Source organism: Ahaetulla prasina, chromosome 18 (genome assembly GCF_028640845.1).
Source record: "Ahaetulla prasina isolate Xishuangbanna chromosome 18, ASM2864084v1, whole genome shotgun sequence".
Lineage (NCBI taxonomy): Eukaryota > Metazoa > Chordata > Lepidosauria > Squamata > Colubridae > Ahaetulla > Ahaetulla prasina.
This window is the reverse complement of record NC_080556.1, coordinates 4,418,175-4,553,208: the sequence shown is the minus strand read 5'-3', so window position 1 is coordinate 4,553,208 and position 135,034 is coordinate 4,418,175. Positions and strand designations below refer to the sequence as shown.

Genomic DNA, 135,034 nt, shown 5'->3' with positions numbered 1-135,034 from the left:
ATTTTTCTGCCAGAGAACTAACTGTGTTTTATCGTTCTCCTCGCACAACTCTGGGGGGCAGGTGGGGGGAAGACACTTGATGCTGCCAGCTGAAGTGTCTATTTTTAAGATGACTTCTGGCACTTCCTTTTTATTTTTACACGCTGCCTTTCTCCATCTCCTTCCCTCGCCAATTATCAGCTTCGCAACGCCGGCTTGATGAGGATGAGAAACGACTTTGAGAGGTGGGATGAAGGAGAAAGACGAGGGAGATTCTGCAGAACCGTGAGGTGGAAGCTGGTGGCACGGAATCCTTTTGAGATGATCGCCCTTCCGGCTCTCCAGTCTTCCTCCAACCTTCTCAGCAGCTTCCATTCCACCAAGAAAGATGCTTTCCCTGTTTTTTGATGCCTCTTAGTTGTCACGTGAGGTTCCCGCCCCCACCCCAACCCCATCCCGAGAGCCAGGCAGACTGATCTAACTTTCTCCACTAGAATCCATTGAGTCGGTGCGCTAAAAAATGTTGGAAGTCATACTGTTATGACTCGTCCTCCCTCCTCTCCTCAGCCGGGCCCCTCCCATCTCCAAACGGGCCTTTTATCAGACTCGGAGTCTGATAATGAAGATGAGTGGCCTGTCATGACTCCAGCCCTCGGCCCTGGCCCCATGCCCGGAGAGGATTCAAGGAGCGAAAGGAGAAGCCCGATAAACCTCACTCATACAGCGTGTGTTCCTTTGGCTCAACCTTCAGAGCAGGAAGCCAGCCAGGTGCTGGAATTAACCGGGCCTACTCCCTCTGACCCCTCCCTTTCCCAGACACTGACAGCAGATCCAGCTGAAAACAATTCAGCGAGGGTGGACCCTCACTTCCGGAGATCTGAGAGGCAACGCCAGCAGAAGGAAGGGTGGGGCAGGCCTGGATAAATGCTGAGTCATGGAGCCACACCCCACAGCCTATATAAAGGACCTGCTTTTGGCATTCCAACCTTGAGTCAAGCAAAGTCTTAGCTAGTTTGCTGATATCGGACCCTATCGCTGAAGTCACAACTTGGACTCCTGCCTGCCCTGATAAACCGCGAAGGAACTTGGCAAGCTGCAGAGGCTTCATTGCCAAGTTTGTTACGGATTTCCTTGACTCGTTCATCAGAGTGGGAGTGGGACACGACACATACTGGGACAATTGCTAAGCCATCCGTCGAATTTCAGGATTGCTTCTTTTGCACTCGGGCAACATTTTGAATCGTGAACTGATCAGATGGGCTATAATTGACAGAACTTGCTAAGCTCTCTACAGGCACACACACAATCCGTTTCCTAACCTGGTTAACTCAGGGGTGAAATGCTCCCGGTTCGGACCGGATTGCCCTATCCGGTAGCGATGGCAGCAGGTGGTTCGGAGAACCGGTAGCAAAAATCCCTACCCTCCCTTCCCCCCACATGCTCGGCTGAGCCACGCGATCATCAGAGGGTTTTTTTTTACTTTTAAAAGCATTTTTTCTTCGGCCGGAAAAATGCTTTTAAAAGTAAAAAAAAAAAAAAGCCTCTGATGATTGCCCCTCTCTGGCCACTCTCCAAGCCTGATTAAGGTCGGCAATTGTGAACTCTCTTGAAAGACTGTGAGAGAGGAAAGATTTTGCTGGAGAGGAATTCACTGTAAATTAAATAAAAGGGTTTTTTGTCTGGACAAGAAGTCTGTTTTGTGGTTTGTGGAAGCCTAGGTCAGAACACAGGCTAGTCCTGAAGATAGCAATCCTGGTTTGAAAAGCGGGGTGGGTGGGTCCTCGTGTGCCGCATAATTTTGGGGTGCTCCGAGGGCCACTGGCGGTCTCTTTCTGATTTAGAGCCCTACTCAGTCTCTATTATCTCTTGCAGCTAATTGCCAGCAAGGGATCTTATTTGTAGAAATGATTTTAATGTTCGGTCGTCCTGATATATAGATAGAATAGGCAGAGCTGGGACTAGCATAAAATGTGCTTTCCTTCTTGCGTATCTCAATTCGGGCTAGGTTTGGGCTGGCCAAATATGATAGCTTTTCTGCAACCACAAAGCAATAGAATGCCTTTCCAATCGTCCTTAAAACCAAAAATCAGGGAAAATCCGGGAAAGGCAACTGTAAAAAGTCTCTGGCTAGGTTTTTCTATTGTCAGTAAGAAGCCCAAACACGTCGGAGTCATCCAGCTGCCTTTTCTTCCGGATAACCGGAAAATGCTCCAGCCAACCAGTTTAATTCAGAGGATGGGAAATGCAGGGGGTCCTTGACTTATGTCCATGATTGAGCCCGACGCTTCCGGCGCTGAGCGAGGCAGCGGTTGAATGAACTCTCCAGCTCAAAATTTCCACTACCGGTTCTCCAGAACCAGTTGGATTTCACCCCTGCCTTTAACCCACCTTAGCTGGCATCAACATAGACTAATACCAGCCTCACTCTATGATTAAATTTTTGCAAATCACCCAGTTACTGCAATGGGGTGGCTTGTGCCAGAAATAAATCTCGAATACCAAAAAAAGTTGCAAGTCAGAGGCAGAGGTAGAACTGGGCGTCTTGTGTGGCCCAAGGAGCTGCTGATCCAGTTCTACAGAGGAATGATGGAGCCTGTCACCTGCACCTCTATAACTGTCTGGTTTGGTTCTGCAACCCAACAAGACAGACACAAACTTCAGAGGATCATTAGAACTGCAGAAAAAACAATGGCTACCAACCTGCCTTCCTTCCATGGAGGACCTGTATACTGCACGAGTCAAAAAGAGGGCTGGGAAAATATCTACAGACCCCTTGCATCCTGGACACAATTTTTTTCAACTCCTACCCTCAAAACGACGCTGTAGAACACACTACACACCAGAACAACTAGACACAAGGGCAGTTTTTCCCCAAATGCCATCACTCTGCTAAACAAATAATTCCCTCAACACTGTCAAACTAGTTACTAAGGCTGCATTACTATTATTGTTAGTCGTCTCATCATTCCTGTCACCCATCTCCTCCCACTTATGTCTGCCTCCTTTGTTGCTTGTATCCTTACGATTTATATTGATTGCTTCCTAGTATGATTCGATTGCTTATTTGTACCCTATGACTGTCACTAAGTGTTGCACCCTATGATTCTCGATGAATGTATCTTCTCTTTTTATGTACATTGAGAGCTTATGCACCAAAGACAAATTCCTTGTGTGTCCAATCACACTTGGCCAATAAAAAAATTCTATTCTATTCTATTCTATTCTACTCTACTCTACTCTACTCTACTCTACTCTACTCTACTCTACTCTACTCTACTCTACTCTACTCTACTCTACTCTACTCTACTCTACTCTACTCTTCTCTTCTATTTTATTCTCTTCTCTTCTAATTCTACTCTACTCTAGTCTACTCTACTCTTTCTCATCCCTTCTCATTAATCTCCTTTTTTCCCTCTCTCGCTGTCCTCTGCCTGCACCCTCCATCAGCCCGCTGGTCCTGTTCTGCCCATCAAGCAGGAACACACCAAGAAAAAGATCGGCAGTGGGCCTGGCTGGCTGGAAACGGGTACGTAGTAAGCGACTCGAAGGGGTGGAGAGAAACAGCAGCAGCAGCTAAGGATTGGATGCCTGCAGGAGAGAATTCGGTGCAGCTGCTTCTGAGCGGCAAGACAGCAATTCAAGCCGGCTCAGAAGAGGGGAAGGAGCCATCGGCTCAGGCAGGGAGGGAAGCCTTCCTGCATCCAGGACATCACAAAAGAGAAGGAGAAAGGGGGGGGCGGGGAAGAGAAAAGTTGAAGGACCGAACCCTGCCCAGATAATCAGGGGGATGAATCCAGCGCAAACTGCCGTGGAGGCTTGAGGAGTGTCGAGGGAAGGACCGGTGCAGTGTGGAACTTCTGGAAAATTGGGCATCTGCCTGGAAACTCCCAACCCGCAAGGTGGAACCAGGAGATGGCGTGTATGTTTGTCACCTTTCCTTGCAAATTTCACACCGGCAAGCTCTTCTTGTGCCAAGAACTGTGCACCCACTAGGAGAACTTCGTCCCATCTCTTGGAAGGTCTTCTCCATCTCGTAGTACCGGTTCGGGAGAGGCACCCATCTGATCCCTGGAAGAACATGTAAGAACTTTCCTCTTATGCTCCCAAGCCCACCACCATCCGATCTCCTGTTTCCCAGAAGTGGGCACCACCACTTTGGGAAAAACCCACCTTGGCCACTATCTTCTCACCTAACCAGGGCGCTCCATTTTGGACGGACAGAAAAGGGAGAGGAGGAACGTAAGGGAGTCGGGCGCCTGGTTTGATCTTCCCAAAGATGTCCGATCAGGAGATCGACGACTACGAAGGAGACAACTTCTCCGACACGTCCCACACCATCCAAACTCTCCCACCTTACAACATAGAGGACCAGCTCCTGCCCATGGAGCGCCGGAGCGCCTGTGGCTGTTGGGCCTGGACTTGCCTGGTGGGGGCAATGAACTCGTTGGCTTTTCTCCTGAACTTCCTACTGATGGCTGCCATCTTTTCGGTGGTCCTTTTGCCCGCCATCGTTGTGGTCTATTTCGGATTCCAGTGTCACTCCCGGGTAAGTATTACACAGCAGACTGAACGTTTTTTGGTTAAGGATAGAGAGAGAAGTCTAGTGGATAGGGGAGGTTTGTACTCTGTCCATTCTCAGAGGCATCGCCTATCTTCAGTTAAGTCACCACACCGTGCTAGATTTGATGGTCTCCCCCACCCCATGCTTCATCGCATGGAACTCTGATGCATTTATTATTAGGTTTCCAGTGTGCCTTTCATCCATGACTTCAAGGAGATCTACAGTGCCTACATAGTGTTTCCATTCTCTTATTTTTCACTGCAGGAGCAGTGAGGTAGGTTGAGCTGAGAGAGTGACTGGTCCAAAGTCAGCCAGGAAGCTTCACAGATAAGAGACAGAATGGAAGCTGGAGTTCCTCAGCCTTTGCCCAACCCCTTTAGTCGCTCTGCCAGCATGGGATATGTGGTCCTTCGTTGGATGGCAAGCATTGCAAGGTAGCTCCAATGCAATGGATGCTTCCACACACTCATAATGCTAAATGGGACTTAACTCACTTGGTCCTACCCAAATGGCGTTGTTGCCTGTAGACCCAAATTTGACCCTTGTTATGGAAAGTGGGGGGAGGGTAGAGATCCAAAGGCAGGCAACCTGTTCACTTCCTCAAGTGTCAGGGAGTTCCTACGTTGGCTTCATTTCATTGCGAAGAGAAAGAATGCTGACTGTTGACAGACAGTTGATGGGGTGTGATGCTATTACAAGAAAATGTTAAGTGTTTGCATTGCAACTATTGTTCCCTGCTATAATTTTTACCCCCTTCAGTCTTTTGTCAGACTTCTCTTCTGAGAGGCTACTTAATAGAGAATAGAATAGAATTTTTTTTATTGGCCAAATGTGATGGGACACATAAGGAATTTCTTTGGTGCATAAGCTCTCAGTGTATATAAAAGAAAAGATACGTTCATCAAGAATCATAAGGTAGAACACTTAATGATAGTCATAGGGAACAAATAAGCAATCATATAGAATAGAATAGAATAGAATAGAATAGAATAGAATAGAATAGAATAGAATAGAATAGAATAGAATAGAATAGATGGAATGGAATGGATAGGAATGGAATGGAATAGAATACACAAAAACAAAAATAAAATAATAAAATAAAATAAAACACACAAAGACAAACGTGTCAAAATTACATTACTCATAACAGCTTTTCCTACATCGGTATCTCTTATCCTATTTAACCTCTATATACAGATTCTACTTCTAAATATCTCTATAAACAAACATTCTTATTTAAATTATTTTAACCTCTATTCAGAAATCGGTCTCATGACAAAATTATCTCTTAAGTTTTATGCTTATTCTCCAGCCAGAAATACCATCTATTCTATATTTGATATTATTGTGCTTTTTTTTTTTGTATTGTGTATTTTAACTTTTGGAAATTCAATAAATATTTTTTTTTAAAATAGAATAGAATAGAATAGAATAGAATAGAATAGAATAGAATAGAATAGAATAGAATAGAATAGAATAGAATAGAATTCTTTATTGGCCAAGTGTGATTGGACACACAAGGAATTTGTCTTAGGTGAATATGCGCTCAGTGTATATAAGGAGAATAAAATACATCGAGAATAAAAAGATACAACACTTAGTGATAGTCAAAGTTACTAATAAGCTATCAAATCGTACTAGGAAACAAAAACAATATAATTGAAAGATACACGCAACATGGTTATAAGTGGGAAGAGATAGATGCTAGTAAGGAAGAGAAGAATAATAGTAATACAGTCTTATTATATTAACATTTATTTATTAGCATAATAAATACATTGCTGTACTTATATGATACAATGTGAATCGAAAGGTTAAACATAACACATGGGCCCCCTATTCTCATGGGGCCCATGGGGAAGTACCCTTGCTCTAAGGAGCAAGCTCAACTAACTAGCTGGGTACTCACGAGGTAGGGATCGAAGCAAAAGTGGGAGTAATTAACTCATGATTCAGCACACCCTGTGGGAACCCGGCTTTAGGTCTAATATATCTTCTGAGCTAGCCTCTCACGTCCAATTACCTGGGGGTTGTTTTACACAGACACCAGACACTATGTGAAGCTGGCCACTGTCAAAACTGCAGCGTGGGAAGGAGTCCAGAAACTTCGGGCTCATTTCCAGTTATCGTGAAAAGGGGGATAAATAATAGGAAGCGCTCAGGGTTCAGTTCAGAAGGTGTCCCGCAGGCTCAGTTTAACGATAGAAGAAAATGGGATCAGCTCAGCAACTCTGATCTTGTCGGGGGACAAAAAAAATTCAGCTCTGGAAAAAAAAACAAAAAAAAGAGGGTAAACATACAGCAAGTCGAAAGGCCAACCGCGTAGCAGCCCGAAGACCATTTAGGAGCTTCAGAGAGTCATCTTGCCCGCCCTTGAAGTCAGACGCTCTGGAACGAACTCCCCCCTGGCTTAGGTCAAGTGCCTGATCTTCGGACCTTTCGTCGTGAGCTAAAAACATATTTATTTATTCAAGCAGGACTGGCATAAATAGTTGATTTTAAATTGGGGTTTTAGTAATATTTTAAATTTTTAAATCTTTTAAATTATCGGCCGTTTAGTAATAGTTTATTTTAAATTCTTTTAATTGTATATATTCTGTATTTTATTCTGGCTGTACACCGCCCTGAGTCCTTCGGGAGAAGGGCGGTATAAAAATCTAATAAAATAAATAAATAAAATAAATAAATAAATAAATAAGACAGACAGATGAACAGAGTTGGAAGGGACTTTGTAGGTCATCTAGTCCAACCCCCCAGCCCAAGCAGGAGACCCTACACCATTTCTGACCGACAGCAGTCCAGTCTCCTCTTGAAAGCCTCCAGGGATGAAGCTCTCACAACTTCTGAAGGCAACTTCTGTTTTCATGGGTTGATGGGTCTCACTGTCAGAAAATTTCTCCTTATTTCCAGGTTGAATCTCTCCTTGATAGGTTTCCATCCATTGTTCCTTGTCTGGCGTTCGGGTGCTTTGGAAAACAGCTTGACCCCCTTCCTCCTCTCTGTGGCAGCCCCTCAAATATTGGAAGGCTGCTATCATGTCTCCCCTGGTCCTTCTTTCGCTAGACTAGCCATGTCCAGTTCCTGCAACCGTTCATTGTATGTTTTAGCCTCCAGTCCCCTCATCATCCTGGTTGCTCTTCTCTGCACTTTTTCTAGACTCTCAACATCTTTTTTATAGTGTGGTGACCAAAACTGGATGAAGTACTCGAGGTGTGGCCTTATTAAGGCTTTATAGAGTGGTATTAGTACCTCCCTTGATCTTGATTGTATCCCTCTGTTCATGCAATTTAGGATTGCATTGGCCATCTTGTTCAACGCAGGCACCGCGAAGCAAGATGTAAAACTGTGGTTTTCTCACTTGAAGCTATATTTACATTCAAGGTCTATTTGGAGAACTTCTGGCAATTTTAAGAATAAATCTGTGCAGGGTTCCCCCCCCCCTCTTTTCCTTTTCTTTTTTTCTTCTTCTCTTCTTCTCTGGGATGCTATCCAGTCTGGCCAACAGCTGTGGGGTCTCCCTTCAAGTGGCTTCTTTTAAAATCCTCTAGCAAATAAGATGGGTGTCATCTGTTCAAGAATTCTTAACCACTTGGATATTTTTCTCCCAAGAGTTAGTTGAGATCTGCCAATTTCCCCTATCTGCAAATGTGAAGGAATGAAAACATGACCCTGGAAGGCAGAATTAGAGCATGCTGGACAACAAGAATTACAAGGATCCGGGAGATAAGGAGCTTGTCGATCGAAAGGTCGGCCGTTCAGCGGTTCAAATCCCTAGTGCTGCGTATAACGGGGTGAGCTCGGGTGACTCGTCCCAGCTCCTGCCAACCTAGCAATTCGAAAGCATGTAAAAATGCAAGTAGAAAAAAATAGGGACCACCTTTGGTGGGAAGGGAACAGCGTTCCGTGCGCCTTTGGCGTTGAGTCATGCCGGCCACATGACCACGGAGACGTCTTCGGATAGCGCTGGCTCTTCGGCTTTGAAACAGAGATGAGCACCGCCTCCTAGAATCGGGAACAGCTAGCACATATGTGCGAGGGGAACCTTTAGCTTTACTTTTTAGGAGAAAAGTTGACCTTGCTACACAGATAATTTTGTGTCTTGTCAAGGCCTCTGTTCAGTGGTGGGATTCAGCCAGTTCGCACCACTTCGGGAGAACCGGTTGTTAACTTTCTGAACAGTTTGGCAAACGGGTTGTTGGAAGAAATCATTCGGGCAAAGAACCAGTTGTTAAATTACTTGAATCCCACCACTGCCTCTGTCACTCAAAAAGCTTCCACCGATGTATAGAAATCTTGCAAATGGATTGTAAGAACAGTCTGCCTGTAATACTAAGGAAAAACAGCTTTGTTATCAGTTTTGGGGGTAGGAAACTGGAAGAGGGAAGAGAAGAGGGAATTCAAGTTATTGCACTCTGCGTCTCTTTAAAAAAAAAAAAAAACCACACACACCGATCCAAATATCCTCTTCAGTAATTACAAATCTAAATAAATTCCAGATCTTCATTGACAGGAGCTTTCTTTCCAGCCTTGGCTTCTCCCAGAATGTTTGTCTAATTCTAACAGTATCTCCCCACCCAACTGCTTCTCTCTTTTTTTTTTTCCCTCCCAGGCTCCCTCCTTCTCTTTAGCTTCTGTCTGTATTTGCCGACATGGATTGAATTCCATTAAATGTCTTTTTAATTAAGAGTTTCCCCCACCCCATCCCCCCGCAGCACCACAGTCAGCCTCCAGGATTTGTCTGCAAAATTAAAGACAGGGGGGAAGAAAAGGGAGGTGGGGAGGTCAATAAAAAAAAACACCCCCAAATCTATAAAACTAAGAGTCTGATGGGGAAAAAAATGGCCCAAGAATTCTAGTTGTGGCAGAAACACTTATAATATTTATACTCTGCCTTTGGGAAAAGCAAGGAGAGGATTCCAAATTGCAGCAAATCTTATACTGTGATAACGGTATTTTTTGGGTTTTTGTTAATGGTGTAGGATCTTCTGCTTGGGCGGGGGGGGGGGGTCGGACTAGATGACCTACCGGGCCCCATCCAACTTTTGTTAATCCGTTAAAATCCTGACTCAATATTATCCATGGCTTCAAGAGTGGAGGTTTTTGGGCTCAGACGGTCCCGACCAACCCCTTGATTCATTCCGATTGACAAACTCATTTTTCTTCTCATTAAGTATTCTGCAGATCCGACTTCCAAGCTGGCGTGCGTGCCACGAGGGACAAATCTACTCAAAAGGCATTTCATCTAAGTCTCTTCCGTTGGATCCCTAGGAAGTTTGAGGTTTATCAAACCTTCCTTGCAGAAGTTCCTTGCAGAAGAATGGGGCTTTTTCTGAACCAGGAATTCAGAAAGGACGGGTGGGTGGGTGGGGGGATGATCAGGAAGGGCACCGGAAAAACCTATGTGCTTTGGATAGCTGAGGCTGAATCACAGGGAAGAGGATCTGTAACAATAATAGCAGTGCTGGAAGGGACCTTGGAGGTCATCTAATCCAACCCCCTGCTCACACAGGAGACCTTATATTAGGGATTCGAACTGCCGACCTTTCTGATTGACAAGCTCAGCGTCTTAGCCACTGAGCCCCCTAGCCAGGCCTAATATGATCTGTTTCTCTTTCGCCTTTTATCAAAAGGCCCCTTCCAATGAGAAAGGTATTTGTTGTTGTTGTTGGAGGAGGAGGAGGAGGAGGAAGGCATTTTTTCTTAACAGGAAGAGCAACACCAAGAGGGGATTGATTTCCCCCATGGAAAATGTCATGGAAAGGCAAAATTATGTTGAAAAAATGGGGAAATTCCCTCAAGATTCCCTCATCAGCCATTCCTGATGCCATTCCAGCCTTCCTATCAGGAGCTGTCCATGGTCTTGAAGTGTTGAAGACAATATCTATCTATCTATCTATCTATCTATCTATCTATCTATCTATCTATCTATCTATCTATCTACCTACCTACCTACCTACCTATCCATCCATCTCTATTTCTATCCATCTCTATCTACCTATCTCTCTATCTCTCTATCCGTCTCTCTCTCTCTCTCTCTCCATCTCTCTTTATTTTAACCCATCTCTATCTATCCATCTCGCTCTTATTTCTACCCATCTCTCTAGCTATCTCTATCCAACTCTATCCACCCATCTCTCTCTCTCTCTCTCTCTCCCCATCTCTCTCTCTATCTGTCTCTCTCTATTTCTACCCATCTCTCTATCTATCCATCTCTCTCTATTTCTACCCATTTCTCTATCCATCTCTCTCTCTATTTCTATCCACCTCTATCTATCCATCTCTCTATCTCTATTTCTATCCATCTCTCTATATATCTATTTCTACTCTATCCATCTATCTATCTATCTCACCAGCAAATGACCCTGGGTGATGTACATCAAAACAAACAGTAAATATCTAAAATCACTACCATTAATTAAGATCAAGAACATTGAAAAAAACCTATAAAAACTGTTAAACAGGAATAATAGATAGAGAATGCAAATATTAATGGAGCCACCACACTATTTCGTCCATCCCCTGGGCTGGGGTCCTCAAGGCCTGCTGGCATAACCCTGTCTTGAGAGACTTTCAGAAGCGATGAGTCATCCTCACTTTTTTTGGGAGGTGGGAGGAGATTCCACCTAGCAGAAAAGGCAGGCCCCTCAATCTATCTCCCTCGATGACAGGACCCACAGCATGTTCATTCGGTGAGATCTGATCTGGGACCAGTTGATGGAGTCCTTTGCTACCTCTGGCTCCCAATTAATTTTGCAATTGATCGGAGAGCGGGGGGAGGGCAGTGGCGGTTCAAACCAGCTTAATTAAAACAAGGGGGGCTATTAAAATACTAAATCAATCCTGGATTGTAACTTTGTTCTCTAAATGACCTCTTCTGGAATCGATGGCGATGTTTGCAAACCAGCGGCTATCAAGCTGAGCCCCTGTTTAAGATGAGTAGCAAACAAAAATCTATCCCACCCACCCAGATGATTATTTTCCTTTCTGTAGTGGTAAACAGATCATCGAAGAAGTAAATGACAACTTTGGGTATTCAAGGGTATGGTTAGCTAATGGCTCCCCAGGATCAGTCAGCGTTTGAGGCCAGCGGTTCCCGCCGAGCAGCGACAGATCGGATACTGCTACTAACTACGCACAGAATGTCGGTTGCATTACGCAAACAGGATCTTCTCTGTAAAGTCACTGAGCCATCCCTTGCAGATGGGACACTAGGGAAGTGGAAAGCCGAGGCAAGCTCACTTCCCCATTATTCAGCTTACGTTTTCCTTGGCCAACCGGGAATGAAACGGGAAAAATCTTTGCGCATCTCGCTTTGCCCACGTTATGTTTGAAACCCCCGGTTCCTTTTAGCAGACTGTCGTAAAGTTAAAGAAGAACCTTCCGGCATGGGGATGTTCCCAGGGGTGGGATTGAAAAATTTTAGCAACCGGTTCTCTGCCCAGTTGCTGGGTGGGTGTGGCCACGTGGGTGTGGCCTACTCGGCCTCCTGCACCATGGTGGGGGGGGGACGTTTTTGTCCTCCTCAGGCTTTCCTCAAGTCTCTGGGAGGGCAAAAACGGCCTCCTTTGGGCTCTAGAGGCCGGAAACAGGTCCATTTCCAGACTTCCAGAACTTCTGGGTGGCCTGTTTTTCGCCCTCACAGAGCCTCCATGCAGGCCCTGCACATAGCTGGCAACCAAAACAGGCCGCGTGGAGACTCCTGGGAGGGGCAGCCAGTCCGTGCAACTACCGGTTCGGCGAACCAGATCAAAAATTAGCATCCGGTTCGCCCGAATTGGTCCGAACCGGCTGAATCCCACCCCTGCCAATGGTGTAAATCTTCAGAGGTTCCTTTATCTTTAGAGCAACAGTTTCCCCTCAGTCCTTAAGGAAAAAGAGACCTGGGAACCTCTGATTTAATTTCCCCGTTCTCTTTCTCTCTCTCTCTCTCTCTACCATCTCGTGTCCCTGCAGAAGTTAGCTCTGGCGCTTCCTTAATCTGGACAGACTCCCCTCGAGTTGTTTATGACTGTTTATTACCGCATATTAAAGAACAATCAAACTCTCCTAGGCTTTATAGGCCCTAATTACATGCCATAAGACTGCAGGAAATGCCCATCATTTTATCACAGTTCTAAAAAAAAAAAGAAAAAGAAAAAAATCTCACCGCTGTGGTGAGAAGATAACACTGAAGAAGCAACGCAACAGAAGCTTCTAGGTATTGGAACCTTACAAAGTAACTTGGCATTGGAATTAGCTTAGAAAGTAGGCAATTAAGGGAGAAGGCAGGATGATTGAGTATTCAGCCGAGTGGGAATGTAGGGTTGTGGAGTTAGAAATCTTGCAAACCTTTCGTTGTTGTTGTTTTTACCAATATTGCTAAATTGTTGGGAGATTTCAACTTTGGCAAAGTTATTTCTTCCCTCCAGCTCTTCCCCTTTCTCAGCTAGCGGAAGCGGAAGTGGTGACATCTTGTGGCAGGGAGTTCCCCTGTCGAACCATGTGTTAAACTCACTACCCCATGGTTGTCACGGCTACTGCTTTTGGCAGCTGGGCATGGGAAGAGCTGGGGAAAGGGTCTGCAGGGTGGATTCTCCCAGTGGTGGGATTTAAGTTTTTTTTTACTACTGGTTCTGTGGGCGTGGCTTGGTGGGCGTGGCCAGGGGTGTGACAGGCAGCACCCCTCTGGGTCAAAAACGGGCCAGTGGGGGACAGCCCCCCCCCCGTGCCCCGTTTTGGGCCTAGTAGGCCTCCCTGAAGCCACCTGGGAGTGAAAATGGGCCACGGGGGGGGGGGAAGGGTGCCGTTTTGGACCTAGTAGGCCTCCCTACACTTACCTGGGAGCCAAAATAGGGCACTTGGGGACTCCTGGGAAGGGCAGGGCAGGAAGGGGCGGGGCCAGCCAGCAATTTAACTACCGGTTTGCCTGAACCGGCTGAATCCCACCATTGGGGTCTCCCCAGGGAAAGCCGGCTTGTTGTATGCACTCAGAATCATCTGGTGTCCTTTGCAAAACAACATACCATCATATCAAAGTTAAATTATAAGTCCCCTTAATACAAACGTAGATATTTTTTTTTCACAGCTTGAGAGATATCAAAAATATCTGCTTTGCCACCCTGGGCCTGACAACTAAAGCTACTAAATTCTTATTTTGTTAAGACGTGCCACCGATTTTTTTCCCTGCATAATGGATCTCCTTTGGCCTGGATCACCTCTCGCCGGCTGTCGGAGATTTTATTCAAGTTGTACTTTTTTTGTCTGGTATCCCCTCCTGAAATGCTTCAAGAGGAAAACATGAAAATTCAATGCCCTGCTTTTTTCCCATTCACTCCTAGGTTTCACATTCAGTTTGCTATTTACGGTCTCCTTTCCCCAACGGACGATAAAAACAAATTTGAATCGAAGGCACACAGAGGCAGAAGCACAAAGGCGGCTTTTTGCTGGAGGTGAGAGGAAATAAATTGCCACCTTGGCATAACAGGGAATATTGAAAAGGTGAAATAGCTCCCAGCGTTTATACTTTGATGGCTTGGACACATTTATATTTATAGAACGCTAGGATTATTCACCCTGATCTAGCACCTAGGGTATCTATAGAAGACCGAAAAATCAAGAGATTTATCTTCAAGAGGTAGAAAAGCAATGTATCAGCTTTGGAAGACATATTAGGCTGGAAGCTTTTGTGCTGCCACTTTCTCGTGTGTGGGGAAGTAGGAGGTGGGGGGATTTAGTAGAGGGGTTGTCTTTAGACAAAATAGCATTTTTCCTGTTGTGACCCAGGCCCTAGTAGGTAGTAGTAAACTCAGTCAGTTCAAAAACAAACAAACTTTATTAGAACGTAGTCCAAACTAAATCAAAGCAGATTCTTCCTAACCCAATTCTTCAGTCTTATCACCAACCTTGATCTAATTAGGCAAACTGCCAAAGGCTTTTCTTGGCAAAAGTTCAGAAGCAGAAGATGCCGACAAGAAATAAATGCAGCAAGACAAGGCTATCAACGTTGTTTTCCGGCAAAGAGCCCAAACGCCGTTGCTGGTCTTTTAAGCCTTATGGGAGGGGCCAATCATCTCTTGGCCCTACTCCTGAGTCGTCCTCTTTGCTTTAGCTGCTCTTGCCTTCTGGCAGCTCTTCTCATGCGTGCATTAAGAACAGGCTCCTCCTGTTCCTCTTCCTCACTACTGTCCGCCTCTGGAGGCTCCGGAGTCCGCACATCACTCCCAGATGGCCCTGGCTCCACCTCTGCCTCCGACACAGAGCCCCCATCCGGGCCTTCCCCAGCCTCCAGGGCTGGCCCATGTTCTTCCTCAGCCCCATTGTTGTCCAACTCCATTGCCAGCTCCACAGGCTGCTGGCGAACCACAACACTTCCTGTCGGTCAAGGTCAGGCCGATCCTGCATCTGGAGAAGGAGTGGTCAGAGTGCTGTCTTGAGATGGGACGGATGGTGATTGGAGCATGTGATCGACTGAGGAGTGAGGGGATGGTTTTGGGGGTTTTGAGAACATTGATCATTAAGCAACAACGTTGTTGTTGTTAGTTGGGAAGTTGTGTCCAACCCATTGCGACCCCATGGACAACGTTCCTCCAGGCCTTCCTGTCCTCTACCATCGTCTAAAGTCCATTTAAACTCCCACCAACTACTTCAGTGACTCCGTTCAGCCACCTCGTTCTCTGCCATCCCATTCTTCTTTTGCCCTCCATCGTTCCCAGCATTCGGCTCTTCTCCAGGGAGTCCTTCCTTCTCATTAGGTGACCAAAGGATTTGAGTTTCCTCTTCAGGATCTGTCCTTCTAAAGAGCAGTCAGTCAGGGTTGATCTCCTCTAGGACTGACCGGTTGGATGGCCTTGCAGTCCAAGGGACTCTCAGGAGTCTCCTCCAGCACAAGAGTTCAAAGGCCTCAATTCTTTGGCGCTCAGCCTTCCTTATGGTCCAACTTTCACAGCCATCCATTGCAACTGGGAAAACCATGGCCTTGACTATACACACTTTTGTTGGCAGGGTGATGTATCTGCTTTTTAGAATGCTGTCTAGATTTGCCATACCTTTCATCCCCAGGAACAATTTTAATTTCTTGGCTGCAGTGGTGATCTTGGAGCCCAGGAAAATAAAATCTGTCACTCCCTCCATTTCTTCCTCATCTCTTTGCCAGGAATGGAGAGGACCGGATGCCATGATCTAAGTTTTCTTAATGTTGAGTTTCAAGCCAACTTTTGCAGTCTCCTTCTCCACATCCACCCAGCAACCGGGCAGAGAACCCCTTGCTAAAACTTTTGAAGCCCACCCCTGCCTAGATTTCTTAAACAGTTCCTGGGTTTTTGGTGGGTCTGTCCAATTTTTAGTACTAGGCAGTAATTGGAACCATTGGCTTTCGCTGAAGTTTGTCTCCCGGCTTAATACTCAGTTGCTGTCTTTTTTATTATTATTATTATTATAGTCCATTTAGCTAAGCCGTAATGTTTTATTTTGTTTTCCTTGCTCTGTGGGCTGCCCGAGGAATACACGCTGATAGACTTGCCATATAAATTAATCAATCAATCAAGACAAAAAGCTCAAAGGGGATCATTTGCAAAGGAAAATTAGATGTTAATGAAGCATTTCTTTCATCTAACCCAAAAAACCCACCCCTTTTATGGAATGTTAAATCTTACATACAGAGGTCAAGCCAAGATATGAGTTTTGGATTCTGCCTTTGTCTGGCATGCACCCAGCCGCCTTCTAAACAAACCGTCTTAATGTAAAAACCCTTCCAATGTAGACAGTGATGGGTTTCAAATAATTTAGCAACCCTAATGACCGGCTGTGTGGGTGTGCCCAGGGGGTGTGACAGGCAGCACACGGCCTCCTGCACCCCCCTGGGAGTAAAAACAGGGTGTGTGGGGGACACGGCAGGGAGGGGCGGGGCTAGCCAGTAATTTAACTGGCTCCCGAACTTAACCGAACCGGCTGAATCCCACCACTGAATGTAGAGTGTTAAGCAAGCCCCGAAGACCAAGATGAGTTTTTCTCTGATAATATAAGCCCCAAAATTTGCCCATTCCTGATAATTAGGGAACAGAGAAGGATATTATTTCTGTTTTATACAGCCAATTAATCAAGGAAAGCAAACCAAAATGGATATGGGAGTTTAAGAAACAGCACTGGATATGTCCCAGTTTCCCATTGAGCTGTAAATGGGAATGAAAAATTCAACCCAGGCGAACTCCAATCCCTCGATCTACGACCCCGATGGAACCCAAAATTTCGGTGGCATGAGTGAGTTATGTGGTTAAGTGAGTTATGTCTCAATTTACAACCTTCCTTGCTGCAGTTGTTAAGTGAATCACTGCAGTTCTGGCTTCCCCACCCACCCCCCCATCACGTGACCCCAGGAATTCGCAACCGTCGTAAGTATGAGTCAGTTGACAAGCGTCTAAATTTTGATCACTTGACCATGGGGATGCTGCAATGGTCATGTAAGTGTTGAATGCCGTCGTAAGTCACTTCCCCCCACCCAGCGTCGTCGTAACTTTGAACTGCCACTAAATGAACTGTTGTAAGTCAAGGACTGGCTAAATGTCAGGCTGCTGGTTTTGTTTCAATGTGGTTCAACGCTCCAACCCTTTTTTTTTTTTCTTCTTCTTCAAACCAGGGGAGAGAATTCGAAGCCTCAGACTTTACGTCCAATGTTTCATTCTGATATTTTTTTTTTCTTTCTTCCCTGATCTCTCCTCCTCTCCCTTTTTCGCCGTCCTCTTTTCCTTTCAGAAAAGCAAAAAAGTCAATTGCCCAGAAAATGGGCATTTTAACATGACAAGAGAGCTGATTGGATGGGATGGGAACTATCCACACATGTAAATAAAATTGAATCGAGATTGCTTTTTCGCTTTTGGGCTCCCTGCGGCTTGGGCATGGGCTTTCATCTTAGAAAACACGAAGAAAATCGATCTGGACCGCCGCCTTTTCTCGGGACTGATTCAACGTGCTCGCCAAGATAAATATAGATTTTTCTAGCTTGTAGGATCAGAAAAGCTAAAATGTTTTATTTTTATTTTTAAGTGGATCTAAGAATTGAATACATGAACCGTGTGGCATCTGGGTATCGTTCGTCTCGATACACAATGATAGTGATAATATTGATAATATTAGTTACATCAATCACACACACACATAATTCTAATAATTGTTCTACATATTAAAATTAAAGTTGTTGACGTGTTACCAGTTGCTCCACCCTGTATATAATCCTTCGTTTAATTAATTCAATATTTTAATACACATTACTAATACCCATAGTAGTAGTATTTATGTATACCTGACAGGAACATTTTTCAACTTCTGATCTTTACATCTACATATTAATTAAAGTGTTGTATAGAAATATGCAGAATAATGTTTTCCCCCTTTCTAGTTTCTACCTCTATTTTAATTCTTAAAAGAATGGATCTTATTGTTGTAACCTAGGCTTCCTGAGTCATTAAAACACACGCGTAGTCCCAAAAACCTCTTTTATTGCAACAGCTGTGAATTACGTTCATTCACAGCTGAGTCCCAATTAGTTGCAAAAAGTCCTTCCGTATAATCACCAATGTTTATCTCCCTTAACACTCTGCAAAAGACCTACTTGGCAAAGCCACACGGAGTCCAGAATCAAACAGAGATGCCGACTGGGAACAGAATTAACAATGTTGCTTTCCTACAAAGGGTCCACATGCTTTTGCTCCTCTTTTAAGCCTTCTAGGAAGAGCCAGTCATCTCCAGGCCTTACTCCTGAGTCGTCCCTTTAGTTTTAACTGTTCTTGCCTTCTGACAGCTCTGCACAGCTCCTCCTGTTCCTCTGCCTCTCTGATATCCGACACTGGAGGATCTGGAGTCCACGCATAACTCCCCAGTGGCCCTGGCTCCATCTCTGCCTCCGATGCAAAGCCCTCGTCCCAGCCTTCCCCAGACTCCAGGACTGGCCCATGTTCCTCCCCAGCCGCCTCATTGTCCGACTCCGCTGCCAGCTCCGCAGGCTGCTGGCGGACCACAACACTTGTATTAAGAAGTATTCTATTTCTAGAAAAGCTAAAATATTTTGTAGGGGAAGATTCCTGGTGTTGAGTGGACCGGTTGTAGAGGGGGGAAACCGTTGGCTCTAAAGTTCCTCATCTCCAGCGAATCTGCATTGGGATCCATGGGGCAGGAAAATAGCTAGTCCTCGGCTATTCTATTCTATTCTATTCTATTCTATTCTATTCTATTCTATTCTATTCTATTCTATTCTATTCTATTCTATTCTATTCTATTCCCACCGCTCCTGATTTGCTTCCTCTGTTCTTCACAGGTGCTCCACTCGACCGCCTACTACTGCCAGACCATCCTGGACGACAACAGCTCTTCCGCCTTGATCATCCTGGGCTTCGTCATTATGTCTCCTCTCATCGTCGTCTCCATGGCTCTCTACTGCAGCCTGGCCCGCCGCCTGCACCTCTTCCTCTGCTTCCAGCCATGCGCCCGGGCCGTGTACAAAGGCGTGAAGTGGCGGTGGTATGAAGAAGGGGGGCTGTGCGGGTGTGCGAAGGAGTGGAACCACCAAGTCAAGGCTTGGGTCTGAGCTGGTCCTCCCAGCCTCTCCATGCAGCTTGGTTGTTTTTAGTGGGGGGCACCAAGGAAGAGCAGTGAGAGTTACCCACCACCATGTTTTTTTCCCGCGGGCTCTTTGTGCTAAGGAGTAGCCAGGCTAAAGGCCTCCCTGGATTTCAAGGCAGCTTTGGGCTAGATAATCCTATCAGGGTGTGTCTGTATTTGTCTTTGTGAGCTGCACAAAGGGTGGGGCCAAAGCAGAGGTGGGTGGGGCCAGAGCCCAAATGGGGAGGCACTCCATTCCCACCAAATTCCCTTCACTGGTTCATGCGATGACTTTGAGTCTCCGATTTGGTTTTCCTGCAACTTTGCTTACTTTGTGATTCATACATTTTGGGTGAGTTTATGGCGTCAATGTGTGCTGTAAACCCAGGAAACGGATTAATTCAGGATAAGCGTCAGAGCGCACACAGTGTGACTAGGTGAGACAACCCAGGAGCAAATACAGTAAACAGAGATTTGTAATAATAAATAGTGGTTTATCTCTACAAGACTATATACATACACATACTAGGCAAAGGTCACACAATCAGCAATTTACAGCAAGGAAGCACACACGGGGAGAGAGAGATATGCCCTCACAGGGCCTCTCTTATAATACAGCCTCTTAAAGTGGTAACAGTCAAATAACTCTTCTGACTCATTCCTCATCACTACCCCCACTTCCATAATAAGGAAACTTTTGGCCACCCACGCAGGAACAAAAGATTCTCTGGGTAATTTTATTTTCTGCGAAAGCAATGCCCTTTTGATTTGAGGGAGAGAAAAAAAGGCCATGATTTCAGAAACGGGAGATTGTATCGTTCTGGGCTCAGGCTATGCATCTGGTTAACAGCAGGCACAAAATATATATATATATCTAGCTTCCTCCTTGCCCCCAAGAACAGCGTAGCAGGGGGTGGTATTCACTTACTTTTCCTACCGGTTCGCAAATGTGAGAGAGCGCGCACCACTTCCGTGCATGGCCACGGCCTTCCGTGCATGTGCTTTGCTTGCACACGCGCCTTCCGCGCATGCGCACGGCCTCAAAAAAACATGCCTAAATAGGACAGCATAGAGCTGGGGCGGGTGGGCAGGCCCACTCACCATTTTCGCTACCAGTTCACTCGAACCGGTCTGAACTGTCTGAATACCACCTCTGCAACATAGTGGGAAGAGTCAGCCCCCCCTCCTTTTTCCCCCGATGTAGGCTTCAATCCAAAGTTTGATCCCGATTAGCAAGAGTTGCCTTGCCCTCAGGCCCTCCGTCGGCCGCAGCAGCTTCCGTGTTTCGCTGTGTGGTGCACTGGGGCCACATCCGGCTCCAAACCCAACTGGTTTTTGTGGCTTCCAGCTGATTTGATGCAGCGGCTCATGAATGCAGTGAGGACTGGTACGGCGGCAGCGAGGCAGGGACATGACATGCCACCTCTCCGTTACCAGAGCCGTAAGGTGTAGCTGAAATGCGCCCAATTTTTTTTCGAATCGCTGAGCCAGCTGCATTTTTGCTTGGCAGTCCAGCTGTGCCCTCCCTGATGTCTCGTGGCTATCCTTAAAATGGGAACAATGGAGTGCAATGTTTCTGAAACCCGAAATTGTTGGGCAAACAGATGTGTCCTGTAACGCAACGATTGTGAGTGGTGTTTCTGGCTACTCTTCTTCCTGTCCTGTGTACCTCTTCCAGCTGCTGTTGTGTATCAGTATTGTGGGGACACCAAAGACGATGCCCGATGCTCCTACGCTGTCTAGCTAGATATTAAAGATTCTTTTAAAATATGTATGTCCATCGTCTCGGTCTTTGTTCTCCCTTGTGGGAAATGGGTCTTCTGAACAGCTTAACACTACAGGAGTGAATGTGCCACACCTGGCAAGTGTTTTTGTGATTGGCTACTGTCAATCTTTATCATTGCCTCCAGTTTCAGCATTACATTTACCGTATTTCTTGGAGTATAAAATGCACCTTAGTTTTTGGGGAGTAAAATAAGAAAAAAGCGGATTGGCAGGTGGATCAGCCTCCCGGAATACCCCCAATCAGCTGTTCCCAGAGGTGAATTTTAGCAACAGGTTCCTTGGATGTGAGCTCTGTGCCTTGTTGAACTCAACTGCGGTCGTAAGTCGAGGTTCGCTTGTGTATCATCTTTCCATCTCAACCCCAAATCCTGCTCATTTGAGAACAAGGGAAAGAAAGAAAGTCCCCGTCTTTCGCTCAGATCTAAGCTCTGCTTTTTTTGATTAAAAAAATGCAGAGAAACGACGATCCCGGTTTTAAGGCACACGAGCGGAGATTTAATTCGCTCATTTTATTTCCTGGAGAGGAGTTTTTAATACTGTTGGTGGGGACAAATGGATGTGCCAAACAACAGCTATTAACCTTCCGTCTGGGAGCCAACTCTTTCAGGGGTGAAATTAAAACAGCTTTCATTTATTTCCTTGATCGGATATGATCTGGGCTAAATGTCTTGTTCATGATCCGGCCTTTCAAAGATGTCTTGTTTTTTGTGGGTTTTTTTTTAACCCTTTCAGCTGCTCTAAGCTCCTGATGCTCTCTAACATCAGGTCTATGGAGATTCTCAGTCATCCAGGTCAGAAAAATTATTTGCATTTTTTATATTGCCCTAAATCAGGGGTCCTCAAACTACGGCTCCTGGGCCGGATACGTGCAATGAACGTTTGTGTTGCTGCCGAGAGTCTCCCCACTTTGGGGTCTTTTTGTGCGGGTCACAACGGGGCAGAAATTCCGACCTGGGGTCTGCTTTGACCTCAGTGAAGGCTGGAGGGAAGGGCCGCTGGTGGCGAAGAGCCGGGAGGGCCTCGTTCCAGTGGGGCTGCATCATGGCCTGGAACTGGCTGAACATCTCAGCCCGCTGAGCTTCCAGGCGCCGGTACCTGGCCTTGTACTCCCGCAGGTCTTCCCTCTGCTTGGCAAGCCTATGCTCCTAGTCCTCAGTGAGGTGCTTCTGCTGAGCCTCCTTCTCGGTCAGATCCAATTTGAACTGACTTGTTTTGCCAACTCTTTCTCCTGGTGGCTGCTTAGCTCCAACAACTGCTTCCTGTTGGGGCCCTAAGGAGCCCGGGTGGAGGCGAGGAGTGGCTTCCAAGGGGGGCTTGTGAGGAGACGTTGGCAAGGTGCCCCTCGATGTGAATGCCATTGAGTTGGCCACGCCCAACCAGTTACATGACCATCTAGCCATCCTTACCCAGCGGGTCATTAGGCAGATCATATTAGTGGTCCCGGGGGATTTAAAATTATGTATTTAGTGGTCCCTGAGGTCCGAAAGGTTGGTGATGCCTGATCCAGGTCACGGTTCTCCCAAAGGTGTTTTTTTTTTCAAGAGACAACTGGATTTTCTGGTTTTTCTTTGAAGACGTCTGGGGGGGTCTGACAAGCAACTTCAGCTCCAACTGGGTAGCGGGGAATGGAAAGTAGAATGGAAGGATTAGCAGCAAAGATGATTAGGGGACTGAAGGCTAAAATATATGAAGAGCGATTTAATTTGATGAAAAGAAGGACCAGGGGAGACATGATAGCAGTCTTCCAATATCTCAGGGGCTGCCCCAAAGAAGAGGGAGTCAAGCTATTCTCCGAAGCACCTGAAGGTAGGACAAGAAGCAACGGATGGAAACTAATCAAGGAGAGAAGCAACTTAGAACTAGGGAGAAATTTCCTGAAAGTGAGACCAATGAACCCGTGGAACAACTTGCCTCCAGAAGTTATGAATGCTCCAACACTGGAAGTTTTTATAAGAAGAGGTTGGATAACGATTTGTCTGAAGTGGTGAAGGGTTTCCTGCCTAAGCTGGGGGTTGGACTAGAAGATCTCCAAGGTCCCTTCCAACTCTATTCTTTGCTGGATTTATCGTCTTTGCAGACAGCTGGTCATTTACATTCTTTTTAGAGTCCTTGAGGTCACTTGGGGGTATAGTATATTGGGGTCCTCAGAATCACCTGAGAGGTGCGAATGAATGTGGAGCCTTCCTGGAACTGCTGAAAGGACCGTGTTGTAGACAGGAGATAGGTGATGATGTCATATCCCTCCCCTTCTGTCGAGAGAGAATGGTTCAGTTTTGACCTAGCTGGCTTCTTTGACCTGTCTTTCGTATCTTTCTGATATCAGCCATGCATTAAGAAACCTTTCTCAAAATCCTAAATTTCCAGACTTTCTGTTCCTTAACAGCCCAGGAGAATCAATTCCTTAATTAACTTCTTGGCGGTGTTTCGAAAGGCCTCACAGTATCGCAGGGGATGCGGTGGCTTAGTGGGTAAGACGCTGAGCCTGTCGATCGAAAGGTTGGCAGTTCAGCGGTTCAAATCCCTAGCGCCGCGTAACGGGGTGAGCTCCCGTGACTTGTCCCAGCTTCTGCCAACCTAGCAGTTCGAAAGCAGGTAAAAAAATGCAAGTAGAAAAATAGGAGCCACCTTTGGTGGGAAGGGAACAGCGTTCCGTGCGCCTTTGGCATTGAGTCATGCCGGCCACATGACCACGGAGACGTCTTCAGACAGCGCTGGTTCTTCGGCTTTGAAACGGAGATGAGCATTGCCCCCTAGAATCGGGAACGACTAGCACATATATGCGAGGGGAACCTTTACCTTTACTTTACAGTATCGCAATAAAAAAATATAATACCACAATAAGTTAACAGCAAGCGAATTCCTCTTCGGAAAATCAGACCCACGGAATCTGATGCAGGTTATATCAAATATTAATAGGGCTGAATTCTGCATCCTTACTTTCCCTACCAAAGATCTCTTTATTTTTTATTTTTATTAGGGCTGGGAAAGATGCCAAGGTGAAAACTTGGGCGGCGAAGCTGAAACACAGCTTGTTAAACAAAACCACAGCAGCAAAATTCACTTTTTCAATGCCAGGCCTCGGGTTTTAATGCTACAGCAGGAGGAGGGCACCATGGGAAACTTAGTTAAGCCAAAAAGAAGATTCATGGTAGTTTAGCAGGATCTGTGTAATTACAGGCAATCCTCGATTTACGACACCAATTAAGCCCAACACTTCCTCCGCTAAGCAAGACAGTTATTCAGCTATAAAATAGTGTCCCGTTTTATGACTTTTCTTGCCAAGGTTCTTAAGTGATTCGTTGCAGTTATTAAGTTAGTAACACCGGCTGTTACGAGAATCTGCCTTCCCCATTGAGTTTGCTTGTTACAGGGTCGCAAAAGGGGATTGGATGATGAGTGGCTATGGTGGGTGTGGCCTAGTTGGCCTCCTGCACCATGACGGGCGGGGGGGAGTTTTTGCCCTCCCTGGGCTCTGGAGGCTTTCCTCCAGCCTCTGGGACGGCGAAAACGACCTCCCCAGGCTCTGGAGGCCCTCTGGAGGCTGGAAATGGGCCTGAACTTCCTGAACTTCCATTTTTCGCCCTCCCTGAGCCTCTGTGTGCGCCCTGCATCCAAAACGGGCCACGTGAGGACTCCTGGGAGGGGCACGGTTGGGTGGGCAGGGCCAGCCAGGAGTGGGATTTGGGGGGGGGGTGTCTCTGAACTGCACAGAATCTTAGCTAGAGGTTCTCCCGAACCCCTGCGAACCCGCAGCAGCCCAGCTCTGGTTGAGAACTACATGTATTCACTATAAAGGCTCTAAAATTAGAGGGAATGACGGTATGACTTGAGAATAAGGGAATGTTTGCTTCTCCAGATCTAAGGGAAAAATAAAATAAAATAAATGGAAGTACCTGGGCAGAATTCTGCTTCGTGAGGACGAGTGTCCAAGCGAACAATAGGGAATGCAAATCGACTTTCTCCTCTTAATTTGGGTTAATGGGGGAAATTATATTTCCATGGTAACAGTATCCTCTCGGTACCACTATGTGCCATGAAAGTAGCAAGGCCCTCCGAATAGCAAGCACAACTGGACAAAATAAGGTTTGCGACAGGGTGGTGTTGGATCGGGTGGTGTTTATGCAGCTGCAATTTCCGGTCCATTTTTATGAATCCAACGCAAGCTCTCAAGGCCACTATTGCTTAACAGGGAAGTTAATACGTTGTGGAGAGACCTGGAAGGTGTTAATGGATTCAGGCAGTCAAGCCTAGCCTGGGTGAACCGAAGAGCGTGACATTAAAGTCTATCAGGGGAGACATGAATAGAATTGAATAGAATAGAATTTTTTATTGGCCAAGTGTGATTGGACACACAAGGAATTTGTCTTTGGTGCATATGTTCTCAGTGTAATAAAAGAAAAGATACCTTCATCAAGAATCATAAGGTACAACACTTAATGATAGTCACAGGGTAAAAATAAGCAATCAGGAAATAATATCAATATAAATCGTAAGGATACAAGCAACAAAGTTACAGTCATGCAGTCATAAGTGGGAGGAGATGTTGTGTCTTGCCCGCTCTCACAGCAGCCGGGGCCTTCTTATCTGCTCCCGAACACGGAGGAATGTATGCCTCCCGGCCCCAGTCCTGGCTCCATGCCCAGACAAGCTGCAGCGGAGGGGGCACCTCCCGGCCCCAGCCCTGGCTCCATGCCCAAGCAGGCTGCAGAGGAGGGAGCACCCCCCGGCCCCAGCCCTGGCTCCATGCCCAGGCAAACGGAGCAGCTAGACCCCTCCCCCTCCTCCACAGCATGTGAGCCTGAGGAAAGTTTATTTCCAACAGCTGCTGATTGGAGTGACCCTCGCATCAGAAGACTGGATAGGCGGAGGCAACAGAAGGAAGGGAGGGGCAGGCCTTAATGAGTGCTGAGTCATGGAGCCACACCCCATGGCCTATATAAAGGATCTGCTTTCTGGCAGTCTCTGAGTCAGGCAAAGTCAAACTTATCTTGCTGAAGTCACTTTCTGGTCTCCTGCCTGCTCTGAGGACTTTGCTAGGACTTTGGGGCAGAGCTGCAGAGGCAAGCCTGATTCGGATTTCCCTGACCCGGCCGTCAGCGGAGGAGTGGGACACGACAGGAGATGGGTGATGGGAACGATGAGAAGATTAATAGTAGTGCAGATTTAGTAAATAGTTTGACAGTGTTGAGGGAATTATTTGTTTAGCAGAGTGATGGCGTCTAGTTGTTCTGGTGTGCAGTGCTCTATAGCATCATTTTGAGGGTAGGAGTTGAAACAGTTTATGTCCAGGACAAGAGGGGTCTGTAAATAGTTTCACAGCCCTCTTTTTGACTCGTGCAGTATACAGGTCCTCAATGGAAGGAAGGAAGGTTGGTAGTAATTGTTTTTTTCTGCAGTTCTAATGATCCTCTGAAGTCTGTGTTTTTCTTGTTGGGTTGCAGAACCAAACCAGACAATTATGGAGGTGCAGATGACAGACTCAATCATTCCTCTGTAGAAACTGAATCAGCAGCTCCTTGGGCAGTTTGAGCTTCCTGAGTTGGCGCAGAAAAAACATTCTTTCTTGCGCTTTTTTGATAGCAAAATGATGATAGCAGCGTTCCAATATTTGAGGGGCTGCCACAGAGAACTGGAAGATCAAGCTATTTTCCAAGTCACCTGAAGGCCAGACAAGGCATAATGGATGGAAACTGATCAAGGAGTGAGATTCAATCTAGAAATGAGGATAAATTTTCCGACAGCGAGAACCGTCAACCCACGGAACAGAGGTTGCCTCTGGAAGTTGTGGGAGCTTCATCCCTGGAGGCTTTTAAGAAGAGACCGGACTTCCATCTGTCAGAAATAGTGTAGGCAGGTCTCCTGCTTGAGTAGGAGGGGGGGTGGACTAGATGACCTACAAGGTCTCTTCCAACTCTTGTTAATCTGTAAAGTCCGGTACTTCCCGTTCCCATTGGAAGAGGCACCCGTTCTATTCTCCCAGCTGGGCCCAACAAAGGTCTGTTTCTAGTTTATATTAATTATGTTCACTAAGCCGGGAGTTGGGATGGATGTCCTCCGAGGAGCCTTCCCGTTCAAAGATTCTAAGATCAGCACCACATGCTGGCAGAGCGGGTGGAAAGGCCAAGGCGTTCTCTTTCATAGTGGTGCAGCTTTAATCAATATTCTGAGAGCGTCTGCCTGCCTGCCACGTAGCTGTCCAGTGTCCTTCAAAGAAATGGGCAGCTTTTTGTCTCCCGCCCCCCCTCCCCACCCGCTGCCTATATATATTTTTTCCTAACCAGCGTTTTATGGAATGGCGCAAACAGATGCTCCACGCGACCCAGGAAAAAAAAAAAACCTGGATGGATTTTATGACAGAATGAGGCTGGTGTTTATGTTGGCGCCGGAGAAGAACAAGGAGGAAGGAAAAAAGGAGGAAAAATACACAAGTTTAGCAAGCAAGGAGGAGGGAGGGAGGGAGGGAGGGGGGCTTAATTTAATTTAAATAGATTTGTTTCTTCTCCCCCCTCCCCAAGAGAAAAGCCAAAAAGTTGAAAGCTTCTAAGCGTTGTTGTTTTTGTGTGTGTGTGTGTGTATATGCGGTTGTGTTTGTGGATTCCCTTGATGGTCGCAAACAAGATTAAAAGAAACTTTGCTTTGCTGACCTACCTCAATTGAAGAACCTGATCTAATTCAACGCAAGAAAAACACTTGTTCTGTTCTCCCCAGTGCGTGCTCGCACACACACACACACACACTTATGCAAGGCACTTATTCTGGCACGGAAAAACATTCTAATGCAGAATCTCTTCCCTTTCTCTAAACGGCCTCTGCATCAGTTCTCTACTAAAATCCCTGTTTTATGTATATATATAAATATAATAGGGTTCATTTCATTTCATATTTGTTTTCTGAGGTTTTCGCGGGTGTTTGTATGTAGGTCTTTGGTTATTCGGGTTTTCTCCTGCGTAAAATTGGAAGTGTCTTGGCGACGTTTCGACGAAGTCTCATGCGTCATCTTCAGGCTTCAGCTTCGTGCTTCTGGGAGCAATGTGTGATTGCAGCTGTTTCTTCCTTTTTAACTGCTAGTGGGGGTTTGAACTGATTGGATGGGAGCTTGGCTGTGCTCTGATTGGATGGGGTTTTTTTTTGTGCTCTGATTGGATGGGGGTGTGTCCTGTTTGGGTGGGAGCTTGGTTGTGCTCAGATTAGTCTGAGTTGCAGGGGGATTTGAGCTGGTGAGCTGCACTGCTGCTGTTTGACAGAGATCGAGAGGGCGGCTTTGCTGGCTTGGGAGGAAAAAGGGGAGTCAGGTCAGGGCCTTTCAGGATAGGGGCAGCTTGTAGGCAGGGAGGACGGGGGGGAGGGCAGGATGACCAAGAGAGGCTAAGCAGTGAACATGAGAGACAGAACTCAGGCAATGAGCAGGGACCGCCTCCTCCTGATCCTCGAACATGGAGAGTAGAGAGAAGATGAGAACAGTGCAGACTGACCCGACTATTCAGGAGGACAGCGCCCTGCCACTCTTCACAAGGCATACCTGGGGACTGAAACTTAAGGAGACGCTGTGGGGAGGGGCAGTTTGTCGGGAACAAACACTGAATTCATGGAGTCTTGACGTTTGAACTTTCCAGAGGCTGCTTGAGGTACGTGCGTTTGCGTTTCATCACTTTGCTCTGGGACGTGCCAAAAATTTGGAGCAAGAAAGGGGCGGTTTGAACTGCCAGCTGCCTGTGTTACCTCTGTGCCATGCTCAGGGTCATCATAACATCGTATGACAGTTTACATGCTTTTCAACCTTGGGAACTTTTAAGACGTGTGGACTTCAACTCCCAGAATTCCACAGACAGCAGGCTGGCTGGGGAATCCTAGGAGTTGAAGTTCCCACGTCTTAAAGTTCCCGGAGCTTGAGAATTGCTGGTTTTAGAGAGCGCTACCTAAAACAGAAGAAATCTCAACTCAAGAGATACTTTCCCAAACTACATTCGGGTGGCATTATGACTCATGATTCCTATTCGGCGGAGATTATCCCATGCGAAATCAAAGAGCCGTAGAAAAAAATAAGTTTCAGGTGAAAAAAAAAAAAAAAAAGAGCTGATCTGAAGTCATTTCATCTTAAACCAAGCCTCTGACACGCACTGCAGAACTTAATTGAATTTGTATTTTTTTATTATTATTTTTAATGCAGACTTACCCGCCTGACACTTTGGGAACCAGAATGCAGCTATCCACCCAAAACCGTAATTGGGGAGGTTTTTCTGATGCAATCGGCAGCTGAAGCCAAAAAATGCATTTGTTCCGGATAAGCCGAAATGCCTGCAAACTGGGGGGGGGGGCAAAGAAAATACATCTGATCAATTGAGAGGCAGATTTTTTTTAAAAAAAAGTTTCCCAGAAACTTGTTTAACCACAACAATGTTGAAATCAACAAGGCAAGGAAAATGAAAAGGGTTTGGTTTTTTTTGGTTACAATTTCTTTGGAATGAAAAAAAATAAACCAGTAGCAACCTGGATATCTGCTTTCGTGAGAAGCAATAAACTACGATGCATTCACATAGACCTGTCTCTGATTGGTCTCTGGAGCAGAGCTTGATAGAAATGATGATGTTACCTAGTTTGGTTATGACTATAACTTGTTGCTGGCAATCCTTATGATTTATATTGATATATTGATCATCAATTGTGTTGTAAATGTTGTACCTTGATGAAGGTATCTTTTCTTTTATGTACACTGAGAGCGTATGCACCAAGACCAATTCCTTGTGTGTCCAATCACACTTGGCCAATAAAAAATTCTATTCTATTCTATTCTTTCTAAACATCTGCAAGAAAATCACCAAGGACCCCGCAATCCTCTTGTCCTCCTCCCCTTCTCCTCCTCCCCTACTTTTCCTCCTCCTTCCCGTCTCCTTCTCTTTCTCCTCCACTCCGCATATCTCATTATCTTCTGATGACATTACCTAGTTTGGTCATGAAACGTCTGCAAGGAAACCACCAAGCTCAGAGAGCACAAATATTCTCTTTTTGGCATTTCGTTTTCAATTGGGAGTCTAAATACACAGAAGAAAGAGTCTCCAATTCTCTCTCTCCCGCCCTTCCCTCTCCTCTCCCTCCCTTTCTCTCCTTCCTATTTCCCTCCCTCCTCCCTCTCTCCTATCCCTATCTTCCTTTCCTCTCTCCCTCCCTCTCTCCTCTCCCTCCCTCTCTTCTCCCTCCCTCTCCTCTCTTCCTCCCTCCCTCCCTCCCTTCCTCCCTCTCTCTCCTCTTCCTTCGTCCCTCTCTCCTCTCCGTCTCTCCTCCCTCCCTCTCCTCCTTCCTCTCCTCTCTCCCTCCCTTCCTCCCTCTCTCCTCCTCTCCTCTCCCTCCTCCTCCTCTCCCTCCTCTCTCTCTCCTCCCTCCCTTCCTTTCCTCTCTCCCTCCTCCTCCCTCCCTCCCTCCCTCCCTCCCTCTCTCTCCTCTCTCCTCCTCCTCCCTCCTCTCTCCTCTCCTCCCTCCCTCTCTCCTATCCCTCCCTTCCTTTCCTCTCTCCCTCCCTCTCCCTCCCTCTCTCCTCTCCCTCCGTCTCTCCTCCCTCCCTCTCCACTCCCACCCTCCCTTTCCTCTCTCTTCCTCCCTCTCCTCTCCCTTCCTCCCTCTCTCCCTCCCTCCCTCTCCTCTCCCTTCCTCCCTCTCTCCCTCCCTCTCTCTCTCTCCAGTTTATTTAGGTATCCCTTTTCTCACTAAACTTCATGATGCCACCAATGTACTTCGAAAGATGTCCCAGAGAACAAATTACCCACAGATTATTCACTCCCGTGTTAGAAACACAGCAGATAAGGAAGCTTAAAAGCAGTAGAGCTGTTTTGCTGTAAGGCACATTAGCCTTCCTTTTCTTTTTTCCCTCCCAAATGTCCCCCCAAATATTCACCGGGGGGAGGGGGAGAGGCATATTTATCAGGAGAATAACCTGAGTCAAATAGATTTAATCTAACCGATCAATGAAAATAACCGAATCTGGCTGGTGTTCTAACAACTCAGTTGGGATCCCCTCTGGGGAAAAAATGTGGAGAGCTGTACCAAAACCTCCTTGTACTCCTGATGTCGCCCTCGGAAGTTCCTTAGCTTCAAAATTAGGTCTAGATTATTATTTTTTTATTAAAGAAAAGACAAGACAAGAAGAAGTGGGAATCTAGGCTTCTAAAGGTTGGCTTATAAAACCGCCATTCTTATGAAATATTTCACGATGGCCTCGGGTTGCCTGCTGCCTGTGCTATGAAACATTTATCAGAGATAACTCGGGAAGCTGACCCTGCCATGGACGATAGGCTGGGAAATTATTTATGCCCGAGACAGAGCAAGTGAAAAATAGCGGGCACCCCGTGGAGCCTTGCTGATTTACATCAAGTTGGGGGAAGAAAAGAAAAAACCTCAAAAAGGTGTCTGGAAACTTGCCTCTGGAAACGCAAAGGGCGGCTCCGTTTAGCACAAGGTCAAAATGGGTTTGCAGGCAAGTTGCAACCCCAGTTTCCCCCCCCCTCAAAAAAAAAAAAGAGAGAGAGAGAAAGAAGGAAAGATGGTTTTAAGAAGGAGGGAGGCTGCCAGCGTCATTCCTTGGCTCGACAGATTTGCAGCGGAAGAGGCAAAGAACATTAAAAAAAAATGATTAAATGTGTATGCCTGCTTTATAGAAAGCAGAGATTGTGCGGGGCTCCATCGTCAGAGGTTTTTAAGGAAGAGACTGGACAGCCACTTATCCAGAAAGGTGTCGTCTTCCTGCTTGACTAGAGGGTTAGATTAGAACACGGGTCCCCAACCTTTCGGACCTCAGGGACCGCTAAATTCATAATTTTAAATCCCGTGGACCGCTAATATGATCTGCCTAATGACTGGCTGGGTGGGCGTGGCTAGGTGATCATGTGACTGGGTGGGCGTGGCCAACTCAATGTCACTCATGTGGAGGGGTGCCTCGCTGGCCTCTACTCACCCCTCCCCTCCCAGCCACTCCTCGCCTGCCCACCCCGGCTCCTTAGAGCCCCAACAGGAAGCAGTTGTTGGAGCTAAGCAGCCACCAGGAGGAAGAGTTGGCAAAACAGCTCAGTTCAAATTGGACCTGGCCGAGAAGGAGGCTCAGCAGAAGCACCTCACTGAGGACTAGGAGCATAGGCTTTCCAAGCAGAGGGAAGACCTGCGGGAGTGCAAGGCCAGGGACTGGCGCTTGGAGGCTCAGCGGGCTGAGATGGTCAGCCGGTTCCAGGCCATGATGCAGCCCCACTGGAACGAGGCTCTCCAGCTCTTCGCCACCAGCGGCACTTCCCTCCAGCCTTTACCCAAAGCCCCACACCAGGAGACCGAAGCAGACCCCAAGTCGGAATTTCTGCACCCTCCGACCCGCCCAAAAAGACCCCAAAGGGGGAGACTCTCTGAAGCAACACAACCATTCATTGCATGCATCCGGCCCATGGTCTGTACTTTGAGGACCCCTGATTTAGTGCAATATAAAAAAATGCAAATAATTTTCCTGTGGACCACCAAAAAGTTAGGCGTGATTTATCCTTTGTGTTGTTACGTTTTAAAAATCTCTAGTGGTTTTACAAATTAACCCGATTTCTTTTTCATTCTTAGAGACGGAGGCGTTTCAACCTGCACCCGTCTCTCCTCACCCACCCACCCACCCTCCCAAAAATACAAGGTTCAATGAAGTTATTTTGCGGTCAGACACTGGCAAGCCGGTGTGGATGCCTCGTTGACATGGATAATCGGTTTACAAAACAGACGGCCTTGAGACCGAGGGAGTTTTCGATTGCTGCAAAACAGCAGGCTGTTTGCAAACAAGAAAAATCGGCCAGCAAACGGAAAACGAACACCGCAAAGAATGAACCTCGCAGACAATCTGTTTTTCTGACTGTGTTACAAGGAACACATCACATTTCCATGCTGTTCCCCAGCAGTTATTACACTGAAAAATGAGGTTGGGGTGGGGAGGGTGCATTGACAGGCATTAATTTTGCTGCAGGTCCTTGGATTTTTCATGGATATTTCCTTAGCAGAAACATGGGGGGGGGTCTCCTATGTTAGACAGCCTATTTGCTAGCCAGGTTCAGAATTGGGGTGTTGTGGGGAATCTGGGGTGGCACAGTGGTTAGAATGCGAGATTGCAGGGTAACTCTGCCCACTGCCAGCAATTCAATCCTGACCGGCCAGTGGTGGGTTTCAAAATTTTTTTACTACCGGTTATGTGGGCGTGACTTGATGGGCGTGGCATGGCTTGGTGGGCGTGGCAGGGGAAGGAAACTGAAAAATCTCCATTCCCATCCTACTCCAGGGGAAGGTTACTGCAAAATCCCAATTTCCTCCCGATCAACTGGGACTCGGGAGGCAGAGAATAGATGGGGGAGGGGCCAGTCTGAATTTTTACTACCGGTTCTCTGAACTACTCAAAATGTCCATTACCGGTTCTCCAGAACTGGTCAGAACCTGTTGAAACCCATCTCTGTTGACCGGCTCAAGGTTGATTCAGCCTTCCATCCTTTCGAGGTCAGTAAAATGAGGACCTAGATTGTTGGGGGCAATAGGCTGACATTGTATACCGCTTACAGAGATAAGCATTTGGCCGTATTATTTTGGGATGTGTGGAGCAAGATGGGGCTTCTCTTGCCGTCTTACCTGATTTCCAGCTCTGTCTCCCTAACCCTAACTAGAGGAAACAGCGGGGACCGGCTGTGCATGCGTTTAAATATTTTTGGGGAGGTGAGAGGCTTGAGGTTCCTCAAAGTTCCAATTTATTAGAGACGTCATGTTGGCACATCTGGGAAAACCCGAATCTAAAAGCTTCCAGGTTTTCCACACCCAGTTGACAGTTCACAGCCCTGCCGCACACCCATAAGTTCATCACATTGTCCAATCAACTCTTCACACTCAACTGGATACAATATCAAGGCAGTCTCCATCAGACGCAGGCAAAAGTCCTTGAATACGGAATGTTATGACTAACTTTCTACCGCTCCAACAACAACCCCCTCCCAAATGCCCCAGCTAAAATATGTGGCAGTTAAGAAGCAAAAAAGAAAATTGTCTTCCAAAACTGACAGCCCAATTGGGCTTATTATCAGGGGATGTTTTATTTTCGGGGAAACACGGTACTTTTCACATTGACTATTGATGCAGATACCACTCTGCTGCAGCGGTAAAAACGTTAACCTGAGACCACATTTGCTGCCCGTTTTAGAGCCGTCCATCTGTGTAGCGGTTAACGAGATGTGATACCGCAGCGGTTTTTTTTAGCAATATATTTGAAAGTGGGAAGGCACAGTGGAGAGAAAGGAGAAAAAGAATCGAGAGTCCTGAGCACTTGTATTTATTCGAACCCGGTTGCCTCCAAGGGCAAACAGATTAAAACCCTTCTGATGTTGCTGGCTGACACACACACACACAAAATGCATCCCACACTCTTCCATTTGTTGTCAGGGAAATAGCGACCCTCATTAGAAAGCCGGAGAATGTGTGACAGGTTAATGGCCAAATGATTATTTCTGCATTGTTTACGAGAGGAGCCTGAAATGCTATTTTGCCAGTGCTTTTATTCAAGCACCTGCATATTTCTTCACTTATCAATCATCTTTTAAGGCTGCCATTTCGGGTGGATGGGATCTGTGCGTCTGACTTGAAATATGGATTAATTAACGCCAGCCGATGGCAGATTAGAAAAACGATAAATAGGGGGAAAAAACAAAACACAAAGCATTGAACACTTCAGTGGGAGTATTTTGGCTGAAGTGGATTTTGCAAATTGGCGGTGGGTGGGCCACAGCCCAAAACGGATGCATCGCTAGAATCTACAGTAGGGAAGGCATATTACAAGGTTTCACCCTACAGATAATCCTCGATTTATGACCACAACGGAGCCCAACGTTTCAGTTGCTAAGTGAGACAGCTGTTCCGTGAGCTTTTCCCAATGTTACAATCTTCCTTGTCATGGTTGTTAAGTGAATCTCGGCAGCTGTTAAGGTAGTCACAGTTAAGTTACCAGTACAGCGTACCATCCCCAATCTCTGCTACCAGTTCTCCCGATCCAGTCCCAACAGGTAGCTTTTCACCCTTGCTCCTATATGAATTAATCAACTTCCAGGAACTTTACTGCATGTATTTCTTCTTTCTTCTCCTTCTTCTTCAAAATCCATCTTCTCTCTTATTTTGCTCCAGGCCACAGAAGCAGCGGGGAATTAGAGAACGAGAACAAAATTAATTTCTTGCAGATGGAAAAGAAAGAGACGAGCCTAGAGGGGTAAAAATTATATTACAGCAAGAAGCAAAACATGTTTCGCGTGGAAAAAAAAAGTGCCCGCTTCATTCCTTGGCACCTCCAGGCGAGGCTGGGAAGACTCCAACTTGAAACCCCTGGGGAGCATCAAACTCCTCCTTGCTCTAAAAAAAAAAAAGAGAGAGAAGAAAGTGCATAAAAGAATATCAAAGTTTGCATCTGGCAAGGAAGAGGCCTTGGGAAAGTTGTTGGAAATTAGGTCTGCGATTTGAAACAGAAGCAGATCGCATCTCTTTAAGAGTGGGGACAATTGAGACAGAATTATATCCCAATTTTATCCCCCCAAAAATGGCATTAAGAGTTGTTAACATAACCTTGCGAAGCTTGCGAAGTTAAAAGAGCCAAGTTTGCAGACCCCTGAGCTATGCTGTAAGGCTTTATCGTTATTCTCTTTTTCTGGGCTCACCCCGTCATTCCATGTTCATTCCGCACCTGCCTCCAGATGGCAATATGGGACTGTTCCTCGAACCGGGTCTTCCCTCTTGCCGAGCAAATTTTTTTTCAAGCTTTTCAACCAGTGTGTCTCGACCTTGGCAGCTTGAAGATGTGTGGACTCCAACTCCCAGAATTCCCCAGTCAGCGATGCTGGCTAGGGAAATCCTGAAAGCTGATACCCACACGGTTTTCAAATTGCAGAGGTCGACAAACATTGCTCTAAGGTCATCTGGTCTGAATAACAAGAGATGGAAGGGACCTTGGAGATCTTCTAGTCCAACCTCCTGCTTAAGCAGGAAAACCCTAACCTAACCTATACCATTCCAAGTGGCTGCCCAGTTTCTTATAAACTTCCAGTGTTGGAGCAATTCACAACTTCCCGAGGCAAGTTGTTCCACGGATTAATTGTTCTCACTGTCAGGAAATTTCTCCTTAGTTCTAAGTTGCTTCTCTCCTTGATTAGTTTCCACCCGTTGCTTCTTCTCCTGCCTTCAGGTGAAGGAGAAAGGAATAGAATAGAATAGAATAGAATAACAGGTCAGAAGGGACCTTGGAGGTCTTCTAGTCCAACCCCCTGCTTAGGCAGGAAACCCTACACCTCTTCAGAAAAAGGGTTAAACAACATCTTCTTAAAAACTTCCAGTGCTGGAGCATTCACAATTTCTGGAGGCAAGTTGTTCCATGGATTAATTGTTCTCACTGTCAGGAAATTTCTCCTTAGTTCTAAGTTGCTTCTCTCCTTGATTAGTTTCCACCCGTTGCTTCTTCTCCTGCCCTCAGGTGCTTTGGAAAATAGCTTGACTCCCTCTTCTTTGGGGCAGCCCCTGAGATATTGGAAGACTGCTATCATGTCTCCCCTGGTCCTTCTTTTCATCAAACTAGACATACCCAGTTCCAACTGTTCTTCATATGTTTTAGCCTCTTGGTTGCTCTTCTCTGCACTCTGCACTCTTTCTAGAGTCTCAACATCTTTTTACATCGTGGCGACCAAAACTGAATGCAGTATTCCAAGTGTGGTCTTACCCAGGCCTTATAAAGTGGTATTAAGACTTCACATGATCTTGATTCTATCCCCTCTGTTGATGTGAACTGTGTTGGCTTTTTTGGCAGCTGCTGCACACAGCTGGCTGATATTTAAATGGTTGTCCACTAGGACTCCAAGATCCCTCTTGCAGTTATTACTGTGGAGAAGGGGAAGGGCAGAGGATGAGATGATTAGATAGTGTCGTGCAGGCAGTTGGCACGGATTTGGCCAGACTCAGAGAGACATTAGAGCAGGGGTCTCCAACTTTGGCAACTTTAAGACTTGTGGACTTCAACTCCCAGAGTTGAAGTCCACAGGTCTTAAAGTTGCCAAGGTTGGAGACCCCTGCATTAGAGGATGAGGGGGGCTGGCGGTGCTGTGGTCCATGGGGGCTGCAAAGAGTCCGACACAACTCAGCAGTTGAACAATAACAACAAAACTATCCTTCAGAACAACAGAGAAGAAATTAATTCAGTCAGCTAAGTGGCCTTCAGCCCATTAATTATGTGCTGAAACTGGCTTTACGCCCAACTAGAATTAAACCAGGTGCCGCCTCCAGTCTGAGAAAGAAGTGTGGGAGGAGGAATTGCTCTTGAAGCCGGCAAGAATTTTGTTTTTATCCTCCTGCCCCAAGAGTGACCGTGCCTGATGTCGGCTAGAGGACCAATTTCCAGGAATGACCTCATGAGATAGACAGGTTTATGGGAAGCGCGGTATTGTCTTGTGGACGAGAGGAAACATTAAGAGGTCTCTAGAGGAATTGGAAGTCCCACTCATGGCCTAAGGATGCATCCGTTCTTTGAGCAGCTGCTCTCAAGACCTGGACCGTAGCGAAGGAGGCTTCCTTCGAAACCTCCTTTTTTCATTGCAAAAGTTGGAAAGACGTCGTGTTACAACGGCTGTCAGGCCAGCTCAAAAGGAGGCTCCAGATGTTTAGACCATGACACAAGCAATAACATCTGGAGAACATGCTGGCCTAATAGAGGTATTAGTGGGCAAAAGGCTGCTCCAGAAGTGGAATTAAGTAAGTGTTGGATGACGCTCATCCATAGCTACGTCCCCAGTAACCACTCAGCCACTCACCACTCAGTGACCATCACTTTGATAAAGTCTGTACCTCTGATGGTTTGTTGGCACAACAATGTTGAACGATAGCAGAAGATGCCCTAAATCAGTGTGGCTCCCCACAATCTTTTGGGCACCAGGGACCGAGGAGGAGGAGGATGAAGAAGAAGAGGAAGAAGAAGAAAGGGTTTTCCACGGACCAGAGCGAGCATGGTGTTTTTTTTTTTGTTTTTTTTGTTTACATTTATACCCCGCCCTTCTCCGAAGACTCAGGGCGGCTTACAGTGTATAAGGCAATAGTCTCATTCTATTTGTATATTTTTACAAAGTCAACTTATTGCCCGCTCAACAATCTGGGTCCTCATTTTACCTACCTTATAAAGGATGGAAGGCTGAGTCAACCTTGGGCCGGGCTCGAACCTGCAGTAATTGCAGGCTACTGTGTTCTTAATAACAGGCTTTACCAGCCTGAGCTAAACCGGCTGCCTGCATCCTATGGATGGGACTTCACTTATTTGCACAGCCTGGTTGCGTGGCCCAGTTGCTGGACCGGCGGGTTGGGGACCCCTGCCCTAAATTACTGCCTGGGAAATCTCTTGGGTTCACCCAATCACAAGCTGGTCCTGAGCTTCCAAAGAGGCATACTTAACTTTCCACATTCAAGGAGACCAGAGTACTGCAGGGTTAGAACCTTCTTGAAGGCTATCTCTTGGGGGAAAACTAGAAAACTGTGAAAAATGAGTCTAACGCTGTCCCAAAGGTGCTTTTTCAAGAGGCAACAGGACTTTCCGGTTTTTTCTTTTGGAGACCTTTCGCTTCTCGTCCAGGATGAGAAGTGAAACGTCTTCAAAGAAAAAAAACAGAAAGTCCAGTTGCCTCTTGAAAAAGCACCTTTGGGACAACCATGACCTGGACGATGGAGAATCTCCATAGACATTGAGTCTAATGCCGGCATGGCCATCAAGCAACCACTGGAATATAAATGGGTTTCCTTCCTTCTCTCCCTCCCTCTTTTCTCTTTTCTCTCTCTCTCCTCTCTCTCCCCCCTTTCTCTCCTTCTTCTCTCTCTGCCCCTTCTCTCTTCTCTCCCTCCCTCTCATCTTCTCTCTCTCCCCCTCTTTCTCTTCTCTCTCTTTTCTCTCTCCCTCTTCCCTTTTCCTCTCTCTCTTCCTCCTTTTTTCTCTCTCCCCTTCTCTCTCTCTTCTCTCTCTCCCCCTTTTCTCCCTCACCCTCGTCTCTCTCTGCCTCTTCTCTCTCTCCCCCCTTCTCTCTCTCCTCTCTCCCTCTCCTTTCTCTTCCTCCTTCCTCCTCTCCCTTCTCTCTCTCCCCTCTCCCTCCTCTCTCTTCTCTCCCTCCCTCTCTTTCTCTCTCTGCCTCTCTCTCTCCCCCCCCTCTCTCTTTCTCTCTCCACACTGTGTTCTGGAAGATTGGAAAAATTATGCAAAGACGGTAAGGAACAAATGTCTTTGGTCATGGATCAATTGCCCCTGGCGAAGAGAGAAGAGTGGTTAGGGCATAACAACGATGTCATCATCTGCAGAAGATGTTCGGCACAGGAGGGAGGAGAGGCTGCATTGCCGGCACTGCGTGCAGAAGTCAACTCTTCCTTCCCACCAGCTGAGCGTCTTTGCTTCACAGTCTTGTTTTTCCTTCTCTTTCTCTCTCTTTCTCTCTCTCTCTCTCTCTTTCGAAAGCTCTTCTCCCACTGCTCTCATTACTGGCCAGAGACAGGGAACTTGGAATGAGCTAGTTGATTAATTTTGCAACTTTTATGCCCTTCGAAGCAAATATTTCCCCGGGGCAGCTGGCTCAACCGTTTCACAGCATTGCCATTCGAAAGAATTGGGAGAGGTTGGGAGGATGCAACCGGGCCGGCATCTCCAACGCATCCCCCTCCTGTTCCATCGATGTTCCGAAAGGCTCACAAGTATCTTTCTCTGACCTCTCGGGAGGAGGAGGAGGAGAATATTAATTTATTTATTTCGTCAGGCATGTATTTTGACAGATACAAGTGTAAACAAAATTATAAATACGTGAAAAGGATAAGAATAAAGGAAAACATTAGGACAGGGACGGTAGGCACGCTGGTGCGCTTATGCACGCCCCTTACAGACCTCTTAGGAATGGGGTGAGGTCTACAGTAGATAGTCTAAGGTTAAAGTTTTGGGGATTTGGGGAAGAAACTACAGAGTCAGGTAATGCATTCCAGGCGTTGACCACTCTCTTGCTGAAGTTGTATTTTCTGCAGTCGAGTTTGGATCAGTTTGTATCTATTGTATGCTCATGTATTATTGCAGTTGAAGCTGAAGTAGTCATTGACAGGTGTGGCAGATAATTTTGTGTACTACGCTTAGGTCAGACCGAAGACGGCGAAGTTCTAAGTTGTCTAAGCCCAAAATTTCGAATCTGGTGGCATAAGGTATTTTGTTGCGAGCAGAAGAGTGGAGGACTCTTCTTGTGAAATACCTCTGGACTCATTCGATTGTATTAATGTCTGAAATGCACTGTGGGTTCCAGACAGATGAGCTGTATTCAAGAATTGGTCTGGCAAAAGTTTGTATGCCCCAGTTTGCAGTTCAATATTACCGGAGAAGAAGCTACGCAAGATTAGGTTAACAACTCTTAATGCTTTTTTAGCAATGCTGTTACAGTGAGCTCTGTGACTTAGATCTTTTGAGATAGTACTCCAAGGTCTTTGACAGAGTGAGGGTCGACTGTAAGGTCATATCCATCCAGCTTGTATTTTGATTTTTTTTTTGCCAATGTGTAAGACAGAGCATTTTTTGGTTGAGATTTGGAGTTGCCAATTGTTTCACCATTCTGACACATAGTCAAGGGTTCAATAAATGAGGAATGCGCAAACAAGCTGAAGCTATCCAGGACCATGTTCCAAAGGAATAGATCCATAATAAAGACCACACATGGAATATTGCATCCAGTTTTGGTCACCACACTATAAAAAAAGATGTTGAGACTCTAGAAAAAGTGCAGAGAAGACCAACCAGGATGATTAGGGGACTGGGGACCAAAACATACAATGAACGGTTGCAGGAACTGGGCATGGCTAGTCTAGTGAAGAGAAGGACCAGGGGAGACAGGATAGCAGTCTTCCAATATTTGAGGGGCTGCCACAGAGAGTGGGGGTGGAGGCAACCTATTTTCCAAAGCACCTGAAGGCCAGACAAGGAATAATGGATAGAAACTGATCAAGGAGAGATTCAACTTAGAAAATAAGGAGAAATTTTCTGACAATGAGAACCGTCAACCACTGTAACAGAAGTTGCTTTCAGAAGTTGTGGGAGTTTCATCGCTTTCAAGAAGAGACCGGACTGCCAACTCTCAGAAATGGTGTAGGGTCTGGTTGGGTTGGACTAGATGATCTACAAGGACCCTTCCAACTCTGTTAAACTAATCTAATCTAATCTAATCTAATCAAAAGCACGTTTGAGGCAAATGAAACACATTCATCCACTTCATTGTTTTCTCCCTGTGTCACCTTCAAATTTGTAATTTGTTGGTGGGTTTTTGTTTTTTTTAATGTCTGTCCTGTGGCCCCAGGCTAGCTAGCCTAACAGGCTGTTCCCACTCGTGATTACCCAGTTGTCAAAGGGAAGTTCACCAGCAGATGTATTGAGCGGAGCATCCTTTGAGGCAGAGCCCTCCAACTGGCCCAGGAAGAGGAAAGTTAAAAATAAACTGTAAAAGAGCTATTTTACTCCGAACTTGAGTTTCAGCCCGAAAGGAAACGTTAGGGAGAAACCTGGGTGTGGATGGGACATTCATCCATGGAGACAGGATATCTCGTCAACGTCTCAGTCGGCGCTTGTTCTAAAGTTTGACACGGGCAACTTCAGGATGTCCTATTCAGTCATTCTTCTCTTGCCTGGAATTGGGTTTTGTTTTTTTTTATTTCTTTTAGGCGCTCGCTCCAAATTTTACTGCTTGTCTCATGTAGTCAGAAAAAGCACCCCGAGGGCAGGACAAGAAGCAACTGGATGGAAACTAATCAAGGAGAGAAGCAACCTGGAATTAAGGAGAAATTTCCTGATGTGAGGACAATCAATCCGTGGCACGGCTTGCCTGCAGAAATTGTGGGTTCTCCATCATTGGAGGTTTCTAAGAAGACGTTGGCGAACCTATGGCATGTGTGCCGCAGGGGGCACGTGAAGCCATATCCATGGGCCCGCGAGCGTTGCCCTAGCTTACTACAGTGTGCCGGCCAGCTGATTTTCGGGCCTTCTGGGCCCACCAGAAGTCAGGAAACGGGCCGTTTCCAGCCTCCAGAGGGCCTCCAGGGGGGGAGGGGAGAGAAGGTCATTTTCGCCCTCCCCAGGCTCCAAAAAAGTTTCTGGAGCCTGGGGAGGGTGAAAAACAGGCCTACTGGGCCCACCGGCCATCGCGTGCCAAAAGCGGGGGCTCCCGCACACATGTGCGGGGGGGCGCATTGAATTATGGTTGTGGGCACAAATGTGCGACCCCCCCCGCCCACATGACCCCCGCTTTTGGCCCGCGAAGGCAAAAAGGTTAGCCAACACTGGTCTAGCGTCTTCCAAATTATATCCTCAACTGGTGGAATATGCTCATTTTTCCAGTATTTTCCAAATACGATCCTTGCTGCTGTCAAGACATGCAAAGCTAAATGTGTGGTCCCTTTATCATAACCCTCCATCATTATTCCTAACAGAAATAGGGCCGGGTTACTTACGGGACCGCCTACTGCCACTGATCGCCTCCCACCGACCCGTACGCTCTCACAGAGAGGGACTCCTTAGGGTGCCGTCCACCAGGCAGTGCCGACTGGCGACACCCAGAGGAAGGGCTTTCTCTGTGGGGGCTCCCACCCTCTGGAACGAGCTTCCCCCAGGGCTGCGCCAACTTCCCGACCTCCGAACCTTCCGCCGCGAGCTTAAGACACATCTATTTATTTGTGCAGGGCTAGCCTAGGGTTTTTAGTTTTAAATTTAGTTTTAATGGGGTTTTATACTATTTTAGTGATATTTTAATTTCGGCCTAATTAATAAGTTTTTTAATTGTTGTTTTTATTTGTATTATTCTTATGTTTTTATTTGGCTGTACACCGCCCTGAGTCCTTCGGGAGATAGGGCGGTATAAAAATTCGAATAAATAAATAAATAAATAAATAAAATGCTTCTGGTTTCAGGTCTAAGCGTTGCTTGGTCATCTTTTCCAACCAGATGTGTGTTCTCTTCCAATATTCTCGTGCTTTCATACACGCCCACGACATATGATAGTAAGTACCTGGGGTCTGATTGCATTTCCAGCATTTAGCAGACAGATTACTAAACATTTTCTTGCAAAACATTTTAATGGGTGATGGTTTTTCCCCTCTAAAGTTCAGCTTCCTAGGCTGTTTGCATATTTCTTTTTTTCTTTTTTTGCTCTGATTGGCTATGCTGAATGTTCGGAGATAACTTATCTTGGATAACCGCCTATTATCTCGTACAAAGTAAACAAATGGATCAGCCGGGGCTCAATAAATAAAACCGGCTTCAAATGCCTCCAAATTAGCTCATTAGCTGGGTGAAATGACAGCATGATAGAAGCTGTAACGCTAATGGAAGATAACCCAAGGAGAGGGATAAATCAGGGGTGAATTTCAGCCCTCAGCTTCAAGCTGAATCTACAGGTCAGGAGTTGGGGTTTCTCAAGAGATTTTTGGGAAGCTCTCTAAGATGTTAACATTTTTCATGACCTCTCCATCCTAGAAAAACAGAAGTCTACTTTTCTGAGCCACTGAGCGGTAGCCCAGTGGCTAAGAGGCTGAGCTTGTCGATCGAAAGGTCGGCCGTTCAGCGGTTCGAATCCCTAGTGCTGTTGCGTAACGGGGTGAGCTCCCGTGGACTTGTTGCAGCTTCTGCCAACCTAGCAGTTCGAAAGCAGGTAAAAAAACGCAAGTAGAAAAATAGGGACCACCTTTGGTGGGAAGGGAACAGCGTTCCGTGCGCCTTTGGCGTTGAGTCATGCCAGCCACATGACCACGGAGACGTCTTCGGACAGCGCCGGCTCTTCGGCTTTGAAACGGAGATGAGCACCGCCCCCTAGAGTCAGGAACAGACTAACACATATGTGTGATGGGAACCTTTACCTTTACCTTACTTTTCTCCCAATTTCCTCCATGTATTAAGGTTTATTGCTAATGTTGTTGTGGCTATTATTGCTACCACGGAAAGTCAAGGACAGAGAAATAAAGCTGGACCAGACTGGAAAGAACAGGATGGATTCTGACATTCCAGAGCTTCTCAATGTTTTGTTTTGTTTTCTTCCTAGCTCCCACACAGTGACGTTTTTCGCACCCTGCTCCCTCCTACAATTGCAGTGCAATTGGTTGTTAAGCTTCCTCATTGATTGACGGGTTCAGATTTCGACTTGAATGCTCCATCGTCTCCGACGACTACCCAAAAGTCACTAGCTGCTGTTCAGAGGAACAGAAGACTGAGCTCCTGGATCGCGGAAGTCTTTTTAAAGAACAGCTTCGCCTTTACCATTTTTAAAACCGTGATCAGATTTCAAAACGTACGGTGGCAGGAGTGGGATTCGGACTTTTATTTTCTCTTTGAGTTTTGCCAGACGACCGACATTAAAGTTTGATCTGCCACGGGGAATTCATCATGCATCAAAACCTTGGAGAGAGTTTGTTCATTTAATCCAGCTCAGATTCTGCAAAATCGGCTCCTTTTGAAAATTAAAAAACAAACAAACAAAAAAAAACAGCCACTGTAAACTTTTGAAGATTCCGGCTTCGTTCTCCGACGCCTTCTAAAATAATCTTTGCAAGCCGTGTTCCAGCTCCAGCGCTGAGTTAAGCTTGAAAAGCTGTGGGTTTTCTTTTTTTTTTTTTTGCTCTTGTAGGCCTGTGCAAGCTTTCTTTTCTGAGCCTTTCAAATCTCTCCCGGTGTTTCAGATTGAATAAGAACGGCTTCAGCGGCGAAATCCAATTTTTTTTTACTACCGGTTCTGTGGGCGCGGTGTGGCTTGGTGGGCGTGGCAGGGGAAGGATACTGCAAAATCTCCATTCCCACCCCACTCTGAGGCTAGCCAGAGGTGGGTATTTGCCGGTTCTCCAAACTGCTCAAAATTTCCGCTACCGGTTCTCCAGAACCGGTCAGAACCCTGCTGGATTTCACCCCTGAACAGCTTCCTGCATTGTCCCTCTTCATCTATTCCCTGTCTGTGTTGGCTTCAAAGATATCTGGCAAAAAGGCCTCTGGTGGCTCAGCAGACTAAGTCTGTCTATTATTAACACAGCTGCTTGCAATTACTGCAAGTTCAAGTCCCACCAGGCCCAAGGTTGACTCAGCCTTCCTTCTATCTACCTTTACCTAAGGTAGGTAAAATGAGGACCCAGATTGTTGGGGGCAATAAAGTTGACTTTGTATATAATATACAAATGGATGAAGACTATTGCTTAACACTGTGTAAGCCGCCCTGAGTCTTCGGAGAAGGGCGGGATATAAATTCAAATTTAAAAAAAAAAAAAAGGAAGACACAGCATGTACCAGTCTTTGCCAAAGACCATTGTGTACTTATGACTGTCACATTTGCAGGGCTGTGCAAGATCACCAAAGATTATTTCCCACCCACCCTCTTCGTTTGCAAGTCGAGAAAGCGTTAAAAGATGCAGCCGTAGCCAAATGTAATCCAAGGCAGACTTTAGCTCTTAAATCCTCTGCCGTTACCTACTCTGAATCTCTTGCAAGAAAGGAATATCATAAATAAATTACCCTTGCTAGAGACGAGAGCAACATGAAACATTCCTCCACTGATTGGGCGCTAAGGGAGGCAGAGCCTGTTTTTCGGATCCATGAGCTCAGACGATCCACCATCGCCCCTCAAGAAAAATACTGGAAGCGGCAAACCAATCTATTTAATGGGGACCGAGGACACCAATGGTCAGAGTTTGGGGGCATGTGGGAGAGGACAAAACATCGGAAGGAGACTGGAGTAATAGCCTTGATGGACAGAAGGAAGATCCTTCAATATGGCAAATGATTAGAGAAACGTGGGTTGAGCCCATCTCAAGAAAGAGATTTACGGGATCGTCATAGATGGCCCTCCCCTCATCTTCTTTCATGAAGATGAAAGGAGGAGGAGGAGGAGGAGGAGGAGAAGCCTGCATATTTTACAAGATTCAGTTATTACAGCGGTTCTAATAAAAGTAGCTTTCAGGCCCGCACGGCGGCTGCTTGTCTGGTCTACCTTATAAGGCTGTCAGATCCAGTTAAAGATGCCGGCTTACGCATCTCTAGAGTCTTAAACTGGAATGCCCTAAATTAACCATTTGCTGGCTAAGACACGGCTACTCACACTCCTTCCTGGAATGTCTTTCCTTTTTTTCCCCAAAATTCACAGTCCTTCTTGGTAATCCTTGTGTGTGTGTATGTGTGTGTGTGTGTGTGTGTGTGTGTGTGTGTGTGAGAGAGAGAGAGAGAGAGAGAGAGAGAGATTCCACTATTCCTTTTTATTTCTTCTCAAAATTATTGTAAAGGTAAAGGTTCCCTTCACACATACATGCTAGTCTGTTCCCAACTCTAGGGGGCAGTGCTCATCTCAGTTTCAAAGCCGAAGAGCCAGCGCTGTCCAAAGATGTCTTCGTGGTCATGTGGCCGGCATGACTCAACGCCAAAGGCGCACAGAACGCTGTTACCTTCCCACCAAAGGTGGTCCCTATTTTTCTACTTGCATTTTTTACCTGCTTTCGAATTGCTAGGTTGGCAGAAGCTGGGACAAGGAACGGGAGCTCACCCCGTTATGCGGTGCTAGGGATTCGAACCTTTCGATCGACAAGCTCAGCATCTCAGCCGCTGAGCCATCGCATCCCTTTTCAAAATTATTGAGGTTATCCCAAAACTTAGAAGGAAAGGCAAGGAAATCAGTATTTCTTTCTCTTCCCAGTCTCTGAAAAGAGAAAGACGGAGGCCCAGGGAAAAACGCAAACTAAAAACTCCAGATTTTATGGATGTCTCTAATCTTCCCAAGACAGGTGCATATTTTTTTTTTCAAGTGTTACGAATAGCCTGGATGTTATTCCATTGTTTTTAGTGCTTTCTCTCAACAGTTTACATTCTGGCTCGGCTGAGCCGGCTTTTACTTAGCATTTAAATGGCATCATTAATCACAGAGGCTACCGTTTCCAACTTTTCTTCCTTGTCACTTCTGATCCGCCCTTCTTCCCTCATAAAATTATGGACAAAGCAAGGCCTTTTCTCCAATTCCATCCACGTGAAAAGCTGTTCTCTGAGATTTCTGGCGCGCCCAGGCTTGTGGCCAAAATGGAGACCGGCAAAGAAAACAGTTGGCTGTCAGTTCTCGCGAACCGGCGTTGCCTACGTCCGTCTGGATTCCTTCTTTGTTTTTGAGATGAGCCTTTTTGCTGGCCTGCCGGCTGAGGAGCATCTGGCAAGTTATAATCCCTGCACATCTGGAGGACACCGAGTTTTGGGGAAGGCTGCTTGAAACCTCTTGACTTCCTGCGTCGTCGGGATCCAAGGAGTCTCTCTGACTCGGCATTTTGTGCATAACATAATACAAAATAAGTTCAGGTTCAGGATTTCCCGAACCACTTCGATAATATTTCAGAATCATCCGTTTCGCCAGAGTTTGTCGGGAGCAGGAGGACAAACCTCCTTGTTATCCTGGTCCTGCAGTTTGTCAAAAAAACAGCAGCCGGTAAGTTTGTAAAACAAAAGCACCATGCCCGAAAAGATTGCTGGCTTCCAAATAATTTTTCCTCAGAGTTCCACTCCGGACAACAAATGTCACAGATTCACAAATGTTAGGTTTTTTTTCCTAGCGGGAAACTTTGTTCTGAAGCGGGACCGCCTCAGGAGTTAACCGAAGGACGGAAATAGATCTCACGAAGCCTTAAAAACAACCAATCACCTTAATAATTAAAGTTCTACGGACTTCGATGCTTTCTCTCTCTCTCTCTCTCTCTCTCTCTCTCCCGAGAAACGACCCATCACTTGACAGAACAATTGGAAACTCGGAAACCATGTAATTAAGTAGACAATGTTGGGTTTCCCCCCCACCACATTTCTGTCTTTCTCACTCCCTGCAATTAGTTTCTCCAGTATTACAGAGGCGGGTTATGTCGTTCCTTCTTGGAGTCGTCTTCGAATTCGACATTTAAAAATAAAATGCCCCCCCCAAAGTCTTGACTAGGTCTGTCTGTCTGTCTGTCTGTCTGTCTGTCTGTCTGTCTGTCTATCTATCTATCTATCTATCTATCTATCTATCTATCTATCTATCTATCTATCTATCTATCTATCTATTTCTGTTTCAGGACAAAACTTCAGGGTTCAGCTCAGTTGACTTCTGGACTCAGAACAGGGGTCGGCCGCTAGGGGTTCGGGAGAACCTCTAGCTAAGATTCTATGCAGTTCGGAGAACCCCCCAAATCCCACTCCTGGCTGGCCCCGCCCACCCCACCTCACTCCTACCAGGAGCCCCCAGGCGGCCCATTTTGGATGCAGGTAAGCGCAGGGCGCATGCGGAGGCTCGGGGAGGGTGAAAAATGGGTCCGTTTCCAACCTCTAGAGACCCCCAAGGTCCCTGCTAACTCTGTAATTCGGTTACAACTATCATTCAGGTTGCCCAGAATCATGCCACATTTTCTTTTTCCTTTCCCCCCCCCCATTTTTGGAAAGGTTTCCAGGCAACGTGGGATAAATGTTTGGTCCAGTAAATATTTAGAGAATAGCACACAGCCCATGAGTAGGTGAAATTCTCTTTCCTCGACCAACCGGGTGCATTTATCCAGGATCCTGCTTCATGTTTGTTGGATGACGTAAACAGAGGTTTCTTTTATAGAACCGGGAGGAGAGGAGAAAGCGTTCTGTTTTCAAGTGAAAAAAGCATCTCGCCCCCTTCCTCTAATTGCATCATCCGGCGGAGGCGGACCTTATAGCATCTTGCCCGGTCCTTTCAAGGCCAAAACATGACCCAAATAGACTCTACAAGAGATGCTTTTTTTTTTTCTTCCCTGTAAAAAAAAAAGAAGAAGAAAAAAAGCGAAATGGTTCAGCTTTTCCACGGAGAGATCCAAAAAAAATGATCCCCTTTTGCGCCAACAGAATGGCAAATATTTTCCATGCCCGTCACAGACGAAGGGAAAGGCCTTCGGGAAATTGGCCCGTGCAAAAGCAACAGAAAGAATATCTGGTGGAACCACCACCACCACCCCGGCAAGTTGTTGGGATGATAAATGGCAGACTGCCGTGTTTTATGAATGAAGGGCTTGAAGGAAGAATGTTATATCAGGGTGTTATTTTGGTTGCCAAGGATTGTGAGGTAAAAGATGGCCGAATTGTCTCCGAATTATTTAGTTTCTTCTTTAAGAAGGTGGGATTCAGCCGGTTTGGACCGGTTCAGACCGGTTCGGGAGAACTGGCAGTGGCGACCTGTGAGTGGGCATGCCCACCTGCCTGGGTGCAATCCCGTCCTATATCATTGTGTTTTTGACACCGCACACGTATGTGGATGGCACGCGTGAGTGAATTGCCGTTGTTCTGCCCCCCCCTCAACCACCCCCCAGAAGACACACGAGCTGACTGCATTTGCCAGCAATTTATTCTTGCTACTGATATCAGCTCTGGCAACGAACCTGCAATTGCCTGCCAAGTCCTCCTTATCTCTGCAATGCTACTGAGGTCTGATGCTGGAGCAACCCAGAGTTCAGAAGTAAACAGAAGTCCGAAAAGCCAATTCCTGAGTCTCGCAATAAAGCAGCCAAAGTTTCCAAAAGTCAGTTTTTGTCCATCACGGAGCCAAAGGCAGCTCCACCCACTTTTATACCCTGTGGGTGTGGCTCTGTGACTCAGCACTCCCTGGGCTGGCCCCTTCCTTTCTTTTGCTGAGCACGCTTCACTCGGCGTCGCAGCCTTGCATCTAGCCATGACTGATCCTCCTCAGCTGGCTCCTGGGGCGTTGCCAGGGGGAAGGAGGGGTCAGGGGAAAGAGGCCGTGTCAGCTACTCCTCCTCCACCTGGCCTGCCGCTGGAATCTGGAGCGGAGCCAGAAAGGAAGTTTCTGCAGAGGGAAGCCCTGTCGGCTCTTCCTCCTCACTCTCCGAGTCACTCTCTGTCAGGAAGCCCGGCTCGGGGCCCGCAGACACAACAGCCATGCTGTTTGACATTGCACGCATGTATGGATGGCACACATAAGCGAATTGCTCCTGTTCCTCTGCCTCTCTGCTGTCCACCTCTGGAGGCTCCAGAGTCCGCGCATCGCTCCCAGATGGCCCTGGCTCCACCTCTCCCTCCAACGCAGAGCCCTCGTCCGGGCCTTCTCCTGACTCCAGGACTGACCCATTGTCCTCCCCAGCCTCCTCACTGTCCGACTCCGCTGCCAGGTCCACAGATTGCTGGTGGACCACAACAGAAATCATCAAAGCCATTAGAAAACTAAAGTTAGAATATTTTTGACATGTGATGCAATGCCCAGAAAAATATGGCATACTTCACATAATCCTCCAGGAAAAGATTGAAGGCAAATGAGGTCCAGGCCAAAGAAGAACATCATGGCTTCAAAACCTAAAGGACCAGTTTGGACAAAACTCAGCAGCACTTTTTCATTCCAAAAATAAGATTGCCAACATGATCGCCAATGTCTGATGATGGATATGGGAGGAGGAGGAGGAGGAGGAGGAGGAGGAGGAGGAGGAGGAGGAGGAGGAGGAGGAGGAGGAGGAGGAGGAGAAGGAGAAGAAGAAGAAGAAGAAGAAGGAGAAGGAGAAGGAGAAGGAGAAGGAGAAGATGGAGAAGAAGGAGAAGGAGAAGGAGAAGAAGAAATGCAATTGAAAGAGGCAGAAACTTCTTCTTCTTCTCTTTCTCCTTCTCCTTCTCCTCCTCCTCCTCCTCCCATATCCGTCATCAGACATTGGCGATCATATTGGCAATCTTGATCGCATTTAATTATGAAATGCCTTGTCTCTTTGTCATTCGCCAAGAGAAAGAGCTAACAGCAGAAGCAACCAGAAAACAGGGCAAGAAACCAACCAGGATTGTGTTTTACAAGCTGGGTCCTTCTATGCACGGCCTTCCAAGGCCCCTTGGACAATGGGTTCCCTTTAAAAGGATAAGCAGGAGAGAGACTTCAGTTTCCTGGGGTCATTTCTAACTTTAAACAGTCATTTTTCTTCCGAATGTGGATGTCCTCAAATCTCTAGAAACACAGGAAAAAACCCCATTTAAGGGAAGAGGGAGTGGGGGGGAAATCACATTTTCCTGTCCAAAGGTTAGCTATTTTTAACTCTTCTACTGGACTTCTCTCTTGTCTGCTGACTTTCAGCCTTGGCCAAAAAGAAAAGGAGAAATTTTGACAACTTTGTTTTTGTAGGAAGTTAACAGCCACCCCTCTCCTAGAAAATGAAATATTTTAGGAAATATTAAAAGGGCAGAATATTTCCCCAAAAAGGGAGCAGAAACTCAGCAACCTCCCCCACACTTTTGTCAATGGGCCATTAAGGCCTGGGCCAGTCTATTCTACGTCACAAAGATCTACCTCAGTGATAGTCAACCTGGTCCCTCCCGCCCACTAAGTGGGCATTCCAGCTTTCATGGTGGGCGATAGGGGTTTTTTGTCTGATACTGAAGCACTTTCCTTTTTTTTTAATTTAATTGACTTTTTAAAAAAATTTCATAGCATATTTAAAAACATTTTCATTAGGTTTTCATAAAATTCCCCGTGACAATTTAAATTCCTGAAAATATACTATTTGTATCGCCCGCGCATAAGTTTAGTTCACGTTACGTACGTGAAACTAAATGGCGCTATAGTGCGACTGCAAACAAAAGAGCCTCGTCCCAGAATAGCTCGCGCATCTCCCCCCCACACCACCCAGCTGTAACAGACAAGCAGAGCTGGTAGCCGGCGCCCCCCTCTAAACCCAATCCACGATGCGCGAGAGGCATGCACAGACGACGATACACGGTGCATTACTGTGGAACCAGTGGGTGATTAGAAAATTTTACTACTAACAGAGATACAAAAGTGGGCGGTAGGTATAAAAAGGTGGACTACCCCTGATCTACCTCCTGCAGGCAGAGCCATAGTAGGAATTGCCCAAAGTTCCCTTCATGACATCATCACCCAGCAAGACTCAACCAAGCCTAGGACTCAAAAGACAACCTACAAGGTTACCATTGCATGGCCCCATGGGAGTCTGACAACCAATCAGAATAAAAGCTCAAATTCAAAGCCCAACAGAGGGTATAAATCTCTCTCACACACACCCCCATGTGGCTTTTTTGCCCAGGACCTCAAATCTGTGTGGTCCTGTCCACCATTAAACAATTTTTTTCAAGCAGTCTCCATCTTTCCAGTAGTCTTTCTCCCCACTTGGAACTGAACCCAGATGGACATTTCTTCCAACAGTTTATTACTGCTGGTTAAAAATTCTCCTAGCGGAGCTGGGGGAAAAAGGACAGAAGCCAGAAAGTTTAGATCGCAGTTCAGCAAATTCCCTTTCCCCTAAAAAGGAGGAGGAGGAGGAGGAGGAGAAGGAGAAGAAGAGGAGGAGGAGGTGGAGGAGGAAGAGGAGGAGGAGGAGGAGGAGGAAAAGGAGGAGGAGAAGGAGGGGGAGAAGGAGGAGAAGGAGAAGAAGAGGAGGAGGAGGTGGAGGAGGAGGAGGAGGAGGAGAGGAGGAGGAGAAGGAGGAAAAGGAGAAGGAGAAGGAGGGGGAGAAGGAGGAGAAGGAGAAGAAGAGGTGGAGGAGGAGGAGGAAGAGGAGAAGGAGGAGGAGAAGGAGGAAAAGGAGAAGGAGAAGGAGGGGAGAAGGAGGAGAAGGAGGAGGAGAAGAAGAAGAAGAGGAGGAGGAGGAAGAGGAGGAGGAGGAGATGATGATGATGATTAACGGAAAAGGAGATAGCACAAGAAAGAAAACTCACTGGGGAGGGAAAAGGAAAACTGGAACCTTCATATTTGCTGGCATTGTGCTTCTGAATGCCCGCTGTTGCCAAACTAGGGGCAGAACAATGACGTTTATCTTTTTAATTAGTTACAAGTCTGTGTTTGCAGACATCTAATAAAGATTCGGCAATTGGCAGCCTGGTGGAACCCGCATATTAACAAGAAGAGCGATGGTTTATCTGATGCAGCAGATGCTCCTATTCTCCGTTTCTGTAATTGTCTTGTTTTTCCCGCATCTATAACGATTATCATTGTCGTTCCCGTTCCTCTCTCTTTCCACGCTGCCACCCACACGGAGCGTTTGATGGACAGGAAAGGGGTCTTGCAAATGGAAGATTTTTAAAGAAAGAGACACAGAAAACTGGCGCCTTAGCCTCAAGATGGCAAGCTCCGGGCATTCCCCAACTCCTGGCTTGAGTTGGCAGGATCTTTGGAGTTAGCTTCGAAGGGGAAGGGAATTCAAAAGCGTTAATTCAGTCCAGTTGTCTTTTTCCACTTCCTGTATGAATTTCAGTGGTCAAATCCCACCACTGGGGATTCCTTCCCCCAGAGGCAGCTTACTGCTCCCAGTTTCCACGACAAATTGGATGGAAGCACAAACGTCTCTTTTACATTTTCATCTCAGCCTGTTGAGGCCGACCAGCGGCTGGCACAGCTGGCAGCAGATTCGGACAGTGAGGAGGTTGGGGAGGAACATGGGCCAGTCCTGGAGTCTGGGGAAGGCTCTGACGAGGGCTCTGCGTCGAGGCAGAGAGGGGGCCAGGGCCGTTAATGACAAAGCCTTGAGGCAGAGAGGGGGCCAGGGCCGTTAATGACAGGTATTAGCTGCCTTTGGAGTCGGACATCAGTGAGGCAGACGAACAGCTGGAGCCTGTTCCCAGTGTGCACATGTGCAGAGCTGCCAGACGAAGGGAACAGCTAAAGAACAAGGGTCGACTTGGGAGTAAAGCCACAGGTGGACGATGAATGGCTCCTCCCAGAGGGAATAAAAGAGGGGTGAAAGGGGAGTGGAGTTTGCAGGAGACAATTAGTTCATTACTGCATTCTTCCCAAGTATTCCGGCATCCTGAAGATATCAGCCTGGCCGCTCTCCAAGCCTGATAAAGGTCGGTAATTGTGAACTATCTTGAAAGACTGTGGGTGAGGAAAGACTTTACTAGAGAGGAATTCACTGTAAATTAAATAAAAGGGGTTTATCGGGATGAGGACTCGGCTTTGTGCTGCTGGGGAAGCCTCGGTCAGAACACAGCCCAGCCTCGGTATCAGGACCTTTGGACTGTCTGAGAAACTGAACAACCCTCTCCGTTGCTGAAGCTTGCTTTTCTCAAGAGAGCTCTGAAGACTGACTTGGTGAAAAAAAATTGAATGTTCAGTTCTTGAAGAGAAGCATCTAGCAGAAGACTAAAGGTGAAGGGCAACGTTGGTAAAAGAGCAAAGCCAGCTTCTCCGTGCGGCGAAAATATAGTTTGGGGGAAATCCAGTTTAGCCTGGCGTAATTTTAGCAGGAAACACTGTTAGTGTGAAGAGGTAAATTTTAAAAAGAGACACCCCAGCCAGCCTGGCTGATCGATGGTAAAGGATCCCCAAGGTTGGAAACTGAGTAGTAGCGACTAATCCAGTGGTGGGATTCAGTTAGTTCGCACCTATTCAGGAGAACCGGTTGTTAACTTTCTAAGCATTTTGGCGAACCGGTTGTTGGAAGAAATCTTATTTTGTTTTTTGACCACTTTACAAGGCTAATCCTGTAAGGAAGGCAGGAAGGAAACATTCTGGTGGTAGTTCTAGCCTAATCTTTATTGCCCTGCTTACAGAAACTGCCTCTCTGGTTAACCCTTATTACATTGTAACAGTTAAGGCGAAGCGCCCATCAATGTGAAAGACATTGAGTTGACCACGCCCACACGGTCACATGACCACTGAACAACACCTACTCAGCTGGTCATTAGGGCAGAGAACCGGTTGTTAAATTATTATTTGTCAAAGCTATTGCTGCACCTGTGTTGTGATTGGCAAGAGGTCGCTTTGCATACTGAGGAAGTACCACCATACCGACCGCTCAGCGGTGGGTTTCAGGTATTCTTGCCACTGGTTCGCACCGCGTGTGCACGCTCACTTCACTCGGGTGCGCGCACACCTTCCACACATGCGCCCGGCCTTCCGTATGCTCACTGCATGCGCACACACCTTCCGCGCATGTGCTCAGCTTCAAAAACATGGCTAAATAGGACGGCATTATGTCTGGGTGGGTGGATGGGTCTGCTACCGGTTTGCTTGAACCGGTCTGAACCGGCTGAATACCATCTCTGCTACTGCTAGGCCATGAGGAAGGGAAGAGAAGGGGAAGGAAGAGAGAAGGGGAAGGAGGAGGAAGAGGAGGAGGATCAGTTAAAATCTATGACATTTCCCAATTTTTTTCTCTCTGTCTCTCCTTTCTTTCCTTCCTTTTCCCTTCCCTTTCCTCTATCATCCTTCTTCCTCCTCCCTCTGTTTCTTTCCTTCCTTCTTCCTTCCTTCCTTTTCCCTTTCCTTTCCTCTATCATCCTTCTTTCTCCTCCGTTTCCTCCTTCCTTCCTTCCTTCCTTCCCTTTCCTCTATCATCCTTTTTCTTCCTCCATTTCCTTCCTTTTTCCTTCCTTCCTTCCTTTCCTTCCTTCCTTTTCCCTTCCTTCCTCTATCATCCTTCTTCCTCCTCCGCTTCCTTCCTTCCTTCCTTCCTTCCTTTTCCCCTTTCCTCTATCATCCTTCTTCTTCCTCCGTTTCCTTCTTTCTTCCTTCCTTCCTTCCTTCTCCCTTCCCTTTCCTCTATCATCCTTCTTTCTCCTCTGTTTCCTTCCTTCCTTCTTCCTTCTTTCCTTCCTTCCTCCCTTCCCTTCCCTTCCCTTCCCCCAACAATAATCGTTGAGCTTTGTCTTCCATTTAGAAGATCTGCCCGACGTAAGTCTGTTTTAAACAAGGGAACCAGAAGGGGAACAGTTGGAACAAAGGATCTTTTTTGCTTCTTTCGTAATTCTTCCACGACATCCTGAATTTGTCTCCGAGACCTCCCAATGGGCTTCCTGTTTGCTCCTTTAATAATCTGACAATCATTGCCAAAAAAACATTAACAGTGAAATGGGACTGAAGGGCTTTGACCTGCACATTTCACTCACCAACGACTGGAGGAGACCAGCTGCAGATGGCTTTCCCCAGCATCTTGGGTAAATATTGAATCTGGCTCGGCTTTCAGAAAACGTAAAGAACATGAGGATGTTGAAAGGTGCAAGTTTCTTGACTTAGCTAGATCGGCATTCGTTCTTTGATTTATCTTCTTCCTAGGAAGTCTCTCTTTCTGACCTTGGACATTCAAGGCCCTTATTTGTCCATGCAATGGAACCGGAGAGAGTTTAAAGAATGTGACACACGATCCATATTTGGTTCCCGCACCCTAACTGGATGCATTTTGCTTCTCTTCCCTCAACTCTCTAGGTGTGATCATCACTCCAAGGAACTCTGTGCCCAGAAGCCGTAAATCAAATCGGTTTAAGTCAAACTTGGCAAACGTTCCCATTTCTCCAGCTTCCCTTTTGGTAGCTTCGTCTCCTTTATTTATTTATTTTTTTTTTTTTTATTAATCACATTTATATACCGCCCTATCTCCCGAAGGACTCAGGGCGGTTCACAGGCAAGTAAAAAACATATAAATACAAATTAAGATAATAATTAAAAAACTTATTCTAAAAGGCCGAATTATTAAAAAGCAGTATAAATAATAAAACCCATTAAAAACCAATATAAATTTAAAATCTAATCCAGTCCTGCGCAGATGAATAAATATGTTTTCCTCCCTCCCAAACGGAGGCTATGACAATTCGCCGCAGCCAACTCACCATGGCCAACCCATCATGGCTAACTCACCACAGCCAACTCACCACAGCCAACTCACCACAGCCAACTCACCACAGCCAACTCACCACAGCCAACTCACCACAGCCAACTCACCAAGGCCAACTCACCATGGCCAACCCATCATGACCAACTCACCATGGCCAACTCGCCACAGACAACTCACCACAGCCAACTCATCACAGACAACTCACCATGACCAACCCATCATGACCAACTCACCATGGCCAACTCGCCACGGCCAACTCGCCATGGCCAATCCGTCATGACCAACTCACCATAGCCAATTTGCCACAGCTAATTCACCACAGCCAACTCACCACAGCCAACTCACCACGGCCAACTCATCACAGCAACTCACCATGGCCAACCCGTCACGGCCAACTCACCATGGCCAACTCGCCACAGCCAACTCACCATGGCCAACCCGTCATAGCCAACTCACCTTGGCCAATTTGCTACAGCTAATTCACCACAGCCAACTCGCCACAGGCAACTCACCACAGCAAACTCACCAAGGCCAACTCACCATGGCCAACCCATCGTGGCCAACTCACCATGGCCAACTCGCCATGGCCAATTCGCCACGGCCAAGTCATCACAGCCAACTTACTGCGGCCAACTTGCCACAGGACAACTCACTGCAGGACAAACGTTACACTAATATCAAAGAAATGGTGAAATAGAATTGTTAAAGGGAGGATGCCAAAGGAGGGACGGAATGAAATGTGAATGACCAAAGTTAAGATACGTTTTTATCTATTTTAAATAATTCAACTGAATCGCTAAATTGTCCCACGGCAGGTTGGCTATGTTGAGAGTTGGCTACAGCGAGTTGGCTGTGGCTATTTGTCCCATTCCGCCCAAATGGGGGTTGCCACAGGCCTTTCCCCTCAAAGGGGAAGATGCCTTGGAGCAGGAAATCTCCTTCAAAGAGGTCTTTTTTTTTAATGGCAGTATGGAGGGCAGAGGGGGAGCACAATGAAGCACACCCTAAGGAATAAACAATGCAGAAACACCGGCTTGGCTGGGCCACAATTTCCGGAATTCAGCATCATTTATTGCCTGGAATCTGGGAAGGAGACCAAGAGCACGTCTTACGCTGTCCCCAAATTCACTTTCTTCAGTCTTGGGTCGGCCTTTTGAGACTATTTGCAAAATCCAATATGCTCCCAACCTGCTTTTCTCCTTTTTTGTCGCTCTAACAATCTGGCTTCTATGTAGCTTATTTCTAGCACAGTGGTTCTCAACCTTTATAGTCCTGCGACCCCTTTAACAACAATTCCCCATGATGCGGCGACCCCAACCGTAAAATTATTTTTTTTTAGGCAGCGATCTCAGTGCACCTCAGCAGCCGCAGAAGGGGGGGGGGAAGCGGCAAACTGTTTTTTTTGAATTTATCGCACCTGAAGCCATATTGGCTAGCGATCTGAACTGCTTGAGATTGCCTTGAAGACGGAGGCATTAAAGTGGAGACTCCTCCCCTATTAAGTTTATGGTGCCTGAAGCCAGATTAGGCTAGCGATTGGGAGTGATTGCAGCTGGCTTGAGAGGGAGACATAGAAGAAGATAGATAGAATTTTTATTGGCCAAGTGTGATTGGACACACAAGGAATTTGTCTTGGTGCATATGCTCTCAATGTACATAAAAGAAAAGATACCTTCATCAAGGTACAACATTTACAACACAATTGATGGTCAGTATATCAATATAAATCATAAGGATTGCCAGCAACAAAGTTACAGTCATACAGTCATAAGTGGAAAGAGATTGGTGATGGGAACTATGAAACGATTAATAGTAGTGCAGATTCAGTAAATAGTCTGACAGTGTTGATGGAATTATTTGTTTAGCAGAGTGATGGCCTTCGGGAAAAAACTGTTCTTGTGTCTAGTTGTTCTGGTGTGCAGTGCTCTATAGCGTCGTTTTGAGGGTAGGAGTTGAAACAGTTTATGTCCAGGATGCGAGGGGTCTGTAAATATTTTCACGGCCCTCTTCTTGATTCGTGCAGTATACAAGTCCTCAATGGAAGGCAGGTTGGTAGCAATTATTTTTTCTGCAGTTCTAATTATCCTCTGAAGTCTGTGTTTTTCTTGTTGGAAATCCTGCTTTCTAGCAAAGCTAAATCGCGCAGCCCAGCTGTCCACCCTCCTTGCTGTTCTGCTTACCTAGTGAAGTCTTATTTTTCCATGCAAAGCATGTGTTTGGCGTGTACTGCGCAGGTGCGAGCAGCGTGGTTTTTGCGCAAGCTGAACACACGCACGCAGTGTGCTTTTGGTATGTGCTGTGCATGTTGCACGCAGTAAGTGCGCACCGTGCATGCGCAGGCAGCAAACCAGTGGCGCTCCACAGACAATTTCACCACTGCAACCATCCCTATCATATAGAAACCTCGCACCTCATGCACAGATTTCTCCCTGATAATACTAGTTTTCTAAGTGAAGGCTCACATTTGTAGGAGCATTCGTCCACACGAGCAACCAGAACTCCTAAACGGGCCTTATTTAGAATAATTTCCAGTTGCAGGATTTGTCTCCCTATCTCTGCTCCCGGGAGTTTCCTTTAAAGATCATTTTGGCACCAACGGCAACAAGAATACATACATATCCAGAATCTGCAGAAAGGACAATGTTCCTGATTTATTGGCAGGAAAAGCCTCAGATTATTCTGCTCCTTCCATTTAAGAGCGGGGGGGGGGGAACCCTGAAGATAATAATGTTGCCCTTGACGCAGCCCCAGGGAATTTTGGTATGAAAATAAAGAACTTAGGAGAGGGTGGGTAGAAAAACCCAGTCTTGAATGTCAGTGCATGCAAAGCAGGAACGAAGGAACAGCTTTGGATTTGAAAGGAGAACTACATAAGCATCAATAAATTTATCCCCCAGCTTTATCAGTATTGTTTGGAACAACAATAATAATAATCATCATCATCATCATCATCATCATCATCATCATCATCATCATCATCATCATCTCGGCAAAATATTCATTTTCATAGTGGCTATTCTTCCTATTATGGGGACCTGGTGGCTCAGTGACTAAGATGCTGAGCTTGTCGATCGAAAGGTCGGCAGTTCAACGGTTCAAATCCCTAGTGCAGGGTGAGCTCCCGTGACTTGTCCCAGCTTCTGCCAACCTAGCAGTTGGAAAGCACGTAAAAAGAATGCAAGTAGAAAAATAGGGACCACCTTTGGTGGGAAGGGAACGGCGTTCTGTGCGCCTTTGGCGTTGAGTCGTGCCGGCCACATGACCACGGAGACGTCTTCGGACAGCGCTGGCTCTTTGGCTTTGAAACGGAGGTGAGCACTGCCCCCTAGAGTCGGGAATGACTAGCAATTATGTGCGAGGAGAACCTTTCCCATTCCGTTATTCTTCCTATCAGCGATAGTTGCAGAGATGCTCCTGGCCACATCTTTCAAGCCACCCCTTCCTTCTCCTCCTCTCCCGCCGAGGCTTCCTTCCGTCCACGAACGTGCTTGGATACCCCCAGTTTCTCAGCAGCAAATCCAGGCAAGATGATCTGGCTGCTGTCTTTTGCTGGAGGCCATCCCAGGGAATAATTTATTTGGAGGCCGAGGTGAAGGAATTCCTCCGAAGGAATCCGTCCGGCTGCTTGTACTGTTTCACGATCCCCCTTTCCAAACCCACTGGAAGCTCTCCAGACTCCGACTTTATCCCTTATCCTGCTACTGAAGTGTATTTTTGGGCGGGGGAGGGAGTGGGGAGAGAGAGAGAGAGAGCGAGGTCATGGCTAGCTTCCCAAAGTTTGAGTGCTACCCGAATTTTGTATGTCCACCCGCACACGTGGCAAGGTTTTAATGAAGCGACGGGCTCCTTTGACAAGATGCCAAACAAAGAAGACAAAGCAAAGGAGGATTTTAAGATTTAAAAATAAAAATAAAAAAAATAAAACCAAGATGTTGCAAAGAGCTGGTGGTATTGGATTGCAGGTTTGGGGGCTGGTCTTTCTTTGCAAAACGCAAGGGGAAGGATAAGGTGGTCCCTATTTTTCTACTTACATTTTTTTACCTGCTTTCGAACTGCTAGGTTGGCAGAAGCTGGGACAAGTCACAGGAGCTCACCCCGTTACTCGGCACTAGGGATTTGAACCGCTGAACTGCCAACCTTTCTGATCGTCAAGCTCAGCATCTTAGCCACTAAGCCACTGCGTCCCGTTAAGGGGAAGAAGATTGCAAACCTATAAAAGTTAAATCCATGCTGGGGATGAGGGTAAGGAGGTAAGTTTCCCCCCCCCATGCCATCACTCTGCTAAACCATTCATTCCCACAACTCACTCTTATGCCCTGCGATGTCAAATCACCTAGTAAGGCTGTATTACTATTATCCTTCTCATTGTTCCTATTTCCTTAGCTTCTTATGACTATCATTTGGTTGTTTGTATCTTATCATTTACGTGGATTGCTTTTATTTAGTATCCTATTAGGATTGAGGTTGATTGCTTATTTAGTATCCCATGACTTATCACTGAGTGTTGTATATTGTATATTGCAATTTATGATGATGGGTATGTTATGATCATGATCATGATTTATCACTTGTATGTATACTGAGAGCCTCTGCACTGGAGACAAATTCCACACTTGGCCAATAAAGAATTCTATTCTATTCTATTCTATTCTATTCTATTCCATTCCATTCCATTCCATTCTATCCTGTCTATCGTCTATCCTATTTTCTATTCTATTCTGTTCTGTTCTATTCTTTCCCTATTCCTATTCCACTCCATTGCACTCTATCCTATTCCTTATTCTATTCTATTCTATTCTATTCTATTCTATTCTATTCTATTCTATTCTATTCTATTCTATTCTATTCTATTCTATTCTATTCCATTCCATTCCATTCCACTTCACTCCACTCTATTCCATTCCATTCTCTGTTCCATTTATCCTATTTTCTAGGAGACATGGATTCTATTCTGATTTCTTAGGGCTCGCTTCTGAAGAATAACTCTAAATCAACTCCTTTTTAAAAACCACTAATGATAATAACTGCAATTTAGCTACAACCGTCCATCGATAGCGCTTGGATTAAACCACAAGGGCATCGAAGAATAAGATGCTGATTATGAGGATGTAACGTAATAAAATCATCACATCTACAGTACTGGGATATTTCTGAATGGTCTATTAAATGCCCATTTGAAACTGATGCGCCACCACTGCAAATGTTTTCTTTTTCCAAAGTTTTTAGAAGAATTTTTTCTGTCCCATCGCTTTTTTTCCCCCCCTCCAGTTGTTATCAGTCTGTTCCAGCAAGGGCTGGATTTTCCCTCCTCCTTTTGCAGATGAGTTTGCGGGGCATTCCACGAGCCCACAGACCAATAGACCTCTTCTGCTGTCTCCATATTGGAAGCTGACCTGCAAAAGCAGGATATGGACTTGGGGAGAGTGGGTGGGGGGAGGCAGAAGGCCAAAAAAACAAAACAAAACAAAAAAACACCCTTTGGCCAGTAAATGAACCCTGAAAAGAATCTGGCAAAAATAGCACATCCCTTTCCTGTGCAGGCAGAGGTGGGGAGAGAAAAATGGGATATTGGAGACCCCCACAAAAAAAGGATATCAGAGGAAAAACAAAAAGAGGCCATGCCGAGAATGACAGAAAGGAAGCAGCTAATAAAATAATTTTTCTGTTGTTGTTGTTATGTTATTGTTGTGCTGTTTCAACTCCTACCCTCAAAACGACGCTGTAGAGCACTGCACACCAGAACAACTAGACACAAGAACAGTTTTTTTCCCGAAGGCCATCACTCTGCTAAACAAATAATTCCCTCAACACTGTCAAACTATTGACTAAATCTGCACTACTATTAATCTTCTCATAGTTCCCATCACCCATCTCTTTCTACTTATGACTGTATGACTATAACTTGTTGCTGGCAATTCTTATGATTTATATTGATATATTGACCATCAATTGTGTTGTAAATGTTGTACCTTGATGAACGTATCTTTTCTTTTATGTACACTGAGAGCATATGCACCAAGACAAATTCCTTGTGTGTCCAATCACACTTGGCCAATAAAATTCTATTCAATTCTAAATTCTATTCTATTCTATTCTAATTGCAAAGTCATGAAAACCCATCATGATCCCATGGACAATGTTCCTCCAGGCCTTCCTGTCCTCTACCATCCTCTGGAGTCCATTTAAGCTCACGCTGACTGCTTCAGTGACTCCATCCAGCCACCTCGTTCTCTGCCATCCCCTCCTTCTTTTTTTGCCCTCAATCGTTCCCAGCATTCGGCTCCTCTCCAGGGTGTCCTTCCTTTTCATTAGGTAGCCAAAAGATTTCAGTTTCATCTTCAGGATCTGGCCTTCTAAAGAGCAGTCAGGGTTGATCTCCTCTAGGACTGACCGGTTGGATGGCCTTGCAGTCCAAGGGACTCCCAGGAGTCTTCTCCAGCACCAGAGTTCAAAGGCCTCCATTCTTTGGCGCTCAGCCTTCCTTATGGTCCAACTTTCACAACCAGACATTGCAACTGGGAAAACCAGAGCCTTGACTATACGCACTTTTGTTGGCAGGGTGATGTCTCCCGCTTTTTAGTAAGCTGTCTAGATTTGCCATAGCTTTCCTCCCCAGGAGCAAACATCTTTTAATTTCTTGGCTGCAGTCCCCATCTGCGGTGATCTTGGAGCCCAGGAAAATAAAATCTGTCACTCCCTCCATTTCTTCCTCATCTATTTGCCAGGAATTGAGAGGGCCAGATGCCATGATCTTAGTTTTCTTAACGTTGAGTTTCAAGCCAACTTTTGCACTCTCCTCCTTCACCCGCATCAAGAGGCCTCTTCACTTCCTGCCATCTCTTTGCCATGAAAACCCCATGAATTTTTCCGTTAGTTCTGACCAAAAACAGGTGACACTGAGCGCGTCAATCAGAAAGGTCGGCAGTTCAGCGGTTCGAATCGTACAGGTCTCCTGCATGAGCAGGGGGTTGGACTAGATGGCCTCCAAGGTCCCTTCCAACTCTGTTACTGTTACAGGGTTTGTCCACTTACAGCCACCGGCCACCAATGTCCTGTTGGTAAATACCTTCCCTGGATAAGCACAATTCACACAATGCTTTGCACCAGCATTTTCGGCTTCTCCATCGACTCAGGAATGGCGATACAGGTAGTCCTCGACTTATGACCACAGAGGAGCCCAACATTTCCATTGCTAAGCAAGACGATTCAATGAATTTCGCCCCATTTTATGACCTTCCTTGCCACCGTCGCTAAGTGAATCCCTGCAGTGAAGTCTGGCTTCCCCGTTGACTCTGCTTGTCAGAAGGTCACAAAAGGGGATCACGTGACTTCGGGACACGGCAGCCGTCATAAATACGAGTCAGTGGCCAAGGGTCTGAATTTCGATCACGAGACCACAGGGATGCTGCAAGGGTTGCGCGAAAAACGGCCGTCACTTTTTTTCCAGGAGCGTTGTAACTTTGAATGGTCGCTAAAGAAGGACTAGAATATAGAATAACAAAGTTGGAAGGGACCTTGGAGGTCTTCTAGTCCAACCCCATGTTTAGACAGGAAACCCTGTACCATTTCAGACAAATAGTTGTCCAGTCTCTTCTTAAAAATTTCCAGAGTTCGATCATTTTCCCTGATGCCATTGAAGCCCATTTTCTTCCCAGCCCTGAAAAGTTCCTCCACATTCAAAAATAAGTAGGTAGGCTCTGATACACGTCTCATAAGAATTAGCTGCTAAGCAGGCTGATAATATGAATAGAATAGAATAGAATAGAATAGAATAGAATAGAATAGAATAGAATAGAATAGAATAGAATAGAATAGAATAGGGGAAAATAGGAATAGAATAGAATAGAATAGAATAGAATAGAATAGAATAGAATAGAATAGAATAGAATAGAATAGAATAGAATAGAATAGGGGAAAATAAGAATAGAATAGAATAGAAAATATGGAATGGAATGGAATGGAATGGAATAGAATAGAATAGAATAGAATAGAATAGAATAGAATAGGGGAAAATAAGAATAGAATAGAATAGAATAGAATAGAATAGAATAGAATAGAATAGAATAGAATAGAATAACAGAATCGGAAGGGACCTTGGAGGTCTTCTAGTCCAACCCCCTGCTTAGGCAGGAAACCCTACACCACTTCAGACAAATGGTTATCCAACCTCTTCTTAAAAACTTCCAGTGTTGGAGCCTTCACAACTTCTGGAGGCAAGTTGTTCCACAGATTAATTGTTCTCACTGTCAGGAAATTTCTCCTTAGTTCTAAGTTGCTTCTCTCCTTGCTTATTTATTTTATTTGTCATAACAATATATGTAGGTATCATACAAAAAGATTATATAATATATAAACACATATCTGAGTAAATATAAGGAGGTATAAGCATATATGTATATAGGAAGAAGAAAAGAAAAACAATAGGACAGGAACGGTAGGCACGTTTGTGCGCTTATGCACGCCCCTTATGGTCCTCTTAGGAATGGGGTGAGGTCAATAGTAGAGAGTTTTTGGTTAAAGCTTTTAGGATTATGGGAAGAGACCACAGAGTCAGGTAAAGTATTCCAAGCACTGATGATTCTGTTACAGAAATCATATTTTCTGCAATCTAGATTAAAGCGGTTGACATTAAGTTTAAATCTATTGGTTGCTCTAGTATTATTGCAATTGAAGCTGAAGTAGTCTTTAACAGGAAGGACATTACAATAGATGATTCTGTGAATTAAACTTAGGTCTTGTCGAAGGCGACAGAGTTCCAAGTTTTCTAAGCCTAGGATTTCAAGTCTGGTCAGATAAGGTATTTTGTTGTTTTCAGAGGAATGGAGAACTCTTCCACCCGTTGCTTCTTGTCCTGCCTTCAGGTGCTTTGGAGAAGAGCTTGACTCCCTCTTCTTTGGGGCAGCCCCTGAGATATTGGAAGGCTGCTCTCATGTCACCCCTGACTACCTGTCATGTTTCAATCATTAGCACCCACCTGTGATAACCTCCAGAAAAGAACAACCAGCTCTCTTTTAGGAAACCACTAATTCACCTGTCCATGCGCCTCTCTCCTCAAAAGACCATCTTATCCTGCACGTAGCGGAGCCAACCAAACACATCACTTTGAATTCTGCTATCAGCCATGAATGACTGGTGCAGCGCGACAGGCGGCCCTTCCTCGGGCGGTCTCAAACAACAGGCGGGCTGATGTGGAGCGAAGGCGCTGCGAACCCCCAACGGGTCAGGACCGCTCCGTCCTCTGCCAAAAATCCCTCGCGGGGCATCCAACCTGCAAACCCTCCTCCCGAGATAATCTTCCTTCGTTTGCCACAACGAGCCTCCGTCTTAGTGAACGTTCGGGAGATCAGGGCCTGCACGTGAGCACCAGACTTTTTATAACAACAAAACACACACACGCACAAAAACACACATACACGTAAGCATTTTCTGGCCCGCTGGTTCCCCTGTGTCTAGGACACACTCGAGGGCTACCAGGCTAACAAAACAAAACACACATGCTGTGCTTTGTGCTTAGAGAGGAACAGCACCAGCCACAAACTGAACAAAGCAACACGTAATCCAGCAGGCCATTTTAAGCAGTCATTATCCAAATGAGCACCAAGACACTATATATATATATATATATATCTTTGGTTATTTGGGTTTTCTCCCGCGTAAAATTGGAAGTGTCTTGGCGACGTTTCGACGAAATCCCATTCGTCATCTTCAGGCTAAGTGTTTACACCTTCGTGTTTCTCCTAGAATATATATATATGTATATATTATACATTATACAATATATTATATGTTTTCTTAGATTTTCGCAGGTGTTTGTATGTAGGTTTTTGGTTATTCGGGTTTTCTCCCATGTAAAATTGGAAGTGTCTTGGCGATGTTTCGACAAAGTCTCATTCGTCATCTTCAGGCTTCAGCTTCGTGCGTCTGGGAGCAATGTGTGATCGCAGCTGTTTCTTCCTTTTAACTGCTAGTGGGGGTTTGAACTGATTGGGTGGGAGCTTGACTGTGCTCTGATTGGATGGGGTTTTTTTTGTGCTCTGATTGGCTGGGGGTGTGTCCTGTTTGGGTGGGGGCTTGGTTGTGCTCAGTTTAGTCTGTGTTGCAGGGGGATTTGAGCTAGTGAGCTGCATTGCTGTTGTTTGGCTTCGTGGTCGTGCTACATCTTCATAGTGGGTGTCAGTCTGCTGCATGTATGGATTGGAGGGGTTTGAAATGGCTAATGTTGCAGCTGCAACATTAGCCATTTCAAACCCCTCCAATCCATACATGCAGCAGACTGACACTGGCAACCAGTGGGACTAGGAGACAGGAGGCTAAAACATATGAAGAACGGTTGCAGGAACTTGGTATGCCTAGTTTAATGAAAAGAAGGACTAGGGGAGACATGATAGCAGTCTTCCAATATCTCAGGGGCTGCCCCAAAGAAGAGGGAGTCAAGCTATTCTCCAAAGCACCAGAAGGCCAGACAAGGAATAATGGATGGAAACTAATCAAGGAGAGAAGCAACCTAGAACTAAAGAGAAATTTCCTGACAGTTAGAACAATTAATCAGTGGAACAGAAGTTGTGTATGTTCCAACACTGGCAGTTTTTAAGAAGAGGTTGGATAACCATTTGTCTGAAGTGGTGTAGGGTTTCCTGCCTAAGCAGGGGGTTGGGCTAGAAGACCTCCAAGGTCCCTTCCAACTCTGTCATTCTATTCTATTCTAAGTTGATTTAATCGTGTTCTGTTAGGTATGGCTGGGATCACAGAAGGCACTCAGCTCCTCCTGTGCCAGGGGGAAAGTTGCAAGGGGGGGGGGAGGAGAATGCTGTGTGGGTGTGGCTAAAAACAGAGGATGGGCTTTGAGAGCCAATGGGGTAAACTACGCGCAGCAACAATTGAGGTGGGAGGACATGTCTAAAAATAATAAAACTGCTCTTCAAGTCACGCTTGACTCCTGACTTTAAGGCCATATCACCTTGATCATTTCTGGTGGGGGTTGTTTTTCCCCCCCCCCTTCCCAATCTAGTCTACTGCCTTCAGATGTCCTGGGGTTTCCATCTCAGAACTGGCGTTTCAAACCTCACTTCCCCACCCCACCCCCACCTTGGAATTTGATGTCTACTCGCGTCTGATCTACTTCGAAGGATCGTCGGAGACGACAACGATGGCAGACCAGGCCTGGGGCTTGGCCGAAATGACAATGGGAAAAGCTTTTTCAAAGAAAATCCCAGAAAATCCACGTTCTCTCCTCCGCCTTCAGGCCCCACCGGTCGCAACATGGCACAGCGCCGGGTTTTTGTGACGTTTGCAAAATTATTTTGAGTAAGCAGGGCATGAGAAGCTGAATCACCCCAGATAGGGTTACTCAAAATTCATCAAGCGGCGGGCACCAGCGGGATGCAACTCCTTCGATAAACATTACCTCTCGCAACTCGACCGATATCATAATAACCACACCGAAGGAGGGCAAAGAGGAATTTGATCTGCTGTTACCCAATGGGGTTGATCTGATCTTCAATCTATGCGTGCTCAAGAGAAGCTTGAGAGATTTTTAAGCCCTTGGGACGTCTGCGCTGTAGTTGCCAGCTTTCCCCCAGGTCTCTGCAGCTGTGTTTCGCAACAGCACCCAACTTGGCAGGACGGGTCTGGTGTTGGCAACCCAACGAGAGTGAGGCTACAAGCTGGATGCCATCCCTGGCATGCCAATTTATCCGCGGGGCCCTTTGCCCCGTGTGTGCGAACCAAGCCCAGCTATTGCGCGAAAAGCAACCGGTTTGGAGTTACGCATGACCAAGTTCGCACCGCAACGATCTGTAAAATTTATATATATATATATATATATATGTTTAAAAAAAAAAGCTAACTCTCTCCCAGCCAGATGTGGGTTTTTTCTCCACCCCGCGCAGATGTGTGCGTGGCTTGGCTCTTGAAAGAGGTTGACTAGGGAAAAACAATATCCACTGCAAAACGTAGCAGGAGCGAGAATGTTCCGATTGGAAGCAAACGTCTCCGTTCTGTTTTTTCAATTTTCCGCACTGGGAAATTTGTCACTAGCTACGACCAAAAGAGGATGGAAGTTTGGAAACGGACGATTGCACGTCTGTTCAAACTCATCGTGGTTCTATTTGCGTGTGCATGTGTGTGAGAGAGAGGTGTAATGTCTTTGAGGGAATTGAGCTGACCTTTCCTCCCACTTTGGGGTGGGAGGCAAACAAAATAAAACCTTTAAAATTATATTCCACAAACTGGAAGCTTTGGGTAAAACTGTACTGGGCCCTTGTGCAAAAAAAAACAAAACACAACCCCTGAAGATAAATTTTGAGTATGACGTCTGTGCGTGGAAGAAATGACTCTTTCCTCCCACCCTTGGCTGGGATAGTAGTGGAAATACAGCCGAGTGCAAAAGCGTTGGTGCATTTTATAAAAGGAGCCCGTGTGAAGAATGCCATCTTGAAGGAACAACGCATGGCTTTAAGTAAAATTGGTCTGCATCGGACCGTTATCCCCCCAACCATTGCAGCATCCCTGCATGGTCGCGTGATCGAAATTCAGACACCTGGAAACCTGACTCGTACTTACGACGGCCGCAGTGTCCCAGTGTGTGTGTGTGTGTTGTGTGACACGGAATCCCTCCGTTTGCGACCTTCTGACGGGCAAAGGGGAAGCCCGGTTCACTTAACAACCGTGTGAGCAACTTAACCCCTGCGGGGACTTGCTTAACCACGGTGGCAAGAGAGGGTCTTAAAGTGAGGCTAAGCTCACTTAACAATTGTATCGGGTAGTGATGGAAGTTTTGGCCTCAATTGTGGCTGTAAGTCGAGGACTCCCTGCACAGCAGAACTGATGTGTGGGGGAGAGGAATATAATAAATATCCCATCCTGGCTTTGATTGGATCGATAAATCTCTTATATTATAAGTACTGATTTGCCCGGTTTTTTTTCCCCTCGACAGACTCCTTTGTATTAGCTGCATCACGAGAAATTAATCCACCTGAACCCTTTCCAGCCCTGGGTCTCCAGGCCAGGAAAAAAAGTTCGCTTCCTGAATACCAGTGGCTTGTGAAGTTTCTGAAAAACCCAGGAGCTTTCCTTGGGGGGGGGGGAGAGGAGAGAGAAGTTGGCAACCTGCAAGCATTCGACTTCCAACAGTTGACTGGAAGCTTTTTTTTTGGAATCAGAGGGAGTCACCTCCGAGAAGAAAAATAAAATAAAATACAGGTTTTGTATATGAGTGAGAGAGAGAGAGAGACACGCACACAAGTTTCCAGCAAAACGGATTTACTAGATGTATAAACAAAAAAATCCAACGGAAAAAAAACGGCACAGACCCTGCATAATTTTAACAGACTGCCCAATCTAAACAAATCTCCCTCCTTAAATCACCCTATATATAAATATATATATATATTTCCCCACTACCCGTTTGGAGAAGGTCGCCCTCTCCTGCTCAATTCTGCCCACCAACTGACACCAGAGCCAGCCAGCTGCCAACTTCTTCAAAGGTAAGTTGGGTGTGTGTGCGCGCACGTGTGTGTGTGTGTGTGTGTGTGTGTGAAAAACTGGCAAACTCCCTTTCTACCCAATTCCGCCCTCCCCATGGAAAGTCATCCGGAGAGAGAGCGTGGCGGTTAAGGGGAGGAGAAAGGGTTGTGTGCTTCAGCCACTCCTGTCAAAAAGACAGAGAAAGAGAGAGAGAGACAGAGAGAGACAGAGAGACACACACAGAGAGAGAGAGAGAGGGAGAGACACACACACACAGAGAGAGAGAGAGAGAGAGGGAGGGAGGGAAGGAGAGAGAGAGAAAAAATTTTTAAAAAAGGAAAGGAAAGGGACGGAAAGTAACTTGCACAGATTTCGCAACCCTGCGGGGAGGGGAGAAAATATGTACATGTTTCAAAGCTGGGGAGGGCGTCTGTCCCAGTCAAGGCCACGGTAGGATAAAAGCACCGACTGGCTCTCGAGCTGCAAGACATCAGAACATGCCTGAGTCGGGACGCGCACTTGGCCTCCTCCTCACCAATGTCAAGGCGCTGGGTTTAAGGTAGCCGCTGACCCATCCATCCGAATCCCGAGAGGACTTTGCTATGAGTTCCCCAGTTGCGTGGCTTCTGATTCTTTGCCTGCCCGGTGGTCTCCTGGCCCAGACTCCGCCAAGAGGTGAGCGGCTTCTTCGAAGGGTTTTGGATTTTGGAGATCCGGGTGGGCGGGGGGGTGGGGGGGATTTGAATCTGGATTGGAGATCTTCTTTCCCAAAGGAGAGTTTTTGGTTTATGGAAAGAACGGCTCTCCCCAGAATTATGTAGGCAGGTCATGGAGTAACCTTTCTCAAAGTCCAGCTGCCTGGGGATGATGGGAGGCGGCGGTCCTTGGGAAGAGCCCGGGTTTGGGAGTTTTGGATTTTGGAATTTAGATTTCGGAGCTCGGGGTTCGAATTTGGATTTTGGATTTAGATTTCAGAGATTGGGGTTCGAATTTGGGTTTTGGATTTAGATTTCGGAGATCAGGGTTCAAATCTGGGTTTTGGATTTAGATTTTGGAGATCGGGGTTTGGCTTTGGAATTTTCCCAAGGAGGGTTCGGGGTTAGGAAAGAAGGCCTCTCCCCAAAATTATGCAGGGAGGTTACGGAGTAAGTAACCTTTCTCAAAGTCCAGCTGCCTGGGGATGATGGGAGACTACGATTCTTGGGAAGAGCCTGGGTTTTGAATTTTTGGATTTCGAAGAGGAGGTCTCGCGGATGGCAGATCTGGGGGGACGTGAAGGCAACGTGAACGAAGCTTTTACGAAAAGAAGGTGGAGATTTTGCCCCGCCTGGAAAATTGCTTTGCTGTTTCTTAGCAGTGCCCTGCTTCGGGAGGTATGGGGAGGGGAAAACAAATGCAAACCGCAAAACCGAAGGGTTTTTTTAAAAAAAAAAAAACTTTTGTAAGGGGCAGTTAAGCCAGGCGAGATCTCTGCCCCGAAGCTGAAGCCCTCACCAAGCCCCGACAAACTGGAAGATGCTGTAGGGCTCTTTATTCCATAGGTGTTATTTTGGATGGGTTTTGTCTGAAGGTAGTTTGGCGAGACGTCGAAGGAAGGAAGGAAGGAAGGAAGGAAGGAAGGAAGGAAGGAAGGAAGGAAGGAAGGAAGGAAGGAAGGCAGGCAGAATTTGGCTTGGAAAAGACCGGCTTTGGTTTAGCTAGGAAAGTGCGCCTCTCCCCAGAATTACGCACACAGCTCGCAGAGCAGCTTTCCTCGGCTGCCTGGAGGAGAACGATGGGAGGCTAACACAACCCAAGGCAGCTAAATAGCATCTGACAGGGGAAACTGGGGACCACGGAGACTGAATGATGCGGCCGCTTCGATGCAGACGGGGATCCATTCATCCATCTATCCAACCTTCGTCTGGGGCTGCTGTCGTTGACGGCGCTTGGAGAGCTCCAGCGAAGAGGGAAGCTTGCCGGAGTGACGGGAGATCCTATTTATTTGGAAGTGGCTGGGAAGAGCTTCTGTGCGCACAGCAGCTGCCCTGTCACTGAGTCACGTCAGGGATAGGGTGAGACCGTGGCATCCTTTTTAAGTCTGCCTGAAAACTCCGTCCGAGGTCTCTCGGCCTTCTTGATTCTGGTTGTTGAATTTAGAGCTTCGGGCAGGCAAGGCAGAGGCTGGGGCTGGAAAAACGGACAATATTCCTTCTCGGCTCCCCCGAATCAAGGTTGAATAGGTGGTCACTCTGAAGGTGATGTTTTCTGGAAAGTTCTCTGTCCCAAAGCCAAAAGGTGTGGTCCTGGTACAGCAGGGATCAACTTTGGCCAAATCTGCCTCTTAATCTGTATGTCGGCGCTTAATTCCAATTTTCCAAATAACTTTGGTGCAAAATGAACCTTCTTTCTTTCTTTCTCTTTCTTTCTTTCTTTCTTTCTTTCTCTCTTTCTTTCTCCTTTCCCTTTCCCTTTCCCTTTCCCTTCCCTTCCCTTCCCTTCCCTTCCCTTCCCTTCTTTCCTTTCCTTTCCTGCAGAGAAGAGCAACCAGGATGATTAGGGGACTGGAGACTAAAACATATGAAGAACAGTTACAGGAACTGGGCCTGGCTAGTCTAGTGAAGAGAAGGACCAGGGGAGACAGGATAGCAGCCTTCCAATATCTGAGGGGCTGCCCCAGAGAGGAGGAAGGGGGTCAAGCTATTTTCCAAGGCACCTGAAGGGATGGAAACTGATCAAGGAAAGAGTCAACCTGGAAATAAGGAGACATTTTCTGACAGTGAGAAACAATCAACCCATGGAACAGAAGTTGCCTTCGGAAATTGTGGGAGCTTCATCGCTGGAGGCTTTCAAGAAGAGACTGGACTGCCATCTGTCAGAAATGGTGTAGGGTCTCCTGTTTGGGCGGGGGGGCGGGTGTTGTTGGACTAGAACAATTAACTAGTGGAACTGCTTGCCACCAGAAGTTGTGAGTGCTCCATCACTGGAGGCTTTTTTTAAGAAGAGATCGAACAGCCATTTGTCAAGAAAGCTATAAAGTCTTCTTCTCGGGCAGGGGGTTGGACTAGAAGACCTCCAAGGTCCCTTCCAACTCTTGTCATTCTGTTCTGTTCTGTTCCAACTCTATTAATCTATAACTTTCCTCTCCTCTCCTCTCCCCTCCCCTCCATCCTTGCTTCAGATGCTGTTCCTCCTATACTCCTAGCCCACAGTGGAGTCAAAACACATTTCTTACACCTTATCTCCCACTGGCTTCCCCAGTGTTGGCTGGGGAAGATGGGAGATGTGTATGACAGCCAGGAACTAGGGTCTCTTTACCACAAGCTTCCGAGAGACATTAGAAAAAGTTTCCAGGGAAGGTAAAGACCCATCCATTCTCCCTAGCCTTCATTCTTCTTCCAAGCACCTGTCCTTTCTCTCAAGCGTCGCAACCCAACAGCCATCTCTTCAGCTCTATGTGAAGAGCTATCCCATGCTTGGTTGGTTGGTGGAGGGTCAAAGTGTTCCTTTATCACTGTTTACCCAGACAGGGAGGGTCCTAAGCCAATAAAGACAAGGGATCTTGACTATAGCTGTGGGGAAGAACTTTGTGAGATAAGGAGCGATTTGGTAGTAGGTGTGTCTGTCAGGAATGGGGTGGGTTTTCCTTCGCTGTACCAGCAAGAGAACCGACGGCATAAATTTTACAGTCTCAACCAACTGGAACATCTGGAAAAGCGGGGGAAAATGTTGAAATTCTTTCTGTTCCTTCTTCCAATTTCCTCTATATTACATTTTTCCTTAAGGATGGAAGGGGGAAAGGAAGGGAGAGAGAGAGAAATATATATATATATATATATATATCCAGAGGACCTCCGCCAGTTTGTTCAGTAGAATATGACAAGGGTGTTTAAAATTAACCTGGTTATATGCAGGAAAGCGGAGTCCCAGTTGAAGCCACGAGGGGTGTGTGTTTAAAAATTACCTCCAATTTTTTTCTGCGAGACGCTCAGCCGCACCTTCTTCCAGGTATGCTCAATTGTGATTCAGCCTTTCTTTCTAAAGGCATAGTCACCCTGGATAAATAATTGGCCAAGAACCGGGAAAAGGAATAAATTCTTGTTTGGTTTCATCGGAGATTTTTAACTTGGAAAAGTTCCGGAAATGATTTGTGTAAAATCGAAGGAAAAGATGGGAGATGTGTATGACAGCCAGAAATTAGGGTCTCTTTACCACAAGCTTCCAAGAGACATTAGAAAAAGTTTCCAGGGAAGGTAAAAACCCATCCATTCTCCCTAGCCTTCATTCTTCTTCCAAGCACCTGTCCTTTCTCTCAAGCATCGCAACCCAACAGCCATCTCTTCAGCTCTATGTGAAGAGCTATCCCATGCTTGGTTGGTTGGTGGAGGGTCAAAGTGTTCCTTTATCACTGTTTACCCAGACAGGGAGGGTCCTAAGCCAATAAAGACAAGGGATCTTGACTATAGCTGTGGGGAAGAACTTTGTGAGATAAGGAGCGATTTGGTAGTGGGTGTGTCTGTCAGGAATGGGGTGGGTTTTCCTTCGCTGTACCAGCAAGAGAACCGACGGCATAAATTTTACAGTCTCAACCAACTGGAACATCTGGGAAAGCGAGGAAAAATGTTGAAATTCTTTCTGTTCCTTTTTCCAATTTCCTATATATTACATTTTTCCTTAAGGATATATATATATATATATATATATATATCCAGAGGACCTCCGCCAGTTTGTTCAGTAGAATATGACAAAGGTGCTTAAAATTAACCTGGTTATATGCAGGAAAGCGGAGTCCCAGTTGAAGCCACGAGGTGTGTGTGTGTGTGTTTAAAAATTACCTCCAACTTTTTTCTGCGAGACGCTCAGCCGCACCTTCTTCCAGGTATGCTCAATTGTGATTCAGCCTTTCTTTCTAAAGGCATAGTCACCCTGGATAAATAATTGGCCAAGAACCGGGAAAAGGAATAAATTCTTGTTTGGTTTCATCGGAGATTTTTAACTTGGAAAAGTTCCGGAAATGATTTGTGTAAAATCGAAGGAAAAGATGGGATGTCCCTACAGGCTTAAGACCTCAAAGACAATAAGGCGAACGGCAAGAGAAATGGGAATGGAAGAATTTTTTTAAAAAACGCAAAATCCACTTGGCCCGTTTTCCGCCTCTGTATGCACCCTCCACTTACCTGCATCCAAACCGGGCCATGTGGGGACTCCTGGGAGGGGAGGGGTAGGGTGGGTGGGGCCAGCCAGGAGTGGGATTTGGGGGTTCTCTGAACCGCACAGAATCTTAGCTAGAGGTTCACCTGAACCCCCAGCAGCCCAACCCTGAGAAAAGTTCCCTGAGGATGGGCTCCAGCATGAATCCGAAATCTCGGAGGACTCAACATCGGATCCCTGTGACCGATCCAGATTGAAAGGCCGTTAGTCCATACTTTGTAACTGCATGTAAAAGATGGCACTGTTTTATAAACTGGGAGTCGTTCTTTCTTCAAGCTGCGTGACGCCAATCCCAAATTTATTTTTGGTTCTTTTTTTTATGCCCCGCGGGGAATTGGCACTTTGGAGAAAACTGCAGTAAACTGATGTATAAATAAGTTGGGGGTTGAGGGGGTTTTTTGTTTTAAATCCCAGCAGGTTAGAGTGACATCGCATCCCAGTTTTGGATTTCTCCCACTGGGTCTCTAGCGCCCACACGCACTGCGTCACCACTGGCCACCCACTTGTAAGGCCTGATGGAAATGCAAAAAGTTTTGCTGACATAGCAGGACGTTTCGGTTCTGTTTTGCTGGGGGAAAAACAACAACCCATAGAGAAAGGTCACATAGGAGGGGAGGAGGAAGTTATGATGTTTTGTAACTAAAGTGACACCCGCAGGAATCTAAAAAGGGAGCCACATCAACCCGAGGCCCCAAATTATCTTTCCGTTCCACTGTTGAATGATGGACCATACGTACATAGAGATAGCCCTCGACTTACAATAGTTCGCTGGCTTCAGAGTTACAACGGCGCTGAAAAAAAGCGGCTTACGGCCGTTTTTCACACTTAGGGATCGGTTGCAGAAACCTCCCCCAATCATGTGATTAAAATTCAGCTCCTTGGCAACTGGCTCACATTTATGACGGTCACATTGTCCCCTTGGTCACGCTAATCCTCTTTTGCGACTTTCTGACGCGCAAAATCAATGGGGAAGCCAGATATCCCTGTAATCTCCTACGTTCTCCATGTTTGGGGGGGATTTGTTTAATCGGTCTTTGTGGCACAGGATAAAGGTTCTGGGAATTAGCTAGACCGAGCAACCCACGCAGCTAGAAGCTGCAACATTAATCCAGAGCGATCCACATCTGGAAAAAAAAACAAAAAAGGGAAGAAAGAGGAGGATGGGGTTTCGTGGAAACCTGAGCAGAACTGCCAGGGAAGCCAAACAGTGGGTTTACATTGTCTTCCGCGCTCCAAAATCGAAAGCCAACTGGCTTCAGGCACCCTTTTTGGAAGGAAAACTCACTCTGCATCCTCTTTTAGGTTACAAGGAATGTGACAGTTTAATTGCCGGTCCTGCCATCATATAACTCAAAGAGAGGATGGAAAACCATCCACTCCAAAAGTTTAACGAATCTGTCTTTCATTCCCGCTTTTTCCCCACAAACAATTCCAGATTTGGCTGATGTTTAACGACTTCTGGACAGGCGTCTTCCAATTGGGGCAGGGAATTGATCCAGGTAAGGATTCGAGTCCTTGCCTACGCAAGCCACATTTCCATCGTAAATGCTCCTGCTGTGAGGGAAAGCCACAATTATCTTGGCCCAGGCTCCATCGTATCTAATCGAGCCCAATGGGGATGAAACGTCCCTCGCCTCCTGGACTCGATTTATAATTTCCAAACAAAAGCCGCCTTTTCTTTTTCGGTGCTCCTTGATCTTAGGCAGACGGGTTTGCAAATATCGCGGCTGGAGCAGCCCACCAACCAAGGTTACTAATGACACGTAGCAGAAGAGGACGCAGACCCTGGGATCTTCGGCTACCAATCCAAAAGCCAAAGATAGTAGCGAGGGTCTCTTAAGATGTCTATTGACTCATCTCCTCCAGCTCTTGCCTCCAGGAAGTTGTGGATGCTCCAACACTGGAGGTTTTTAAGAAGAGATTGGACAACCATCTGTCTGAAATGGCATAGAGTTTCCTGCCTGAGCAGGGACTTGAAGAACTCCAAGGGGTGGGCTTCAAAAATTTTAGCAAGGGGTTCTCTGCCTGGTTGCTGGGTGGGTGTGGCTAGAGTGGGCATAGCCTACTCGGCCTCCTGCACCATGGCGGGGCAGGGGGGCCTTTTTGCCCTCCCCGGGCTTCAGAGGCTTTCCTTGAGTCTCCGGGAGAGTGAAAACGGACTCCCCAGGCTCTGGAGGCTGGAAATGGGCCCATTTCCGGCCTTTCTGAGCTTCCGGTAGGCCCATTTTTCACCCTCCCTGAACCTCCGCACACGCCGTGCATTTACCTGCATCCAAAATGGGCCGTGTAGGGACTCCTGGGAGGGGCGGGATGGGGTGGGAGGGGAGTGGGATTTGGGGGTTCTCCGAACTGCACAGAATCTTAGCTAGAGGTTCTCCCGAACCCCTAGCAGCCCATCCCTGCCAAGGTCCCTTCCAATTCTGTTATTCTGCATTCTTCTTTAAAGCAGCTTTCCATTTTCACCAACCCCCCACTAATAGCTATAAAAGCATGGCTGTGCCACAGGTTTCTCTTTCAAGCCCTATTCTATCCTGCACTTGTTTTTTTGCAAGAAGGCTTCACTCCACCGAGCAAAAATAACAATTTTTGTTTGAAGTCTATGCACCGTTACATTACAACAGTAACATCTTGCATAATGGACCAACTTTAAAGAGGCATACATTTAAGTTAAATTAAGTTAAAAGGGGATTGGATAGCCATTTGTCCAGAATGGTATAGGGTCTCCCGCTGGAATAAGGATTTGGACTAGAAGAGCTCCGAGGTCCCTTCCAACTCTTATTATTCTGTATTATTCGGTATTTATGATTCCTTAGCTACAGTTCCCCCAAAGTTAAAATTGCCTGTCCTTAATTTGACCATTGGATTTTCTTGTGCAATTGAAACAGTCATTTGCACTGCACGAAAAAGATTAATTAGTCCACAAAACAGTTAATTAGGATTAAAAATGCCATGTAAAAGGATCATAGATGCTTTCAGATTCTCTTCATCTGGCAATACAGGACAAAACAGAGAGGGGAGGGAGGGGGGGAAGGAAGGAAGGAAGGAAGGAAGGAAGGGGGAGGGAGGGAAGAAGGAAGGAAGGAAGGAAGGAAGGAAAGAAGAAAGATGCTTTCCCGGAAATTGTTAAAATGTCCTTAACCAGGTGACATCACCCCATGTAGCATCCTGTTTCAACAACAGGCAGTTGGAAGTCCCCGGGAAACGGATAAACAGGATGCGAAGTTCTTCCAATTTGCCTTCTGTGCTATATTATTTAGTGGTAGAGTCCCCCTGGACCCAGAGGTTCCACATTTTGTATCTGAACTTTCAATTAAGCCTCAGCTCTTCCGTTTTCGCCCAAAACCATGGGATCTGCCAGGAGGAGTGGGGCGTGGGTGGGAGGAAGCATGAGAAGGTCTAGAGAAACCTGTGCTTCTCTTCCCTGACCGTGCCACCTTCTGATCAGCACGCAGAAAGTGGCTAGAAATCGAAGAGGCAGGGCGAAACGTGGGCAGCAGCCCCTCCATCAAGACCACCCTCGCTTTGGAAGTGGTAAGGGCTGGGCTCAGCCCCTCCCGTTTCTCAGCAGAAAGGATTGGCGGATAAGAAAAATGCCTCTGCCAAATAAATAAATAAATAAAATTGGAGAGCTCTTCCTTATTAGGACCTTCACCGAGGAAGCTAAACAAGAACCAGCAAACTGGCTCCTTTGGGAAGGAAAATAAAATAGGGGAAATCGGACCGAGGGAAGAATGGAAACCAACATTGCATGGACTTTTAAGCCAGGGGTCTCCAACCTGGGCCGCATGAAGCCAGGCGGACTTCAACTCCCAGAATTCCTCCTTCCAGGGGAATTCCGGGAGTTGAAGTCCGCCAGGCTTAAAGCGGCCCAAGTTGGAGACCTCTGCTTTAGGCCGAGCTCACTACGGAAACTCAAGTCAAAAGACTGTTGGTATTTTAACTGATGCTGGGAAATCATTGACAGACGTTAATATAATAAGGTTTATTTTGTGCCCGCTCAACTGCTCCCGTTTGTTGGTGGCATTTCTTCCTCCTTCTTGTCCATGATTGAGTACCCGGCCGGAAGGACGATTAATTATTAAACAATATATAGTTCAGTGCTTTCCTTTGAGGCAAAACTCCGGAGAAGAAGTCGCTTCTGTTTATTTCCGGCGGCAAAAACATCTCCATCCTTGGTGTCCATTCCAGGGAAAATGCAGACCAGGGTTTTAGACTATAGAATAACAAGAGTTGAAAGGGACCCTGGAGGTCTTCTATCCCAACCCCCTGATTAGGCAGGAAACCCTACACCACTTCAGAGAAATGGTTGTTCAATCTCTCCTTAAAAACTTCCAGTGTTGGAGCATTTACAGTTGTTCCACTGATTTAATTGTTCTAACTGTCAGGAAATTTCTCCTTAGTTCTAAGTTGCTTCTCTGCTTGGTTAGTTTCCACCTGTTGCTTCTTGTCCTGCCTTCAGGTGCTTTGGAGAATAGCTTGACTTCCTCTTCTTTGGTGCAGCCCCTGAGATATCGGAAGACTGCTATCATGTCACCCCTAGTCCTTCTTTTCATCAGACTAGACATGCCCAATTCCTGCAACCGTTCTTCGTATGTTTTAGCCTCCAGTCCCGTAATCATCTTGGTTGCTCTTCTCTGCACTTCTTTCTAGAGTCCCCACATTATTTCTACATCGTTGCAGTATTCCAAGTGTGACCTTACCAAGGCATTATAAAGCAGTAATATAAAGCTGGACTGGGGGCTGGACTAGAAGACCTCCAAGGTCCCTTCCAACTCTGTTATTCTATTCTATTCTATTCTATTCTATTCTAAACTTAACGAACTGCAAGTGAGTTTACTTAACCATTGTGGCAAGAAATAAAACGGAGCAAAACTCACTTAACAACCGTCTTGCTTAGCAACAGAAAATGTTGGGCTCCATTGTGGTCATAAGTCGAGGACTACCTGTACATCTGTTGGGGACAAGAGTCCAATGCATGCTACACCGGATGGTGTAGCGGTTAGATCCTGGGTCAGGAGGAGGCCTTAGATAACTTTGGCTAGTCTCCATTCCTCTGCCCACCTTCAATAGGGGTTGTTGTAGCTGTGGAGTTACAACAAGGAGAGAGAGTGCAGGATTACCCACCTCTCCTTGAGACATTAGCAGGAAAAGCAGGAGCAGCAAACCTTTCCAAGCAGCCCGCCTAGGGGTTAGATTTCCTTCCGTTCAAATAAAAATCCCAACGATGTGATGGGGGGGAGGGGGGAAACAGCCATCAGGGATAATTTCCCCCCTTTCCTGCCACATTAAGAAGTTTAATTCTGTGGCAACGATTGCAGCGGTTTTGAAGCTAACTGGGGTGGTGGGGCAACACCGCAATTTTATCGCCCGGAAGACCAATGAGGTGCATCAGCCGAAAAGTAATCAACGTAGCAGGCTGAGAAAGGATGGGTAATTCGGCAAAACGTGGGATGGAACAAACAGAGCATCCCTTTCCTTGTGTTTTTCACTTGTAAAAATGTGTGCTTTTATTTATTCTTCCTCCTTTGGCAGTTGCAAAGCAAGACTTAAACTCCGGTCCCACTGAGGTTTAAAGGTTTTCTTTATGGCCAGCCTTCTGTTTACACAGCTCCGGTCCTCTGCTCCCCATCTGTGCATTCTTTGGGGTGGGGGTGGGGGATGTTGTTGTTGTTTCATCCGAGTCTGTTGCTATGTAAGTATATCAAGAACCACGGGGCCGCTGGCATCTCAGCCCCGGGTTCTGGTTTCTTGGAGGGGTGAGGGGATTAGGGATGTTCTCTTTTTCCGCAAACAAGTCCATCTGGGAATTTCCAGGGACGTCTCCCCCACTTTGAACTACGTTGAAAAAATGCATAGGGTGAAAGCAGTGGTGGGATTCAAGTAATTTAACAACCGGTTCTCTGCCCTCATGATTTCTTCCAACAGCCAGTTTACCAAACTGCTCAGAAAGTTAACAACCGGTTCTCCCGAAGTGGTGCGAACTGGCTGAATCCCACCACTGGGTGAAAGGTTCCTAAGATGCTGGGAAAAACTCCTGAAGTCTAGGAAACAATCCAGTCAGATATTTAATAAAAAGAAGGACTAGGGGAGACATGATAGCAGTCTTCCAATATCTCAGGGGTTGCCACAAAGAAGAGGGAGTCGGGCTGTTCTCCAAAGCACCTGAGGGTAGAACAAGAAGCAATGGGTGGAAACTAATCAAGGAAAGAAGCAACTTAGAACTAAGGAGAAATTTCCTGACAGTTAGAACAATTAATAAGTGGAACGACTTGCCTGCAGAAGTTGTGAATGCTCCAACACTGGAAATTTTTAAGAAAATGTTGGATAACCATTTGACTAAGATGGTGTAGGGTTTCCTGCCTGGGCAGGGGGTTGGACTAGAAGACCTCCAAGGTCCCTTCCAACTCTGTTGTTATATATACACATACATACATACATACATACATACATACATACATACATGCATACATACATACATATATAGTGTGTGTGTGGGGGTGTGTGAAATCCAGCAGGTTCTGACAGGTTCTGGAGAACCGGTAGCAGAAATTTTGTGTGGTTCGGAGAACCAGCAAATACCACCTCTGGCTGGCCCCGGAGTGGGGTGGGAATGGAGATTTTGCAGTATCCTTCCCCTGGAGTAAGAAGGGAATGGGGATTTTGCAGTATCCTTCCCCCAGGAATGGGGAGGGAACGGGGATTTTGCAGTATCCTTCCCCTGGAGTGGGATGGGAATGTATCCTTCCCCTGGAGTGAGGAGGGAATGGAGATTATGCAGTATCCTTCCCAGTGGTGAAATCCAGTCAGATCTATCCGGCTTGCGCAAACTAATAGCGCCAATGGCAGGAGGCTCCCCCCACCCGCTGGAACATCATCATGTCCCATTTTTGACCCCCTGTGCATGCACAAAAGGCTCTCCCACGCGCTCCCGTTCCCGAAACGGTAGCGAAGGTAAGTGGATTTCACTGCTGATCCTTCCCCTGGAGTGGGATGGGAATGGAGATTTTGCAGTATCTTTCCCCTGCCACGCTCACCAAGCCACGCCCACCAAGCCACAACATGCCCACAAACCCAGTAGTAAAAAAATTTGAATCTCACCACTGGTGTGTGTGTGTGTGTGTATATATTCCCCCAAAGAATCAAAAAGCTTATTCCAACCAATGCCCTCCCAAAGAAGTTTGGGTATCATTAGCAACAGAACAGAATGACGAAGAGTTAGAAGGGACCTTGGAGGTCTTCTAGTCCAACCCCCTGCCCAAGAAGGAGACTTTATAGCATTCTGGACAATCTCTTCTTTAAAAACCTCCAGTGTTGGAGCAACCCACAACTTCTGGTGGCAAACAGTTCCACTGGTTAATTGTTCTCCCTGTCGGGAAATAGAATAGAATTTTTTTTAAAGAATAGAATAGAATAGAATAGAATAGAATAGAATAGAATAGAATAGAATAGAATAGAATTTTATTGGCCAAGTGTGATTGGACACACAGGAATTTGTCTTGGTGCATATGCTCTCAGTGTACATAAAAGAAAAGATACGTTCATCAAGGTACAACATTTACAACACAATTGATGGTCAATATATCAATATAAATCATAAGGATTGCCAGCAACAAGTTATAGTCATACAGTCATAAGTGGAAAGAGATGCTTCTCTCCTTTGATTCGTTTCCATCCGTTGCTTTTCAAACCCACCCCAGATACCTGGGAGGGCGACGGATTGAGGAGGCAGGCATGAAACTTAGCAAGAGCCGGAAAAGATGGGGCGATCCCCATCTTGAAGCTCCACCCACCTAAGTCCTGCCGGGCATCCCGCACCGTCCAATCAGAAGCCCTCCTTTTGGGAGCCTGTCCTGCCTCTCATCTTCCTCAGTCTCATTTCCTACCATTAATAAAGGGGATGTGTGTTCAATTCAGCTGAGGCCGCAGGAGTGGGGAGGCCACGTGCTCGGATCTCTCTCTCTTCTCTCCCCCACCCCGCCCCATTTACCTGCCTTGCCCCCAATTCCAGAAGGGATCCAAAAACCACACTCAGCCTGGCATTTCCTGGCTGATGATGATAATTCTGAGCCCTACCCAGCACATTTCTTGCCTCTGGCGGTGTGGGAAAACAGACCGCGGAAGTGCAAGTTGCCAAAGATTGAAATTGGTCATTCCTGCGCTTTTCTTCATGGCGCAAAAAAAAAAAGAGAGAGAGAGAGAGAGAACAGATTTCAACCTGTCTGGTCCCTGCCGTGGCTTTGTTGTGTCGTGGTCTTTTCTGACTCTGCTGCGAAGAGGGGGTGGGGGGTGGGAAGGCTGACGTGTCTGGATTCCGCCTCCCATCAGCCCCGGCTAGAAGAGTTGTCCTGGGGATGATGAGCGCTGCAGTCCAAAGTCGTTTGGAGGCTCCTTTGGCTTATGTGACCCTTGTGAGAGGTTGCTTTGAAACCAGCGGTCACCAACCGCGGAGGAAACGAGAGGATGTGGCGGGGATCGGCTGCGCAAGCGTTTAAATATTTTCGGGGAGGGCTTATTTTCAGGAGGGGGCGTTATTTTAGGGCACGCGCTCAAAAGCCCGATTGGGCTTATTATTATCAGGGGATGTCTTATTTTCGGGGAAACAGGGCAGCTGGCCAAACTTGGCACGGGCAGCGCCGCTGAGAGAAGAAGGGTGTTCCCCCAAGCAGGGAAACATCTGATTTCCATCATGTGCTACTGGGAAGGTTTCCGTTCTGCTGCTGGTGGCAATTTGTAAACCCTGCATGGAGCTGAAGCATCGGTGCCCGCCCCCCGCCCCCATTCAGAGTCCAAACCAAGGAGGGTGGGGGGTACTCTGTTCTCCCAAACCCAGACTAACGTTTTGGGAAGCCAGGGAGTAAAGAGAGCCAATTCTCAGTGTCCCATCTGGGATGCGTTTTGCCCCTTTTTCCGCTGCCAGAGACCCGTGTCGGCATTTGCAGAAGCGAACCGATGAGTTGGCTTGTTTGTTTCAGCGTCCGGAGTAGCTCGCGCCATAGCCTTGGCCATTGGCGAGTTCAGAACCAAAAAAAAAAAAGACACAGCAAGGAAAGGAAAGGGGACCAAGGGGTAAAAACGGAAAACACGAGAAACGCAGTTAGGTGGATGGGAAGTCTCGAAAGAAACCCAAAGGTGCTTTTTTTCCAAGAGGCAACTGGACTTTCTGTGGTTATATAATGAAATAAAATCTCAGAGCGTGGCAAAAATAGCCACGAAGACATCCGGAAGCAAGCTCAGTTTGTTGAGTGACCTTCACCCGGTGGTAAAATGTCCAGTTTTGGTTTCTCTCAGTGGGGTTTAAACTTTAGAAGTGAAGTGGTTTTAGGCTTCCATCTGATTTTGATGTGCGTCTTGAACCTATTAAGGTCTCCTTCCTCTTGGAAGGAAGAGAAGGTATCCTGATCACGTGACATTCCCGGGTTTCTTTTCCACCTGTTTTCCAGGTCTTCAACCCATCCTTCCTGATTTGGAGGGGGATCTCCTCTTCCTCTTAGACAGCTCGGGCAGCGTCTCCTCCTACGAGTTCTCCAGGATCAAGGAGTTCATTGCTGAACTGCTTCTCCCGTTTACCTTTGGACCTCACGATGTCCAGGCCGGCATTGTCCACATCAGTACCACGCCCATCCTGGAGTTCCCCTTTGACCGGCATTTCTCCACCGGGGCCATCCAACATGCCATCCGCAACATCCAGCAGGTGATGGGGGACACCAATACCGGCCAAACCATTTCCTTCGCCAAGGAGAAGCTCTTCACCGTGGAAGCCGGGGCCCGTCCCAGCGTCCCCAAAGTGCTGGTGTGGGTGACCGATGGCTTCTCCAAGGACGACGTCGCCCAGCCCATGCAGCTTCTGAAAGACATGGGGGTCACCGTCTTCATTGTCAGCACGGGGAGGGGCAATTACTTGGAGCTCTCGGCTGCTGCCAGCCAACCGCCGGAGAAACATCTCCACTTTGTCGATGTGGATGATCTGGGCCTCATCACCAAGGAGTTGCAGGATTCCATTGCAGGTAGTATATTGGGGTGGAATAGCGATAGCCCTTAGACTTATATACCGCTTCACAGTGTTTTACGGCCTTCTCTAAGCGGTTTACAGAGCCAGCCCTGTTGCCCCCAGCAATCCGGCGTCCTCGTTTTACCCACCTTGGAAAGGTGGAAGGCTGAGTCGACCTTGAGCCGGTGAGAATCGAACTGCTGGCAGCCGGCGGTCAGCAAAAGTAGCCTGCAAGTACTGCAAGCTGTCCTCCTGGCCAAGGGAAGTTTAAACGGGAGTACAGAATATTATCACTGGTTTCATCAGCCATTATTATTGGTTTCATTAGCCATTATTTCAGCAGCCATTATTATAAATCGATGGCTTACAGAATACAGAATGACACAATTGAAAGGGACCTTGGGGGAGGTTGTTAAAAAAAAAAAAGCTTTTAAAGGGTTCTGACGATCCCAGCTGAGCCGCGCGAGCATCAGAGGCTTTTTTTTTTTACTTTTAAAAGCATTTTTTCGGCCAAAGAAAAAATGCTTTTAAAAGTTTTTTAAAAAACAAAAACCTCTGATGATCGCACGGCTTAGCTGGGGCAGGGGGCGGGGCCAGGGATTTTTGCTACCGGTTCTCCAAACCACCCGCTGCCATTGCTACCGGATCGGGCGATCCAGTCTGAACTGGGAGCATTTCACCCCTGGAATGGGCCCTCGGGGAGGTTCCACCCGGATTCTTGGCAAACTTGGATCTGATGCAGCCGAGCACTCTCCTTTTCTGTCCCAAGGCTGTGGTTTTTCTCAACTCCAGCCGGTTCCCATATGTTCATTTTGAAGGACACAAAGCGATCGAAGACTGGAATCTGGGCTCGGGGGGCTGGAAGACTTGGCAGCTCGGGAAGTGGTTCAGAAATGGCACTGTAATATCACATCATATGAGAGCTTGTCAAAGGCGCCCTTTGTTGTAGCACAGAAGGGCATTGTTTTCCAGACGGGCTTCAAGACTTTTCTCTTGAATGCCTCACATCTGGCGATGGAGTGCTGGCAGCCTTTGGAGGAACTGAAGAGACACAACCGGCTGCCCATCCCCTCTGGAATGCAGCCTCTCGTTGGGTTGGCTAATAACACTAATGCTTAGGGACCATAACCAGCACTCAGAGGGAGAGGGGAGGTTAGAAAATCTGATGGATGGATGGGTGAATGGATGGAGAGAGAGAAACAGAGAGAGAGAGAGAGAGAGAGAGAGACAGAGACAGAGACAGACAGAGACAGAGAAACAGAGAGAGACCAGAGACACAGAGAGAGACAGACACACACAGAGAGAGAAACAGAGACAGAGAGAGACAGAGAAACAGAGAGAGAGACAGAGAGAGACAAAGACAGAGAGAGACACACACAGAGAGACAGACAGAGAAACAGACAGAGACAGAAAGAGACAGAGAAACAGAGAGAGAGACAGTGAGAGACAGACAGAGACACAAAGAGACACAGAGAGAGACAGAGACAGAGACAGATACAGAGAGACACACACACACACACAGACAGACAGAGTCAAGGAGAGACACACAGAGAGAGACAGAGAAACAGAGAGACAGAGACAGAGAGAAACAGAGACAGAGACACACAGAGAGAGAGAGAGAGAGAGAGAGAAACAGACAGAGAGACAGAGAAAGACAAAGAGAGTGAAACAGACAGAGACAGAGACAGAGACGGAGAGAGACACACACATACACACACACACACACACACACACAGAGAGAGAGGGGGGGGGAGAGAGATACAACAGTACCACAAGTATGTAGAGATTCTCAGTCATCTAGGTCATGGTTGTCCCAAAAGTGCTTTTTCAGGAGGCAACTGGACTTTCTGGTTTTTTCTTTTGAAGAAGTTTTACTTCTCATCCAGGAAGCTTCTTCAGCTCTGAAGAAGCTTCCTGGATGAGAAGCGAAATGTCTTCAAAAGAAAAAACAAGAAGAAGAAAACCCAGTTGCCTCCTGAAAAAGCCACCTTTGGGAGTAGCAGATGTAGTTTTGACATTCTAAATCAACAAGCAGGTAATTATTATTAAATCTGGGTAAGTCCAGTCTGGCGAAGAGAAGGACTAGGGGTGACACGAGAGCAACTTGCAACATTTGAGGGGCTGCCAAAAGTTGAGGTGGGTCAACCCTATTCTCCAAAGCACTTGAAGGCATCACAAGAAGCAATAGATGGAAACTTACAAAGAAACCTGGAACTAAGGAGAAATTTCTTAGAAATTTTCTTAGAAGTTAGAACAGTTCACCACTGGAAAAGTTTGCCTCCAGACGTTATAGGTGTTCCAACACCGGAAGTCTTTTAAAAAGAGATCGGACAGCCGCTTGTCCAGAATGGTACTATAGAATTTCTTGCTTCAGCAGGGGGTTGGACTAGAGGACCTCCAAGCTCCCTTCCGACTCTGTTATTCTGTATTCTGTTTAAAATCTCCCAATGTAAACGAGAGTGTTTTCTATCCCTGGGGCCGTAGAGCCTTCCCATCTTCCGAATCGCTGTTTAGATCTACTGGCATGCCTTCAAGAAGGAAGAAAAGCTAGGGGGAAAAGGGGAATGAATCGAAGGAGAAAGCTGGCTTCGTTTCCTACCACATCGTATTATATTCCTTTCTCTCCTTTTTTTTTTTAAATCCAGTCCTCCCAGATCAAGAGACTGCCTTAAGCACGGGTCCCTGCCAAAGAGGACCCCCCTGAAAGTCCTCCAAAGCTACGGATGAAGTCCCAAAACTTCTCCAAGAGTTGGCATTGTGCCCCCCACCCACTCCCCTTCGTTCTTTTTGTTCCCTTTTCTATGCCAGGGTGAGTCCCTTCATGCCTGGGTGATCTCACCCTTCTGGCCCGCAGTTGAACATGTTTGCAAGCCATTCGTTTCCAGAATCGGCCTGACAAAGCAAGCTTGCAAACAGAGCTGCTGTCTTCTTTAAAAATATATATATCTTTTTGCGGCTTTTTTCTGCTCCACCTTCTTCAACCGTCATTCCCTTTCTATTCTTTTTCCCCTTTCCGTAAAAAAAAAAAAAATATTTGGCAAGGCTTCATCCAAACTCTTAAAAAAGATTCAGCCGTCGTCTCTTGGAGTTTCTTCTGACTTGACTTTTCTTCTTCTCTGTTAATTCTGGGCTAGGGGGACGCGGTGGCTCAGTGGCTAAGACGCTGAGCTAGTCGATCAAAAGGTCGGCAGTTCGGCGGTTCGAATCCCTAGCGCCGTATAACGGGGGTGGAGCTCCTGTGACTTGTCCCAGCTTCTGCCAACCTAGCAGTTCGAAAGCAGGTAAAAAAGGCAAGTAGAAAAATAGGGGACCACCTTTGGTGGGAAGGGAACGGCGTTCCGTGGGCCTTTGGCGTTGAGTCATGCCGGCCACATGACCACGGAGACGTCTTCGGACAGCGCTGGCTCTTCGGCTTAGAAACGGAAATGAGCACCGCCCCCTAGAGTCGGGAACGACTAGCACGTGTGTGCGAGGGGAACCTTTACCTTTAATTCTGGGCTAGTGTGATGACTTTTTTTGGAACTGCATCTCTTCAGCGGCCTTTTCCTCCATTCCTCTTCGAGCCAGGTGCAGTTTGTCTCTAAACAGAAGCTTTGCACATTTAGGCTAAAGTTTCACGGTTAATGCTGTTGATATGTTTGTCGCCTCCAAAACATTGCACAAGATATATATCTTGCGATTCTTTCTCAAGAACCACATTGAGAAAATGAGACTATTTCTCCCCATTATTACAGGCTAAGAGAGTGAAGGAACATTTAAGCTCTTCCAGATGTTGTTGAGTTCAGGAAGTCCTCAACTTACGACCGCAATGGAGCCCAAAATTTCCGCTGCTAAGCGAGACAGTTGTTAAGCGATTCCAACCCCCCCCCCCCACCAATTTTACGACCTTTCTTGCCACAGTTGTTAGGTGAATCACTGGCAGTTGCTAAGTTAGTAACATGGTCTTTAAGTGAATCTAGCTTCCCCGTTGACTTTTCTCGTCAGAAGGTCACAAAAGGGGATCACGTGACCCCCGGGGAACACTGCAACCGTCATACATGTGAACCAGCGTCTGAATTTTGATCACATGACCATCAGGAACACTGCAACGGTCGTAAGGGTGAAAAAAAAACGGTCACGAGTCACTTTTTTCTCATTGCTGTTGTTGCTTTGAGCGGTCACTAAATGAACGGTTGTAAGTCGAGGACTGTGCTGCGTTGCCTTTCGTAGTGTCCATCTCTTAACTGACTTCCTCCGGCGCATCGAATTGGGCAATGCGCATTGAGCTGTCAGCCGCCGCAGTTTGTTTCTGAGGTGGGAGCCAAACGTGGTATATTTTAAACTTTAAACTGTGCAGACCTGCAGGTGAGACCTGAGTAAATGTTGCTTCTTTGGGCGGGAAGCTTACAAATACCCGGACCTGTGGGATGTAGTTAGAATATTCTAGCCCAGGCAAAGGCCCAGGAGGATGGAAAACGCCGGCTTCATCCAAAACAAACGCAAGGTTGGTTGAATTCATCATTAAACCCCGAGGCTGTAATTTTTCATTCGAGGCACAGAGGCCTCGCCAGTCTCACCAAACTGGCTTTGTTGTTTGGACTTCCGTGGCCACCACTAAATTGGCACTAACTTGCCACGGTTAGTTGCCAAAGGTATCGGTGGGAACCAAAAGCAACAGTTCATTGGCAAGAGAGAAAGTTTTCCCTTCCTTCTTCTGCGGATGAAAAACCATTAATTTTGTGGTATTTCTGTTAGCCCAGAGAATCATTGCATACCAATTCAGAAAAGCACATGCGATAGTAAACTGATAATAAGCAGCTTCAAATGCCACAAGGTATTTTTGTCTTTCCTTCCTTCCTTCCTTTCTTCTTTCCTTCTTCCCTTCCTTCCTTCCTTCCTTTCTTCCTTTCCTTTCTTCTTCCTCTTTCCTTATCTCCTTCCTTCCTTCCTTTCCTTTCCTTTCCTCTTTCCTTATCTCCTTCCTTCCTTTCCTTCCTTCCTTTCTTCCCTCCCTCCTCTCCTCTCCTCTCCTCTCCTCTCCTCTCCTTTCCTTTCCTTTCCTTTCCTCTTTCCTTATCTCCTTCCTTCCTTCTTTCTTTTCTTTCTTTCTTGCAAGTGAGTGCCATGGATCTTTCTGAAAGTAGCTTGTTAAATAAAAACAAGGCTTCTGTTGCAAACCCTCAAAGATGGGCTGCCTGCAAACCAAGCAGTTTGAACAAGGCTAAGAGATTAAACAAGGTGGCTCATTGGCTAAGACGCAGAGCTTGTCGATCGAAAGGTCGGCAGTTCAGCGGTTCGAATCCCTAGCGCCGCGTAACGGGGTGAGCTCCCGTGACTTGTCCCAGCTTCTGCCAACCTAGCAGTTCGAAAGCAGGTAAAAAAGGCAAGTAGAAAAACAGGGACCACTTTTGGTGGGAACAGTGTTCCGTGCGCCTTTGGCGTTGAGTCATGCCAGCCACATGACCACAGAGACGTCTTCAGACAGCGCTGGCTCTTCGGCTTTGAAACGGAGATGAGCGCCGCCCCCTAGAGTCGGGAAGGAACCTTAAAGGAACCTTTACCTTTAAAGAGGTGAAACAAGGAGGTTTAAGAATTTGGTGGTTGCTTTTAAAACCTCGATGTATGGCTGGATTCTCTGGGGATACGGATTGCTCTCAGGGGCTTATAAGGAAGTCTAAAGCTCAACCAAAATACAAACCAGAAATAGGACGAAAGATTATACAGATGACATGCCTTCACAAATCATATAAATCTACATACGTAATGCAGGATTTACACATTTAACAAGAATTTCCTTGGAAAGCTAATTTGGGACTTGGAGACATTTCAATCCGGTTGCTGATGGTAAAACTAGCATTTTGTTTAATGTTTACATTTTTTGGGCTAAGAGGGAACATTGGAAACCTTCCCATCCTTGCAGTCGCTGTCTTTGTTGCCATCTTCTGGCGAGATCAAAGATACACAAGTGCTTCCTAAAAGCATCTTCCCACATTTCATATAATGCAAATTACACTCAGGCCCTTCCCCATTTGTTCCTCTTTTTTTCCACAGCAAATTCCCAAAGGATGGAAACTGGAGCTGGCTCTGTTGGCTCCCACGCAAGGGACGTGCTCTCTCTAAAAGTTGTATGTCCCTCAGACCTCAGAAGGGCCAAACAAAAGGAAGCACCAGTAGATACCCAAGAGTGGATGACTAGAATAGAACAGGATAGGATAGGATAGGATAGGATAGGATAGGATAGGATAGGATAGGATAGGATAGAATAGAATAGAATAGAATAACAGAGTCGGAAGGGACCTTAGAGGTCTTCTAGTCCAACCCCCTGCTTAGGCAGGAAACCCTACAACCACTTCAGACAAATGGTTATCCAACATCTTCTTAAAAACTTCCAGTGTTGGAGCATTCACAACTTCTGGAGGCAAGTTGTTACCACTGATTAATTGTTCTCACTGTCAGGAAATTTCTCTTTAGTTCTAAGTTGCTTCTCTCCTTGATGAGTTTCCACCCATTGCTTCTTGTCCTGTCCTCAGGTGCTTTGGAGAATAGCTTGACTCCCTCTTCTTTGGGGCAGCCCCTGAGATATCGGAAGACTGTTATCATGTCTCCCCTAGTCCTTCTTTTCATTAAACTAGACATACCCAGTTCCTACAATCGTTTTTCATATGTTTTAGCCTCCAGTCCCCTAATCCTCTTTGTTGCTCTTCTCTGCACTCTTTCTAGAGTCTCCACATCTTTTTTACATCGTGGCGACCAAAACTGGATGCGGTATTCCAAGTGTGGCCTTACCAAGACCTTATAAAGTGGTATTAACATTTCACATGATCCTGAGTCTATCCCTCTGTTTATGCAGCCCAGAACTGTGTTGGCTTTTTTGGCAGCTGCTGCACACGGCTGGCTCATATTTAAATGGTTGTCCACTAGGACTCCAAGATTCCTCTCACAGTTACTACTATTGAGCAAGGTACCACATATTCTGGACCTGTGCATTTTGTTTTTCTTGCTTAAGATGAAAATGAGCAGCGTAAGGGAAGCTTAAAAATGCTGCAGGAGTGGGAACCAATATTAACCACAAAATCCTACAAATAACATAATCCTACTCGCTTTTTTGCATTATCTTGTATGCTGCAATCCACGCAGATGCTTACATCCTACAATACCCGGTCTAAATCTTCTGCCCTGGGCAGAGGGCTGGACTAGAAGACCTCCAAGTTCCCTTTCAGCCCTACGATTCTGATTCTAACTGCCGGAAAAAAGAGCTGATCCAACACAAGCACGATAGATCTAATTCGGTCTAGCGTTAAGTATGAAAACCTGTTATATTCAATCAGGCATGAACATTATAAACTCTTAGATGTGGTCTTATCAAAAGCAGGATATCATTACGGGTTCACACCTTCAATCATCTCTCAAGCAAAGGGCCCGGCTTCATATAACTAAGCCCAAGTTTTTTTAAAAATACGTGTTAAAACTAAGTTTGGCAAACTGTAATAAGAGAATAACTAAGATTGCAACCATCTAAGACAGGGGTCTCCGACCTTGGCAACTTTTAAGACCTTGTGGACTTCGACTCCCAGAGTTTCCCATAACGGCTGGGGAATTCTGGGAGCTGAAGTCCACGTGACTTCGAAGTTGCAAAGTATGGAGACCCTTAATCTAAGCTTTTTTTTTTTTAATTTATATCCCGCCCTTCTCCGAAGACTCAGGGCGGCTTACACTGTGTTAAGCAATAGTCTTCATCCATTTGTATATTATATACAAAGTCAACTTTTATTGCCCCCAACAATCTGGGTCCTCATTTTACCTACCTTATAAAGGATGGAAGGCTGAGTCAACCTGGGGCCTGGTGGGACTAGAACCTGCAGTAATTGCAAGCAGCTGCTGTTAATAACAGACTGTCTTACCAGTCTGAGCCACAGAGGCCCTATCATCATGTGGCAGGAACACAGCCCAAATATATCTTTCTTCCCTTCCCTTCCAGCCATCATCCAAGCTAAGCGTCTGAAAGCCACAGACGTCTCCGCAAGCAGCTTCCGTCTCATGTGGCCCCAGCTTCTGACGCGGGACACCGGCTACTACATTTTGGAGTATGCCCCGAGTGGCGAACCCCGGCGGAAAGTGTCCGAACAACTCACCGGCGACCATACTGGCATTGTGGTGGCACAGTTAGCCTCGCAAACCACTTATGAGGTTGTCCTCATCCCAGAATCCAACGAGAAATACATCCCGCCACAAACTACCAGGGTCACCACTCTGGAAGGTAAGAGAAGGGAGGGGGAGGGAAATTTTCCTGTTGGGTTTTTTTTTAATTTTTAAGAACATACATCCGATTGGAAAAACAGGCCCAGTCCTGCCTTGTCATTGTTAATTATGATAGCTCTTGTTACTGGTGGTGGTCAAGACATTAACTGCTGGTTATTTTGGCTGGACGTGCCAAGACGTGGGCCTTTCCACAGGCCGCAACCTAATGTTCAAATTTCCCAATTGTTAAAGTATTGAGATTTAAGAGCTAACCAACTATAAAGCTGATGCAATGAAGATGAATCAGCATTGGTATTGCCGGTTGTAGAGTACAAATGAATCCAAAACAGTTTTTACCACTTTAAGAGGTGTGTTTATAAAGGCAGCCAGGAGAGGGCGTATTCTCTCTCCTTGTGTTCATTGCTGAGTTCTCCGTGTAGAGTTAAGAAGAAGTTTGATTGCTTGTCAGGGATTTGCCAACCACGTATATTTCTGTATATATCTTGCATACATACCACTGTTAAATGTCTAAGTCTCTGTCTGCTGTGTTTTGCTCCTGGGTTGTCTCCTATTAGTAGTCAGGCTGCAAATGCTCTGACAAATGTCAACGGAAATTGGGCCAAATGGAAACCTCTTATGGACTTTTGACTGGAAAAAAAATAAAAAAGAACTTGTGGATTCATGGGTCTGGCAATTGAAAAGGCTAGTTGATGGAAGGAGATTCTGATGTAAACTCAGAGTAAAATATAAATACAGGTAGTCCTCGACTTATGACAGTTCATTTAGTGACCATTCAGAGTTGGCAGCTGATTCATACTTATGATGGTTGCAGGGTCCTGGGGGGGATGTGTCATGTGATCATCTTTTGCAATTTTCTGACAAAGTTGATTCACGAAACAAGTGTGCTATTAACATAGCAACTGCGGTGATCCACTTAACAACTGTGGCATGAAAAGTCGTGAAATAGGGCAAAATTGAGCTAACAACTCTCTCGCTTAGCAGAGAGAAACTTTTGGGCTCAAAGGTGGTCGTAAGTCAAGGACGGCCTGCACATTGATAAGTGCTATCGAAACAGTCAGAAGGCACTTTTCCGTCGTCATTTCTCCTTCTTAGCTGTTCAGAGTTATTTCTTCTTCTGTTTCTTTTTCTATCATTTGTACTGCTTTTCTCTCTTTAAAAAATGTCTTCGGTAAAAATTGTTGTCACAAAAATACCAGGCAATGCATTTTTGGAAGACCGCTTTGACCAGGTCAGGCTCTGCGTCCCCTTTTTTTTATTATTTTATTGCGTTGCTTCTCTCCGCAGATGTGGTCAGCCCAGCCCAGATTCTTATCTCGGAGTCCAAACCCCACAGCATCCGGGTCAGCTGGTCTCCCATCCTAGAGAGTGTGGCTGCCTATCAAGTCATGTACGGTCCCCTGAACGACAACTTAGTCCAGCTGCAAGAGGTGGACGGGAGGCTCAACAGCACCGTCCTGGAAAACCTCCTGGCCAACACCAGCTACTTGGTGACAGTGTCTGCCATTTATAAGTCTGGCAAGGAGAAAGCCCTCTCGGCCAAAGCCTGCACACGGGAAGGTGAGCAGGAAAGGAGGGAGGGAGGGAGGGAAGATGTCAGGGTCACGATTTAAGAGCTGACCAGCTGCTACGATGATGTAATGCTAGGAATGAGTCAGCAAGGTTTTTGGGCTCGTATCACTTTAAGAGTCTGTAATAAGAAGAGGCCCTGTTTGGGGGGTGGCATATCTCTCTCTGTGTATGTGTGCTTCCCTGCCGTAATTGCTGATTGCTGTTCGTTTGAGATCTGACTAAAGTACATGTATGTATATATTCTTTGTGGATAAAAACCACTACTTAAATACAAACCTCTGTTTACTGTATTTGCTCCTGGGTTGTTTCACATAGTCACACTGTGCACACTTTGACAGAAGAACTGGGCACGCTTAGGATCCCAAACAGCTGCAGAATAAGGCTGCTTGATTGTCCTCCTTTGATTAGCATTACAACTGCCAACATCCCTCGCCCGACTTTCTCCTGTGGGTTGCCCACTTGGCGGATCCCAGCACCAATTGTGATTTTTTTCCCCTTGTTTCGGCCTGGAGAAAGCCCATGCATTGTCCTCATTCTTTTTTTCTTTACTTTTCTTCAATGGACAGAATACTCCAAAATAAAGCACCTCCATTTTGAAGATCTGAGCCCCAGCTCTGTAAAGGCCTCCTGGGATCCAGCAGGAGGAGACGTGTTGGGTTACCGTGTTCGCTGTCGGCGGCAAGCCGGCCCTTCGACCCTCCTCAGCGTCTCGCCACAGATCCACAGCGTTCTGCTGTCAGATCTGACCCCCGGCAGCAACAACGAAGTGTGCGTGAAGCCTGTGTACAGAACCCATCCTGGGAAAGGACTGTGTCGGATGATCCATCAGCAGCCTGGTAAGAGGCGCAGGAAAGGAAGTAATTTAGGCTCTGCTGCCTGTTGATTGGCCTTGGTAACCCAAGAGGTATCTCTAGGATTGAGGGAGTCTGAAACGTGAGAGAGGAGAGGGTCCTTGCTATTTTTTAAAATGCACTGCTGCTTCTACATGGTTGCTGAGCCAATTTAAATTCTCATTGAATGAAAATTTTTAAGAGATATTCTAACAGAATATAGTGGAGAGGAAGAAAGACAATGGTTTGGAGGTCAGGGCAATATTTTTCCCTGGGGTGGGCTGCTGGGGATTCGCAGGGGCTCGAGAGAACCTCTAGTTAAGATTCTTTGCAGTTCGGAGAACCCCCAAATCTCATTCCCTGGCTGGCCCCGCCCACCCTGTCCTGTCTCTCCCAGGAGTTTCCACGTGGCCCATTTTGGATGCAGGTAAGTGCAGGGTGCTTGCGGAGGCCCGGGGAGGGTGAAAAATGGGCCTACTGGAAGTTCAGGAAGGGCGGAAATGGGCCCAGCCTCCAGAGTCTGGGGAGGCAGTTTTTGCCCTCCCGGAGGCTCAAGAAAAGCCTCTGGAGCCCAGGGAGGACAAAAACACTCCCCTCCCCCGCCGCCGTGGTGGAGGCCAGCTAGGCCACGCCCACCCAGCAACCGAGCAGAGAACCCCTTGCTAAAATTTTTGAAGCCCACCCCTGCCTGGATCCCTAGAATAAGTGCAAGGTGGCCTGAGAAATTTAGTTTTTTCCCTAAGAAAATTGGGACTTCTGTTTCCAAAGGTCTCCAGTTGTGCCTGGCAGACAACCAAGAACTTCGTTTCCAGTTATAAGCAGGAGGAAGAAACATGGCACAATATTTTATTTTAATTTGTTAAATCCCAAATGGAGCCACACAATTTAGCATGGAGCCGATAAGGAATTCAGATTCAGATCAGGAATTTGCAAGGAACGCGCTCCCCCTGGTGGCCATCCTAGAAAAATCCCCCGTGAAATACGCTACCGTACTTCCCGGGTTTCCTTTATCACTTTATATAGCTACTTGCAATTGTTATACAAGTTTTCTCCTGCTTCAGCGTATTCTGGAAATAAAAGAGACTCGGAAGGCAATCTAATTCATACATCTGATGATGCTTCTTTGGGTTTTTTTTCCCCCTTTGCAGCTTCAACCGCAGGTGGCTACTACCGGCACCGGCAGAGAGTGTGAGAGTTTGTGAGCGAGTTTTGTGGGCCAGAAGACAAGGACAAGCCTGGCACAATGGTATCAAGACACCAGGATGAGGGAGGTTGAAGCCCCAACCGTTTCAACTCCCGGCTACCCACCCTGTTCTGACTTGCGTACAAATGCCCCCACAATTTGGTTCGGTTACAGAAAACAGCTTCACAGGGATATTGGATGTTGTAAAGAGTCGTTGCTCACTGACTTTCCTTTCCTTTCCTTGGAATACCAGCGAAAAGACTCGAGTCTTGCTTCTTTCGCGTTGTTATTTATTTGTGTTTTCTATGAAATGGGAGGGAGGAGAGAAAGCGCCCCACCCAAAATATATATATATTGGTTCCTTTCTCACATGCAAGCGAGAACATTCACCTTCTAATCTGCATTCTGAATTCTAAGAACGTCCTTCTGCTTCAAAAGCTATTGCAGTTCGATTGGGAAAGTGGGGGGGGGGGAAGGAATTAGAAGCACAAGGCAGATCCCAAATGATTCCTTGGTTATTGTCCAAGGTGGCGGCTCAAAAATCTTAGCGGTTGAACACTGTCGTCATCTTAAATTAATCACCTATAATAGAATTCCGAAGACTTCCTTGAGGCTGAGGGAGAGCCCAGAGCAAAACCCACTGGCCACTGATATTTCCTGTTTTATTTATGCGCATTTGCTCTGTCCTTGGAAGGAAATAATTTTAAGACTGCCGGGATGTAAAACTCTTCTTCAGCCTGAGTGTCGCATTAACTTTTTGAGTAGTGGGCCAGGAGCCACATTCCAAGAAATAGGTGGACCAGAACCACGGATTTGGCAATGGCAGGATGCAATATGTGACCGAATAAAATTGAGAGGTACGGTTACTGAACAAGTAAACTAGTAGGCCAATGAACTTGCTTAATCCCAGTCTACTTTGGGTGGCATCAAAAATTTCATTTGTTGCGGGGTGGGTCGGAAATGTAACCATTTAGAGAAGTAAAGTGGAGCGCCTCTGCCATAGATACTAGGGGGCAGCAGAGACAATGACCTAGTAAACAGAGATAAAGACAGGTATCAAAGGATAGCTAAGATGCTCAGAAATAATTTTGAGAACAAGGTAATATATATTGTGCAGGGAGCATTACACGTGGCTGGATCCATCGGTGACTGCCTGAATTGAACTGTGGCCTAGGCAGCAGAAATAATTGCACTTTTCTGGAAATGTGAGAGAGGTGGCAGGGCCGCCTCAAACCTGTCACATGTTCGGTGCAGAAGACACATAACCTGAAGCACTTTGGGAAAAAGTAGTTTGCAAATTACCCTAATCTGACCAGTTTATACAGCACTGCCAGACAATTGGAGCTCAGAGCCTTTTGTTAAGACAGCGAACAAACTTGTTTGAAAAATACAGTATTGTCATGACCCATCCTGGCAGGCGGATCCCAATAGATTTGTGGACCACCCAGCTGGAGATGGCGGACCTCAAATACTCAGCCTGAAAAAATCTCTTACCATAAATCACTGCAGCTTAGACAACTAGCTCCTTGAGATGAAGTTCAGCCAGAATCCCAAAATGTTTGTTTTTCCATGTGTGTTTGTTTAACTGTTTCATCGTGGAAGCCTCCATCTGCATTAGAATTGAATTAGCCCAGACAACAGTGAAATTTCTCAGCCCAGACTAGTTAACAGAAAGGCAGGTGTTTGTGTGTTTGTTTGTTTGTTTGTTTGTTTGTTTAAAAAAGAGACAACTGTAATAATGCAAGTAATGTTGTGGCTTGTGGCAATTTTGTAATGAAACCCGAAAGCTTAAGATGGCTTAATTCCTGTTTCAGAATGTGTATGTGTCATAACCATCTTGCCAGTCGGAAACCATTTCATTTTCTCCATAATTCTTTCATGTACCTTTTTACTAACGCAGTAGCCATTGTCTCTCCTCGGCTTACTCCAGCAGCGACATTGTCATGTATCCTTTGAAATAAGGTGAATTAAACAGAGAACAAATGAGGCAAGTAATTTGGAATATTTTTCCCCCCCTCTTTTGGATGCGATCCCACCGAATGCAATGCCGTGGCATTCACGGTTCGTTTTCAAGGAATGAGACTCAAGAACATTGTGATCTGTTGACAAGAGGGTTTTTTGGAGAGCAGAAACTGGGGAAAGAACGAGAGATTTAATTTCCTGCAGGGTACTTGAGGGCACTCGGATCCTATGTCATGCCAGGAAAGATCAAGCAGAAGTACATAAACAGCCATGCAGTGGGTGGGTGGGGGTGGGGGTGGAGGAGCAGAAGTTTAAAAAGGGAGGGAAGAGATCTGTTGATTGGCTGGTCAAGTCTGTATTTGGAATTAGCTTGCTAGGAAATTGTCAGTGTAATGACGTCTGTACAGCGAATGTAGAAGACCAGTTTAGAAATCTCCAAGTTTGAAAAATAATGATAAAAAAAAGAAATACCATTCCACAGAGAGCGCTAGTAAATAAGAAAGCTTCTACAAACAAAACTGATTGGCAGAAAAGAAATATCCATCCTTGGCCAGTATGGAATTTCTTGTCAACCGGCAAATTGTTAAGTAGGAAACAGGATAAAATGCAAATGTTTCGGAACGTATGTACTCAGGACTTCTATCCTATTAGGTTATAAGGCAGGGGTGTCAAACTTGATTTAATTGAGGGCCGCATCAGGGTTGTGTTTGACCTTGGGGGCCTAGGGTGGGGGTGGCCAGTTCAACATCACTCGTATCGGGGCGCCTGTGGTGGCCCGAGTGCTCTGCCAGCGAAAACGGGCTCCCGAGCTCCATTTTCACTGGCAGAGCCACCGTGGGCCGGTCCTTTGCTGTTTCCAGGGCAGCCCCACGGGCCAGATCTAAGCACCCCGCGGGCTGGATCCGACCCTCGGGCCTTGAGTTTGACACCCCTGTTATAAAAGATTACCTCTAGGTAATTGGATAAAAGATTCCATAATTGTGCAAAGACGTTTGGGAAAGCTGGTTCGAATAGCCGTTTCGAAGGAATCGTCTCTATTAACGCAAGCTGCCTTTGTTTTTTCACTCACAAATTCACGGCAAGGGCATGACTGATCAATGAGGATAATTCATCATAGAATAATTTGTGTTGGTAGGGAGATGGTTTTGATTCCCTGGTCCATGTCATATAGTTTCTGCAGTTACTCACCAAGGACGATACCAAAATGCTTGTGAGCCAGTCATAAAAGTGAGTGCTTCAATAAAAGAGATACATATATCTAGAACCCTTCTGACACGTCAGTAACAAATTAGATATCTTCTCTCTGCAAGTCTAAGAATTAAACAAACCTCAAAAAAATATTAAAAACTATTACACCGAAATACGAAAGCCACCAAGTATAAAAGCATTTAATAAAAGATGGAAAACGTACATGCTCAGTTTTTTCCTCTAGTGTAATATTTACCTTTTATTTTTTGCTTGAGCCAAAGAAGATTTTCTCAATCAAGTTTTTTTTTTTTTAAATTCACAGTGCCCTCCCAATCAAAAAGTTAAAGCAAACGAGAGAAAATCCAAAGGGAGTGTCCTTTGCTGAACTACTTTGAGGCTGCAGGCAAATAACAATCAAATTGTGTCTCGCAAAAAGGCACACACGCACGCACACCAAATCGGCACACGCCAAGCCAGAAAACAGCCCACACCGCCTTTGACGCAGAGATGTCGGATGTTTTGCGTAATTCTCCCCAGTAAAGCAGGATATCCAGTTACCTCTTTCTCTAGCAAGGAATTTTTGCTCATTTCATTTCACTAAAGAGGCCCTGTCCTGTGGCACTTCTCAAAGTTTAAATCAGCTCTGAGTGATTAAGAACAAGGCATCAAAATGACTGGGCTGGACACTCGGAATCACACCGCCATCCCCCCACCTCCCCCAAAACAAGCCATCATTCACTGGGAATAGAGGAAGGCCCTGCTGAGCCTGACCTGCCTTTCTTCTGTCTCCTCTGATGTCCGATGTCTCCTTCGGCTCTTTTACCAGAAGGCCTTGAGGGAGGTGGAAGTGGGCTTCTGCTGGAACTCTTTCGATGCTCTTGATAGAGCCTCCCTATAATCAAAGACCGACTGTATCTCTGGGCTGCTTCTCAGAAGTTTGTTGTTCTTGTGGGCTTCGTAGTGGAACTGAGAGTCCCTCATTTCGTACCTAAAAACCACACGAAGGAAGCAGAAAAGGGGCTTGATTCCTGCCTCAGAGGAGTCTCGTTGGCCCTCTGCTTACAAACTAACGTTGCCCACGGAACCCCAGGATTAATATGTCCCAAACCTCATGGATCCAGCAAATCTCACCAGATCTCCACCTGGCCCTGCTGAATCGACTCTCAGCACCCAATCCAAAGAATCCACAGCCCCGGCCTAAGCCTTGGAGAGCATGTCCTCACCACTTGGGCCTGGGGCCACGGGTTCGTTCCAATTCCTGCTGCCTCTTTAATTCCAGCAGCCAGCCTTCTTCCACACGCAGGCGCTCGAGTCGGAGACGAGCCAGCTCTCTCTGGTAGGGAGACATTTCAATCAGGTCTCTCCCCATCGTGCTTTCGGAAAGCGTCTGCAGGAAGCTGAACCCCCGAATTTAAAAAAAAAAAAAAAAGATGGTTAAATGCCTTGCAGTTTCTCCAAGTCAACTGGTCTCTGCGCAACGCTGTTCTATACATAACCTGACTTCGTAACCACTGTTATTGTCAGCCGGGAGAACGATTTAGTAGAAGGTTTTCTGGCCTAATTAAGTTATTTTGCTGTTTGCCAAAAAGCTGGCACAGTGATGGCTAACCTTTTTGCCATCCGGTGCCAGGAGGGGTGGGAGGGAGGGGTCACACGAGCATGTGCCCACACCCATAACTCTATGCGCCCCGCCCCCGCGACCCCCCACACACACTCCCCCTGCTCCTGGCACGTGATGGCCTGGTAGGCCCATTTTTCTCTCTCACCAGGCTCCAGAGTCTGGGGAGGGTGAAAACCCCCGCAGAGGCCGAAAACGGCCCATTTGCCAACTTTCAGTCCCACTGGAGGCAGGAAACAACCCCAAAATCATCTGGCTGGCGCGTGCATAAGCACCGGAGCTGAGCTCGCGTGCCCACCGATATGGCCACACGTGCCACCTGTGGCATGCGTGCCATAGGTTCACCATCACAGATCTAGCAAGAGCATATGCCTATAACCTATGCCAAAAAAAGCAATCAATGACAAGCCTTATGCGCACAGGAGGCACAGATTGACATAAAAATAACCAATGACAAGTCTTATGTCCACAGGAGGCGTAGATTGACATAAAGCTGCTTCTGCACACAGGAGGGTGAATGGCAACCGGTGAATGGCAACCAGCCTCAGCAAAACATAGTTCCTGTGGCCTAGTAAAACTTTAAACAGCAGAGTTTGGATCCCCCTGCTGGCCCGTAGATAGTAAATGTCTCACAAAGGCAGAAGAGGGCATTTAATGGCCATGATTTGCTGTATTATGATAATAATTCTGAGTATGTTAGATCAGGAGGCCTAGAAGCCTCTTCTTACCGCTTGTTGATCTCCTCTGCGGTGGGCGAAGAGATATCGGAAGAAGCCAAACTGTAAGGACTCCAAGATTCCCTCGGTGCCCTCTGTCCAACTGCCTTAGTGGAAGTCCAGGTTTTCGATGCTAATGTTCCTGGCCTGAAGAACCTCAGCCGCGATTGTCTGCTTGATGTGCTTTTCTTTCTGACTCCCCTGGGCTTCCCCAGCTGAGGCGGAGGCTGGGCGCAGGCATTAGCCTTAGCCGAGGTGGGTCTCCAGATAGGCCTCGGAGACTGAGACCGCGATCGGAACCAGCGCGGACGTTTGGCATCCGGAGAGAAGGAGCAGGAGCGGGTAACCTCAGAGTGACTAAGCGAACGGCCTCTGCGGAATGTGAACGAGGACCTTTCTGGCAAGCAAGCTCGGACTGGAAACTTGGGGGGCAGCAAAGACTTGACCCCAATCACATGAGGGGCCCCGAGTTTCAATGGGACAGAAAGGTCCCCTAAGGCGGGAGAGTTCGGACTCAGAGGGCCAAATAAACCTGAAGTTTCGTTTAGTGGGGATGAATTTAGGGTTGGAAGGGCCAAACCCATCAAATTCAAGTTATCGTCTAAAGATCTCGCAGGATGTTTTGCTTTCAGTAACCATTCCGTCTCAGTGTGTGACCCTGATGGGTACCATTTGGAATTTAAGGGACTTGGGTCAGCCACCTGGTCCAGAGAAGTGTAATCTCGATCTGGATGGACAGTTAGACCGGCGGCTAAGCTGTCCACCTGAACCTTCAGTTTTCGTAAGCTTTCTTCCAAGTCCTCAATGGTGAAGATCCCTGTCAAAGAGTGAAATGAGAGAAAAGAGGGGAAAAAATCCATGCAGTTAGAAGACTGTGAAGAGAGAGATAGAAGCTGATTGCTTTTGAGTGTGGGGTGGAGGACTTCAAGGTTTTTAGGAATACAGATAGTCCCCGACTTGCAACCATTCAGTTAGTGACCAGCCATTACATTTATGATCATTGCAACATCTCCGTGATCATAATTCGGGTGCTTGGTAATTGACTCATATTTATGACGGTCGCAGTGTCCCGGGGTCACTTTTGCAACCTTCTCACAAGCGGGGAAGCCAGATTCACTTAACAACCATGTTGCTAACTTAACAACTGCAGTGAGGCACTTAACAACGGTGGCAAGAAAGGTCGTAAAATGGGGGCAAAATTCACTTAACAAATATTTCACTCAGCAAGAGAAATGGTGGGCTCAATTGTGGTCATAAGTCGAGGACTACCTGTACAGTCCAAAGAAGATCAAAGCAAGCAAAATGGCGGACACCCTCTTGCTTGTTTTGAAGCATTCCTCAGCCCTGCTGATCCTGCAGTTTGGCTCTCTGGACATTGTTTCAACTCCTACCCTCAAAACAACGCACTGCACACCAAAACAAGAACAGTTTTTTCCCCAAGCGCCATCACTCTACTAAACAAATAATTCCCTCAGCACTGTCAAACGATTCACTAAGTCTGCATTACTATTATTATTAGTCTTCTCCTCGTTCCCATCACCCATCTCCTCCCACTTATGACTGCATGACTGTAACTTTGTTGCTTGTATCCTTATGATTTACATTGATATTGTTTCCTAGTATGATTCGATTGCTTATTTGTACCCTCTGACTATCACTAAGTGTTGTACCTTACGATTTTTGACGAATGTATCTTTTCTTTTTATGTACACTGAGAGCGTATGCACCAACACAAACTCCTTGTGTGTCCAATCACACTTGGCCAACAAAAAATCTATTCTATTCTATTCTATTCTATTCTATTCTATTCTATTCTATTCTATTCTATTCCTTTAATAATAATAATGATGATGATGATGATGATAATAATAATAATAATAAATAAATAATATGTATAAATAAATAATATGTATAAATAAATAATAAATAATAAAACAATACAATATATTACAATAAAACTATTTAAAAAACTTATTCCATATGGCCTAAATTTAAATATAAAATACATAATATAAAAATAAACCCCATTTAAAACGAATTAAAAACCCCTATTAAGCCAGTCCTGCTCAGAAGAATAGGTAAAAGTCAGAAGTCAGGAAGTTGTCCAAGTCAGTCTCCCCTGAGGAGATCCTCTCTATGGGAGCGTGCAGTCGGTGGGAGGCATGTGGTAGCAGAAGGCGGTCCCAAGATATCCCAGTCCTATTCTATTCTATTCTTATTCCCATTCCCATTCCTATTCCCATTCCTATTCTATTCCTGAGGCTGAGACACAGCTGGCCTCAAATTTCAAAGTCACTCTGCACGTTCCCTGGAACTACGAGGCTTCGAACCTGCACCCCACTCCCCAATCCAGCACTCTTTACCATTTTCTTCCTCAAACAGCAATGACTTTCTCTGCTGCTCATCCCCTTGAAGAGCCGGGCGCCTCCCTAGGTTTACAAAGTCGATGTTGTGGGTTGCGTTGTTTTTTTGGCTGTTGTCAAGGAGCTCCTTTGAGGCCTCTCTAGAAAAAGAAAGGACAAAATGACATCACTTCAATGGCGGCTGTTAAAACTTAATCTAGAAACCACAACCGCCCCCATAGATTTTTTATGAATTATCCCATTCTGGTCTGGGTTTTTTTCCCATTTCTTAGCTCACCCCAAAAGCCGTAGGTAGGGGTCTTTCTTAAAAATACCCCAAACATTTTTATGCTTCCAGCAACCAAGGTAGGACCAGAAATAGCTTTTTTTTTCTCCTCCCACAAGGCTGAGAAAAGGCCCTGAGTGAAAAAATGCTCATCTGTTCATGAATTGGGCTGCCATATAAATTTGTTTGATTGATTTATAGTATATAAATATGTATAAAACATATATATATATGTTTTCTGAGGTTTTCACAGGTGTTTGTATGTAGGTCTTTGGTTGTTCGGGTTTTCTCCCATGTAAAATTGGAAGCATGAAGCTGAAACCTGAAGATGACGAATGAGACTTCGTCGAAACGTCACCAAGACACTTCCAATTTTACGCGAGAGAAACCAACAACCAATATATATATATATATAAATAATAAATAAATAATATGTATAAATAAATAATTTTAATTTTAATTTAAATTAAAATTTTAAAAACCTGAGGTGCCAAATACCTCAGTACAATAATTTTGGGAATGTCTCAAGTTTTTATACTGAAGCGATTTAGAAATTCATAAATAAAACAATACAATATATTACAATAAAAACTATTTAAAAAACTTATTCCATATGGCCTAAATTTAAATATAAAATACATAATATAAAAATAAACCCCATTTAAAACGAATTAAAAACCCCTATTAAGCCAGTCCTGCTCGGAAGAATAGGTATGTTTTCAGCTCGCGGCGAAAAGTCAGAAGTCAGGAAGTTGTCCAAGTCCTGGGGGAAGCTCGTTCCAGAGGGTAGGTGTCCCCACAGAGAAGGCTCTCCCCCTGGGGGTCTCCCCCTGAGGAGATCCTCTCTATGGGAGCGTACCGGTCGGTGGGAGGCATGTGGTAGCAGAAGGCGGTCCCGAAGATATCCCAGTCCTATTCTTATTCCCATTCCCATTCCCATTCCTATTCTATTCCTGAGGCTGAGACACAGCTGGCCTCAAATTTCAAAGTCACTCTGCACGCTCCCTGGAACTATGAGGCTTCGAACCTGCACCCCACTCCCCAATCCAGCACTCTTTACCATTTTCTTCCTCAAGCAGCAATGACTTTCTCTGCTGCTCATCCCCTTGAAGAGCCGGGCGCCTCCCTAGGTTTACAAAGTCGATGTGGGTTGTGTTGTTTTTTTGGCTGTTGTCAAGGAGCTCCTTTGAGGCCTCTCTAGAAAAAGAAAGGACAAAATGACATCACTTCAATGGCGGCTGTTAAAACTTAATCCAGAAACCACAACCGCCCCCATAGATTTTTTATGAATTATCCCATTCTGGTCTGGGTTTTTTTCCCATTTCTTAGCTCACCCCAAAAGCCGTAGGTAGGGGTCTTTCTTAAAAATACCCCAAACATTTTTATGCTTGCAGCAACCAAAGTAGGACCAAAAATAGCCTTTTTTTTCTCCTCCCACAAGGCTGAGAAAAGGCCCTGAGTGAAAAAATGCTCATCTGTTCATGAATTGGGCTGCCATATAAATTTGTTTGATTGATTTATAGTATGTATATATATTATATATATGTGTGTGTGTGTGTGTGTGTGTGTGTGTGTGTGTTTTCTGAGGTTTTCACAGGTGTTTGTATGTAGGTCTTTGGTTGTTCGGGTTTTCTCCCGTGTAAAATTGGAAGCACGAAGCTGAAGCCTGAAGATGACGAATGAGACTTCGTCGAAACGTTGCCAAGACACTTCCAATTTTACACGGGAGAAAACCCGAACAACCAATATATATATATATATATATCTCCATATATTTAAATATATATAAATAATAAATAAATAATATGTATAAATAAATAATTTTAATTTTTAATTTAAATTAAAAATTTTAAAAACCTGAGGTGCCCAATACCTCAGTACAATAATTTTGGGAATGTCTCAAGTTTTTATACTGAAGCGATTTAGAAATTCATAAATAAAACCAAATACATTAAAATACACCCCCTTCTTTCGCAGGCAGGGAGAAGGCCTAGGACTGCAACCTCCATCATTCCCAGCCAGCATGGGCACCGGGGTGGAGGGAATGGGGCTTTGGAATCCGACCTCTTTGTGTCTGTCAGGGACATATATATATATATATATTCCTTCGCCCTCAGGACTTTCCACACCCGAGGGACTACAATTCCCATCTTCCCCAGCCACCAACTCCACCACCCGCCCCAGCAGGGAATCTCCTCAGAAACCTCCATCGAGTGGTCCTCTCCCTAATTTCCTTCAAAAGCCCCGTTACCTGAGGGAGGCTCCGCGGCCTCGCACTCGCAAAGCCGCCTCCGCCGCCATCCGCGGCCTACCTGAGGCATCGCCTTCATTCCCCCCTCAAGCCATCGCCTCAACATTCCCGTTGCTACGGAGACGGGGCCGCCTCCTGGACGACCGAGACTCTACTAAGATTGGCCCTCTTCGCTTACCGTCCCTCCCTCGCCGTTTCTTTCTTTTTTTTTTTTTAGTTTACTCCTCCTCACCCCATTGGCTCCTCTTTCTTTCGCGGCTCAACTCCCTCAGAGCACGTGACTGAGATGGGGGAGCGAGGAGAGGAAAGGGAGAGGTTCTTTCCTCGCCTTCCAAGCCTTTGCGACTCTATGGCTCCCGCTTTGAGCTTCACCCGCCAATGAGCAGCGTCGGAGAACGGAAAAGGCGGTGCGGCGCCTGCGCAGAGCCGGCGGTGCGGAGTCCACGTGTGTCTTGGAGGGGTATTCGCTGCTTGCCGGTTAAAGTGGGTGGATCATGTCGTGGCTCTTCGGGCTGAACCGCGGCGGTGGCGGCGGCGGCGGAGACGCGGGTCCTGGAGCCGGCCTACCTCCGCTACCTCCTCCGCCGGGCGGAGGATCGAAAGAAGGGACGGGCGAAGGGAGCCGCCCCAAGGACAAATGGAGCAACTTCGATCCCACCGGCCTGGAGCGCGCTGCCAAGGCCGCCCGAGAGCTCGACGCTTCCCGTGAGTCGGAGGGGCGGGTGGGAGTGGATCCCCTCTGGTGGATCTCTTCCCTGGATCCCCTGCTGGGAGGAGAAGACTCAACTGGATCGCGTGCCTCGATTAAACAGGGATCCTATGAGCCAACCCTCCCCCCCCCCATTCCTGGATCTAGCCCCGAGGGAAGCTGGCAGTGGATCTGGCTTAGCTGCGACGGCGAAGCCCTTTGGCAGGAATCGGCCACTAGGAAAAATCTCAGTGGATCTTCGTGGCTGGTTGAATGAATGGAGATTGCAGTTAGTCCTCGACTTACGACCACAACAGAATTTCTCTTCCCACCCCAAAGTTTTCCATTGCTATGCCTGGACATTTCTTAATTGAGCTTTGCCCGTTTTACGACCTTTTCTCGCCACATTTGTTAAGTGAATCACTGCCGTTGTTTTAAGTGAGTCACACGGTTGTTAAGTGAAATCTGGCTTGCCCCCTTGACTCTGCTTGCAGAAAGAGGATCACGTGACCCACCCATCCCCGGGACACTGCAGAGGTCATAAATAGGTGTCAGTACGCCAAGCGTCTGAATTTTGATCACATGACCATGGGGGACGGTGCAAGTGTGTGGACGGTGTAAGTGTGAAAACCGGTCCTCAGTCTTTTGTTTCAGTACGGTTGTAACTTTGAACAGCCCGCTAAACAAGCTGTTGTAAGTCAAGGACTACTTGTGCTGAAGCTCTTGGCTGGGATCGTTTGCCAGGATCTGCATCTGGGGAGTGACAGTGGTCACTCTTTTGAAGCCATCTAATTCCCACAACACTGTCAAACTATTTAATAAGACCGTGTGAATATTATTCTCCTCTTTCCCATTACCTATCTTCTTTTCTACTCTTGGCTATAACTTTGTTGCTTGTATCTTTACGATTTATATTGTTTTATTTAGGGCCCTGGTACGATTTAGGTTGATTCTATCGCTAAGTGTTGTATCTTATGATTTGTGATGAATGTATATTTTGATGATAACCATGATCATGATTTATCGCTTATAGCTTTTATGTACAATGAGAGCTTATGCACTGAAGACAAATTCCTTGTGTGTCCGATCACCCTTGGCCAATAAAGAACTCTTATTCTATTATATCTCAATGCTGGACGAGAATCAGATCTTACAATTGACTAAAATGCCGAATCTGCACACTCTTTGTCTCAAATGGCTTTCCTGCAGCCTTGCTTCCAGCCACTCAGGGCGGATTACACTTGAGAGCAGTGCTCTTTGACCTTCTAGCTACCATGTGATTGTCTTCGGAAGCTTCTATTGTGTCTTTTGGCCCTGAAAGCAAAGCCAGAAAGGACTGACCAAAAAGAGTTTTTAACTCTAAATGTTATTTTTAGGAGCCGCTGAAATTTAAACCAGGAAAGAGCATAATTTTGAGTTGGTTTTTGAAAACAAGAGTTTTATTATTTCTCTTCCTTCTGGCAATGCACAAGCCAAGAATCTCCGGTTCGGACCACATTGTGTTATTTCCAGCAGGGCTTATCTGCATCTAGTTTAATTGGGCAACCTGAGTTGCAATGAATTATCATGGGCAAAATCATTGTGGGGAGGAATTTTTTTTTTTTTGGAAAGATGGAAAACTGATGGGCAATACTTTCTTTTCAGGACATGCCAAAGAGGCTCTAGGCTTAGCTCAGCTACAGGAACAGACACTACAGCTGGAGCAGCAGTCTAAATTAAAGGTGAGCAAAACATAGCAATTTAGGTTGTGCTGTTAATAGATTTCTACACACACAAACACAAACACACACACACACCCCTCTTGCTTGATCATTCCTCATATTTGATGTTGAGAGACTAGAAAGCGTGCAGAGGAGAGCAGCAGTGATGATTAGAGGCCTGGAAGTTAAAACATACGAAGAACGGTAGCAGGAGTTGGGTATGGCTAGTTTAGTGAAAAGAAGGACTAGGGAAGACAAGATATTTGAGGGACTGCCACAAAGAAGAGGGAGTCGTGCTGGTCTCCAAAGGATCTGAAGACAGGACAAGAAGCAATGGGTGGAAACTAGGAGAGAAGCAGCTAGAACTAAGGAGAAATTTCCTAACAGTGAGGAATTAATCAGCGGAACAGCTTGCCACCAGAAGTTATGGGTGGTCCATGGGTGCTTTGAAGAAGAGATTGGACAGAAATTTGTCTGAAATGGTACAGGGTTTCTTCCTTAAGCAGGGGATTGGACTAGAGGACCTCCAAGGTCCCTTCCAACTCGCTTATTCTGTTATTTGTAAACATTCTCACCTTGATGTTGGAAGTTGCTTTTAGCAGATCAAAAGTGCCAGATTTTCCCTAAGGCGCTTCTAAGATCACCATGATCCAAGTCCCTTTAAATTAGAGTGAGGCAGCTTTTTTTTTTTTTTTTGCTTTTTTTTTTAAGGTGGGGAACTTAACAAGATTTCTTGTATGAAAAAGCTAGAGCTGTATTTTTCAGAGTATAAGACGCACCGGAGTATAAGATGCACCTTAGTTTTTGAGGAAGAAAATAAGAAAAAAGTTGATTGGCAGGTGGATCTGCCTCTCGGAATACCCCCAATCAGCTGTTCTCAGAGGTTGTGAGCTCTGTTCCTTGCTTTTTTTTGCTTTTTTTTTTTTTTCTGCCTCTGAAACACTGTTTCAGAAAAAAAGCCTCTGAAGCTCTGTTTGGGGGCTTCTTTTCTGAAGCTCTGCTTGGGGCTTTTTTCCTGAAGCTCCGTTTGAGGCTTTTTTCCTGAAGCTCTGTTTGGGGCTTTTTTTCTGAAGCTCTGTATGGGGCTTTTTTCCTGAAGCTCCGTTTGAGGCTTTTTTTTAAAAAAGCTCCGTTTGGGGCTTTTTTTCTGAAGCTCCGTTTCTGATGCTTTTTTCAGCCTCTGAAACCTCCATTTTAGAAGCTGGGCGTGGCTACATTCGGAGTATAAGAAGCACCCAGATTTTCAGCCTCTTTTTTTGGGAGGGAAAAGGTGCATCTTATACTCGGAAAAATACGACACGTTCCCGCAGGTCGGTTCTATAATTCTTCCTAATTTTTCTCCTTGTCCTTAGGAATATGAAGCTGCCGTAGAGCAATTGAAGAATGAACAAGTCCGGATACAAGCAGACGAGAGGAGGAAAACCCTTCATGAAGAGACAAGGCAACAACAAGCGGTAAAAGGCTATCTTGACACTCGTGTTCCTAATTTAACAACTGCACTGACTTGCTTAACAAATGTGGCACAGAAAAATCGTAAAATGAGACGATGCAATATAATTTTTGGGCTCAATTGTCATAAGCTGAGGACTTCTTATATCAGGGAAATAGATTGTTTCGATATTAAATTCAGCTTGAGTTACGTTGCAGTCTTCCCTGTCCTAAGAGTTTTAACTCTCAAGACCCCTGTCCCTCTTTCCTCTTGTTGTGGTCCGCCAGCAGCCTGTGGAGCTGGCAATGAAGTCAGACGGCGATGAGGCTGAGGAAGAGCATGGGCCAGTCCTGGAGGCTGGGGAAGGCCTGGATAAGGGCTCTGCGTCGGAGGCAGAGGTGGGGCCAGGGCCATCAGGGAGTGATGTGCGAACTCCAGAGCCTCCAGAGGCTGACATTAGTGAGGCAGAGAAACAGGAGGAGCCTGTTCCTAATGCACATATGAGAAGAGCTGCCAGAAGGCAAGAGCAACTCAAGCAAAGACGATGACTCGGGAGTAGGGCCAAGAGATGATTGGCCCCTCCCATAAGGCTTAAAGGACCAGCAACGGCGTTTGGGCTCTTTGGCGGAAAACAACGTTGATAGCTTTTGTCTTGTTGCATTTTTTTTCGTATCGATGTCTTCTGAACTTTTGCCAAGAAAGACCTTTGGCAGTTTGCCTAATTAAGACCAAGGTTGGTGATAGGACTGAGGAATTGTGTTGGGAGGAATTTGCTTTAATTTAGCTGAACTATGCTGAGAATGAATTAATTCTCAGCTGTTCGAAAAAAGTTTGCTTGTTTTTACACTGACTTGAGTTTCCTACTACCTACTTGGGCCTGGGTCACAACACCTCTTTAAATATCACTCAATTTCCCCTATGTCTATTTTTTATCTTAAAGAGAGCCCAGTACCAGGACAAATTGGCTCGGCAACGTTACGAGGACCAGTTACGACAGCAGGTTGGTCCTATTCCTTTCTTAAATGCGGGGAGGGAAGGTTGAAATCACAGAAGGGGAAGCATCTACAGCCCGGTACATCCGTGGGGTGGTTAAAAAATGCTTTAATAAATACAAATGCTGCTCACACAGATCCTTCATCTGGATTAAGTTAAAAACCCTTTGTGAGCAAAGGGAGGTGATGGCCTGCAGTGTAAACAAAATGGGGGGTGTAATATACCCAGTAACAGTGGTGAAATACTACCGGTTCGGGCGAACCGGTAGTGATAAAAGCTACCAGTTCAGATGAACTGGTAGATAAAAAAAAAACTATGATCAGCTGGAAATCCTGCTTTCTACCCAATCTAAATTGTGCGGCACAGCTGTTCCCCTCCCACCCCCACTGTTCCACTCACCTCGTTAAGCGTGTGTTTAGTGTGCACTATGCATGCACTTGGCGTGAACTGCATGCGCATGCATAGCATGCGTTTGGCACACACTGCGCATGCGCGGGCAGCGAACCAATGGCAAACTGCAGAGGATTTCGCCACTGCCCGGTAGTTGAACATTAGAAAATACCTTGCTGCCGTTTTTAAAGGGGAATAGCAAACCAAGGAGCAAGTTCTTTGAAGCCCAGCGTCTTTCCCAGTTATCCGCAGACTGAATTCTGTTCTTCTCCCCCAGCAACTCCTTAACGAAGAGAATTTAAGGAAGCAAGAAGAATCTGTCCAGAAGCAGGAAGCCATGAGGAGAGGTAGGGGACGATGGCAAAGGGGAAGGTTTGGGGCCTTTGGACCTTCAGACTCGAGATGCAAAAGCTAAGGAGAAGGAAGGCTGGAAAAATATTAAAGGGAGGAGAGAAGAATTCCCAAAGAACAGGAAAGGTTGGAAGAAAATAACCAAGAAATAAGGATGGGGTGGATTTTGGAGAAAGGGCTAGATGTTTCCCCTCTCTGTATCTGCTACATCAGCGTTTTTCAGCCTTGGTATCTTTATGAGGTGTGGACTTCTACTCCCAGAATTCCCCAGCCAACAGGCACAGGCATGGGAAATTACCTTTCCATAGCTCATGCATTTCTGGGTAGAAGGGACGAATCTCTCGCTCTGCCCCCCAGAAGGAAAGAACAACGCTCTACAGTAGTGGCCAGAATTGTGGAAACCTTTTGGGAAAAGTGTATTTTTGAGGTTTGATGGCTAATAACACCACTTTTTGGGGCCGTTTCAAGATAATCCTATTCCACTGCTGGAATGGCCTGGGAATAGCCCAGACGTTCACCCAATGGAAAATCTATGGAGTCGACTAAAGAAACTAGTTAGTCAGAAGCGACCCAGCAATAAAACCCAGATAATAGAAGCCATCCTTCAATCTTGGTTTCACATGATAACAGCTGCAGAATGTAAAGACTTGGTTCACTTCATGGGAGATGTTGTAAGGCCATCATTCACGCTAATGGTTACCCAACTGAGGATTAACTGACATGCGAATCATTTTTGTATATCTCATTTTTTTCTACGTATTTCACTTTTCTTCTTTATACTGTAGCTGCTATTCTAATAGCAAATCCTTCATAAATGTTATTGCATTACATTCTTGATTAAATTATCTTTCCATGGATATGGAATTTTATGGTAATACTCCCCCACAAAAAAGTGGTGTTATTAGCTGGTTTTAGAAAATGCACTTTTCCCAAAAGGTTTCCACAATTTTGGCCACTACTGTACATCTACGTAAGTGACCTTTGGGAAAGGAAGTTGAACTACAACCCCCATCTTCACCCAGGATCCCACAATCCTTTGCCAAGTAGCTCTGTCGGTTGGTTGAGTTCCGAAGGCCGTTGCAACCCCCCCAAATGACTTTCTTTTCTATTGATTCAAGCTCTCGGTTTCCTTTGCAGCAACGGTGGAGCGCGAGATGGAACTGCGGCACAAGAACGAGATGCTGCGGATCGAAGCGGAAGCCCAGGCGCGCGCCAGGGCGGAGCGGGAGAACGCGGATCTCATCCGGGAACAAATTCGGCTAAAAGCCGCCGAGCACCGTCAGACTGTGTTGGATTCTCTCAAGTACGTTTGCTGAAAAGCTTGGAAACGGGCAGGTTTGTTGAAGACTAGGCAGCTGTGGCAAAATTAACAGCATTTAGGTTTAGCCAGATTGCAATAAAAATAAGACAAATGAGACCAAGGAGCTTATAGTGGACTACAGATGGAATAGATCAGACATCCAGCTCTTGCTTATCAATGGAGCAAGTGGCCAGGTTTAAGTTTCTGGGTGTTATCCTAAAAGAGTACCTGACCTGGGGCGCTCGCATTGCAACCCTGGTCAAAAGGGCCCAGCAGAGATTATACTACCTGTGACTTCTCAGGAAACAACTGAATGGAAAGCTGCTGGTGACCTTCTAACGCTGCACTATAGAGAGTATTTTAACTTACTGCACCTTCGTATGGTTTGCCAATTGCACAGTGGCAGATAGGGCAGCGCTCCAGAGGGTTCAACGTCATTGCCCAGAGGATCATGGGTTGCCCTCTCCCCTCTTTGGAAGAGCTTTATAGCTCCCGCTGCCTTAAGAAAGTTCAAACCATTCTTAAAGATCCATCTCATCCTTGTCAGCCTTTTTTTTTTGAACTATTACCATCTGGCAGATGGTACAGGATGATAAAAACAAGGACAAATAGGCTGAAAAACAGCTTCTATCCCAGAGCAGTAACTACATTGAATTCTACAGTATAGTGCAACATCGGGTTTTCAATTTCAAATATATAGACTAAAGGATGTATGTTTCTGTTTTGATTTTTATAGTTATAATGTACACTGAAGACGGCATTTAATTTCGTTGTGCCATGTGCAATGACAATAAAGTAAACTAAATATCTTCCACGAATATTATCTGGACATGCCACTGTTTAAAAGGTTTGCTCTTTTCCTCTTTAGGACAGCTGGGACACTTTTTGGAGAAGGTTTCCGTGCCTTTGTTACTGACTGGGATAAAGTAACAGCCACGGTAAGCCACATATCAAATTTTTGAGACCATCTCGTGATCCCCGAAGAGACCAATGCAAAAGTTAACTTTCTGCCAGAGCTTAAGGCAAAATCACGTGGCTGATCTATACATCTTCTAACACAGCCTGGGTGTTGTGACCCAGGCCCAAGTAGATAGGCAGTCAGTTCAAAAACAAACAAACTTTATTAGAACAGCTGAGAATGAACTCATTCTCAGCGTCGTCCAAACTAAATCAAAGCAAATTCTTCATAACACAGTTCTCCAGTCTTATCACCAACCGTGGTCTAATTAGGCAAACTGCCAAAGGCTTTTCTTGGCAAAAGTTGAAAAGCAGAAGACGGCGACAAGAAATAAATGCAGAAAGACAAGGAGCAAGGCTATCAACGTTATTTTCCGGCAAAGAGCCCAAATGCCGTTGCTGGTCTTTTAAGCTTTATGGGATGGGCCAGTCATCTCTTGGCCCTACTCCCGAGTTGTCCTCTTTGCTTTAGTTGCTCTTGCCTTCTGGAAGCTCTTCTCATGCGTGCATTAGGAACAGGCTCCTCCTGTTCCTCTGTCTCATTACTGTCAGCCTCTGGAGGCTCCGGAGTCCGCACCTCCCATAAGGTTTAAAACAGACCAGCAACGGCGTTTGGCCTTTGCTGGAAAACAACATTGTAGCTGTGTCTTCTGCTTCGTCTTCTGCTTCACCTACATCTTAGTTTTTGTGGCTTCTGGACGTTTGTCAGGAAGGGCCTTTGGCAGTTTGCCTAATTGGACTAAGGTTTGTGAGATAACTGAGGAATTTGTGTTGGGAGGCATTTGTTTTACTTTGAGGTGAACGATGCTGGGAATGAAGTAATTCCCGGCTGTTCGAATAAAGTTTGTTTTTCCAAGGACTAAGTTTACTTGGGCCTGGGTCACAACAGGTGCAATAGGACTGGGTGATTGTTAGCAAGATTCACTGGGATAGGGATTTTTTGTGTGTGTCTTTCGCTGTGAGTTGTATTGTGTTGGAGGTGTGTATGCATGAAGGGAAGCTCAGCCAATCTCAGCACGCATGTTGTACTCTAACAATAAAGGATTGAATTTGAATTTGCGGTTGGCTTACATGGAGGAGAACGCATTTCCTGGAATTGCTCAGGAGCCCAGAGAAATTGGCCCTGTATTCCAAACTGGGTGAAATGAAAGAAGTCTGAAGGAGGAAAAAAAAATTTCTTTGTTAAGAATCCCTCCCAATGTTTATTCCTTAAAAAAAAACAAAAAACACCCCTCACATTGTTAGAATTATGCATGGTTGAAAAAACGATCTGAAAGCATCGCTTTTCTGATTTGCGACAGGTGGCAGGATTGACTCTGCTGGCCGTCGGCATCTACAGTGCCAAAAACGCCACCGCTGTGGCCGGGCGGTATATCGAAGCTCGTCTGGGCAAGCCCTCGTTGGTGCGGGAAACCTCCCGTATCACCGTACTCGAAGCGCTCAAGCATCCCATCCAGGTAAGCTTTTCCGCCTTTGAGACAGGCCCAAGTTAGGAAACACACCGCCTTCTGGGAACGCCACTTTTAGTGGGTATGAAAACGGAATCTTAAAAGCCATTGTTACGGGTAGAATGTCTTGAGGGGCAGGAGGAAGAAGAGCTGCAATCAAGAGCGGTTGGATAAAAGAAACTGGAGTCCTGCTCAGAACTGTAACCCGAGGAAGCGTCTCAGAAAAGACACTTTTCTAGTTGGGGGGTGAAGGAGCAGAGAAGCACATTCAGACTTGCAAGAGTTGGCTACTATAAACTTACCGTATTTTTCGGAGTATAAGATGCATTTTTCCCCCTCATAAAAGAGGCTGAAAATTTGGGTATGTCTTATGCTCCGAATGTAACCCCGCCGGCCCCTACCCTTCGGCCTCTGTGCATCCTCTTCCTGGCTGCAGAGATTGCCACCAACAGTGGCTTTAGTCTTTAGTCCTTGGGAGCTCCAGTGACTAAAGCAGGCGAAGGGCGGAAGCGATAAGAGAAGGCAGCAGCTGTTCCAGGTAGCCATTTTGGGCTCCGCGCGTCACATTTTCAGCCTCCGAACGCTCCGTTTGAGAGCCCTTCAAGGCTGCGAGGATCGCCAAAGCACATCCCCGCCGCCCAAAAACACGAAACATTTGGAGGCTGAAAACGCAACACGTGCCCAAAATGGCTACCCAGAACAGCTGCTGCCTTCTGTTATCGCTTCCGCGCTTCGCCTGCTTTAGTCACTGGAGCTCCCTCCGACGATCAGCTGTGCTTTTGAAGCTGTTTTTTAGCCCCAACCTCAAAACCAGCAAGTGAATTAATGTGCTGAAGCTGACCAGGCTAAGGACTAGCCAGATGAATACCTCGTAGACAGAATTTTTTTTTCCTATTTTCCTCTCCAAAAACTAAGGTGCGTCTTATACTCCGAAAAATAAGGGTATAATGAAAATAGCATTAGCTTGTGTGTCTTCGCTTTCCAAGTTGAAAGATTGATGGCCTGATAGAATTTTTTGACAGTCCAGTCAGACAATAATCAAGGTGGGAGTCTTCGGAGCCTCTTTCTCTCATCTTTATCAGTTGTCACGTGTTGTCCCTTAAACAGATTATTATCACCACCTTCTCTCTAGCCCAGGGGTCTCTAACCTTGGCAACCTGTAAGACTTGTGGACTTCAACTCCCAGAATACCTCAGCCAGCAAAGCTGGCTGAGGAATTCTGGGTGTTGAAGTCCACAAGTCTTAAAGTTTCCAAGGTTGGAGACCCCTGATCTAGCCATTCCTTCACAGAGGATAATTTCTCCTGTCTCCTTGGCTTTCTAGGTTGGGAAGCGACTGGCCAGCAAGGCCCAAGACGCTCTCGAAGGGGTCGTTCTCAATGTGAGTGTTAACTACATCACAATGGAGCCACTGGCATCGGGCACATTTTTTAATTGTGTGTGTGTGGGGGGGGGTATCAAAAATATCAACCACGTGATCAAAACTCCATCCTTTTTATTTATTTATTTATTTGTGTCCTGCCTTTATTGTTTTTTTTGCAAATAACTTAAGGTGGTGAACGTACACACCTTCTTCCTCCTGTTTTCCACAACAACCCTGTGAGGTGGGTTGGGTTGAGAGAGAGTGACTGGCCCAAAGTCACCCAGAAGGCTTCCGTGGCTAAGGGAGGACTTGAACTCACAGTCTCCTGCTTTCCAGCCTGGTGCCTTAACCGCTAGACCAGTGTAGCTCTGTAATTGTGTCAGTGACCAGAAGATATGTAAATAACAGCTGCTTTAATGAGTACTTTTTATAGGGGGGCATGTGAATTACTCTGTCGTGGCCATTTCATATAGCAGCAGAATAGCACCTCCTTATTCAAGGATAGTATACCACTGAAAATCAGTTGGGGGTGGCTAAACAGATAGTCCTCGACTTGCGACCACAATTAAACCCAAAATTTCTGTTGCCATGCAAGACATTCGTCAAGTATTTCCCCCCCCACCCCCCCCCCATTTTACAGCCTTGCTTGCCACGATTGTTAAGTGAATGACTGCAGTTGATAAGAGCCACGGTGGCGCAATCGTTAAGAGTACAGTACTACTTCTGCTGATTGCAATTTGGCAGTTCGACTCTCACCAGGCTCAAGGTTGACTCAGCCATCCGTCCTTCCGAGGTCGGTAACATGAGGACCCAGATTGTTGGGGGCAAGAGGCTGACTCTGTAAACCACTTAGAGAGGGCTGTAAAGCACTGTGAAGCGGTATATAACTCTTAAGTACTATTCCTCCCTCCTCCCTTCCCTCCTTCCTTCCTTCCTTCCTTCCTTCCTTCCTTCCCAGTGGTTAGAATACAGTATTGTAGGCTAACTGCCCACTGCTAGGAGTTCGATCCTGACCAACTAGCTCAAGGTCGACTCAGTCTCCCATCTTTCCGAGGTGGGTAAAATGAGGACCCAGATTGTTGGGGGCAATAGGCTGACTCTATAAACTGCTTAGAGGGGGCTGTAAAGCTTTGTAAAGCAGTATATAACTCTTAAGTACTATTCCTCCCTCCTCCCTTCCCTCCCTCCCTCCCTCCTTTCTTCCTTCCTTCCTTCCTTCCCAATGGTTAGAATGCATGATTGCAAGCTAACACTGCTCACTGTCAGGAGTTCGATCCTGACCGATTGGCTGAAGGTTGACTCAGCCTTCCATCCTTCCGAGATGGGCCAAATGAGGACCAGATGGTTGGGAGCAATATATGCTGACTCTGTAAACCGCTTAGAGAGGGCTGTAAAAGCACTGTAAAGCGGTATATAAGTCTTAAGTGCTATTGCTAGTCACATGGTTGTCAAGCAAATCTGGGCTTCCCCATTGGCTTTGCTTGCCAGAAGGTCACAGAAGGGGATCATATGACACCAGGTACACAACCACCGTCATAAATATGAGTCAGCTTGAGCTGCTCTTGCCTTTTGGCAGCTCTTCTCATGCGTGCATTAGGAACAGGCTCCTCCTGTTCCTCTGCCTCACCACTGTCAGTCTCCGGAGGCTCTGGAGTCTGCACCTCACTTCCTGATGGCCCTGGCCCCACCTCAGCCTCATCGCTGTCCAACTCCGTTGCCAGCTCCGTAGGCTGCTGGCGGACCACAACACCCGCATTTGGTCGACCTATTTGGAAAACCAGGTGCAGGATCAGGAAATAAGAAGTCTGATCTTTCCACTGGCCAAGCCTTAATGCTTTTTTGTGGGGGGTCGGGTCCTTTGCAGCCGACGCTGGAGGAGCGGGTGCGAGACATAGCCATTGCGACCCGGAACACAAGGAATAACAGAAGTCTCTATCGGAATATCCTCATGTATGGACCTCCAGGAACGGGGAAGACCCTTTTTGCCAAGGTAATGGCCCACTTTTATCATCATTCCGTCCAAGAGGGTTTATTGACCTGGCCAGGGCTTTGATTCCAGGCTACTATAACGGAAACAGAAGGCACCATGGAGGTCTTCTAGTCCAACCCCCTGCTTAAGCAGGAAACTTACCATTTCTGACAAATCTTGTTCTCTCCTATTCCCCCATGCATGTAGGATCAATTTCCCATTTTCAAACTAGAAAATGAGAACGTTTCCGACCTTCTTTATAACAATTATAACTACAATTATAGTTTAACCCAGGGGTCTTCAAACTATGGTCCGCGGGCTGGATACAGCCCTCCGAAGTCATTAATCCAGCCCGGGCAGATTTAGCGCATGCGCTCACAATCCCAATTGGGCTTATTATCCAGGGAGGTCTTATTTTCAGGGAAACAGGGTACCAATGACCTTCACTCACCCAGTCAACTCTCTTATTCTCTTTCTAGAAATTAGCCATGCATTCTGGCATGGATTACGCCATCATGACGGGTGGCGACGTCGCCCCTATGGGGCGCGAAGGCGTGACCGCCATGCACAAGGTCTTTGACTGGGCCAACACAAGTCGAAGAGGGTAAGTGGGCTCCAGGATGGAGATCGGGAGCTTTTGTTCTCACGACGGGGAGCAAACCTCTCCCTAGCAAACCCCCGTTGCTTTTCTAAAGTAATCCTAAAAGAAGCTTTGATTCAGTTTAACCAGCTCGTTTTTGGATACAAGCTGAAGGATGTGCCTTCAGTTCTGTAAATTTATTTATTTATTTAGATTTTTATACCGCCCTTCTCCCGAAGGACTCAGGGCGGTGTACAGCCAGATTAAAACAATACTATATACAATTTTAAAACAACAAATTAAAATAACGTATTCTATAATGGCCGAAAGATTTAAAAAACCGTCAAATTTGATCCAATAAAACAGAAAACCCAATTTAAAATTATTAAAATTCAAAGTATTCAAAATTTAAAAATTAAGAATTAAGCCAGTCCTGCTTGGATGAACAAGTACGTTTTCAATTCACGGCGAAAGATCCAAAGGTCAGATAATTGACGCAAACCAGGGGGAAGTTCGTTCTAGAGGGTAGGTGCTCCTACAGAGAAGGCCCTTCCCCTGGGGGCCGCCAGCCGGCATTGCTTGGCGGACGGTACCCTGAGAAGACCCTCTCTGTGTGAGTGTACGGGTCGGTGGGAGGCATAGGGTAACAGCAGGCATAGGGTAACAAATGTAGATCAGAGGTGTCAAACTCAAGGCCCGTGGGCCGGATCTGGCCCGTGGTATGGTTGGATCCAGCCGAGGTGAAATCCAGTGGGTTCTGACAGGTTCTGGAGAACCGGTAGCGGGGGGGGGGAAAGGACTCGGGTGCAGATAGAAATACACATGATTTCCCTAGCAAGGAAGGTAAAGCAGGAATGGTAAAATTGAATACTTTATTTAAAGGGGAAAATACGTTCTCGTTTGGACACCCCTTCTGGAATTTGTGCTTGTGAAGAAACAAAAAAGAACGACACTTTGATCTCAATTTTGTCGATGAGAAAGATTTGGTGTTCTAGACACGGCTGGTTATAGTAATGCGTAAAAGCAAAAAAATGAGTCGGAGTGTGTCTATCTTGTACTATGCTAGGAAGAATTGGAAGTCAGGGCCCCGTTTTCTTGATTTTTTTCTCTTCCCCCTTGTATTTCACACCCCCTTTTCCCCGGTTTTTTCCCCTCCCTTAATTTCCTATTTTTTTTCTTTCTTTCTTTTTTTTTTTTTCATTTTATATAATAAAACGATTTTTAAAAAGGGACTCGGGGGGGGGAAAAAAAACCTGATCTTCTGCTTTTAAAAAGAAGCATTTTGAAGTCTGCCAAACAAGCTTCTTTATAGTGGCATAAATAGGGTTTTTAAACATGGATTTTATTGGGGTTTATTTTATATTTTGTATTGTATTTTAAATTTAGGCTATATTGAATAAGTTTGTTTAAATAGTGTTTTTATTGTAATGTATTGTTTTTTACGTATATATACTTTATTAAACTTTTTTACATTAAAAGCATAAAAAAAAGGAAAAAAAAGGCTTATATCATTTAACAGCTTATTTGTGGTGTTTTTCATCTAATAATAATCCATGCAATAATGACAAACATTAAATTATACATATTTGTGTTCTTATTTTATTATTTTATTTGCCTGTTCACCGCCCTGAGTCCTTCGGGAGAAGGGCGGTATAAAAATTAAATAATAATAATAATAATTATTATTATTATTATTATTATTATTATTATTATTATTATTATTATTATTATTATTATTATTATTTGCCGAGCCAGATCCATTGTGATTTCGCCAGCCCTTCCTTCACTGGCATTCCCTTAGCCTGAATTTCAGAATCGGACCCCAAAATTTATCTCTACCTAGGAAGCCTTCCAGCCAAATCTCCAGCTTTTAGCGACCGATTTATTTTCAGCATATACCTATTTTTCCCTTTCCAGCCTCTTGCTCTTTGTGGATGAAGCCGACGCGTTTCTGCGTAAAAGAGCGACGGTAAGCGTCCTCCCTTCTTTCCTCTCATCCGCACGTTCGTTCCTGGTCACAGCTGGGCCGGTCAAAAGCTTTCTCATTTTAATTGGATTACTGAGCCCGATAGTTAATACCCATGTTTCCCCCAAAAATAAGACCCTGTCTTATTTTATTTTATGTTATTTTTTGCCAACAAAAAAGGCGTCGGGGTGGGATGGGGTGGAATGTCGTCCACTGACACACCTCACTTGCACGCGTCTCTGTTGTGCCTCGCCCACCTCCCTCTCCACAGCCGGGCCCCTCCCATCTCCTGTTATCTGAGCCAGAGACTGATAGTGAAGAAGAATGGCCTGGCATGCCTCCAACCCCCAGCCCTGGCACCATGCCCAGACAGACTGAGCAAATAAACCTCCCACCCACAGCGTGTGAGCAAGAAGCCAGCCACGAGCTAGAATTGCCGGCAGCTGAGCAGGAGGACAAAACGTGGACAGATCCCTGCTTCCGGAGAATGGAGAGGCGACGTCAGCAAAAGGAAGGGAGGGGCAGGCCTGGATAAGTGCTGAATCATGGAGCCACACCCCATGGCCTATATAAAGGATCTGCTTTTTGGCATTCCTTGAGTCAGGCAAAGTCTAATCTGGTTGCTGAAGTCACACCTTGGATTCCTGCCTGCCCTGAGAACTCTGACAGGAATTTGGCAAAGCTGCAGAGGCTTCGTGGCCACGCTTGATACAGACTTCCCAGACCCGGCCGTCAGAGGAGGAGTGGGACACGACAATCTCCCCCCCCCCCAGCCTCTTTTTCGCTTATCAGAGGCCTTCAGGAACTTCTTTGTCCAGGCAAGGCTTTCCTGAAGGCCTCTGCAGCCGATAACAGAGCTCTCTTAACGATCTGGATAAATTAAGCTAGGGTGGGTGATGGGCCGGCTACAGCAAAAGAAATGGGCCGAGGTGTGCAAGGCTTGACTGCAACTATCCAAAGGTAAGTAGTAGGGCAGCTCCACCCACCCACCCCACCCATTTTTTTTTTTTTTTTACATTTATATCCCGCCCTTCTCCGAAGACTCAGGGCGGCTTACAATGTATAAGGCAATAGTCTCATTCTATTTGTATATTTTTTTTACAAAGTCAACTTATTGCCCCCCCAACAATCTGGGTCCTCATTTTACCTACCTTATAAAGGGTGGAAGGCTGAGTCAACCTTGGGCCGGGCTCGAACCTGCAGTAATTGCAGGCTCTGTGTTCTAATAACAGGCTTCTCTACTGCCTGAGCTATCCTGGCCCATCCCCACCCTAGCTTAATTTTGACCTGTGCACCCTGGAGTGGGGGTGTGTGTCTTAAATTAGGGCTTGTTTTGGGTGCACATGTAAAAATCAAGCTAGGGCTTACTTTCTGAGTAGGTCGTATTTATGGGGAAACACAGTAATACATTGCAGTTTGACAAAGCACCCCACTCCTTCCGCTCAGCGTAATTAAGGGAAATGGCTCAAGTTAGTTTTTCTAAACGGGTTAGTCATGGGGGAGATGAGGGGGGAGAGCAGAAGAGGCAAGAACTCATAATGGGAGAGGTCGGAAAACTGACTATGCAAAGCCTAGAAGACAGAAGGAAAAGGTGGGGGGACATGTTTGAAACCTTTAAATACATTTAAAGGTGCCAATAAGATTCTAGAAAGCAGTATTTTTTTAATAAAGGAGAATATTTTTAGCTCAGGGTTGAAATGAGAAGTCCTTGATGGTCTCTGAACTTGGGTTTTTGGGGTTGTTGTTATTTTGTTTTGTTTTTTGTTTTGTTTTTGCAGATGTTTCATTACTCAAACTAGGTAGCATCAGTAGATTTTTCTTTTTATAAAAAAAAATCATCCGATATCTTCACTGGCTTGAAAACTTTAGAAAGCAAGAACGAGGAGGAGTGGAGAGAGATATTTGTAGGAAAGGAGAGCAAGGATCGGATTTAATTTGGATTAATTGGCGTTCCTCAATTTTGACCCCTGCGTTTGCTTATCCTGGCAGGAAAAAATCAGCGAGGACTTGCGAGCGACACTCAATGCTTTCCTTCATAGGACGGGACAGCACAGCAACAAGTAAGAGAGTTCCCAACACAGTAAAGTGACAACAGAGAGAGCTTCTAAGTGGCGTTTCTCAATCCTGACAGCTTGAAAAGATGTGTGGACTTCAACTCCCAGAATTCCCCAGCCAGCTTTGCTTGTTCTAGAACAGGGGTCAGCAACCTGCGGCTCCGGAGCCGCATGCGGCTCTTTGGGCCCTCTTGCTGTAAACTCTTAAGCAGTTTACAGACTCAGCATGTTGCCCCCAACAACCTGACTCCTCATTTTATTGATCTTGGAAGGTCACCTTGAGCCTGGTGAGATTCGAACTGCCAAATTGCAGGCAGCTGGCAGTCAGCAGAAGCAGCTTGCAGTACTGCACTCTAACCACTGCACCACCGAGGCTCATGTCTGTCTAAACCCAAGAGTCACCAGATAATAAGACGGGCAGCGTATCAATGTAATTAAATTAATATATTTTCTGAGCTGTTAAAATGGTCCAAAGTTTGCAACAGGTCTTCTGCATCACCTCCTTTTAGAAATTTTTTTTTAAACAATATTAGAATTCTTTGAAACTCCAGCTTTGTCCCTGTGTGTCCACACAACATCATTTTTTTAAAAAAAAAATTATCATTAATCATATAACTCCTCTTAAGGGTTTGGATTTGCATTTATATAACGAGCAGGATGGTTTTAGTACTCACCCTCCATCTAGGATGCCAAGTTGCCAACCATTCCTAAGACGAAAACAACAACGTGAAGGAGAATCTTGATTAGATTTGGGAGGAAAAAGCCAAAACCACATGCCCACAATGGGTTAAATTGTCTGGGAGAGACCAGCAGGAGCCATAAGTATTTATTTATTTTATTTTTATTTTATTTGCATTTATATCCCGCCCTTCTCCGAAGACTCAGGACGGCTTACACTATGTCAGGCAATAGTCTTCATCCATTTGTATACTATATACAAAGTCAACTTATTGCCCCCAACAATCTGGGTCCTCATTTTACCTACCTTATAAAGGATGGAAGGCTGAGTCAACCTTGGGCCTGGTGGGACTTGAACCTGCAATATTGCAGGCAGTTGCTGTTAATAACAGGCTGCATTAGCCTGTTGAGCCACCAGAGGCCCTTTATCATCCGGGGAGGGGTGGGGGAATGTAAAAGGGGCCCCTAGGAATTGAACAGTTGAATTGCAATTATCTCAAAAAGTGCTGCATCCTCGCAGATGGTTCTTTGCTGCTTCAGCAGCAATCTTTGCCGTCATCCAAAACTCCGTTTCGATTCATAATGCGCCATTAAGCCAAAAGCAGCGTCGTCAGCGGCCTTTACAAACAACAACAACAACAACAACTGCCACCAAAAAGCAGCACCATTGTCAAACAGAGCCTGGGGAAATGGAGAGACTGCAGAACAGCTTAAAATCGAAGGAGGGGATGTGCCCTCCGCTTCCTGCCATTAAGGGACACGATGATTGCCATCCTCCATGGCATCAAGAGCGGGATGGTTTCCAAGATCACGGGAGGTAATAGTTAGTGCTTTATGGCGAGATCGCACTTGGGATACTCTGTCCAGGTTGGGTCCCCACAGAAAAGTCGGTGAGACCCTAGAACGGGGGGTGGGGGGTCGGCAACCTTAAATTAAATTAACCTTAATTCCCTCAACACTGTCAAACTATTTCTAAATCTGCACTGCTATTAATCTTCTCATCATTCCCATCACTCATCTCCTTCCACTTATGACTGTGACAATTTATATTGATATTGATTGTTTCCCGATGGCTTATTTGTTACCCTATGACTATCATTAAGTGTTGTACCGTAGAATTCTTGATGATCTTTTCTTTTATGTACACTAAGAGCGTATGCACCAAAGACACATTCCTTGTGCTTCCAATCACACTTGGCCAATGAAAATTTCTATTCTATTCTATTCTAAACACTCAAACAGCCACAAAGATCCTAACCTGAATCCACAGCCCACTCATTCAGTTCTGGAGCCGACCAGAAGTCCGGTTCCCTCAACATAGAGATGTCTCTTACCGCGGCGTCCTTTTTCCTCTACCGACCTGAAGTCCGGTTCTACCCCCATAGAGCCTTCTAGCGCGGCGTCCTTTTTCCTCTACCTGTCCTAACAGAAAGCCCTATCAATTGTGGAGCCGACCAGCAACTGGGAGTCGCAGCAGAGGGATGAAAGAGCCACATGCGGCTCCAGAGCCACACGGGTTGCCGACCCTTGCCCTAGAAGGAGTGCAGAGGAGAGCAACAAAGACGATTAGGGGGTCTGGACGCTAAAGTATAATTGAGGGAACTAGCTACATCTAGCCTAATGAAATGAAGGATTAGGGGGTGACATGATAGCAGTCTTCCAAGAGTTGAAATAGTCACAAAGAAGAGGGGGGTCGACCTATTCCCCAAAGCACCTGAAGGCAGGACAAGAACTAAGAGGTGGAAAATCATGACAGAGATCCAGCCTAGAATTAAGGAGAAATTTCCTGCCTGTGAATCACTGGAGGATTTTTAAGAAGAATCTGGACAGCCATTTGTCCAGAATGGTGCAGTGTCTCCTGTTTCGATGGGGTTGGACTAGAAGACCTCTAGGGTCCCTTTCAACCCTATTCTGTGTTCTGAGGTCAACTTTTAAAACGCGAGCATAAGCCGTCTTGGGAAACAAGGGGACATTTATTAATCGTTCTTCCTGTCCCTGATGGTGTTAGAGAACTCCCAAGTGATTTGCTCAGGAAGGTCGCCTTCCCTCCAGTGTTAACCTCACAACAATCCTGTGAGGTAGATTGAGCTAAGGAGGGGAGGGAAATAGAAAGTAGGAAATAGCAACAAGGCCCCTCAAAGGTTGATAATCTGCTCACCATTCTTCCCGTTATTCAGGATACTGCTTATAAGCGCTCCGTGCTTGGAGCTCGAAGCATTGTTAGAGACCCCACACACACATCCACACTTCACAGTCTGTTTCTGTCGCTCCCCGCTGGGAGGAGGTTTCAAAATAATCTATAGCAGGATTCCACTAGATTCTGTAACAGCTTTGTTCCTTATGTCATCGGTCTTGCAAACTCACAAGATTCTTTTCTTTTCTTTTTTTTGCCATGTATATCAGGGGTGTGATTCTACCAGTTCGGGTGAACCGGTAACTGACGATCAGCTGTGAGCGAACTGGTTCGCTCCGACGATCAGCTGGGGCCACCCGCCCCTGCGCTTTACTTACCTATATCCTGGCAGCTGATTAGCGCGGCAGAGTGGATTGCCGTGCCTCAGCTGTTTTAATTCTCTAGCACTAACACGGAAGGTGGTTTTTTGTTCAATTGCGCATGCACGCATAATGCGCAAAACACACGATCACCGAACTGGTTGTTACACTGGTAGGATCCCGCCCCTGAAATATATGCATACATCCGAACTAGACTCTGAATGTTTTTCTGTGTCATATGTGTGGGTATGTGGGTATATGCATAATGATTACGGTATTTTTCGGAGTATAAGACGCACCTTTTTCCCCAAAAAAAGAGGATGAAAATCTGGGTGCGTCTTATACTCAGAATGTAGCCCCGCCCAGTTTGTCAAACAAAGATTTCAGAGGAAGCTTCAGAAAATAAGCCTCCAAACAGAGCTTCAGAAAAAAAGCCCCCAAACAGAGCTTCAGAAAAAAAGCCCCCAAACAGAGCTTCAGAAAAGTAGCCCCCAAACAGAGCTTCAGAAAAAAAGCCCCCAAACAGAGCTTCAGAGGCTTTTTTTTTGAAGCTCTGTTTCGGAGGCTTTCAGAGGCAGGAAAAAAAAGCAAGGCACAAGAGCTCACAACCAAGGAACCTGTTGCTAAAATTCACCTCTGGGAACAGCTGATTGGGGGTATTCCAGGAGGGCCGATCCACCTGCCAATCAGCTTTTTTCTTATTTTACTCCGGTGCGTCTTATACTCTGAAAAATACGGTACCCTCTGAGAGCTGAATGCAAGGAAATTTCAATTTAATGCATACCGATGAGCGTACATTTAAGGTGACTAATAACGTTTTTAACATATTCTATTCTAGCCAGCTTAGGGATTGTGGGTATGCCCTTCTCCAATTCTCAAGTCTTCTCCTTCCTTGCAGGTTCATGCTGGTTTTAGCGAGCAACCAGCCAGAACAGTTTGATTGGGCCATCAACGACCGGATTGATGAGATGGTCCATTTCCAGCTGCCAGGTTTAGAAGAGCGGGAGAGATTGGTCCGGATGTATTTCGACAAGCACATCCTCCAGCCAGCCACCGAGGGCAAACAGTTAGTACAGATCCTGATATCCTTCCTCTGGTTACTCATTGTAAGAGATGTAGGGGATGGGAGCCACAGAAGGGGGTTGCGAACCGGGTCTGTCCTTTTCAAGTTCACTGCTGGTAGTCCTCGACTTACGACCACAATTGAGCCCAAGGTTTCTTTTGCTAAGTGAGACAGTTGTTAAGTGAGCTTTGCCCCCCATTTTACGACCTTCTTTGGCACAGTTGTTAAGTGAATCACTGCAGCCGTTAATAACACGGTTGTTAAGTGAATCTGGTTTCCTTAGTGACTTTGCTCATCAAAAGGTCGCAATTCCATCTCCCCCCCCCCCCGGGGACACTGCGACCATCATAAATATGAAGCAATTTGCCAGGCATCCAAACTGTGATCACGTGACTCTAGGGATGGTGCAGCGGTCGTAAGTGTGAAAAAAAGCCATACGTCGCTTTTTTTTTTCAATGACGACGTTACTTCAGTCCCTAAGTGAACTGTTGGAAATCGAGGACTATCTGTACAAACCTGGGTGTAGAAGAAGAGCATGCAGAGCTGGGGGGTGGGGGAGTGAAGCATGTCACCAGCTTAGCGTTGCTGCGTTCCCACAAGCTTCCCAAATCCAGCCCCTCCTGAATTCCATCGATTCTTACCTGGCCCCCAATGTAGTGTTAACCAGATAGGCTTAAATAGATCACCTATAATTCAACCTAAGAAATCCTGATTCTTAGCATTTGAATTGAGCGGCGTGTGCAGAGTATTTTTAACCTCAAACAAGGAACCACCTGTCGTGTCCCACTCCTCCGCTGACGGCCGGGTCAGGGAAATCCGAATCAGGTGTGCCTCTGCAGCTCTGCCAAAGTCCTAGCAAAGTCCTCAGGACAGGCAGGAGACCAGAAAGTGACTTCAGCAAGTTATGTTTAGACTTTGCCTGACTCAGAGAATGCCAGAAAGCAGATCCTTTATATAGGCCATGGGGTGTGGCTCCATGACTCAGCACTTATCTAGGCCTGCCCCTCCCTTCCTTCTGTTGCCTCCGCCTATCAAGTCTTCTGACGCGAGGGTCACTCCAGTTGGCAGCTGTTGGTAATAGACCTTCCTCAGGCTCACATGCTGTGGAGGAGGGGGAGGGGTCTACTTGCTCCGTTTGCCTGGGCATGGAGCCAGAGCTGGGGGCTGGAGGTATTTCTTCCTCTTCAGCCTGTCTGGGCATGGAGCCAGGGCTGGGGCCGGGAGGCATACTAGGACATTCTTCAGCGTTCGGAAGCAGATAAGAAGACCCCGGCTGCGGTGAGAGTGGGCAAGACACAACACCACCGGAGAAAATAGGAAGCATGGAGAACACAACCCCTGTTGTGGCACGCCACCTTCCAGCTCTGCCGGCAGCAGACTCGGACAATGAGGAGGTTGGGGAAGTATATGGGCCAGTTCTGGAGCCCAAGGAAGGCCCTGATAGATGCTCAGCGTCGGAACACAGAGATAGAGCCAGGGCCGTCCGGCATTTCCCAAGCCAGAGAGGCAGCTGCCTTTGAGGTCAGAGATGAGGAAGAGGAACAGCTGGGGCCTGTTCCAGATGCGCGTATGTGCAGAGCAGATAGGAGAGGTGGACAACGGAGGACCAGGAATCGACTCGGGGAAACGAAGTAAATGTAGACGCTGACTGGCCCCTCCCTGGCTGGCCAATAAAAATAGGGGGAAAAGGAGTGATTTGGTTGTCGCAGACAACTGTTCGCATTTCTGGGAAGTTTGCTCCTTGTGCGTTTCGTGCGGCAAAGACTGCCTTGCGAGAACTGTGGTTTGTCTAGTTCTCTGTTTGAACCGACTTAAATTTGCAGCCTCTGGAAGCTCACAACCTTGCAGTTATCATAACGAGCTGATGAGGACTATGGCTTCAGTTAACTCCTAGCAGGATTCTTGCCTAGACTTTCTGTTGGTGAATGCAGTTCATTCCCAAGGTGTAAATAAAGAGGGTTTTTTTCTTGGCTTCTTACTTCTGCGAAGGCCCGGTCAGAACAACCTCAAATTAGGGCTCTTGAAAGAAAAACCGAAGAGACCAGACCCGTCTGCCTCCTTCCCCATATGGCCAGCAGGCTCCGGATTTCCCACCGAGTGGAAAATGAAAAATAAAACGAACGAGGGGAAGAAGGGGAACGAATGTTTTCCTACTGTGGCTGATACATCTGCTTTTTTGGCACCCAGGCGCTTAAAACTGGCCCAGTTTGATTACGGGAAAAAATGCTCAGAAATTGCTACGCTGACGGAAGGCATGTCTGGACGGGAAATCTCGCAGCTTGCGGTGGCTTGGCAGGTAAGGCTCAGAAGACCCTGTTTGGATGACCTGCCCCCTCATCCTGAGCCTAGCGACGAGAGTTTTGTGGAACGGAAAAGAACCACAAAATTCTTGCAGTCTTCAACTTACGTCCTCAACTTACGACAACAGTTGAGCCCAAAATTTTATGTTGCAAAGTGAGAAATTTGTTAAGCGAGTTTTGCCCTGTTTTATGACTTTTTCCCCCCACATTTGTTAAGTGAATTGTTTCAATTAGTAACATGGTTGTTAAGCGAATCTGGCTTCCCCGTTGACTTTGCTCATCAGAAGGTCGCAAAAGAGAATCACATGATCCCAGGACACTGCAGCCGTCATAAATGTAGTTAGTTGTCAAGCATCCAGATCAGGGTCATGATTTAAGAGCTGACCAGCTGCTTCGATGATGTAATGCTGGGAATGAGTCAGCAAGGTTTTTGGGCCGCTATCACTTTAAGAGCCTATAATAAGAAGAGGCCCTGTTGGGGCATGTCTCTCTCCGTATGTGCTTCCATGCTGTAATTGCTGATTGCTGTTTGTTTGAGGTCTGACTAAAGTACATGTATGTATATATTCTTTGTAGATTTAAATGCAAACCGCTGTTTACTGTATTTGCTCCTGGGTTGTCTTGCATAGTCACACTGTGCGCACTCTGACAATCCCAATGTAAATCGCGTGACCGCGGAGAATGCTGCAACGGTCGTAAGTGTGAAAAATGGTCACGAGTCGCTTTTTTTCCCCCAGCACCGTTGTAATTTCGCACGGTCACTAAACGAACCAAGTTACAAGCCGAGGACCCCCTGCAGCTTCGAACTAGGATTCACCATCTCTCTTTCCCTCCCCAGGCCGCAGCCTACGCCTCGGAGGATGGTGTCCTGACAGAAGCCATGATCGATAACCGAGTAGCAGATGCGGTTCAGCAGCACCGACAGAAGATGGAGTGGCTCAAAGCAGAAGGCATGGAGGCAGGCAAGAACCAGCCACTGCCCCTTACTCTGGGGAAGACTGCATGAACGGCCTCAGAAAAGGGGGCTGAGAGAGATCCCAGACCTTTGGGTGGGATTCAGAGATGAGGGGAAGGCCTAGTGCCATTGGAATCATGCGGAGGACAGAATCAAAAGTTCCGGGTCTTAAAGGAGGCCGGTGGGGGTCTGAGTTCAGGAACCATTTCCTTGATATATTTTTTTTCTTAAAAAGTGGACTCCTGGAATAATTATGGGCAAATGGGTCTGTATCACAGAAAACAATATATTAAACAGAGAATTCTTTTGCCAAAGGGCAGCAGCCTTAACATTTTGCATCCTGGTTTCATTGGTTTGGAGCTTGCCGGTTGGGTTCTGCTTTTAGAAGATCACAGGGGACAAATTTCATTCAGTAGAGGTCCCTGCAGTGTTCGAATCCCTAGTGCCGCGTAACGGGGTGAGCTCCTGTTACTTGTCCCAGCTTCTGCCAACCTAGCAGTTTGAAAGCACATAAAAAATGCAAGTAGAAAAAATAGGGACCATCTTTGGTAGGAAGGGAACAGCGTTCCGTGCATCTTTGGCGTTGAGTCATGCCAGCCATATGACCAAAGAGTTCTGGCTGTCTCTTTCACAACAAAGTATTTTATACCAAATATATATTTGCTGATAAAGAAATAAAGGTAGACTAGTATAGATCTATTTCAAGCTTTTTAGCTTTCATCAGCTAGCCATACCCTTACTCGGATTCGAACTTGGGCTGCCTGCATATTAGGCAGTTGTATTAACCTCTGAGCTTGAAATAGATCTATACTAGTCTTCCTTTATTTCTTTATTGCTTTTTTTTTTAAAAAAAAAGACAGATTCAGTAATTAAAAAATTAAAAGCCAAATGAAATAATGGGTAGGTAGCCATTGGTTAGCACCATATCGAAATTACTATCTGCTCATGTTAATGTTTTCTAAGCTGCCCAAGTGTCACTTGCCAGTGCTATATTAATTTCATAAATAAATAAAACATTTTGCCACCTGCCAGAGGCCACTAGGAATAAGTATATTCGTATTCCTCTAGGAATACGAATAGGATGGGTTAGGTCGGAGGAGATGTCTTAAAATCAAACAGTTTTTCCTTTCGCTGGGTATTCTGGCGTTATCCTTCTAGTAAAACAAAAAGCAAAACAGGTTTAACGCAACCTCTTTGGCTGTTAATTTTATCCGCAGAGAGAGGGATGGGGGAGAGAAAAGAATTGGCTGTTAACAGATGGGAATTCCCTGCCTTTGAAAACAAAAACATTACCTGCTCTGTTTGGATCTATGTTTCACTATTGCTTCATTAAGTATTTCCCCCCGCCCCAGCACTGGAGGAATGGGCTGAAACCCTTTCCCTGTGGAGCTGTGTGATAGACGCCGTTCTCGTCTTCCGTCTTCCTCATTTTCTTGTGGGCCCAATTTCTGAGGGAGGAATAACTTGCTTTGCTCAGCAATCTGATCTCTTGCAGTTCTCAAAACTAGGGCATCAGCTAGCAGCAGCCAACCTCTAGGAGAAGAGCTAGATAAAAAAAAACCCTCACCAAACGCTGCCGGAGACAATTTTGTTTCTAATCCGCTTGGACAAAGAAGAACAAATCTGCTTGGAGGAGGCCGCCAAATAAATATATGAAAGGGAGGGTAAAAAAATAGCATCCTGCCGTCTGTTGTGAGGAAGTTGGGGAGGAACATGGGCCAGTCCTGGGGGCTGGGGAAAGCTCGGACGAGGGCCCTGCTTTGGAGGCAGAGAGGGAGCTAGACAGCAGCGAGGCAGAGGAACGGCTGAAGCCCGTTCCCAGTGTCCGCATGCGCAGAGGTGCCAGAAGACAAGAACAACTAAGGAAGCAGGGTCGACTTGGGAGTAAGGCCACACCACCTTGGAGGTAATTGGCCCCTCCCATAGGACATATAAAAGAGGAGCGAACGGGACGTGAGCTTTTGCAGGAAGCAATTAATTCATTTGGTCATTTCAAGATTGGAAAGTCCTTTTCGTGACTCCAGTAGACTCTGTGCCAAGTTTGGCCTTGCCCTATGTTTGGAAATTGGTTCTCGGGCAGCGTTCCAAGTGAGATACGGTGGGTGTTGATAAGCATTCCTCTGAAAGACTGTTTGCCAAAGCCTTGTTGACTGTGAATGGCAATAATTCACAGTTGTGTAAATAAAAGAGGTTTGGCCAGAATTTAAGACTGCTTCATGCTTTCTAAGAAAGCTTAGGGTCAGAACACCCTCCATGCTCATTAAAATTGCCACTAATGCTATCAAATCAAGTGAACCCCAAGGAATTAATTCAAAAAAACAAAAGTTAAATTTTCTCCCATTTCATTCATTGGACCCATCCAGTCCTCCAGGAAAAAGAGTTGGGGATCTGGAGAGGCTGAAAAGGCCTCTCTGCTCTAGAACTCGACGCCTTCACAGTGCCCAAGCCACCTTTCCCAAACACCGATTGGCTGCACCGGGGCTTAGTCACGCCTCCAGCCGCCTGCCTGGCCAATGAGAAGCGACTAGTAACTTTTGCCAAGATGGCGCCAGAATAGTAGTTCTGGAAAGAAATTTCCCTCAGCTTCCGTGCTTACAGTCTTTTAAAAAAAATGAATTCCTGAGGTAAAAAAGAAAAGAAAAAAGGGCCAAACCAGTCACAGTCGAGAGACGAAGGTCTATAAAGCCAAGAAAGCGAGGAAAAAAAAGGTGAGGGTTGTTGATTCCTGTCTCCACACCACAAGAGACACACAAAACGTGAGTAACACACAGTAATGGCTTCTTCACACAGCCCAAACTTAGATAACGACAACAGGACGGGCCTCATTCCCGAACTTCCCGAGCTCCGGCTCAAAATCACTTTCCCTGGAGTAAGGAAGCAGCAGAAACGGAATCTCCGGGAATCGGGCCGCCAATAAATTCAAATAAATAAAATAATAACAATAACATGGGTGGTCCCACATCCATTTAGTGGCGGTTCGAAGGCGGCACTGGGGGAAAAAAAAAAGTGGCTTATGACTTGTTTTTAAGACCATTGCAGCAT

The 135,034-nt window shown here is 46.1% G+C and overlaps 4 protein-coding genes across 8 annotated transcripts; 3 read left to right on the top strand and 1 right to left on the bottom strand.

Moving 5' to 3' along the window:
• The first annotated feature begins 4,255 nt into the window (after positions 1 to 4,255).
• Positions 4,256 to 19,094, top strand: TMEM88B (transmembrane protein 88B). Its single transcript, XM_058160940.1, has 2 exons — positions 4,256 to 4,525; positions 18,825 to 19,094. The coding sequence occupies exons 1-2, from the start codon at positions 4,256 to 4,258 to the stop codon at positions 19,092 to 19,094; spliced, it is 540 nt and encodes a 179-aa protein (XP_058016923.1).
• Positions 19,095 to 29,176: 10,082 nt separating this feature from the next.
• On the bottom strand, positions 29,177 to 107,467 carry LOC131186979 (uncharacterized). Of its 3 annotated transcripts, XM_058161009.1 has the most exons (6): positions 107,317 to 107,436; positions 104,801 to 104,940; positions 102,450 to 103,254; positions 101,327 to 101,500; positions 100,875 to 101,091; positions 29,177 to 29,195 (listed from the first exon to the last, which is right to left on the bottom strand). In XM_058161009.1, the coding sequence occupies exons 1-5, from the start codon at positions 107,364 to 107,366 to the stop codon at positions 100,923 to 100,925; spliced, it is 1,338 nt and encodes a 445-aa protein (XP_058016992.1). In that variant the 5' UTR covers positions 107,367 to 107,436; the 3' UTR covers positions 29,177 to 29,195; positions 100,875 to 100,922. The 3 variants fall into 3 exon arrangements, with proteins under 3 accessions (XP_058016992.1, XP_058016993.1, XP_058016991.1); XM_058161010.1 differs by lacking the exons at positions 29,177 to 29,195; positions 104,801 to 104,940 and adding an exon at positions 106,126 to 106,262 and having other exon boundaries at positions 99,235 to 101,091; positions 107,317 to 107,467; XM_058161008.1 differs by lacking the exon at positions 29,177 to 29,195 and having other exon boundaries at positions 99,235 to 101,091.
• On the top strand, positions 70,208 to 98,662 carry VWA1 (von Willebrand factor A domain containing 1). 3 transcript variants are annotated; one of them, XM_058161005.1, is made up of 8 exons: positions 70,208 to 70,630; positions 72,472 to 72,818; positions 76,581 to 76,644; positions 84,586 to 85,149; positions 93,091 to 93,369; positions 94,656 to 94,928; positions 95,507 to 95,776; positions 96,919 to 98,662. In XM_058161005.1, exons 2-8 carry the CDS (start codon positions 72,732 to 72,734, stop codon positions 96,960 to 96,962), a joined length of 1,581 nt encoding a protein of 526 aa, XP_058016988.1. In that variant the 5' UTR covers positions 70,208 to 70,630; positions 72,472 to 72,731; the 3' UTR covers positions 96,963 to 98,662. The 3 variants fall into 3 exon arrangements, with proteins under 3 accessions (XP_058016988.1, XP_058016990.1, XP_058016989.1); XM_058161007.1 differs by lacking the exon at positions 72,472 to 72,818 and having other exon boundaries at positions 70,211 to 70,630; XM_058161006.1 differs by lacking the exons at positions 72,472 to 72,818; positions 76,581 to 76,644 and having other exon boundaries at positions 70,215 to 70,630.
• A 264-nt stretch (positions 107,468 to 107,731) lies between the features above and the next one.
• LOC131186976 (ATPase family AAA domain-containing protein 3-like) lies at positions 107,732 to 132,732 on the top strand. Its single transcript, XM_058161004.1, has 16 exons — positions 107,732 to 108,021; positions 109,649 to 109,725; positions 111,057 to 111,158; positions 112,074 to 112,133; positions 112,794 to 112,863; positions 114,005 to 114,170; positions 115,036 to 115,105; positions 116,426 to 116,581; positions 117,896 to 117,952; positions 119,799 to 119,924; positions 120,383 to 120,507; positions 122,401 to 122,452; positions 124,439 to 124,509; positions 128,573 to 128,740; positions 130,925 to 131,033; positions 131,876 to 132,732. Exons 1-16 carry the CDS (start codon positions 107,811 to 107,813, stop codon positions 132,041 to 132,043), a joined length of 1,788 nt encoding a protein of 595 aa, XP_058016987.1. The 5' UTR covers positions 107,732 to 107,810; the 3' UTR covers positions 132,044 to 132,732.
• Positions 132,733 to 135,034: the final 2,302 nt, after the last annotated feature.

What these genes read in the sequence shown, in the direction of transcription:
- TMEM88B (XM_058160940.1), top strand. Translation starts at nt 4,256, where the DNA reads ATGTCCGATCAGGAGATCGACGACTACGAAGGAGACAACTTCTCCGAC. An exon ending in GATTCCAGTGTCACTCCCGG is followed by an intron (nt 4,526 to 18,824) that starts GTAAGTATTACA and finishes TGTTCTTCACAG; the next exon opens with GTGCTCCACTCGACCGCCTA.
- VWA1 (XM_058161005.1), top strand. Translation starts at nt 72,732, where the DNA reads ATGGAACAGAAGTTGCCTTCGGAAATTGTGGGAGCTTCATCGCTGGAG. An exon ending in GTTGCAGGATTCCATTGCAG is followed by an intron (nt 85,150 to 93,090) that starts GTAGTATATTGG and finishes CTTCCCTTCCAG; the next exon opens with CCATCATCCAAGCTAAGCGT. An exon ending in CAGGGTCACCACTCTGGAAG is followed by an intron (nt 93,370 to 94,655) that starts GTAAGAGAAGGG and finishes TTCTCTCCGCAG; the next exon opens with ATGTGGTCAGCCCAGCCCAG.
- LOC131186979 (XM_058161009.1), bottom strand. Translation starts at nt 107,366, where the DNA reads ATGGCGGCGGAGGCGGCTTTGCGAGTGCGAGGCCGCGGAGCCTCCCTC. An exon ending in GCTGTTTGAGGAAGAAAATG is followed by an intron (nt 103,255 to 104,800) that starts GTAAAGAGTGCT and finishes ACTCTTTGACAG; the next exon opens with GGATCTTCACCATTGAGGAC. An exon ending in CGTGGCCCCAGGCCCAAGTG is followed by an intron (nt 101,092 to 101,326) that starts GTGAGGACATGC and finishes TGTGGTTTTTAG; the next exon opens with GTACGAAATGAGGGACTCTC.
- LOC131186976 (XM_058161004.1), top strand. Translation starts at nt 107,811, where the DNA reads ATGTCGTGGCTCTTCGGGCTGAACCGCGGCGGTGGCGGCGGCGGCGGA. An exon ending in CCGAGAGCTCGACGCTTCCC is followed by an intron (nt 108,022 to 109,648) that starts GTGAGTCGGAGG and finishes CTTTCTTTTCAG; the next exon opens with GACATGCCAAAGAGGCTCTA. An exon ending in TTCTGCGTAAAAGAGCGACG is followed by an intron (nt 122,453 to 124,438) that starts GTAAGCGTCCTC and finishes TTATCCTGGCAG; the next exon opens with GAAAAAATCAGCGAGGACTT.